This window comes from Lepidochelys kempii, chromosome 22 (genome assembly GCF_965140265.1).
Source record: "Lepidochelys kempii isolate rLepKem1 chromosome 22, rLepKem1.hap2, whole genome shotgun sequence".
Lineage (NCBI taxonomy): Eukaryota > Metazoa > Chordata > Testudines > Cheloniidae > Lepidochelys > Lepidochelys kempii.
Window position 1 is genome coordinate 18856985 of NC_133277.1, and position 139490 is coordinate 18996474.

Below are 139490 nucleotides of genomic sequence, written 5' to 3' on the forward strand. Positions count from 1 at the left end.
ACAGTAGAAGTTCCTGTAATGAAAGGAGGAACTGACCCATCTCAAAGTCCAGAGGAAATTCCACCAGTGGGGCACATTTTTCCATGGTATCAGACAGCTAGAGACGTGAAGGGTGGTTACATCTGACTTTTGCAGGAAGGTGCAACTCACTCATGCCAGCAGCATTTCTGCCTATTTTTGCCACTTCCAGTGGGCTTACTTCATAATTTAATTCCAGCTTTGGCTAAAGAGAAATGCTAATTAGGGCTCATTTTTGCTAGCACCTTGAGTGGTCTCTTTATGGCAGGTTTCCGCATATGGAAAAGACCCTCCCCAATGGAATAACGACATAACCATATACACACACACACACTCACACATCTCTGATATGTCTATCTATGCCTGCCCCTCAAGTGCTCTCGTTTGAGGCCTCCTTTCTTTTCAGCCATCAGGTTGCACTATGTAAATGATTATGCTTACTCTTCCCAACCAACAAGATGGCACATGTGCAAATTCCTTTCAACCAACAGGCTTACAGTATGTAACTAAATGTGGACGCCTTCCAAACAATAAGATTAAAGTATGTAAATATTTAAGGGGACCTAGGAGTACAAGGAGAATCTGTGGCTCTGGATAACTTGTGTCCACTGTCCAATGTCCCAGGCCCACCATTCAGCAATGAGCTGCGTGTAGGGTAGCCACGGAGCAGAGAGAAGGGTGAGGGTAAGAGAAGTGGGACAAGGGGACAGGGAAGAGAAGACAGGAAAGGGAGTGGCCTCTGCCATTACAAAGCCGTCGGTCCATCAGTCATCGTGCTAGGATAGATGGACAAATTAGGCAGACAGACGTGCGCATACAAACACAGGGGCGCAGCTCTATGCACGGCTGGAATCCAGCTGAGAAACCTGTGGGAGCCCTGTATCATTTAGGAACCTCCCACCCCCAGAGGCAATGGCGGATATTAGAACCAGGCTTATTCCAGCCTTGTAGAGAATAACCCTGTCTCTCTGGGTCCTCGTACTTCACCATCGGGCTGTCAGTATCCATCTGTTGTCTCTGGTTTCATACTTGGATTGTCAGCTCCTTAGGGCAGGGACCAACTTTTGGTTTTGTGTTTGTACAGTGCCAAGCGCAGTGGGGTCTTGGTGTATGACTGGGGGTCCTAGGTGCTACAATGATACAAATAATAAAAATACCAATTTTAAGGAACACTTTTTCCAAGCCAATACCCCGAGGAGTTGGGGGGGAGGCAGGAAGGAGGCGAATTTCATCTGGCCTCACTAATCTGGTCTATAAGGGCTGAACACACTCCCTCTGGCTGGCTCCAGGCCCAGGCTGCTACCAGTTTCTCATGTGCAGGAAGTGAGCAAAAAAGCCACAAGGAGTCCAGCCCCCAGTTGCTGCAGCCAGTCTGTAGCTCTCCAGTCACCTCTCCTTCACTTCTCTAGTCCTACTGTGCTCAGGAGTATTTACACAGCGCCCCCGCCCCACCCGCAGGAAGGGGCCATGAGAGAGGACAGCTTCTTCCCCCTGCCCTGACTTTTACCTGTTCTGTTTCCTGTTGATGTCCCAGCTCAGCGCAGCTGCAGGTCTCCAGCACTCTCAGACTTAGCACCCTTCTCGCAGTCCTTCTCTTGTGGTTGTAGCTCTGCTCCCCTGCAAACCCTGCCATGGAGCTAGTCTGTTTTGATTCTGTTCTCATGCCTTCTGCTGAACTAGACCTTTGCTTTTTCTTTGTGTTTTTCCTTCTGAGAAAACATTTTCCCATACATTGTTCAAAAATCCCTTCCCTTATGCCCTGCCCAACCTGCATGCAATCCGCCTAGGGCACCTACCTGCCTATCAAAACCAAACTGCCACAGGGCACTTTCCTGGGGGGTTATTTCTGTGTTCGTGGGACAGTTCATTTGTAGTAAGTTAAAGGTGGTCACTCTTGCTGCTGATGATGACATTTATTGGCAGGTTTGCATTGCACGGCAGAAGAGGCACTGTTACAAAAACTCTGCTTATGGCATGTGTTTGTACGAACACGCTGCAGCCCAAAGGATGCAGAGAATACACAAGTGCACAGAGCAATGAAAGCTGGTTCTGCTGCTCCCTCCCTCAGTGCCGGAGACACTCTCATTGCTTGCAGATTGTCTCCAACTCTAGTCCCTGAGCCTCCTTCCTGCAGTCTGTAGCGAGCTGAACGCCTCTGCGAGAAAGCACAAACGCTCTGCAGCTGGGGACACAAGGGCGCAACCCACGATTTGACACTGCTTCTGACAATGTAGCTGACAATCACAGATAACATATCCTAATGCCCATACGTTTCCCTAGCAGTCACTGCACTGCACTGCCCAAAGCCAAACCCACAGCCATGACAAGAAGTGTTCAGGTAGACAGAACAATGCTGTTGGAGTTTGATGCCTCAGAGTCTTTAATGAATGGAGCATCCCCTCAAGGTAGGTCAGTGTTCTTCACTCAGGCATGAGGAGGGGAAATGCCTTTCCCGAGGAGTCGGAGGGAGCCAATGCCCAGTGCAGGGGTAACTTGGGAGTTCCTGCCTCCTCACCCTTTGCTCCAGTGTCTCAACCACGTTTCTCCTCCCGAGGCTGGAGTTTAGCCACACGCTCGCTTTCCCACCCCTCTTATTTCAATGCTGTTCTGGTGATTTCCTATTTTGCCAGCAGATATTGTTGCTCAGACACGCACACCCTACCACACCACTGCTCACACGTGGGGCATTAGGGGACATTCATGTCCTGAAGAGGGCAACCAGAAAACCACGAACAAGCATTTGGGGCTTTTGTGAAGTATTTGCTTTCGTTATTCATGTTGTACGGCCAAATTTCCATGTTTGTTAATTTACTTCACTAAAGAGGGAAGTTTGTTGCAGTCTCATTTTGTACAAGGCATTTTCCCCACCTGTACAAAAATAACTATCAATTTCTGTGGCCCATCAACACATTCTGTAACCTTCTGCTTGCGAGTTTTCTGTGTTCCCTGTTTATTTTGTACCATGCAAAGAGTTCAGCAGAGGGCCCTGCCGCCCTTCTTCACATGTGCGTGCTAACGATGAGTGAGTCTTGCCAGGCACTAGATCCTGGCACACAAGGAGTTAATTGCCTTTGCCCCAGTGTATTTTGCATGAGTGATTAGTGGTGGAAAGCTCCCAAATCCAGCTCTACAGTGTGAAAATACAGGTCCCAGTTCCATATAAAATAACAGCATGTGCCTTTCTCTAGCACAGCTCCAGAGAGGATCTCAAAGCGCTCTACAGACAGCAACGAGCTAAGCCTGGCCATACTGCCGGGGTTATCATCGCCATCTCCTGAAGCTTCCACAGCAGGATTCCTGACGCCCAGCCCCCTGCACTAGGCTGCATTGCGTCCCTGCAGGAAACAATTCCACAGCAGAGAACGGTGGGAACAGAATGGCTTTCCTTCCAGCAGCTCCCAAGCTGCACGGGTGGAAGTGCAGTGTGGGGTTCAGCACTGAGGAATCTCCCCAGACTCCAGCCCTGGTGCAGACAAGGGAAGCTGAGGTGTGCACTGGTGTCTCTTATCCCCGTTTCAAGCAGGAGGAAATTGAGCCGGTGCACATGCAGCTCTGCTAGTCTACACTTGTAGCTTGCACTGGGTGCGGCTGCATCAGGGCTCACTCCCAATACAGACATGGCCCATGTTTCCCTCCCCACCCCAGGAAGTGAGGCACAGCCGAAGAAATTGAGGATGATATAGTGGATGGAGAAGTTATTTGAGAAACAAAAATTGCAACACTTTCATTTCAGTGGAAATGGAGCATCTGCTTTTTGGGCTCCTTTTCAAAGAAACCGAGAGCCCAGGAATTCCCCCAGCTTTGGTGACCACTCGAAACTAGGAAGAACCCCACACCAAAGCTGAGCACTGTTGAAAATGTGGGGGAGTCAGACCGGAATCAGAGACTATGATGGTTCCCGTTTACACAAAGACATTGGCCATCTTATTTTGGGCCTGGGGCAGACCAGATTTGACCCATGGTCCTAGTGCCTTGCTCCCTGGGCCAGGAGAAGTGGAGAAAGCTGCATCCCTTGGAAGGAGGGAATGAGACTTGCTTAGCCAATCCCATGCCCCTGGAGTCACCAGGACTGTCCCCACGGGAGCAGGTCCACAAGACTCCAGTCTAGTCCTCCTGACCTGACATTTGGGTGCTTGGGAAATGGATTCCGGGGGGTGAACAGAGCAGGGTAGGATCCCTGTCACTGGGCAAATGGCACAGCAATAATCCTGAAAATAAAGGGTCTGGGAACAAAATTGCTCAGGGGCATGTTTGATTTCACACCCAGAGAACACCCTGCCACCGGCACCTCCGTATGGGGCAGCCCTGCCTGCAGCCAGCACATTGGCTGCATGTACTTGCCCAGCACGCTCATTAAGAGCAAGCTACTTTGGGCACAGAGCAGTTGTATCTGGACCTGGCCATGGAGAAGGGATAGCACAGCATGGAGCCAATCATAGAATCAGAACTGGAAGGGAACTCGAGAGGTCATCTAGTCCAGTCCCCTGCACTCATGGCAGGACTAAGTATTATCTAGACCATCCCTGACAGGTGTTTGTCTAACCTGCTCTTAAAAATCCCCAATGATGGAGATTCCACAACCTCCCTAGGCAATTTATTCCAGTGCTTAACCACTCTGACAGTTAGGAAGTTTTTCCTAATGTCCAACCTAAACATCCCTGGCTGCAATTTAAGCCCATTGCTTCTTGACCTATCCTCAGAGGTTAACAAGAACATTTTTTCTCCCTCTTCCTTGTAACAACCTTTTATGTACTTGAAAACTGTTACCATGTCCCCTCTCAGTCTTCTCTTCTCTTTAGACTAAACAAACCCAATTTTTTTCAAACTTCCCTCATAGGTCATGTTTTCTAGACCTTTAATCATTTTTGTTGCTCTTTGCTGGACTTTCTCCAATTTGTCCACATCTTGCGTGAAATGTGGCACCCAGAACTGGACACAATACTCCAGCTGAGGCCTAATCAGCATGGAGTAGACCGGAAGAATTACTTTTTGTGTCTTGCTTACAACGCTCCTGCTAATACATCCTAGAATGATGTTCGCTTTTTTTTGCAACAGCGTTACACTGTTGACTCATGTTTAGCTTGTGATCCACTATGACCCCCAGATCCCTTTCCACCATACTCCTTCCTAGGCAGTCATTTCCCATTTTGTATGTGTGCAACTGATTGTTCTGTCCTAAGTGGAGTACTTTGCATTTGTCCTTATTGAATTTCATCCTATTTACTTCAGACCATTTCTCCAGTTTGTCCAGATCATTTTGAATTTTAATTCTATCCTCCAAAGTACTTGCAACCCCTCCCAAGTTGGTATCATCTGCAAACTTTATCAGTGTACTCTCTATGCCATTATCTAAATCACTTATGAAGATATTGAACAGAACTGGACCCAGAACTGATCCCTGAGGGACCCCACTCATTATGCCCTTCTAGCTTGACTGTGAACCACTGATAACTGCTCTCTGGGAACAGTTTTCCAGCCAGTTTCCAATGCATTACTTCTCTGTAGATGTGGACAAGCCCCTGCTCCTGGGGCCAGGGAAGGTGCCGCTCCCACATCTCTGCTCCGGAGCAGGAGGGGGAAGTGCTCAGCTGTTACTTTGTGGGCAGCAACTTGGTGCTGGAGAGGAAGTCACTTCCCTCAGACACCATGCCAGACTGAGGCCATGAGCAGGCCTGTGAATGGGGGAATTGAAACAGGAGCCTGGGGAAAACCCAGGATTTCCCACCACCCAACAGGCCTCAGTCATGGCAAGGGTTTTTCTGAGGGGAAATCTCAATCCCCTGGACAGGCCTGGAAAAGCTGGCCAACAGCAGGACAAGAGATGGCACTAGATAGACCAGTGGCTGCCTGGCTCCCGGGGAGCAGCCCCACATTCTCCAAGCATGAGGCACCAAGGCCAGTGGGGCAGCAGACCAGCCAATAGCTGCCTATCCTTGTGCCCTCTCCTACCCAGGGACTGCGACACGCCGGGGCAGCATGGTCAGCCGGGCTGAATGTGGACAAACCCATCTGCTTTTCTTCCACTCTGGAAGCTTTTTCTGGGATGATCAGCTGTGCACCTCTGAGCTGGGTGTCACCCGGAGGAGTTGGCGAGGGGCCATTTAGTGCCAGCCATCACTGTGCTGTTACCTGGGGCTCTCCCAGTCTGTCTGTTGGGCCCACCTCATTTCTCACGTGATCCTGAGACAGCAGGCTCCTCAGGCAGGGACCATCTCTGTCCTGCGTCTACAGCACCTAGCAGAGCCCTGATCCACAGCATGGGGCCCTGCGTGCTACCAGGATACCAATCATCAGCAGTGAGAAGTGGGACAAGGAGATTTTTCCACTGGGGAATGTAGGGAGCTCCCCAAAAGCCACCCACCCACCATGTTGTAGTGACTCTCAGCCACTGAAGAGCGTGGGCCTAGCACAGGGAGGGCAGGGATGCTTTCTCTTATCAGCCCTTGTGACCCAAACCAGGCTGCTGCCTGAGCAACAGTGCCAGGGATGGAACCAGAGCCCGGTGAGAAGCTGCAGTCCAGCCTGTCACTTGCACCTCACTGCTGCTCTGATCCCTTCTCAGCCGCACACACAAGCTAAGGCGGCCACGTCCCAGCCCAGTGGGGATGGACAGAGAGACAGCGCATGTAGTGGATAGCAGTATCCTGAGCAAAGACACAGGGAAACGGATATTGCTCACACAACCACCTCTGCAGAGCCAATGACCTGTCATGAAAGAGGGGAAAGGTTAGGTTCCCAATACACATGTATTTCTGGCAGGCAGCAATGCCCTGGGGTGCTGGTGGGAAAGGGCTCTCCTTGAGAATGCTGAATTGGGGTGAAATGGACAGGCTGTCTGGGTACAGAGAGGCAGGTGTGTCCAGTCACAGAGGACAAGCCCATTTCCCAGCTGTGTACCTGACACCTGTTCTCATGTGTATTCACTGGGTGTTTTCAGCAGCAGCGGGGCTGATGAAAGAGGGAGCTCCAGCTGCTTGCTCTTCTGGCCCAGTGGCTGACCCAAAGATCACAAGGCCTGTCCTGTGCAGCCATTTAAGGGGACAGTGAGTTGAGGGTGGGCTGTAATATTTTATGAAAAAGCAAGAGCCAGGTACAGAGCTGCCCTCTCCCACCCTGACTCACCTGGCCTGGGCCAGAGAGCACGGCCCCTCCCCAAAGCCCATGCCTATGATCAGAGGAGAAGGCAGGAGAGGAAAGCAGACTGCAGTGAAAAGAGCTGCAGGAGAAAGGGGACTGCCCCACCCAAGGTTTATGAGTGGCACACGCCTCCCCAGTTTCAAAGAGACTTTTTTATGTCGCAGCTGAATCAGACTGAGATTCTTAGGAAGGTCTGAGATAAAGACGCCCACGGCTAATGATCAACCGCCCTTGCTCCCTGCCCTGGAGCGAATGAACCACTGCAGCCTCACCTTGCAGCATCAGTATCTCTGGCTTTGCAGCGTCACATGTTCCTGTCATGAAACCGCATGTAGCCGCTTCCCATGTCGCTCATGGAGCCGCTGACTGTGAACGGCGGGGCCAGCTCCACTTCCACAGACTTCAGGCTGCTAAAGGGAGCCAGAGAGAGGCAGATGCCTGATGGAGCTGCTCCAGGACATTAATACACACACACGATCTGTTTGTACCAGGGGCTGCGTTGACAAGTCCTGAGAAGCCCAAGTGCTGCAGACAGTTATCCTGGATGGAGCAGACTGGAGCCACCTGTGTTACATGCAGAAGTGCCCCGACAGGCCCCAGCATCCCATCCCTGGAATCTCCATCTCAGGCTGAGGGGCCCCATGTCACCCAGATGCTACAGATGTGCTAGTCCAGAGGCAGAGACCCGACCCCACCTAGGGTTTGGGTCCGAAGCTGAGTCAGCACTGGGCTTGGCTCTGGCAGCTGAAATCTGGAAGCTGTTGGCATGGGACTGCAGCCCCAAATGCAGCTCCCACCAGTCAGCGCACGGCACTGCGTCTGGGCTGCTGCCTGACACAGGCAGGCACGAGGCGTGTTTAGCAGAGTAATGGGCCCTGCACTTCTGTTCCCGCCCCGCTCCTGGGACACTCACAGAAAAGGCAAGAGCAGGAAGAGCCCAGCACCTCCTCCAAGCCTAACTCTTCCACCAAGCACCGGGCAGAGACACACACATGCACTGGCCACTCCTCCCCCCAGAGCATAACCAGGCTCTCTGACTCTGCCTAGTGAGAGCGATGATGGGGAGCTGTTCTCCTCTGGCTGGCTTAGCAGATAACACTGGGGAAAACTGCCAAACTACCCCGCTCCTGCCCTGAGGAGAGACCTGAGGCAATTCACCGCACACGCCTGCCAGCGGGCATTAAATATACTCACCGGATGTGATACAGGTTGAAAACAAAATTAGGGCCTGGGCAGCAAAAAAGGGAGAGAGGAGACCGTTAGGGGGATGGAGAAGGGCTGCAGCCTGCAGACTACACAATGCACCCGTATCCACGGCATGGAGTAACTACAAGGCACTAGGAAGCAGTAGGTGAGAATTGCCCGTTCCTGGCCTGCACTGTCCTGACTTGCCTGCTTTGTGCATCTCGCTGCATATCAGACAGCGAGAGCGAACGGTGTCCACAGACCCAGACAAGGGGCGAGGTGATGTGTGGAGGGGAGCTCCCTAGGCACAGACAGTGACCCCTCCACTCCAGAACCCTGCCTGCCTCAAGCCCCATTCTAACCACCCTGCAGACCCCATTGCCCGTTATCCCTGGGCGGTCCGTGCTCCTGGACAAGCTGAGCCACGGGAGTTCTGGCTTGGCCTCTGGGTGTCTGGCATCATACACAGCAGCTCCTTGGGGATGATCTACCCAACTGAGGCTGCGGCCACGAGGCTGCTAACTCAGACCAGAGGCCATTTGTTCCTCGCTTTCCCTCACTCTCTCTCTCGGTGTGGCTAAAGGGACAATAAGGGTAGCACAGTCCGTGTATTTGTGGACACAACGGGTCAGCCCCACAGCCGTGTGTGCCATCACACACTCTGAGCAAAGCACGAGTTAACAGAGCAACTGCTGCTCTCAATGCGGGGTGTAAATTAGTACAGAGGGCAGGAACCTTTAGCTCCCCATTTACCTGCAAAAAGGCCTCTCTGGATAATGGAATGGGTAAACGTGCCATTGGTGCAAATGTCAGTGCTGATTTACACCAGTTGAGGATCTGGCCCTGCATTCTGGCTGGGCCAGACAGTGCCCCAAACATGCAGTTCAGCACCCCTCCTAAAGAGCCCGATGACTCAAGGCCTTTGGTCTCTAGCCCGCAGACACTGACCCAGGGGGTCCCTTGCTCCCGCCAGCTTGCTCTAGGATGGTCCCAGCCTCTAACTGCCAGCTGTCCTGCCAGACGGGGCCAGGAGCTCATGCCAACCAGGGCAGCTGAGTGGCATGAGGTGGGGGCTGTGCTGATTCACCACGTTCAGCCCCTCTGGCTATCCGCAGCACCAGCCTGGTTTGCCTTTGTCTGAAAACAAGCCATGCTGTTGTCCTGGATCCTCGCTAGTTGGTGAAATTACGCGTGGAGGCTCTCTGTGAGGATAGATAAAGTCCAGGAGTTTCTCTGCTCTGAAACCTTTCAGGTTCATATAACCCTGCCCCTTTTCTCTGGTCCAGGCCAGGCAGGTGTGCTATTGACAGGCATTGCTCCAGCATGCAGCACTGGGACATTCTCGAAAAGACTGAAAATGGTCTCCGGCTCCGGGAGCTCAGCTGCTTTCAAGGCAGGCTAGTAGGGTGGCCAGGGCCCTGGCTGGGGCTCATGAGCGCTGCATGAGTGGGGAGCTAGTGGACTATAGGAGTTCAGCTCCTCCCTTTGTGTGCTGGTCTGAGTCACCGGGAACAGTCACAGAGCTTCCCAAAGCCGAATGCACCCAGCGCTCCTCTTGGAACAGCTGCACTGGCCTCTCCTGACTCACTTTGGACGGCCTCACCCTGGGATCACACAGAGAGGCAGCCCTTCGAGAGCTAGGGTTCCACTCAGGGAGCCTTTGGGTCTGAAAAGCCAAGCTCCCGTCTGCTCTGCATGGGCACTAAAGATCCAGCTTTGCAAGACAGAGCTGGGTGCCCTGGGGTCTGTCCAAAACCTCCCACCTTCGTAACATCCTGGCTGATGCTGGGTGCTGCTTGTCTGCTGCCTCCTCCCAAGACTGGAGCAATTCCTGCCCACAGGTAGCTTGTTGTGCACACGGGAAATGGCAGGTGCTGTCCACCATTCTGAGTCCGAGAGCATCATGCAGCAGGGGACAGACGCCGGATGCTGCGCTCCTGGCCCTAGTCTCAGTGGGACAAACGCTCCCTGTCTCACTCAGCAATGCCTGACAGCACAGGGACTCACACACCTAGCACACAGCTGGCTTGGGTCTGGCACTGGAGACACAAACATAAAATCCTTGTGCGGGGTCCCGTGGGAGCCCCTTCTCTGACCAGGGCGCTGTCCCATCAGCAGCTCCCATTGTCTCGGGGGCAGCCCCGGCTCAGAGTCAGACATGGGACCGTACATGGAGAAGTTCAGAGGGGACTGTGGTACCTGTGTAGGTAGAGGCTCAGTATCTGCCTCTGCCTAAGGCCTTCTCCACTGGCCCATACTTACGACGCCAACCTGGTCCTCTCAGGTACCACTTGAGAACGGTGTAGCCAAAGATGCCTAGGAGCAGCAAGGCCAGGCCGATGCCCAGGATAAGCCCGAGGATGCTGATGGGCTCGATTCCTGCAAGTCAGAAACAGGACATGCTCTGCCAAGGAACATTCCCAAGGCGCTGGGGAGGTGACCTGGAGCTCTGGTGCTGCAGGGAGATGGGTCCCGGAGACTGGGGTAGGCTACAGAGCCCTTCCCCGCCAGGTCACCAGCTGCGCTGTTCTTCTTAAGGCATGGTGAGATTGTGCACAGCAGTACTGCTATGTAGACAATACCTAACACGGCACAGTGGAACCAACCCTCTGGGACTTCTTGAGTCTCAGGGATCCAGGGTTGTTCTTAAAGCCCCAGCTCTTGGAGTCACGGGATTGTGGGAGAATCCCAGCTTTCATTTTTAAAGAAACTAAGTCCTCTCCTGTCTGACCACCCCCCACACCCACACCCCACTGGCTCAGTGGGTCCAGGACGATGGTCCTTGAACATCTGCAGCAGTGACACGGGGTATCTGGTAGGAAACACCCTTGGCTCCCTGCTTGTTCCCTTTGACTCCCATGGAGAAGCAAGAGTCTCCTCTCCATGTTGGGCCTCCCCACCCCTCCTTTATCTTGTCTAGTTAGACTGTGAGCTCGTTGGGGCAGGGACGGTCTCTCACAGCACCTGGCACCATGGAGCCCTGGCTCAACCACGGCCTCTCAGCACGCCCGTCATACGCACCATGCTGCTAAGGAGGGACGGGAGCTTTGGGAGACAGGAGCCCTGCACTGGCAAGTGCAAGGCGCCATGTTTGCTTGCAGCTCCCCCACGTTCACCCCAAAGGCAGGAGCGGGATGGGGATATTTGCAGGTGTAACAATCCCCGTGCTGGAAAATTGGCCCGGGAAGGGAGTGTGACGTCTCTACAGTGAGTCTGGGCAGCGTAGGAGACCCTCTGCCTTCAGTCTAAACAGGAAGCTGCACTGGCCATAAACAGGATTCCTCATTCCTCAGGAGCAGGACCCAGGAGCTGCCAAATTCCCGGCTATTCCCGGCCTACGTTTACCGCCAGGAGGTGACAGGGTTTGACCTCGGCTCTGGGAGGCCCGAGGGTCCCCTGGGCTCAGACTGCTCACTCACATCTCTGCAACTCCTTCCCGGCATGGCCAGGCCCTGCTGCACCTGGCTGAGACTGGGACACGGCCATGGGGAAGGGCCTGGTGCTGAGCCCAGATAAGGGATGTCCTCGCTGGACGGGGGAGCAGCAGGGAGGGCAAGGATTGTGGGGCCCCCATATCAGGGGGCAGAGCCTCCTTGCCCTGCACAGCACAGCATGCAGCCTTGTGGGGTCCATGGATTCCCCTGGCCCCTCTGTCCTCATGGGCGCTCATTCAGAGGGGTGAGCCTGCCCTTCCTGGGACATGCCCCTTGCCACGCCCATGGTCCAGCCATGGGAGAAGGGCCGGGAGCACGTTTAATTTGTATTTCAATCAACACAAGTTAGCACAATTTGTCTGTCAGCCTGAGTCTGCACGTTTTGGCCCAAACAAGTCAGCTCCAATCCTGCCTGCATGCCCATAGCCCAGGGCAGGAGCAATACCTGCTCCCTCCCTCGTCCCGGACAGGGCAGTCACAGGTCCGCAGCACAGGGGAAGCAGCCAGTGGTTGCCTGCTCTCCTCTGCTCCCCAGCAACCCCCGTGGCCAAGGCTGCTCAGTCTCCGGCAGGTTTACGAGAAGCGGGACGGTGGGGCGAGAGTTGTGAAAGCACAATCATCATGGGGGGCGACGGGGGCCAGAGACAAAACTCCAGGCTGCTGCAGCAGCCTCTGAGCCAGCCCTGGACACACTCAAATGTGTGGGGCAGAGCTGCCCAGTGTTTCAGGCACTGGGCCCCCGGCGCTCTGGGGAGGCTCCTGGGTCCACCTGGGATTCAGCCCCTTTGCTCAGCATCACCGCACCGCCCCCAGGAGCCAACTGGGACCCTGCAAGCGTCAGCGGCTGAAGTCTGGGCCTGGCTGAGGGCCCCCCTGGACTCCCTTTCACTGCCACTCTCAGCTTCAGCAGGGCCTAACTCCCCCCATGGCTCGGTTCCTGGCATAGGAAGCCGGACCCAATGCGTTAGGGCATGTGTAGGGCAGCTCCGTGATGCATCAGCCCCCTTAGTGCAGCGAACAGCAGCGTGTCTCCCTGGGTAGGGCAATTCCTGGGCAGCTGGCACCCTCTAGCGGCCATGTCCTGCTGTGCCAGTGGAAGCTGTACCCACCCTGAGAATTGAAGGAGCCCCAGGCCAGCCAAGCCCCAGCTCGATGCTGTCCCGTCCCATCCCCACTGCTCCAATGTCCCTCTCGCCCCCGACTCTGAGGGCACCATCCTGCTGCGGGGCTGGGGGCACAGACATGGAGTGGGGGAACATGGGCAGGGCACTGGGGCCCCTGCAGCAACCCTTTGATAAAAAACGCCCCCGCAAGCAGAAGGGGGAGTGGGCTGATCTCTGCCTCAGAGGGGAGTCACCCCTTTCTGGTAACCCAGTGGCGACGATTCATCCCAGGGCTGGGGCAGATACTTCAGAGGCATAAAGCTTTGCCCCTGGAAGGAACCGATGGCCCCACAGCCCCCATCCTTGCAGCGGGCACCCCCTTTCCAGGGACCCTGGGGCCGAGGGGTCCATATAATCAGCGAGTATCCCAGGGTCTCCCCAGTCATGGGCTCCATCCCCTGCCGAAGAGCAGCTTCCTAGCCCCCTCTCCCTGCTAGCCAGGCACCTCAGTGAGTGCTGGGCCAGCCACAGGCTCTGGGGGCTCTCTGTGGGCAAAGCCGAGCAGCACCCCCCAGCTCTTTGCGTCACTTTAGCTGTTTTCCTGGGCCGTGTGACACTGATGGGTCCGGTGAGCTCAAGGCAGGCGAAGGGGACCCGCTGACGGCCTCAGGTTCCAAAGCACTGCCCACAGCCTGAGCCTGGGACTGCGGGGGGCTTCCCCGAGCCAGCTGTTACCCGCAGCCTGGGCATCTGGGCCACACACCCAGTGCGAGGGAGATGCCCGCGGGCTCGGCACTCTCAGCCCCCAGCTTGAGTCATTGCCTCAGCTGTGCCAGGCCCCTGCTCGGGAGAGTGGTAACCCCCTAGCTGCCAGAGGCACTCACCCCTCAGGCAGGCAGCCCCCCAGCACAGAGAGCGACCAGCAACAGGGCACCGGGCGGCTCAACACAGGGCCACTGCTGGTGGAGGTGCAGGGGCTGCAGGAGAGAGAAAGGCCCCTGTGCATTCGCATCACAGCAGGGACGGGGACGCTGCTCACAGGTGACTGCCTCTGCCCTACCACAGTCAAAACCCCATAAAGAGCTGCCCAGGGGCCGCAGTTTGCAGAGAACAACAAGTGCTATCAGCCCTACAAAACCCAGGCGCTGTGCTGCATATCGCTGAGCCTCGTCTACTGCAGGCTTCTTCTCGCTTCACTGACGCGTGAGGTCTATACAGCTACACCGGTCTCTGTACCAGCCGTCTCCTCGGAGCTGACACAGCTGGTGCCAGTGTTCAGACACCAAGCTCTGCCTCCCACTTCAGCTGGGCTCAGGGAACTCAGCATCTCCTCTGTGCCTGCCATGCCACCCTCAGCCCTGCAGTCACCACCCGCTGCCCAGTTAGCACCCAGTTCAGCCACACCCCTGCAATGGCTTTCCCACAGACACGGCACTGAAGCCATTAACCCTTGATACAGAGACTGGAACACAGCTCGGTAACGAGGTTTGGGCCCATATGCAAAGCACGATCAAACCAGGAGTGCCACGAAGCTCCTATAAATAGATGAACTGCAAATGTGGAGGATGACTATGGTATAAGAGAGTCCTCCAAAACAGTCACATCCATGCTGTGCATCGGCACTGGTGCACGGTTTGCTTAGCACAGCTCTCAGACAGAAAATCCCTGACTGTACTGGTCAAGAAATGGAGAAGGAAGCCTGCCAGCAACAAGCGTGGTTGGACACAGCCATTGCCAGCACCATGCAGCTTTCTGCAACTCCAGCACTGCCAACTTTTGCTGTGTAAGCCAGTGGTTTTCAAACTTTTTTCATTTGCAGACCCCTAAAAAATTCTGAGGGGAGGTGCAGACCCCTTTGGAAATCTTGGACAGTCTGCGGTCCCCTCAGGAAATCCACAGGCTGAAAACCAGTGGTGTAGGGTGTTTTTCATAAACCCCAGCTGCTGGAGTCATGTGATGATGGGAGACTTTCCTATTTCCTGTTTTTAAAAAGCAAGTTTCTAACCCTTGTGTTTTCAGAGCAGAGCTTGGAGACACGACCCCTAAAGGCTCAGAAACCAGAAGGCCAAGAAAACAAAACCCAAATTATTATTTTTTGTTCCATTTCTTATGTATCCTTATAGTGTATAGACCATAACTGCTGTATATAACTGTATATGACATTGGCGTAACTATTAATGATTTCACTACATGATGCATTTTATTATATAAATCCTATGAATTTGCAGCCCATCTCAGGATCTGGCTGGGGTCAGGGATGCTGTCACTCAGTCACACACCCCAACTAGCCAGTTTGGGCAAGCACAAATCTCTAGTCAAGAATTTCCCACTGTCTGGTCAGTGAAAAGTACAGTAATGCATTGGCTGGTGTGCTAATGGCAGGAATAAGAACTGTTCTATGGTGTGTCATAGACCCCCATGCAGCTGACAGCTAAGGGAGATTCTCCTAGGGGCCTATGCTTTCAGAGCAGGAGGAGCTGAGTTCTGCCCCTGTGACGTTATAAACAGGCACAATGTACCGCACGGTGACAGCTGTGACATCCTAGCTGGCCACAGCTTCTCACAGTGCCCGAGAAAGACGCCTGCAGGGTTTGTCGATATCATGGAGCATCCGTGCCACCTTCCAGCTCCTCTTGCCATGCAGCATAGTAAAGTGGCCCTGTCGCTTTGATGTCAGGGCTCTCCCCCCATAGACTGCTCTGTGGCCTCTGAAACCGCCCAGGGACTGGAATACTCCGGGGTAGCCTGGAACAGCTTTGTGTCTGGGTCAGATCCCCACGCCGTGGCTCAAGGGCAGCAGCATCTGCCAGCTGCAAGTTCCTATACCGAGGCAGCAGAGAGGAAGACCTAACAAGCAAGCTCAATTTAGATAAAAATGCCCCTGGGGTGAGAACATTTCCCCAGGAGATCACAGTGTCTGCACCGTGTGCTAGATCCCAGGTAACATTTGCACAGCCCGGTGAGACCCAGCTAATGCACTGCGGAGATGCGGCTCCTGGTGCTGTCTAACACCCCCGCTGCTTTCAGAGGGCACTGGCAGAACTTGTTGGAGCCGAGTCCAGATTTCCTGCCCACGGCTAGGCAAAGCAGGGCATAAAACAGAGTGGCTATGCATGGGCGCTCCTCACCCCCACACACCACAGAACCCGCTCCACAGCCGCTTACTCTGCCTCACCTGGGAACATGGACAGCACGGTCTGGAAACTGCAGGGATCCACTGAGCACAGCCCCCAAGCGCAGCTGGAACCGGGGAGCAGCAGGCCTCCAAATGCTCAGACACTGCAGTGCTGGGGGCCAGGAGAGAGACTGAGGACCCCAGTCCCTGGTCTCAGCGTGTCACCACAGCAACCACAAGGGCCACCAAATCTGTTCTGATCTGGGCTTTGCATGCACAAGTGCTTGACAGTGGGCCATTGCACCGCCCTGCCCCACTGTGCCTCCGAGTCAGCCAGGTATGAAGCCTGACAGGAATCCTTACTCCGGACGGCCGGAGGAAGATGTGGAGCCTTTGCTTCAAGGCGCTGGCTTGCACTCCCCCCCCCGGCAGGCAGTGACTAAAAGCCAGTGCTGGCCAAGACAAAAGGAACTGCTGGTTTAAGCCCAGAGTTCCTCAGAGCCAGGTGTTAACTGCATCACAACCAGAAAGACGCGAAGTGTGGCACTGGGCCTACGTGGGGAGCAGCCATCATGAGTCCCTGTTGGCCTGGGCCTGGATTGGAATCAGTGAGCCAACCCTGTTACCAGCTCCTTGAACCACCCAGTTCTCTGAATTAAACCGGCCTATAGTGCAATGCTGCTAGAAAAGCAGCTAGGTAAAAATGGCACCCATTGACCCCACAGCTCCGCTCCCTGCGTCTCAGAATCAGACCTGCTCCCTGTTCCCTCCTGTGACCAATCTATATGGATACAGCAGAGGGAGCTGGGTTCTGGTCTGCCTCACGCATCATCAACAGAGCAGCCAGGCCAGCACCCCGGACAGAACCTTTCCTGGGGGATGCGAAGAGCAGGAGGGGCTCAGCAGGGGGTTGGAGCCTGGATGAAGTTTGCTGTCCCGGTGGGGAAAAAAGCCATCCTTTGACTTGCAAACTGAGCATGTTCTTACAGGGCCCCTGGAGCAATACAGGGCCTGTGGCCTTCTGACTGCTGCTGTACATGACCAGAGAATGGTCTGTGCAAAGTGCAAGCCTGCACAGCAAACCAAGGGGGCCGGGTCTACCACCAGATCCACCAGCACTGACAGGCCTCATTTAGGGGCTCCTGGGTCACTAATTTCATGCATCAGTTCAGCATGTTTGGAAACCTAGGGCCGAGCTCACGAGCACAGAGATTTTGGTAGTTTCAGTGCATCATCCGCGTAGAGATCTCTCAGCATCACAAAATCCACCATGCTGCGTGGTACAGGGAGCAGTCTTCACATGCAATCTCCTGCATCCAGAGTGTAGCAGAACAAGACTGAGGTGCACTGGCAGAGGTGGGGGGCAGAGAGCCCCGGGCTGGAATAGCAAGGGGGCTGCAGGTCAGGACTGAGGAGCATCAGCAGAGATTAGAGAGGGTGCCTGGCTGCAGCCAATGTTCTAATCTTTCACCTCCTCCAACAGCATCATTAATGAGCTACCTCAGCCCAACAGGGGAGAGAGGAAATGCCGTTTAATTACCTGGCTTGGGATCCATCTATTTCCTGGGTCCCCAAACCCGTGGGAACAGCTTATGCAATGCACCCAGGCGGGCAGATCATCTTCCTGAGGGTGAGAGGAAAGCAGTGCTGGCTGAGACAGGGCGGTCCTGTTCAGTCTCTCCCCCCTGTTGACACAACCTGCTCCGTGTTTGCCTGACAAGGCACAGCCACTCTTCAAACATCCCCTGCGGTGACGGTGGCAGCTTGGCTCCCAGCCACGTCTCAGCCTTGGAGCCTCCACCTTCCTTTACCTAGGCCAAGGGTGTCCTCCTCTCTCCTTGTGTCCCACACACCTGGGCTTATGGGGCCTGCAGGGCAAATCTCAGCAGATGTGAGACCAGATGTGACTCTACTGCACCGTCCTTACAGAACGGAGATCCCCCCGGGTAACAGTGGGTCGAGGGCCCCTCTGCTCTGCACAGCCCTTAAGGGTCCCATGGCCCAACAGCTCCTGCATTTCCACCCTGTCTAAGGGGGGAGTGGAATGGAAGCCTGGGGATGCAGCTGATCTCACCAGCCGGCCCGGAGCAGGCGAGAGGCAGAGATTGGTTGACAGACCCCCTGCAAAGCCCCAGGGCGAGGAATGAAAACCTGCCAGGGTGCTCAGGGGGCCTGCCCCCAAAATAACCATAATAGGAGGCTCCTTCCCCTGAGGCTTGAGCTGCCCTACAGGATGCTGAAACTTGTAGCATGGGTGGATCCAAATGAATGGAAGCAGGGCCCCCACCCCATGCAATGGCCAGCCATGGCTGTGCAGGGAGCAGGGCTCAGCTGGACAGCCAGGTAGATACCAAGGGCCTGAGGCTGCAGCACCCAAGGGAGACATGAGACCTTTGGGGAGTGTATTCCCAGCCTTGGCCTCCTGGCCTTGTTGGGGTGGAAAGGGAGTTTAGCCAGGCCCGGGAGCCCAGGAGCATCATGCCCCTCTGCCCACTGCAAAGGGAATTCAGCACAGGGAGCCCTGCCCTGTGAAACTCCTGCAGGTGACTTTCCCTTGCGCAATCTCATGCCTCTCCAGTGTAGCAATGCTCTGTGTTTTCCAGACAGTGTGTAAAAAACAAACAATGAAGAAAGGGCAGCCGGGCTCCCCCAGGGAGATCTTGAATAGCATGGTGCTAACGTAGATGGTAATAGTCTGGCATTTTCCCTACCCCACTGCAAAACCTGCTGGGACAAGAGAGACCCTCCCAGCTGGAAACAGAGCTGGCTCGGCGGACCTGGAACACAGCTATCTAGGCATCTAGCGTACTGTTTGAGAAAGCCCATCATAAGAGGGAGCAAGTCATCCTCGCTCTGCCTTCTCCTAGGGCACGATTCACACCACATGGCTTAACAAGTGCCAAAGCCACAGGCCAAAGGCATCCCCAGTGCAAGTCCCTGGAAGTCAGAGGAGTTTGCACCAGGCATGACGCTGGACCCATGTGTGGCTGTGTGGCCCTGTAACGCACAGCTGCGAGATTGTACGCTGGATGCTAAAGAGCACACCAGAAGGATGAAGGGGAGCAAGCTCTCCCATGCATGCAAGCATCAAGCCAAATGCTCATCTTCCTCTAGGGGATATCCATCATCATGTCTGCAAACCATAGATCAGGGGTTGGCAACCTTTCAGAAGCGGTGTGCCGAGTCTTCATTGATTCACTCTAATTTAAGGTTTCGCGGGCCAGTCATACATTTTAACGTTTTTAGAAGGTCTCTTTCTCTAAGTCTGTACTATATAACTAAACTGTTGTTGTATGTAAAGTAAATAAGGTTTTTTAAAATGTTTAAGAAGCTTCATTTGAAATTAAATTAAAATGCCGAGCCCCCCGGACTGGTGGCCAGGACCCGAGCAGCATGAGTGCCCCTGACAATCAGCTCGCGGGCCGCAGGTTGCCTACCCCGCTATAGCTTATGACCCTGGAGAAGTGCTAATTGCTGCCACCTACTTACAGAGAGCAGGTCTCAGCCCCAGATTAATAAAGCTGTCGGACTATCCCTGCTGTTGGTGTGGTGTCCCAGGTAGTTATTGTTATTATTTACTTGTGTTATTGTCATGGCTGGCAGCTCCAGCCACGGCCCAGGACCCCTTGGTGCTGGGCACTGTGCAAACGCAGGACAAAGCGCTGGTTCCCTTCCCCAAAGAGCTGACAATCTAAGATCCCAGCGCTTCCAATTTTATTGCGTCTCATGATATTTGATACTTTGCTTAAAAGCCCAGCTCCTGGAGTGACAGGGTTAGGGGAAAATCTCAGGGGGGATGGTTCTAGCCCCTGTGATTGCAGAGAAAAGCTTGAAGATCTGAACGACCTTAACATCTCCAAGACCAGAAGGGCAAGAAAAAGAACCTTGGACCCTTTGTTTTTAAAACCTCATGATTTGTAAGCCAAACTCAGGATTTTCTGGGTCCTGACTCGTGATTTTTTGAGCACGTGGAGCTGGTAACACTGGAGTCCCTATGTTACCACTGTAGCATTTCACTGGTTCAGTGGGCAGAACACAACCACTTCCCAGGAAAATACAGTCAGCAACAGTGGCTTGGCTTTGCAGCTGATCTAAATCATGAGGGTGCCTTGGTTTGATTATTAGTGTCTGTCTTTGTATCACAGCAACACCTCAATCCCCAAACTGAGATCGGGGTCTACTGTGCCAGGTGCTGCACAGACTCTTAGTCCCTCCCCCCAAGAGCTGGAGTCTAACGAGACAAGAGGGGAGGGGAAACTGAGGCATGGAGTATCTCCAAGCTTTGCCCCATAGCCACAAGACCAACGTTTTCCCAACAAGTGATCCAGCCTCCTGGGGAGATAAAACCCTCACAAGCAATGGCACAGGGGTGTTACGCCAGCAGATATAGCCAGAGATAGGAACCCTTTTTCACTAGAGGGTGACCTAGTGCCATGCACATGCTGACATCCTGCCCTGCGGCCCAATTCCCATCTTGGCACTGCACGAACCAGATCCTGATTTGTGGCCCTGACGCAGGCAAAGCTGCCGCTGACAGTGAGTGCCCCTTGAGTCACAGCACAGCACGCAGTCTCTGGTAAATCCTAGCAAGCGATTGCATCTCACAGTAACGGAGAGACAGGACTCCACTGTGCTGAACGTAAATGAGGTTCTTCTGTAGTGAGGCCATTGGACAAAACAGGAGCTGAGCCTGGATAGATTCCTGCTCTCTGTCTAGCTCCCAGTCTAGCCAGCCTGGCCCATGGAATTTCTGAAGACCAGAGAGAGAGAGGTTTATCCTGCCTGCTAATCGTACGACGTCAGCTTCCCCCCAACGCTGCCGTGCTCCCTGTGCCCCAAAGCAAGAGGGAGCATTTCCGGGAACACAAGGCAGAGACATCGGTGCACTTTCCAAGCCGCGCCTGGTTCCAGCTCAGCAGTTCAAGGGAAGCTTCTCTTTTAGCTAGAAAGAGGAACAAGCTGTCCCCGGAATCCCCAGGGCTGCTGCCCCCAGTATCACAGCTGATACTCCGTTCCCCCTGAGCTCCTGCAGCACCCACCAAGGGAGGGACAGGAACAATGCAGAACATTCACAGCGGGGGACATGAGCGACTGGGCACAAGGTGGGCAATGTAAAACAATCTGCAAAACAGTCCTCAGCTCCAGTGCCCCAGTGGCTCAGGGAACAGCATGGCTGGTGGAAGGGGACAGGGGGAGGGTTGCTGCAGGTTCCTGACCCCGTCTGCTGCACCAAATCCAAATACTGCAGCTTGGCCTGAAAGTGGGGGGAAATTTGCTTCTTAAGGCACAAATTTAAAGATATAAAGACATATGGAGTGAGTGCAAAGCTGAGCTCTCCTAAGGCTCCCGGCATGAGCAGGTCAGCAGCACGTCCTCTCACACCTGCCAGTCTGTGTAACTGGGGTCCCAAGTTACTGAATCCAATTGCAGTACCAGAGAGTGTCCCACTGCAGAGAGCTTGGCCCTGCAACAGAGTTTCCCAGGCCTATGGCAATGCTCATTAGCCAGGCTGCCATGCTCTGAGCTGCCACGGCCCTGGGGTCGACGCTGCCCAATGGATCAACTGGGTCAGCCCTTTCCAAAGGAGCTGTCCTGGGACGTGGGTCCCAAGCTGGGGCCTGGTGTTGCCCTGTCTCGCCTCCAGTTAGTGAGTCAGTTTCCGTCCAAACCCAGATTACCTGGGGGCACGGTTCCAGTTGTGGGGTCTGTTTTCATACTATGTCCCATTGTGGTGACTGCAGGTTTCCGTTTTTTCACATCACTTGGGGCTCCCAGCCAATCTAGTTCAGCCACAAGCCCTGGGATTGCTGCAGGCATCCCTGGGGGAGGCCCCTGGCTCTTGTTCTGCAGGGGGTCAAACTAGATGAACATCACAGTCCCTTCTGGCCTTCCCAGCTATTGTGACTAGTTATTGCCATGTTAAAAAACAAACAGCCCGTCCGTGAGAAAGGAGCAGACAGGCCTCCACGACTGGCTGGGAAAGCTTGCCCCCGGAATGGAGGGTGTGTTGCCACTCAGGTCAATATTACACAACACACATTGTGTCCTCAGCTCCTTTGTGTTCCTGGGTTAGAGCAGCACCAGTGCCAAGAGCCAGCCCCGGCAGACAGGCGAGGCACTGCACTGCTCAGCATCGGGAGAGAGCGGGACAAGGCTGGTGGGGCCTTAGCCAGGGAGCGCTGAGGGCGACAGTCTGTCCCTACACCACAGACCAGTCCCCTGACTTTGTCAAGAGTGGGGGTTGAGTGAACAAGCCCCCCCCACCAACTTGCGGTCAGGCAGTGCGGCTGCCATGCACCCCCTCTGTGGCCTATGCAGCCACTAGTCCACTCTAAGGGCTGGAGTGGCAGGCACTGGTCTCCATGCACCCAATCTAGGGGGCACCTGGCCACTGCAACTGCTGCCTCCCCTTTTCCAAAGGCTTCTGCATCACACCCATCCCGTGGAGCCTTCCAGCTACAGAGCCTCCCACGGTGTTTGTCCAGGCTGGCATGACGCCACACATGACAAGTTTGCACCTTTAGCTGCATTTTTTTGGCACAGGTCCATCACTAGGTTACTCAGGACCTTGTCGCTATGTAACAGGGGCTCCTGGCCCTGGGGCCAGCTCCTCATTGCCCTGCACCATGAGCTGCTGCTTACACCAGAGCCCCGTGCTGGCCAATGAACCAGAACGGCAGCGGTTCACACCCACTTTGCACAGGGCGCGGGGCAGTGAGTATTTAAAACCCTTGCGCTTTGGAAAGTGCCAGGCAGAGAGAAAGAAATGGGCTGTGGAGCCTGATACGGTCACTGAGCCCAGGCAGGTGAGGGTGAGACAATGAGATGGTGATTGCAGGTGGCTAGCCCGGCCCGGCAGTAGAACACAATGGATCAGCGAGGCTCAAAGAATGCAGTTGGGTGGTTTGGCTGCCTCCTAACTTTCCAGCCCAGGGTATCCAGGTGCTGTGCAAACGTTCATGGTTAGTGATTTAACATCACAGCCTCCCCCAGCCCCACCCACGGGACGGCTGTTAGTGCTGCTTATGCAAACACAGAGATTCAGAGATTCCAAAGCCAGAAGGGACCACTGTCTGACCCCGCCCAGAGACCGGCCCCAGAATCATTCCCAGAGCAGAGCTTGAAGGAAAACATCTAATCTGGATTTCAAAACTGTCAGTGACAGAGAATCCACCACGAGCCTGGGTCAACTGTTCCAGTGGTTAATTACTCTCACTGTTAAAAATATGCCTTATTTCCTGTCTGCCTTTGTCTAGCTTCAACTTCCAGCCATTGGGTCATGTTAGACCTCTCTCTGCTAGACTGAAGAGCCCATTATTAAATATGTGTTCTCCCTGCAGGTACTTATCAGTCACCCTTTAACCTTCTCTATGTTAAGCTAAATACATTGTGCTCCTTAAGTCTGTTACTATTAGGGTATGTCACACCAAAGCCAAATACGGAGGTAAAATAACCTCTCTACTGCAACCTGAGTTTCCCCTGTTTGTGAATCCCAGGATCACATTAGCACTTTGGTCACTGTGTCACGCTGGAAGCTCATACTCAGCTGATTATCCACCACAACCCCCAAATCTTTTCAGTCACGGCTTCCCAGGCTAGAGTCCCATCTCGTAGGTATGGCCTATATTCTCTGTTCCTAGATGGATGCCTTTAGCCATATTAAAACACTTATTGTTTGCTTGGGCCCAGATTACCAGCCGATCCAGATCGCACTGAATCAGTGACCTGCCCTCTTCGTAGTTTACCACTCCCCCAATATTTGTGTCACCTGCAAACTTTATCAGTGATGATTTTATGAACACACCCGTTCAATGATGACTCCCCATTTGCAATCACATTTTGAGACCTGTCAAGCAGGCACTGCAAAAGACTTTGCTCTGATACTGAGCTAGTTCCAATACTGATCATCTCAACACATTTGCCATGGGTAAGTTGCGTGTATAATTAAGCAGTGAAGACTCTTGCCTACTATTCTGGAAAGCTCCATTATAAAAGAAAATTCTAACTAACCACAAATTAAAATACACACGCCCTCAGTTTCTAATGAGTTTGCAAACACCAGAGCTTTCTAGCAGTGATATTCATGCTCATCTCTAACTACAATCCACAGAAAGAAAAGGAGTACTTGTGGCACCTTAGAGACTAACCAATTTATTTGAGCATGAGATGTTGCATCCGATGAAGTGAGCTGTAGCTCACGAAAGCTCATGCTCAAATAAATTGGTTAGTCTCTAAGGTGCCACAAGTCCTCCTTTTCTTTTTGCGAATACAGACTAACACGGCTGCTACTCTAAATACAATCCACAGACTCACTGATCTGATTTTCCTCCCTGTTTTCACATATTAAAGCCATTAGGCAGCAGCCATAACAGACTCAGGGGGGTGGCATTTTTGCCAAATTCTCCCTCTCCAGTAGGTGCCATCATTTCACTTCTCCTCCACCCTGGTGGCATGTGGGAATTGCGGTGAAGAACACAGCCCACCTCCTTTGATTAATTTGTTCATTTGCTGCTCACCTGCTGAGACAGCACAGAGTCAGGTAAGACAGGTACAGCTGTGTCCATTGTCACTTCTCTGCATGGTCAACGTCCGTGTTTTCAAATGACAGTTGTGGCATTTTGGTTATCCGTGAGGTTTTCCCGAGCCATCATCCCACTTAGCAGCCCCATAGCGCAGGAAGGGCAAGAGTGAAGTTGACTTTTTCAAATGAATTATTTTTTAATTTAGTATTGCATCTGTTTTTTGAGACCGTTTACTAATGATCACTGCACCACTCCCAAACTCCCGAGAGCATCCCTAGTCACGCCAGTATTTAAACCTGTGCTTAATGTACCGGCTTAAGGCCTATGGAAGTGCGTGCTTAAAGGTGTAGCACCTGTGTTCGTGCTGTCCTGAACCAGGGCCCGGGAGCTTATAACACTAGCCCCTTCTCCCGCAGCTTCTTGCCAAGGCTCTCAAAGCACGTGACAAACACTAGTGAGTTCAAGGGCACGGCTCCCGCACCAGGTAGGGCAGTGTTGTTATGTGTCACTACTTCCCTGCTGAGGCACGGCGGTCCAGTGCAGGGCAGAACCTAAGGCCCATGCATTACTCATTACTGTGTTATTACGGGAAAGCCCCAGCTAACCCCAGTGCCAGAGCTGTTAGTGCCTGTCCTGGCATGCCCGGGGGGTCTGTCTGACAGGTGCTGAGCATCCAGGCTGCAGTGGAACCCGAGGGAGGAAACTGGCTTTTTGCTTTTAGGGCTCCTGCCACTATCACAGCTCCATACGCATGTAAAAAAGCTCAGGTAAGTCAAGCCCAGCCATTGTGCAGCCTCTGACCGTGCCAGAGGACAGCTAGTGAGCTGGTGCATGGCTGAGGAATCGGCTCTTGGGGTGCCTTTACACCATATGTCACAGCTCCTTGCCGATTCACACAGCACGGAGACCCAGCTTTCCAGAGAGCATGGCTGCTCTACTCCCTGCTGGGAGACTCCCTGGGAAGATGGAGACATTCCAACCTGCAGGTGTAACATCGTGGCGGGACACAGAGAGCAACTTGTGACTCAGACTTCCCCGTGTGCACTCTGGGTGACCCAAGGGAGACATTCTTTGTCTCCAGCGGAGGACGAAACATCTGCTGCCTGCTGTCCTGAGCCTTGCGGTTACAGGGCAGATGGCATTCATAAACATCTCCCCCAGCTGACAGAGCATCCAACCCCTGGTTCATTCCCAGAATGGTGACAAGTGGGTCCTAGGGAGGCAGCTCTGAAAAAGGGGCTGGATTTGTGGGGGAAGGGCACAGACCTTTCTGAGTTCCCCAAAACTCTCTCCCATCGAGCTCCCCAATGTACTGAAATAAGCGGTGTCCTTAGGAACACAGCTATGGCCCTACATGATCAGACCCCTCATGTCTGGCCTCTGCTGATGCCTGATGCTGCAGAGGGAGGAGTAAACAAGGTAAGGCTGCCAGCTGCCTCCTTCACCTATGGGGATTGGCTGCAATTTGTTTATCCCTTCCTTAGCACAGGCACCCTCAGGCTGAATCCCGATCACACCTATTGTCCAACCTGGCCCCTTTGTTATTCATTGGCCTGCATGGTTGGCACTGCCCATGCAGATCCCAAGGAAGGTCTCTGCTCACGGGGCCCAGCCAGCCAACCGAGAAGGGTGGGGAAGAGGGTAGAGTGTGTGTCATAAATATAAAGGGAAGGGTAAACCCCTTTGAAATCCCTCCTGGCCAGGGGAAAGCTCCTCTCACCTGTAAAGGGTTAAGAAGCTAAAGGTAACCTCGCTGGCACCTGACCAAAATGACCAATGAGGAGACAAGATACTTTCAAAAGCTGGGAGGAGGGAGAGAAACAAAGGGTTTGTGTGTCTGTCTGTAGTCGTCTTGGCCGGGGACAGAACAGGAATGGAGTCTTAGAATTTTTAGTAAGTAATCTAGCTAGGTATGTGTTAGATTATGATTTCTTTAAATGGCTGAGAAAAGAATTGTGCTGAATAGAATAACTATTTCTGTCTGTGTATCTTTTTTGTAACTTAAGGTTTTGCCTAGAGGGGTTCTCTATGTTTTTGAATCTAATTACCCTGTAAGATATATACCATCCGGATTTTACAGGGGGGATTTCTTTATTTCTATTTACTTCTATTTTTTATTAAAAGTCTTCTTGTAAAACACTGAATGCTTTTTCATTGTTCTCAGATCCAAGGGTTTGGGTTTGTGGTCACCTATGCAAATTGGTGAGGCTTTTTATCCAACATTTCCCAGGAAAGGGGGGGTGCAAGTGTTGGGAGGATTGTTCATTGTTCTTAAGATCCAAGGGTCTGGGTCTGTGGTCACCTATGCAAATTGGTGAGGCTTTTTACCAAACCTTGTCCAGGAAGTGGGGTGCAAGGTTTTGGGAAGTATTTTGGGGGGAAGGACGCGTCCAAACAGCTCTTCCCCAGTAACCAGTATTAGTTTGGTGGTGGTAGCGGCCATTCCAAGGATAACGGGGGTAATATTTGTTACCTTGGGGAAGTTTTGACCTAAGCTGGTAAAGATAAGCTTAGGAGGTTTTTCATGCAGGTCCCCACATCTGTACCCTAGAGTTCAGAGTGGGGGAGGAACCTTGACATGGTGGCACAGTGGTGGGATTAACCTGAAATCATTTTGAGATCCAGTTGAGATTTTTTGAACTAGAAATACAGATTTTAAAAAGGAATTTTTAGGAAGTCCAGAAGGCAGCTTTGAAACTGAAAGCAGCTTGGTTTCTCTCTGCTTTGTGGCCAAGCAGAGACAAAAGGGGATTATCTTGTGAATTGCAGGTTTCATTTGCCTGGAGGCAGGGTACTTAACTCCTGCAGGGAAATTCACAGTCTTCCAACCCAGAGGTTTGTTTTTTTTTTCTTTTCTTCCTAAAAGTAAATAGGGGGGGTGTGCTCTACCCATTTGCCTGGAGACAAAAGTGGCAGGGTTTTTTTTAGGATTTTGATTTTTTTTTTTTGTTTTACAAGGAGCACAGGTTTGAAAAGAAATTTTTTTTTTTTCTTCGTTGGGCTGGGTAAGCAGGTTCCCAAGTAGTTCGAGGTTTTTTGCTTTAATTTGGGCCCAGAGCAGAGACAAGGGAATTGTCTTTTTCTGTAGGCTGACAATCACTATCAGAGAATAGGTATTCTATTCCAGCACAGCAAAAAATTACAGCCAAGTTTTGTTTGTTTATTTCTAAACCTCGGGTGTAAAGTTAGTTAAAAACAGAGAGGTTAGAATGGCCAAATCCTCGGCTCGACTACAGCTGGAATTAGCCAAATTTCAGGCTGAGGAAAAACAAAGGGAACATGAAAGACAGATAGAACTCATGCGGCTGGAGAAGGAGGTACAGGAGGCTGCCCACAAGAGGGAAATGGAGGCGAGGAAGCATGTGGAGGAGATGGAGAGAATAAAGGCCCAGCAGAACATACCAACAAACCCTAACAATCCTTCTCCAGGTACCACTTCCCATCCCAGAAAGTTCCCCACCTACAAGGCAGGTGATGATACTGAGGCCTTCTTAGAAAACTTCGAAAGGGCCTGCCTTGGGTACAACATCTCTACTGACCAATACATGGTAGAGCTGAGGCCGCAGCTCAGTGGACCCTTAGCTGAGGTGGCAGCTGAAATGCCTAGAGAACACATGAACAAGTATGAACTGTTTAAATCCCAGGCGAGAGTCAGAATGGGGATAACACCCGAGCAGTCTCGTCGGAGGTTCCGAGCCCTAAGGTGGAAACCAGACATGTCATTTACCCGACATGCCTACCACATTGTGAAACATTGGGATGCCTGGATATCAGGAGCAAGTGTTGAATCTCCAGTAAATTTGCCCTTCCTAATGCAAATGGAACAATTCTTAGAGGGTGTTCCTGAGGAAATAGAAAGATACATCCTAGATGGGAAACCCAAAACTGTAATCGAGGCAGGAGAGATTGGAGCCAGATGGGTGGAGGTGGCAGAGAAGAAGAAAACTGGTCGCAGTTGGAGCGGAGACCAGAAGGGACCACCCCAGACCACACCCTATTACCGGGGGCCGCCCAAAGCCCCACCTACCTCCCAAAGAACCCTCCAGACCCCTTATCGTCCCACCACCCCGTTCTCCAGCAACCCTCCTCGTCCCAGTGACCCGTCAGCTGGACGATGTTTTAAGTGTAACGAGCTGGGGCATGTAAAGGCCAACTGCCCCAAGAACCCCAACAGATTACAGTTCATTGCACCGGAATCACACCAGAGGTCCACAGGCCCAGATACCTCCCAGATACCCTTGGAGCGGAGGGAAACTGTGAGTGTGGGCGGGAAGAAGGTCACCGCGTGGAGGGACACCGGAGCACAAGTGTCAGCTATCCATGCTTCCTTAGTGGACCCCAATTTAATCAACCCAGAGATCCAAGTGACGATTCAACCCTTCAAGTCCAACTCTTTCAATTTGCCTACAGCCAAGTTGCCTGTCCAGTACAAGGGCTGGTCAGGAATGTGGACTTTTGCAGTCTATGATGATTATCCCATCCCCATGCTGTTGGGGGAAGACTTGGCCAATCATGTGAAGCAGGCCAAGAGGGTGGGAATGGTCACCCGCAACCAGGCTAAACAAGCCGTGAGGCCTAGCTCTGTTCCGGAAACTTCTATCAGGACCCAGTCAGAGGTGATGGACCTGGACCCCAGGCCAATGTCTGCAACAGCAGTAGTGGATCCAGTCCCAGAGACCCAGACGGAACCAGTCCCAGAACCGGAACCAGCCGAACAACCAACACCAGACCCCGTGTCAGCACTGAATCCAGTACTTGCAACCTCAACACCAGAGGGCCCCACCGAACCTGAACTGGCAGCAGCCGATAACCCTACACAAGAGGCTCAGCCGGAGCCTGAATCCCAACATAGTGCACCAGCGGAGAGCGGTTCACAGTCAACAGAAACAGCTCCATCCCCTATATCGCTTCCAGAGGGACCAAGCCTAGGTCCACAATCCCATGAGGAACTGATGTCTCCAGCATCAAGGGAACAGTTCCAGACCGAACAGGAAGCAGATGAAAGCCTCCAGAGAGCTTGGACGGCGGCACGGAGCAACCCACCGCCTCTCAGCTCTTCTAATCGATCCAGGTTTGTTGTAGAAAGAGGACTTTTATACAAGGAAACTCTTTCTGGGGGACACCAGGAAGACTGGCATCCTCAAAGACAGCTGGTAGTTCCAACTAAATACCGGGCCAAGCTCTTGAGCTTAGCCCATGATCACCCTAGTGGCCATGCTGGGGTGAACAGGACCAAAGACCGTTTGGGGGGGTCATTCCACTGGGAGGGAATGGGCAAGGATGTTTCTACCTATGTCCAGTCTTGTGAGGTGTGCCAAAGAGTGGGAAAACCCCAAGACCAGGTCAAAGCTCCTCTCCAGCCACTCCCCATCATTGAAGTTCCATTTCAGCGAGTAGCTGTGGATATTCTGGGTCCTTTTCCGAAAAAGACACCCAGAGGAAAGCAGTACATACTGACTTTCATGGATTTTGCCACCCGATGGCCGGAAGCAGTAGCTCTAAGCAACACCAGGGCTAAAAGTGTGTGCCAGGCACTAGCAGACATTTTTGCCAGGGTAGGTTGGCCCTCCGACATCCTCACAGATGCAGGGACTAATTTCCTGGCAGGAACTATGAAAAACCTTTGGGAAGCTCATGGGGTAAATCACTTGGTTGCCACTCCTTACCATCATCAAACAAATGGCATGGTGGAGAAGTTTAATGGAACTTTGGGGGCCATGATACGTAAATTCGTAAATGAGCACTCCAATGATTGGGACCTAGTATTGCAGCAGTTGCTCTTTGCCTACAGAGCTGTACCACATCCCAGTTTAGGGTTTTCCCCATTTGAACTTGTATATGGCCGTGAGGTTAAGGGGCCATTGCAGTTGGTGAAGCAGCAATGGGAGGGATTTACACCTTCTCCAGGAACTAACATTCTGGACTTTGTAACCAACCTACAAAACACCCTCCGAACCTCTTTAGCCCTTGCTAGAGAAAACTTACAGGATGCTCAAAAAGAGCAAAAAGCCTGGTATGATAAACATGCCAGAGAGCGTTCCTTCAAAGTAGGAGACCAGGTCATGGTCTTAAAGGCGCTCCAGGCCCATAAAATGGAAGCATCGTGGGAAGGGCCATTCGTGGTCCAGGAGCACCTGGGAGCTGTTAATTATCTCATAGCATTCCCCACCTCCAACCGAAAGCCTAAGGTGTACCATATTAATTCTCTAAAGCCCTTTTATTCCAGAGAATTAAAGGTTTGTCAGTTTACAGCCCAGGGAGGAGACGACGCTGAGTGGCCTGAAGGTGTCTATTACGAAGGGAAAAGTGCTGGGGGTGTGGAAGAGGTGAACCTCTCCATGACCCTTGGGCGTATGCAGCGACAGCAGATCCAGGAGCTGTGCACTAGCTACGCGCCAACGTTCTCAGCCACCCCAGGACTGACTGAACGGGCATACCACTCCATTGACACAGGTAATGCTCACCCAATTAGGGTCCACCCTTACCGGGTGTCTCCTCAAGCTAAAACTGCTATAGAACGGGAGATCCAGGATATGTTACAGATGGGTGTAATCCGCCCCTCTGAAAGTGCATGGGCATCTCCAGTGGTTCTAGTTCCCAAACCAGATGGGGAAATACGTTTTTGCGTGGACTACCGTAAGCTAAATGCTGTAACTCGCCCAGACAACTATCCCATGCCACGCACAGATGAACTATTAGAGAAACTGGGAAGGGCCCAGTTCATCTCTACCTTGGACTTAACCAAGGGGTACTGGCAGGTACCGCTAGATGAATCTGCCAAGGAAAGGTCAGCCTTCATCACACATCTCGGGCTGTATGAATTTAATGTACTCCCTTTCGGGCTGCGAAATGCACCCGCCACTTTCCAAAGACTTGTAGATGGTCTCCTAGCGGGATTAGGAGAATATGCAGTCGCCTACCTTGACGATGTGGCCATATTTTCGGATTCCTGGGCAGACCACCTGGAACATCTACAAAAAGTCCTTGAGCGCATAAGGGAGGCAGGACTAACTGTTAAGGCTAAGAAGTGTCAAATAGGCCTAAACAGAGTGACTTACCTTGGACACCAGGTGGGTCAAGGAACTATCAGCCCCCTACAGGCCAAAGTGGATGCTATCCAAAAGTGGCCTGTCCCAAAGTCAAAGAAACAGGTTCAATCCTTCTTAGGCTTGGCCGGTTATTACAGACGATTTGTACCGCACTACAGCCAAATCGCTGCCCCACTGACAGACCTAACCAAAAAGAAACAGCCAAATGCTGTTCAGTGGACCGGAAGGTGTCAGAAGGCCTTTAACAAGCTTAAAGCGACACTCATGTCTGACCCTGTACTAAGGGCCCCAGACTTTGACAAACCGTTCCTAGTAACCACAGATGCATCCGAGCGTGGTGTGGGAGCAGTTTTAATGCAGAAAGGACCTGATCAAGAATTCCACCCTGTAGTGTTTCTCAGCAAAAAACTGTCTGAGAGGGAAAGCAACTGGTCAGTCACTGAAAAAGAATGTTATGCCATTGTCTACGCTCTGGAAAAGCTACGCCCATATGTTTGGGGACAGCGTTTCCACCTGCAAACCGACCATGCTGCACTAAAGTGGCTTCACACCGTCAAAGAAACTAACAGAAAACTTCTTCGGTGGAGTTTAGCTCTCCAAGATTTTGATTTCGACATCCAACACATCTCAGGAGCTTCTAACAAAGTGGCTGATGCACTCTCCCGTGAAAGTTTCCCAGAATCAACTGGTTAAAATCGTCCTTGAGATGTGGAAAATATTGTTAGTCTTTATGTACTTGGTAGTATATTTAGAGATGCATGTGTCTTATTAACTCTGTTTTCCTAGAGCTCCAGGAAGAAATCCCAGCCAGTGTTTCACCCTAGCTGAGATTTGGGGGGCGTGTCATAAATATAAAGGGAAGGGTAAACCCCTTTGAAATCCCTCCTGGCCAGGGGAAAGCTCCTCTCACCTGTAAAGGGTTAAGAAGCTAAAGGTAACCTCGCTGGCACCTGACCAAAATGACCAATGAGGAGACAAGATACTTTCAAAAGCTGGGAGGAGGGAGAGAAACAAAGGGTTTGTGTGTCTGTCTGTAGTCGTCTTGGCCGGGGACAGAACAGGAATGGAGTCTTAGAATTTTTAGTAAGTAATCTAGCTAGGTATGTGTTAGATTATGATTTCTTTAAATGGCTGAGAAAAGAATTGTGCTGAATAGAATAACTATTTCTGTCTGTGTATCTTTTTTGTAACTTAAGGTTTTGCCTAGAGGGGTTCTCTATGTTTTTGAATCTAATTACCCTGTAAGATATATACCATCCGGATTTTACAGGGGGGATTTCTTTATTTCTATTTACTTCTATTTTTTATTAAAAGTCTTCTTGTAAAACACTGAATGCTTTTTCATTGTTCTCAGATCCAAGGGTTTGGGTTTGTGGTCACCTATGCAAATTGGTGAGGCTTTTTATCCAACATTTCCCAGGAAAGGGGGGGTGCAAGTGTTGGGAGGATTGTTCATTGTTCTTAAGATCCAAGGGTCTGGGTCTGTGGTCACCTATGCAAATTGGTGAGGCTTTTTACCAAACCTTGTCCAGGAAGTGGGGTGCAAGGTTTTGGGAAGTATTTTGGGGGGAAGGACGCGTCCAAACAGCTCTTCCCCAGTAACCAGTATTAGTTTGGTGGTGGTAGCGGCCATTCCAAGGATAACGGGGGTAATATTTGTTACCTTGGGGAAGTTTTGACCTAAGCTGGTAAAGATAAGCTTAGGAGGTTTTTCATGCAGGTCCCCACATCTGTACCCTAGAGTTCAGAGTGGGGGAGGAACCTTGACAGTGTGGGAAGAAGAGTTATGGCAGAGAAGGGTGGGGCAGCAGGCTCACTCTTACACACATATTGGCTCCTCTGCTCTGGGGGCTTTGAATGTTGACATGTAATTGCAGGGAGGGCTAGCGAAGGGGGCCGGGGATCTGAAGGAGGAGGAGAGCTTGCACATTCCACAAGCAGCTGCCAAAGGTGGCACTTGGATTCATGGGGCCTGGCACTCACTGTCCCAGCCCGACACATGTCGTGGTGCTTGGCTGTAACGTGCGTGCGCCGGTCAGCTGTGCTGTTTCCGACCCAGGGATTCTCCCTGGATTCTCATCATGAGCTACCACAAGTTGGCTCTAACTCTTGGAGGTGCCATGCTGACTAGCAACAAAAGCCATGTGGGGCGTCTCCTGGAGCTGAGCGGTGAAAGCCTTGGAGAACAGAGCACCTTGTGCCATAAAGCCCCTGGGACGAAGCAGCCCAGCTCAGCAGCGAGAGCTTTCAGTGAGACAGCAATACCATGGCAATCTTTAAAATGCGTTTTCATAACGTAGCTGTCCTTAGCCCTTTTAAATCTGAGGTGCTCAACGTGCTTTACACGTACACACACAGGGTAAGCAAGGGATAAATGAATGGAGCACGGCACCCACCACTGAAACGGAGCCTCTTCCGGGGTGCAACATGGTAGCTGTCTAAAAGTCAACAGCAACACAACACACCGGCTCAGGTCAGGAAAGGACAAAGAACCCTGGACCAGCTGCTGCTGAAGAAAGGAAATTGAGTAAAGAGATGGGCAACTTGTGCTCACTGATCCACGAATGAAACTGGGTGACCCGCCTAGAAATATGACGAGCTAGTGACCTTAGAAGCAAGGGCATAACCATCTGGTAACCTTCCGTCTCACATTTTCTTCTTTCCCCCTCCACCCTATAACATTTCTGACTCAAAACCAACTTGGAGCAATGCGGAAGGACAGACAGAGGGAGTGGGAAAAGCCTTGCTCCATCAATTCCCTCCTGATAGGCTAATTTTGGCAATAGCTCTGCCTGTGAGTCACTCTCCAGTGGTAGATGCAGAGAAGATTATGCAAGTGATGTTGATGCTGACAGATGGGTGTCAAATTACAATCCAAATCATAATTCCTGCTTGACGACTCCCGTTGTGGGTTTTAAATAGCACTCCCACTGTCCAGCGGTCAGTGCTAAGGTAGAGCACCAAAGAGCAGGGGCTGCTCAGCTCAGGCAGAGTGGGGAGAGCTGCAGAGCATCTGAGACTCTGGACAAACCACATGGGTTCTGGCACCCTTCGGGCACTCGGTGATTGAAGGGCACGTGCTGCGTTCCAGGCATCCCTTGGATCTGGGAAACTGACTCTTTCCACAGTCTGAAGGACACCTCGCAGCTGGGCAGACATGGTGAGTCACCAACATGGTAGAACAGCTTTCTTTCACTTCCCAGGGCCCTCTGGCAGATCCCACCATCCTTCCCATAGGGATGGGAGAAGCTCACCTCCCTATTCACTGCCATTTCACTGCTCTCCTGCCGGAATTTCAGACTCAGTCAGATAGAGAGCAGCTCTGTGTTTGAACGAGGTAGATTTATTATCCCTGGGTGTGAAAGAAAAAACCAGGGCACTCCCGTTCCCCCTTTCAAATGACCTGTTCTTCCGTGGCTCTGAATATCCAACAGCAGTTCTGAGCCCGGGAGTGTAACCCATCCTCTGCCCCCTTTCTTCTTCTGGGCTTTGCTTTATTGCTTGCTAAATATATCATGAGATGCTACTGCCCAGAGCCCGTAGCTCCCCAACTTCTGCATGGCTTCCCCTCCTGCCTCTCCACCCTAGGAACTGCACAAATACATCGCTGGAATTAGCTTCCCCTCAAAAGTTTGCTTGCTGGGGTCCAGGGCTCTTCCTGAGGTCAAAATACATGTGTTCTTAGAAGGGTCATTCCCTAAGAGAGTCGCCAGCCTCCCCCAAGCTTCTCAGCCAATGCCCCTGAAACTGGCCTGCCCCAAAGGGAAGGCGCTGTGGAACGTGGGTGCAACGTGCACTAACACTATGGCTGTGTGCACGAGGGTTTTCAGAAAATCTGCCCCCGTGTCTCTCCCCCAACGGCAGCTGCAGTGCGAGCAGGGGCAGTGCACAGGGGTGTCGCCCAATGCAGGCGGAGAACACACTGGCACTGTGAGCAGCAGGATATTTCCCCAAAAGATCGTAGTGCAGACAAGGCTCAGGACAGGAGAATGACCACTGATTTCAATGGGAACAAAGCCCCCAGTCTGCACCCCTTACTCACCCTGAAGAGTACACACGCCTGTTGAAGTTACTAGGATTGAAGGGGGCAGAATGTGACAGTAACTCAGGCTTCTGCAAGGGACGTCCCATTTCCATGTCCCAGAGATCTGACAGCCATTTTTGGAAGGTTCTATCAACTTTCCTTTGCAAAGTCTACACAGAGCACAGCTCACACTAGCTAGCAGGCTGCTCTGATAGAAGGAGTGGGAAACATTTTCATGCAGATGATGTAGGCTGTGACGAAGTGCACCCTACTATAATTACCCATTTAATAGTGCCCCTCACAGAGAGAGCCCTCTATAGACTCTGACGAATCAGCCCAACCACCTCACAGTGAGAGAGGGAGGTAAAGAAATACCATCCCCCATTTTATAGCTGGGAGAGCTAGACAAAAAGGGGCAGCGTGATTTGCCAAAGGTCAGTGAGTTCGTACAACCCAGGAGTTCCTCACTCCCAGTCCAGAGTGCATACCATTTACTCACTAATTAATGAGTCCTTACGAGTCAAAGCAGCATGGGAAGAATTCCTTCCTCTCTTTCTTAAAAGTAAAAAACAGTAAATGTAACAGTTCAGCAGGCAGCTCTGCACCATCACCCCCGTGTTGTCTGTGCCACACAGCCAGAGGAATCAGTAAAGTCAGAATGACCCCTGTAACTGATCCCTGACACAAGCAGGGTGCAGCAAACCTAGGGCTTGGATGAATCCACCCAAATGTCCTGGATTCAAATGCTTATCTCGGAGTCAAACACTTGTTGGTTTGCGTTTGTCAGGACACGGTTTGGGGCACCAGAGCATCAGAAGCTGCATTAATGTTCTGTCAGAGAAGACAGCAAGGTCATTTTAATTAGCCATAGCAGCTCCCAGTTTTCCAAGAAAACTGTGTTTGCTTTACATAAACAAGCTGGCACAGTTCCTGCCATGCTTTGAATTTAACCAATGCAGCTATAATTACAATGGGCTGTGTTTGATGTCAGTTAGAGGGATACTGCACACACACTGACTGGCTGCCTCCAGAGACCAGACTGAAAGCAGAGACTTTCTTTTGATATGAGGAGATTGCATAGACCCAAGGAAAGGCTAAGACCAAGTATAGCTCAGACATTATCCACTCTGCTCAAGAAGGATTTGACATGCACAGGACGTCATTCAACTGGCCACTTGTGTCTCTAAATACTAGTCTAGTCTCTAGGCAAGTTTTCATTCCAGCATTATAGAATCCTAGAAGATTAGGGTTGGAAGATACATAAGGAGGTCATCTAGTCCAACCCCCTGCTCAAAGCAGGACCAACACCAACTAAATCATCCCAGCCAGGCCTTTGTCAAGCTGGGCCTTAAAAACCTCTAAGGATGGACATTCCACCACCTCCCTAGGTAACCCATTCCAGTGCTTCACCAACCTCCTAGTGAAATAGTTTTTCCTAATATCCAACCTAAACCACCCCCACTGCAACTTGAGACCATTGCTCCTTATTCTGTCATCTGCCACCACTGAGAACAGCCGAACTCCATCCTCTTTGGAACCCTCCTTCAGGTAGTTGAAAGGTGCTATCAAATCCCCCTTCACTCTTCTCTTCTGCAGACTGAAAACCCCAGTTCCCTCAGCCTCTCCTTGTAAGTTGTGTGCCCCAGCCCCGTAATCATTTCTGTTGCCCGCTGCTGGACTCTCTCCAATATTTCCACATCCCTTCTCTAGTGGGGGGACCAAAACTGGACACAATACTCCAAGTGTGGCCTCACCAGTGCTCAATAGAGGGGAATAATCACTTCCCTCGATTTGCTGGCAATGCTCCTACTAATGCAGCCCAATATGCTGTTGGCCTTCTTGGCAACAAGGGCACACTGCTGACTCAGATCCAGCTTCTCGTCCACAATAATCTCCAGGTCCTTTTTTGCAGAACTGCTGATTAGCCAGTCGGTCCCCAGCCTATAAAGGTGCATGGAATTTTTCCTTTTTAAGTGCAGGACTCTGCACTTGTCCTTGTTGAACTTCATCAGATTTCTTTTGGCCCAATCTTCCAATTTATCTAGGTCACTCTGGACCCTATCCCTACCCTCCAGCGTATCTACCTCTCCCCCCAGCTTAGTGTCATCTGCAAACTTGCTGAAGGTGCAATTCATCTCATCATCCAGATCATTAAATCTGGGCTGAATTGTCTGCAATGAAACACGTAACAAAGACCAACCTGAGGCAGCCACAGAGGGACAGAGAGTTCAGTTGGTCCAAAAGGCCTTTGAAAGTCCAAACAGAGCCCTGAGCAGGGCTCCAACAAGCAGGAAGCTCTGTAGAAGAAGGAGAAGGACAGGAACTCAGCAGAGTCCCCTGCCAGCACCCCGGGGCCAGTGTGGGAATTTGGCCCTAAGTATTTATGTAGAGTGGGCAGCTGCCCATGATTATTGCAGAGGGGGAATCTCCTCAGTGACCTAGGCTGAACCTAGCCTTCTACTTCCCCACCCTTGGCATGGTGGCATGAGCCCTCTTAGTTATAGAAGAGGCTCGGTCTGTGAGGTAGGGCTGGAATTCAGAGGCCGCTGGAGGGGTGCTGACACAAGAGGTCAGAGCCAGGGAGGACTGGTCATGTGTTTGTTCAAAGCCCTCATGATCACCGGAGGCTGCAGGTGGTATTTCATGGGTGAGCAGGCTGGGCTGTTGCAAGGCAATCTGGCATTTATACAGACACCACACACAGAAGATAGCAGCTTCCTGGAAGAAATCAAGTCAGGGATGGGCAGAGGAAAAGGCAGAAAGCTAAACTGACCCCCTAGCCCCAAAGATACACCCCTCCTTCTCCCCCTTACACTCTCACTGCCCCACACACCCACTCCCCAGACAGATTTACTTTTTCACACCAGACTCCTGGATCTCCTTATTGGCAAGCAGCTGGTATGTTGTACATTACCCAACCACCTGCTGCCCTGCCATGACTCACTGCTGAACATGGGCTTCAAGGACAAAGATCCTGACTAATCTGCCCCAGGGAGGAAAAACTCAGACCATAAACATCTCTCCCTGCCCCACTAAACTCCAGGGACAAGTTTGTTAGGATTTAACCCATTGCACGGGCTATGGTAGAGAAGTGGAAGAGACAGTGGGTATTACGAAGCACTGCCAGACAGCCCAGAGAGCTCAGTAAATAGTGAGTTATGGACACCGTGCTCACGAATTTCCAAAGGGTTTCCAATAATAATAAAAGCTTGCATTTCCACAGCAGCCTGGAGGGTTGAGCAGAGGGCAAGGGATCAGCAGATCCTGGATTCGAATCCTGACCCTGGCCCTGACTTCAGGTTGCAATGCAGGTGAGGGAAGGCCTGTCTCAGGTCTCACTCCCTACCCTGTACAGTGGCCCGCAAAACCAAGAGCCAGCCCTGAGCAGCACTAGGACGGCAGCACTGAGTTCCAGGCAGACAGCACAGAGAAGGAGAAGACAAGAGACCCCAATCCAAACGCCCTTGCCACAGAAGAGAATGGGGGCTTGTGCTGGGGAACCCAGGTACTGTGCACTGCAGGCCAGTGGGCATGTTTGGACCCTGCTAGAACACACGGAGAAGCACTCTGCCCCCATGGCACTGCTGATCACCCGCTCTCTGCGCTGCCCCGTGTGGTTTTATCCCAGACACCCACAACATCTGCGGCTTTTCTTAGCGCCCCACTCCTGGAGTCCGGTGACAACACGAGAATCGCAGCTTTCATTTAAAACAAAAAGTCAGCCTCTAGCCCTGGCGGCTGTGGAGAAAATGCTGACAAGGTGAATGCGTCCCAGCGGCTCAGCAAGCAGGAGGCAAAGAGACAATACCACCACCATTTACTGTGGGTTAGAGCCCATGATTCTGGGGGCCTGACTCGTGATTTTTAAATGCTCGGGGTGAGCAACCCTGCAAATGATTAATAACAGCAAACAGCTGAGAAGTCTGACATCACACAACCCCCTCCCCCACTCAACAAGCAGCTCCCATCCCTGCTCCCAGGCTCCGGAATCTCACTCCCTGTTGAATCTGTCTCCTTTGTGGGCCATTTTGTCTTAGCATTTAACCCCCCTGTTCCCTGCTCATCCTGGGCACAGTCCCTGCACAGAGTCCTGACGCTTACCTGCCATTGCAGCGTCCAGCAGTGACACTGGATGGAATGGTCTCGCGCAGGGCTGGAAGGGACATTAAAGTGACATGGAAATGGGCTGATTTCCATAGGCCAGGAGTTCACTGTGAAAGCAGCCAGGGTCAGAGGGCAGCTCTTGGCAGCACAGTGAAGGCATCCATGCAAATATATAGCGGCCACATGAAAGTCCAGCCACGCTGCCCTGACTCTCTCTGTTTAGCATGAATACATCGACCAGAGAGAAGCTTGGCTGCTCCTAAGGCAAAGCCTGGGTGATGTGTTTATCAGGACTTCTCCTTCTGTAATCAGGTGTGGAGAGAAGGAGGGGGCTTAGTGTCTTATTTATCACTTTCTCCTGAGACTGGCTGCTGCAAAGGGGTTTTTTTACACGTCTCCTAGCAGCTGCAATAGCTGTCCCTGCTCTTCTTTATACTGTTTGTCCCTGTAGGCTGGGGGTGGCTTCCCCGCCCCGCTCTGCAGGGACCACACAGACATGCACAGCACGATGGAAAAAGGCAAAAGACATGGGAACAGCCTCAGGGTGTGGGGCAGCCCAAGCCATCAAATTGGACCTGGGCGGCAATGCAAGACAGATATACTGGAAAAGCCACCTGCCTCTTGCTGCTGTGCAGCCTGCTTTATTCCTGAGCTGGGGGAATGGGGGATGTGCCTCTCTCCAGAGTTCATCCCCTGCCTAGATATTCGTTAGGCTATTCCCACAGTGCACCAGCCTGCACGGAATGGCAGGGTCAGCAAAGTTCTTTCCAGGGGCAGAATCGCCCACACACCAATGCCCGAGTCTCCTGGAAAGGGCCTCCGTCTGCTACCAACCAGTGCTTCCTGCACGCCCGTGGACACTATCAAAAGATGCCCCCAGAAGTGCCAGTTAGGGGGTCTCAGGAAACTCTCAGGCAGGCAAGAGAGGCCACTTCCGGCCAACCGAGAGAGCCCCTGAACAAATCTTGACTCCAACACCCAGGCACTAGGAGCGCTTTCAAATCTGCAACTCAATCTAGTTCTCAATTTTTCATCCCTATTTTTAACATGGATTGAATTCAAAACCCTGAGGTGTTTGAAATCTGGTTCTCAGTCAGCTGGCTGAGGCCCAGCTGTAGTTAATCCCTAGCCTAGAGCTTCACATCCCCTTGAATCAGACCCCGGGCAGCCCCTCTGCTCGGTCTGTGCCCAGACTTTCAGTTCTGCACAACTTCTCAATGCAGTTCAGTGACGCTGAGGTGATGCAATCTGTTCCTTGGCACTGCCAACTCAGAGACTCTACCTGGATTTTAGTAACAAGTTCCCCAGACAATTGTAGCCTTCGTTCTTTTGGAAAATTACATGCGGAGTTTCAATGGGGTTATTTTTTTCTTTGTTGTTAGTTTGTTTTCAATTAACTGTGGAAAAAATTGCACAGGTGGAGAAGCATCCTCAGACATAGAGCCACAGAAACGTGGGGCTGGAAAGGGCCTCAACAGCTCGCCCAGTCCAGCCCTGCCCTGAGACAGGACCAAATAAACCCAGACCCTCCCTGACAGGCGTTTGTCTGACCTGTTCTTAAAACCCTCTGGTGACAGGGATTGGACAACCTGCCTTGGAGCCTGTTCCAGAGCTTAGCTACCCTGAGAGTTAGAAAGGTTTTCCGAATATCTCACTGTACTGCAGATTAATCCCATTACTTCTTATCCTGCCTTCAGTGAACATGGAAAACAATTGATCACCATCCTCTTTATAACAGCCTTTAACATAGTTCAAGACTCTTCTCAGGTCCCCCCCTCAGTCTTCTTTTCGTATGACTAAACATTCAGTTTTTTCAACTTTTTCCTCATATGTGAGATTTTCTAAACCCTTTATCATTTTTGTTGTTCTCCTCTGGACTCTTTCACAGTTGTCCATATCTTTCCTTAAGTGTGGTGCCCAGCTGAGGCCTCATCAATGCCAAGTAGCGTGAGACAATTACTTCCCGTGTCTTACATACGATACTCCTGTTAATACACTCCAGAATGATATTAGCCTTTTTTACAACTGCATCATGTTGTTGACTTATTCAAATTTGTCAACAGCTAGAACCCCCAGTTCCTTTTCAGCAGTACGACCACCTAGCCAGTTTTTCCCCATTTTGTAGTTGTCTTCTGATTTTGCCTTTCCTTTTTCAAGTGAAGTGTTTTTCACTTGTCTTTATCAAATTTCAACTTGTTGATGTCACACAGATTCTCCCATTTGTCAAGGCCATTTTGGAATTCTAATCCTGTCCTCCAATGTGCTTGCAACCCCTCCCAGCTGGGTGTCATCCACAAATTTTATAAGCACAGTCTCCACTCCATTGTCCAAGTCACTAATGAAAATACTGAATAGTGTCAGCCCCAGGACTGATCCCTGTGGGACCCCACTACATGCAGTCTCCCAGTTTGACAGCAAACCATTGAGAACTACTCTTTGAATATGGTTCTTCAACCAGTTTTGCACCCACCTTATACTAATTGCATCTAGACCCCATTTCCCTAGTTTGCTTGTGAGGCTGTCATATGGGACTGACTAAGCCTCATTAAAGTCAAGGGGAAATGATCACATACTTCACTTGAAGCAGGTGAGTAGCCTAATCAGCGGATCTATTCCCCTGCGTATGTCCTTAGTGACCTGGGAGGTCTTGTGTCCACTCGCCATGCTGGGACACAAAGAACAATGCAACGCAGCCCATGTCATTGCAGCCAAAGGATTGCTGCTCTGTCACCTTAAAGATGAAATGGGAACATGCAGGCATTTCCCCCCATCTGGCATATCCTAGTTCATCTCATCTCCAGGGTATTTCTCAGGTGCCTGTCTCCTCAGTACCTAAGGCCTGAATATGGTGGAATAGTATCAAGGTCCAGAACAAAACGGTCAGGAATCTCTCCTTGCGACGCCTGGGAGCTGCAGGGGCACGGCACCTGGGACAGCCAAGCCATAAAGTCTTTGAGGAGACAAGCATGTGATGACAACACAGACTTCTCAGGGATATTTGGTTACATAAGCAAAAGCAGAACTGGGGCCTTAGCCTTTAACATAAAGCACCAGGGTCATTCCATGGGGAGACCATGGCCAGATCCAGTGGAAAGACTCCCCTGACTTCCATGGGCTTTAGATCAGTTAGGATCAAGGTCTTTGGTATCCAAGCAAGCAGCCCTGCACTATGCACACAGACTCCCGTCCCAGGAACCCTCCTTTCCCAGCACCCGTTGTACTTTTAATGCACGTATTCAGTTCACTGACTGCTGTTCCCTTCCATTCGCAGGACACAAATTCTGAGTGGCCCCTGAACAGGAGAGGTAATGGCCTTAGGATCTCAGGCGTGGTTGTAAGTGTTGCTAACTGTGCTGGGCTGTGCTCCAAAACCACGTGCCCATGAGCCACTCTCTGTCTTGCAGGTCCTCCTCTGCCATGCAAACCCCTGACTGGGGCACAAAATTTCAAGCGATTTGGCATCCCGCTCATTGCCACCATCCTGAGCCTGGCCACCATCGTTGTAATTGCCTTCCTAAGTAAGGTCCCTTCTTTCCTGTCCCACTTGCATGCTGGGGGCTTGCACAGCAGCCATACTGCCCTCTTGCTCTACACTCCTCCAGGTGCCCTAGCAAGCTTGGCGAGAGCACGCCTGACAAGGTGCCATAGTGATAGCTCCTGAGGCGACAGTCTTTCCCCTGCGGAAAGGGGACTTCGCGCCTGCGGAGGCCAGTGTGATTTGGGGAGAAACAGGGTGAGATGCAGACTTCAGATCCAGATCCCAGCCCCATCCCAAAGCCTGGGGCTGTTGGGATCCAGGGTTTGGGGGGAGGGACGACTCTAGCTTCAGGGATCTCATCCTAATGCCGCCTTTAGGCCAGGTTGTGTCTGACTCCAGTGTTCACGCAGAAGTTGGGGGGTAAACTGCAAGCAGCCTTTGCCCTCCTGTGGGGGGTGTATTGAGGATTGTTGGAATTTTGCAAGCTATTGCTTTAAGAGTGGGAGGGTTCCCTGGTGCTGCTTGCGGGCCCTGGGGCTCTGTAGTGATGCCTGCAAGTGGAGTCAGTCTGCCAGGCTAGAAACAGACTGCTCAAAACACAGTGGGGTGTCTCATCGCCCTAGAGAGGAGCCTGTTTTCTCCTTCTCTGTTTTCGAGCTCTTGTGTTTTTGTTCTCAGTGCTAAGAAATAAAATTGTGTTACGTTGAAAGCGCCCAGTGAGAGATTTCATCCCTGTGTGCGTATGCCGTGAACACAACTCTGTGCAGAAGGCAGGCACAACTGGGCCCCAGGGCACAGTTCACTCCCTGCTACTGCCCCCAGGGCAATGGGAATGCTACAGGGCTATACTTGCCCCCACTGCACTGGCCAGCTGAGTCAGCTTGGATGGGTAGGGGCACCTCTATGGGCTGGTGCAGAGACATGCACTGTGCATCTAAAACACACACCCCCTCCTGGTATCCACCTGGCCCCTAGAGCTCTTGGGTGTGTGCCCAGCATCCCTACATAGCTTGAAATGGCTCAGCACATGGCTTAACCCGGACCTGAGTCTGCATTGGGAGAGCATACATGGAAAGCTTCCCCCCATCAGAGGCCTGCAGACTGGGTGCTGCCAAACCCCTTGATCTCAGGAGAAGCCATTTGCAACAAAGATTTAAACCCACCCCCCAAAGTTCCCTGGCAGACATGAGCCAAACATCACAGACCAAGTTGGACTCTGTCCTTTTCCCCTCTAGTCAAGGCAGTTCTGGAACACTACTACTTCCTCTGCAGTAAGACATTCAAGTTCATCCCCATGCAGCAGCAGTGTGACGGGCAGGAAGACTGCTCCTGGGGCGAGGACGAGGAGAGCTGTGTGCAGCAGGTCCCAGAAGGCCCACCCATGGAAGGTGAGTTGTGGGTTTTATGCCAGCACTACCATGCTGTGCAGGGGGCATGAGCAGGTCTGGGGGCTGAAAGCAGCATTCAGAGCCTTTTGCTACATGTAGAAATCACTGGAACCAGGGGCCAATGGCTGTAACGAGGATTAGCATGCACAAGATACTGCAAATATGCCAAACTGCAGCCACCTGGAGGGGAGCCTGCAATGCAGCTGACTCTGTGTGTTTCTCCCTAGTCCGCATTTCCAAAGACAGATCCACTTTGCAGGTGCTAAACAAAGAGACCGGAGCCTGGTTCTGGGCATGTCATGATAACTTTCATATGACCCTGGCAAAAGCAGCCTGCAAGCAAATGGGCTATAGCAGGTACCTGCCTTCCATCTCACTCCCCCTGCACTCTGGCTTTCTGGTCATCCCTTTTCCCCCTTCTCTCTCTCATTGGTATGGAGCTTGCTACCCCTTTAAAAAAAACATTTCGGGGGGGGGAGAGATACTTGAAATAACTATTAATGCTTATTAGCATGCAGAGCTCTGGACCAGTGTCCACAGAGCAGGGACAGCCTAGGTGTCCCCTTCACTGCCCCTCTAGGCGTGAGAGGGAGCCTCGCCTCTGTGGCCCATCCAGTCCTTTCTCTCTGCGGAGGCTGTGCTCGGCTTTGGGGATGCAGGCACATAGACAAACTCCAAGCAGCCCTGCCCTCCCTATCTGGCTGTGGCACTAGGCCTCAGTTTTCCCTCTTCTCCAGGATCTGACTCTATAAAGTCTCAGGCCACCCAGAGCAATCACCCTCAGGTCTCTCCTGCTGGGCTTCCATTTATCATCTTAAACAGAACAGAAACACACCTAGCCTCATGCCCTTGTAGCTGGCTCTCCGAGGCCCTTCCAGGGGTTACGCAGTCACCCTCAGATCAGGGCTTCTCTGCATCTCCCTAGTCAGGCTGGCCACTAGTCTTGCTCCTGAGGTCCTCCCCCTGCACAGGGAGGACCCCCCACCTCACCTCTTAGCCATTGCCCTTCTACCCAGCTCTGCAGCCAACCCAGCACCTTCCCACTTCCCCTTTCTCTGAGTGAGTACCAGGCTCTGCCTTTTATAGCCTGCCTTGCTCACATGATCAGTCACATGATCTCAGGGGGCTATTCCCTCCCCCAGTATTCCCAGCCTTAAAGGATTGAGGGCACAAAACAGCTGGGCTAGCCTGTGTTACAAGCGCTCTGCACAGTCATTTCACGCAGGGCCCCAAGTTGCCGTCCAGGGGTTCTGAATGTTGCTGACCACCAACCAGAGCCAGGTCTGAAAGAGCAAGCTGGCTGTGAAAGGTGCTGTCTCCCCTCTCTAGCCTGCACCAGCGCTTTTCAGCGAACACTCCTGAGCCGGTACTGCACAACTAAGTAAGGCCAGATTTTCTAAGGAGCCTGGCATCCAAAAATCATGAGATTGGCTAAAAAGCATGAGTTTTTTTTAAAAAATAATACAGTGGGGTGGGTTTTTGTTTTTTCCTCCTTCTGGTGTTGGAGCCTTTAAGGTTCAAGTTTTCAAATGTTTCTCCATGATCATGGCGGCTAGAAACTTCTTTAAAAAATAAAAATGAGGATTCTCACCTAATCCCTGACTCAAGGAGCTGGGGCTTAAGCAAAATACCAACTAGGATGAGAGCTGGCATCAGATTATGGGCACCTAACTCCCTTAGGCTCCTTTGAAAATCCTAGCCTGATTGTTTTCACATTGCATCTTCCCCAGACACAGAATCCTTTCCACTAAACCAGCCGCTGATGCATGTTACTAGCAGGTGAGCAAGTAAAGTGCCATCAATCACTACACCCTCCAGAAAGAAAAGGAGTACTTGTTGCACCTTAGAGACTAACCAATTTATTTGAGCATGAGCTTTCGTGAGCTACAGCATCCGATGAACATCTGTTTGCATTTGGATGAAGCATCCGATGAAGTGAGCTGTAGCTCACGAAAGCTCACGAAAGCTCATGCTCAAATAAATTGGTTAGTCTCTAAGGTGCCACAAATACTCCTTTTCTTTTTGCGAATACAGACTAACACGGCTGTTACTCTGAAACCTCTACACCCTCCAGGAATCCCACTGGTCATGAAACATGAGAACACTCTCAATTCCTGACACGAATGGAAATGAAAGTAAAAGATAAAGCACACACACACACCCCAGACTCCCATGGGCTCCTTTCTGGGGTGCCTTTGCTGCAGGGACCAGCAAGAAGGGCATCCATGTGCAATGCTTATTTTAACAAGAAAGGCTCCCCTTTGTTCCTCAGCCAAACTGGCTCCACCAGCTGGAACAGCCTCCGTCCTGCAGCGAGGGAGCTGGCTCTGGCAGTGTGACAGGTCACTGAGCTGCCGTGGGCCTGCTGAGCTTGCACTTTGCAAGTGACACTCCAGGATTCTGTGGTTGTTTGGGGCGAGCAGCAGGATTGGGGTCTCCCTTCGCTGTGGCCATTCGGGTTGTTTTTCTCTTTCCATTCCTGTTTTTCTCTGCCTCATTCTTGTTTCTTTCTCTCCTTCACCCTCTGCTTTTCACTGGTCCTTTCTCCTGTGGTTCATGCTGTAAATCCAGAGCGAGTGCCCTGAAGCAAGGCCAGACGTGCTCTGGCACGGTACAGAGATGGACCTGCCCTTCCCCGACCCCAAGATGATCCGAGCTGAGAGGGGTCCATTGTACGGTGCACGCTGCATGGCCATAGCTTTCTCCCCGGGTGTTGTCCTTCCTGGGCGGCTGGCCCAGACTCAGTCCCACTGCCCGCAAGGGACCACATTCTCCTTGCAGGGACCCCTTGTGGGCTCAGTCTGTGAGCTCCTGTCTTCTCACAGACCCACTGGGCCAGGATCCCCAGCTTTGCCCAACTGAGTGGCACTTTGCCAGGAGCCACAATGCCGTATGAAATGAGGCAGATTGCCGTGGCCACCCCAAACTTTAACAGGGAAATGTCATGTCCCACTATGCAATGCTCCATCACCGGCCCGGCAGCAGGGAGGTCCCAGCGTCTCGGCCACTCACAGCTTGGACAGAGGCAGGCACAGGCCGGCTGCCGCTGGCTGTGCTCCTGGGATGGGCCCGCTCTGATAAAACACTGTCTGTATTTTCCAGCATCCCAGCATTCAGAGCTGTGGACATTGCAGACACGCAGGGCCTGCCCCTCAGGGAGGTCACATTGAACAATGGGGTCCTCCAAGGGCAAGACTCCGGCAGGTGAGTGGAAAAGCAACCGGTAGATGAGCTGTGGAATGGATTAACTTGGCCACGTCAGTGCCTCTCATGGAGAAGGGCTGCTGAGATCAGCAGGGGTCGCTCCTGGGCTGATTCTCCTGTGGCTGAGAACAGAGCAGCAATGGTTCTTAGCCTTAGCGCTTACGTAGCATTTCCTTGCTCATCGCACGTTATCGGCAGTATTACTGATCTGCTCCTCAGCTTGGGCGGCAGCTCTGTGTCACTCTGCCCATGTTACAGTTGAGAAACTGAGGCACATGATTTGTCTAAGGCCACAGAGGGTATCAGCGTCAGAAATGAAGCCCAGGATGCATTCCTGGCACCCAGCCCTCTGCTCAGACCACCCTTTATCCATGAGGTTTATAGGGGTTTGTTAGCCAATGCCCCTGTGATTCAACACAACTGGCTGGCACACACATTGCTGACGGTTCCCATGACAGCCCCCAAATGTCCAGACTGACCAGCTTCCCACCAGCCACAAGCCTGTGCTCTGTTAGTGATGCTGACCTATAAGCAGGCCCCAGCGTGCTAGTGAAATCCCTTGGGGCCAGGGACAGAGATGTTCCTTTGCTGGGAACAAGGTTTAATCGTGACCAGCTCCCACAGCGATGGGTCAGTAACTCAGGGCCTCACAGCTATGTGTGGACACCACTCTGCTGGGGAGTCGCTGAACCTGGGTGGGCTCAGAACCACACAGCCCCACACACCGTTCCAATGGGACAGGATTTCTGTGCCCTGAGCAGGACCTTTCTGCCAGCCAATGCCCTGTGAGGTGCTTCTGGCAGCTGGCGCTGGGTGCCATTGACACACCCTGGTCGGGGCATCGCTAGGAACACAGCTACACCTTGCCAAACCAGGGAACGTACAAGCCGCTTGCTTTGGACGTCTGGTGAGGAAGCCTCTGACCCCCAGCCTCTCCTCCCCTCCCCAGGGCAGGGCCACAGCCAGGCAGGGATTAGTGCACAGGAGGACCCTGCTCAGCTCTGCAGCAGCCTCACTCTGTGCAGTGAATGCCCCAGGGCCTGGGCCTGAGCCAGCTGCTGACCCGCAAGCTGTCAGCCCAGCCGCTGCAGAGTGTATCGTCTCTGTGGTGGTCACGGCGGAGTTTGTAGCAAGGTGCAAAGGCTGCTGCTGCTTCAGTCCACAGGGACTTTATGAACATGGCTCGGCTCAGGGACTCGGCCTGTCAGGAGCCCAGAACAGTCAGCAGAGCCATGCCACACCTCTGAGCAAGCCCCCGGGCTTGAGGAGGCTCCTCACATGCGCAAGATGGGCAGGATTCACCCATTTGGCGGGGGGTTCAGTCCACAGGCCGAAGAGCTGATTTTAAGGGGACAGTCTACAAACCAATGCAATGTGCGACCCCTATGGCCCCTGGGCAGAGACGGGCTGTGAGAGACACAGCAGGTAACGTGCCATTTTCCTCTTCCAGGCAGTGCCTCTCTGGGACCGTCGTTTCACTCGCATGTGCCAGTAAGTGTGATTCTGTTATCAATGTAGACGCACTTATGGCTTAACCCCTGCTTACACTGGGTTAGCTAGGGTAGGTGAATTGTCTGATTAATTATGCTAAGCCAATTAAGGTTTACAGTTTGAAAGGGAAGGGGATAAATAAACTGATTTAAGCAAGTGTGGCAAAATTCTAAAGAAAGTTACAGAGTCTGTGATATACGTGCAAGCCCTGCAGTGTCAATGGGAGGCAATACATACACAAAACACACATGTACACATATGTTCTTTACCAGCTCTTTGGCTCATAGACATACAGTCTGCACAGACATTCTGGAACATGTATTTTCCCTCCAAAAGGCATGTTCTCGGGTGGTGCGGGGGAGTCACTCTCCCGTGTGCTGAGCTAAGATGTTGACTTGTTATCTCTTATCCTTGGATGCAGCCTGCGGAGAAAGTGTGAGGTCTCCACGTGTGGTTGGTGGGGGCCAGGCCAGGATCGACGCCTGGCCATGGCAGGTTAGCTTACAGCACAAAACCCAGCACCTCTGTGGGGGCAGCATCATTGACCCGAGGTGGATTCTCACAGCAGCACATTGCTTCAAGTGAGTCCCCGAGTGCAATCCGCTGGGAATTGTGGGTGGGGGACTCACATTAACCATGGACACAAGACGAGATGACAAACGATAGATTAAGTGTATAAATACTGGAGGAGTCAGGGCTGCTTTCAGGAGCTGAGGGCTAGAGCTGCTTGGAAATGGCATTTTACATTCCGTGAAATGTTTTAATGAAAATGAAAAAAAAAATCATATTCATTTTTAAAAAGTGTGAATTTGGGAGCGGCGGTTATTGAAAAATTGAATAAACCAAATGTTTTTTGGTTTTCGGTTGTCAAAAAAATGGGGGAAAAAATCAGTTTGGGATTTGTTTGTGAAAGCCACCAAAATGTCCACAAAACGAGAAATTTTCTTACAAAAACCTTCCAGTTAGTCAAAAAGCCATTTCAGATCAACAAGGTCTGCTGAGTGCAGGTAACGCCAGCTGCAGTCAGTGGGAGAGGGAGGAGCTCAGCAGCTCAGCCAGCAAAGGTGACTGCCTGGCTATATACATGCTATGGTCTGATTTGCCCCGCTCTCTGTGCTGTCATTTACACCACTGCAGAGCAAGTGTAAAGTACGTGTGAAATGCTAACCAATCTTTAACTCCTGCCAGTAACTGGAATTCCCCCTTCTTTAAGCAATTTCTTTTAATATTTCAAAGTTAAACTCTGGTTAGGTGCTTCTCTCTTTCCGGGTTCTCTTTGCTTCTTGTTTCAGAGTAACAGCCGCGTTAGTCTGTATTCTGTTAAAAAGAAAAGGAGGACTTGTGGCACCTTAGAGACTAACCAATTTATTTGAACATAAGCTTTCGTGAGCTACAGCTCACTTCATCGGATGCATACTGTGGAAACTGCAGAAGACATTATATACACAGAGACCATGAAACTATACCTCCTCCCACCCCACTCTCCTGCTGGTAATAGCTTATCTAAAGTGATCACTCTCCTTACAATGTGTATGATAATCAAGTTGGGCCATTTCCAGCACAAATCCAGGTTTTCTCACCCCCCACCTCCCCCAACACACACAAACTCACTCTCCTGCTGGCAATAGCTCATCCAAACTGACCACTCTCCTTACAATGTGTATGATAATCAAGGTGGGCCATTTCCAGCATAGTTTAACCAGAACATCGGGGGAGGGGGGGTGTAGGAAAAAACAAGGGGAAATAGGCTACCTTGCATAATGACTTAGCCACTCCCAGTCTCTATTTAAGCCTAAATTAATAGTATCCAATTTGCAAATGAATTCCAATTCAGCAGTTTCTCGCTGGAGTCTGGATTTGAAGTTTTTTTGTTTTAAGATAGCGACCTTCATGTCTGTGATTGCGTGACCAGAGAGATTAAAGTGTTCTCCAACTGGTTTATGAATGTTATAATTTTTAACATCTGATTTGTGTCCATTTATTCTTTTACATAGAGAGACTGTCCAATGTACATGGCAGAGGGGCATTGCTGGCACATGATGGCATATATCACATTGGTGGATGTGCAGGTGAACGAGCCTCTGATAGTGTGGCTGATGTTATTAGGCCCTGTGATGGTGTCCCCTGAATAGATATGTGGGCACAGTTGGCAACGGGCTTTGTTGCAAGGATAAGTTCCTGGGTTAGTGGTTCTGTTGTGTGGTATGTGGTTGTTGGTGAGTATTTGCTTCAGGTTGGGGGGCTGTCTGTAGGCAAGGACTGGCCTGTCTCCCAAGATTTGTGAGAGTGTTGGGTCATCCTTCAGGATAGGTTGTAGATCCTTAATAATGCGTTGGAGGGGTTTTAGTTGGGGGCTGAAGGTGACGGCTAGTGGCGTTCTGTTATTTTCTTTGTTAGGCCTGTCCTGTAGTAGGTGACTTCTGGGAACTCTTCTGGCTCTATCAATCTGTTTCTTCACTTCCGCAGGTGGGTATTGTAGTTGTAAGAATGCTTGATAGAGATCTTGTAGGTGTTTGTCTCTGTCTGAGGGGTTGGAGCAAATGCGGTTGTATCGCAGAGCTTGGCTATAGACGATGGATCGTGTGGTGTGGTCAGGGTGAAAGCTGGAGGCATGTAGGTAGGAATAGCGGTCAGTAGGTTTCCGGTATAGGGTGGTGTTTATGTGACCATTGTTTATTAGCACTGTAGTGTCCAGGAAGTGGATCTCTTGTGTGGACTGGACCAGGCTGAGGTTGATGGTGGGATGGAAAGAAAATAACAAACAAAGAAAATAACAGAACGCCACTAGCCATCACCTTCATCCCCCAACTAAAACCCCTCCAATGCATTATTAAGGATCTACAACCTATCCTGAAGGATGACCCAACACTCTCACAAATCTTGGGAGACAGGCCAGTCCTTGCCTACAGACAGCCCCCCAACCTGAAGCAAATACTTACCAACAACCACATACCACACAACAGAACCACTAACCCAGGAACCTATCCTTGCAATAAAGCCCGTTGCCAACTGTGCCCACATATCTATTCAGGGGACACCATCACAGGGCCTAATAACATCAGCCACACTGTCAGAGGCTCGTTCACCTGCACATCCACCAATGTGATCTATGCCATCATGTGCCAGCAATGCCCCTCTGCCATGTACATTGGTCAAATTGGACAGTCTCTACGTAAAAGAATCAATGGACACAAATCAGATGTCAAGAATTATAACATTCATAAACCAGTCGGAGAACACTTCAATCTCTCTGGTCACGCAATTACAGACATGAAGGTCGCTATCTTAAAACAAACAAACTTCAAATCCAGACTCTAGCGAGAAACTGCTGAATTGGAATTCATTTGCAAATTGGATACTATTAATTTAGGCTTAAATAGAGACTGGGAGTGGCTAAGTCATTATGCAAGGTAGCCTATTTCACCTTGTTTTTTCCTACCTCCCCCCCCCCAGACGTTCTGGTTAAACTTGGATTTATGCTGGAAATGGCCCACCTTGATTATCATACACATTGTAAGGAGAGTGGTCAGTTTGGATGAGTTATTGCCAGCAGGAGAGTGAGTTTGTGTGTGTTGGGGGGGAGGGGTGAGAAAACCTGGATTTGTGCTGGAAATGGCCCACCTTGATTATCATACACATTGTAAAGAGAGTGGTCACTTTGGATGGGCTATTACCAGCAGGAGAGTGAGTTTGGGTGGGGGGGGGGGGCGGAGGGTGAGAAAACCTGGATTTGTGCTGGAAATGGCCCAACTTGGTTATCATACACATTGTAAGGAGAGTGATCACTTTAGATAAGCTATTACCAGCAGGAGAGTGGGGTGGGAGGAGGTATTGTTTCATGGTCTCTGTGTATATAATGTCTTCTGCAGTTTCCACAGTATGCATCCGATGAAGTGAGCTGTAGCTCACGAAAGCTTATGCTCAGATAAATTGGTTAGTCTCTAAGGTGCACAATTACTCCTTTTCTTTTTGCTTCTTCTGCCTTACAAGTCATGTCATGTCTGAAGTACAACAATAGTTTAGAAAGAAAACATATAAAATTCCTTATAGTTTCTCTAATCTTAGTGGACCTAGTCTGCATATTCTTTGATTATGTCTAATGCCTTTCATTTCACATTCTTCAAGGCTTACGGTAATACATAAGCCATTATTTTGAAGGAACAAGACAGATTATCCGTATAGATTTCAGAGGAACAGCCGTGTTAGTCTGTATTCGCAAAAAGAAAAGGAGTACTTGTGGCACCTTAGAGACTAACCAATTTATTTGAGAAAAGGAGTACTTGTGGCACCTTAGAGACTAACCAATTTATTTGAGCATGAGCTTTCGTGAGCTACAGCTCACTTCATCAGATGTTTACCGTGGAAACTGCAGCAGACTTTATATACACACAGAAATCATGAAACAATACCTCCTCCCACCCCACTGTCCTGCTGGTAATAGCTTATCTAAAGTGATCAACAGGTGGGCCATTTCCAGCACAAATCCAGGTTTTCTCACCCTCCACCCCCCCACACAAATTCACTCTCCTGCTGGTGCTAGCCCATCCAAAGTGACAACTCTTTACATAATCAAGTCGGGCTATTTCCTGCATAGATCAAGGTTTTCTCACATCCCCCCCACCCCCATACACACACAAACTCACTCTCCTGCTGGTAATAGCTCATCTAAACTGACCATTCTCCAGGTTTAAATCCAAGTTAAACCAGAACATCTGGGGGGGGGGGTAGGAAAAAACAAGAGGACACAGGCTACCTTGCATAATGACTTAGCCACTCCCAGTCTCTATTTAAGCCTAAATTAATAGTATCCAATTTGCAAATGAATTCCAATTCAGCAGTTTCTCGCTGGAGTCTGGATTTGAAGTTTTTTTGTTTTAAGATAGCGACCTTCATGTCTGTGATTGCGTGACCAGAGAGATTGAAGTGTTCTCCGACTGGTTTATGAATGTTATAATTCTTGACATCTGATTTGTGTCCATTTATTCTTTTACGTAGAGACTGTCCAGTTTGACCAATGTACATGGCAGAGGGGCATTGCTACCCCCCCCCCCCCCAGATGTTCTGGTTTAACTTGGATTTAAACCTGGAGAATGGTCAGTTTAGATGAGCTATTACCAGCAGGAGAGTGAGTTTGTGTGTGTATGGGGGTGGGGGGGATGTGAGAAAACCTTGATCTATGCAGGAAATAGCCCGACTTGATTATGTAAAGAGTTGTCACTTTGGATGGGCTAGCACCAGCAGGAGAGTGAATTTGTGTGGGGGGGTGGAGGGTGAGAAAACCTGGATTTGTGCTGGAAATGGCCCACCTGTTGATCACTTTAGATAAGCTATTACCAGCAGGACAGTGGGGTGGGAGGAGGTATTGTTTCATGATTTCTGTGTGTATATAAAGTCTGCTGCAGTTTCCACGGTAAACATCTGATGAAGTGAGCTGTAGCTCACGAAAGCTCATGCTCAAATAAATTGGTTAGTCTCTAAGGTGCCACAAGTACTCCTTTTCTTTTTGCGAATACAGACTAACATGGCTGTTCCTCTGAAACCTATCCGTATAGAGAGTAACAGTGCCTTTGAGCCATAAAGCAAACAAATGTACAGCTTCAGAGTTCAGATTAAAGCTAGTTTGTTTGGATTTCTTGAAGCATCCAGAAGTTTGACCTCTGGAACATTTTGTATTCTGGGTCTCGCAGCAAGTTATTCCTTAAACAGTTTACTTGATTCCCCTCTTCTTCCTTCCCATCCATCCCCAAAGTCTGGCACTTAATCCCCTGTAGCCAGACAGTGAGGTGGGAATTCTAGCCACATGCAGATCATGAAAGGTTCCTGCCTAAACAATCATTTGAAGAGTTTCTTAAGCAGGGGAACTTGCATTCTTGAGGAATGCGGATTTCAACCTCAGTTTATCTGAGACTCTTTAGTCATGTCTCATTGTTTGAGTTGTGCATGTTGCTCTTCCAATTGTCCTTAGTTCCTTTAGGAGGGAGCTAACATTGGGAATAAGTGAAGATTACTAAAATCCTGGCTGTAGGCAGTGTAGTTGTAGCCATGTGGGTCCCAGGATATTAGAGAGACAAGGTGAGTGATCAAATATCTTTTATTGGACCAACTTCTGTTGGTGAGAGACAAGTTTTGAGCTACACGGAACAATTCTGCATGTTGTGAAGGGTGATTCATTGCATCCTGACTAAGGGGCAGAGAGGGAGCTATAGTTCTTATTACCAATATATATTCAAGGCATATTTGACATCTATACATCTCACATGAGCGCCTATCATTATGGAGAAGTCATGGAAGGAAAAAAGCCAATAACCATTGGCTGTATTTGTGCATAGGAACAACCTGGCCCTTCAGAACTGGCGAGTGAAAGCAGGATCCGAAATCCTCTCCAACTTCAACACTATCCCTGTGGAAAAGATCTTCATCATTGACAGTAATCATATGTTTCCCAAAGATAATGACATTGCCCTGGTAAAACTAACGTCTCCCTTAAGCATTTCAGGTGAGCGAGAGCCTACTCTCTAAAATCACTTTCAGAAACTTCTTTGAAATAAGCCCCCCACATAAATGCCTTGGCATCCATTGCCTATGGATTTGTCTAAACGTGCTATAGGGCCAGATCCTCAGCTTTGGCAAAGTGGGGAGTGCATGATATGGGTCAGGCGCAAGTCAAAGGCTGTGAGGACACGTGAAGGAGATTGATAGGTCCATCTGGGACTGCATGAAACACCAGTGTGCAAACGGTGCCGTTCGTAAATCAACGTGTGTGACGTAGTGGCCTGCAATGGCTGTGCCTGGCTCAGTCCATGAGTGCGCCTGACTGGACAGACAAATGTATGAGTGTGAATGTGCCTGACTGGCCAGAACTCAACAGAACACGCTCACTTCTGCCTTGGTGCACACTGCTTTTGGCCTGTCAAGCAGCTGTGTAAAACCCACTGTGATAATTCCGGCACGAGTTTAAGATGATCCATCTCTAGTGCCTGGGCAGTCAGGCAAATTTCTCCACAAGCCTAGAATTGAGACCCTCTCTCCTGATTCTATCTGTTCATATTCTCTCCCTTCCAGACACAGTTAAGCCAATCTGTCTGCCTTTTTTTGATGAGGAATTGCCCTCACACGCCCCACTGTGGGTGACAGGCTGGGGCTACACAGAGCAGAATGGTGAGTTCAGTACGTTAGCTCTCTATCACACAGGGCTGAAAACTGCTCTCTTTAACCCTGGCTCTCAGAGAGGCAGGGTGGAAGGGAGGAAGCTCTCATTTGTGTATCATTTATCAAGGTACATTGTCCAAGTCTCTGCAGCAGGCCCAGATCAAACTGATTGACAGCAACACCTGCAATGCTGTCGATGCCTACCAGGGGGACATCTCTGATAGGATGATATGTGCAGGCCTCACGGAAGGTGGTGTCGATACCTGCCAGGTAAGGACCTTTCTCACCTTCGAAAATGTGTTCTTCTCGCTGCACAGGTGGAAGTTCAGGGGTAAATCCTGCATGCTCGTTCCTCCAGCCCCTCTGAAGAGGAGCAGCATGGAGCCCTGAATAACATCCCTCTAATTCCAGGAGCGTTCGGGGCCCTTGCTAGCGTCAGGGACTGGACCACAGGCACTGGGTGTTGTGGGGGCAGAAGGGAGTCTGGGCCAAGACTTTGAATGAGTCTGATTTTCAGAAAGCATTGAGCACCTGCCCCTGAAAATCAGGCCCCTCTCCGGTGTTTCAAGTTTGCCCCCACAGCTCACTGGTCACTTCTGACGCTCTGGGTCCAGGGCCCTTGGCCATTATGGTAAAGTCACACTACACTACATATGGGCTTGAGCCAGTTATGAACTTTATAACTCGAGCCGAGCTCTGCTTCCTCCATAGCCACTGATATCGGGAGAGGAGCAGGGGATAGGGAACAGCAGGGTTCCCTGTAACACCTGCTTGTGTGTGTCCCTCCCAGGGAGACAGCGGCGGCCCCTTGATGTACAATCCAGGGCACTGGCAGGTGGTGGGGATCGTCAGCTGGGGACATGGCTGTGGCAGACCAAGCACTCCCGGCGTCTACACCAAAGTGCAGGGCTATCTCAACTGGATCTACACCGTCCAGAGGGTCAGCATCCTTGTCTCTGAAACCAGCCACTGATGATGAGTGGATTCCTCCCTGCTGGGCTGGCAAAGGACAGCTTGTGCCACCCCTATTCTGTGAGTGCCAGAGGCCAGTTCAGCTCTTGTGACTTGCCCTACACTGTTATTGCAACAGCACAGAATGGCCAGGCCCCAAACATTCGCCAGCCATGCCCACCAGAATGCTCCCTGCCTCAGGGCCTGGTGGGGTTCACATACCGCACCATGGCTGGGACAGAGGTAGCAATGGTCCATGAAGAATCTGGCTTACACAGCCGCAGAACTACAGTGATGGGAAGTGGCTAGGGCTTCTTGGTGTTTAGTTCCCCAGAAAAAAAATATACATTGCTCCTGGGTGCTGAGCTAATCAAAAATCCAAAGCGTTTGCTGCTCCTAGGCTTCCTCAATACGACAAGTGCCACTCAGCAGGAGATCTGGCTTCAAGCTCTGACCCCTCAGCAGTAGGCTCTGAGACAGGGGTGGGAAAACTACGGCCCGCGGGCCCCTTCCAGCCCATCAGACATTTTTATCCGGTCCTCGAGCTCCCGCCGAGGAGCAGGGTCGGGGGCTTCCCTGCTCCGCCCGCCCGGGACTCCCCGGGCCCCAACTCCCGCTTCCCTTCATGAGCACCATCTTCCGGCACGCGGAGCGCCACGCTGCGCAGACGCGACTTCACTGCGCTGTTTCTGGGATCAGAAACACCCCCCCCCCCGCACACACACGCACAGCAGCACACCCAGTCCCCTCCTGGTCTCCTACGGCCCCACCCTCGAGAGCCTCGAAACTGCCCAGGGACTGCACCTGTCCCAGCTAGGGTGCCTCCGCCCTGCGGTGCCTGGTACGGCCACCGTGCTGTCGTTGCCAGCAGGGCCCCTAGGAGTCCCCTGCAGAGCCCCCTCCTCCCCCCCCCTCAGAACATTCCTTATAGAGCCCCCCCCAGAGAGTCCCTCTCCCCCACTGCGCATTCATGGCCCCCCATACAATTTCCATACCCAGATGCGGCTCTCAGGCCAGAAAGCTTGGACCCGCCCTCCCCACACACACTCTGAGAGGGGCACGTAGTGCTAGCTGATCGAGAGGGCCATGACATTGCTAGTTGAACACGTGACAGCAGCTGAATGGAGCCGAGGTGCATTTCTGCTCTTCCCGGCAGAGGAGACTTTAGCTAGCCAGGGCAGGTGATGCAGGGGGTAGACAGCCTTCGGGAAGGCTCAATTCTAGACGAGCTTTGTTGCCCGGGCCCTGGAGGCACCTGCCCAGCCTGTGGGGAATTGCCCCTACAGCAGCTAGGGGGGCCTGGAGGGAACTGGGGACTGAAGGGGTGAATGGAAGCAGGTGGGCCAGGGGTATTATGGAGCATGTTCCACCCTCACGCCTGGCTGTGCTTTGGTTTCCTTAGGAACTGAATTGACATCTGAGGCTAGAATTTGGTTCAATGTTTATTCCGGCATTTTTGTGGTGCCAGTTTTAATTTCTTGTGTGTCTCACCTTCCAGTCAGAGCTCTGAGACTCCCGCAGCGGCAGCTTCCCGTCACGGCCCCTGTGTTAAACACCTGGCTGCCCTGGTTCTAAGACCTGCTGGGAAACTCACTTCCAGCCATTGCACCTGGGACCTGCACATCCCTGGGTTCACTTTCTGAAGGCCCAGCACCATGCCATGATTTAGCAGCAGCTCGGGACTCTGGGGGTGGTTAAAGTGGCAGAGGCCCCCATCACATCCAAGGAATTTGCCTGGCTCAGAGCACCTCCCTGGAGATGATGAGGTATTGCTCTCTACAGCCTCCCCAGGCCAGGAAGGTTTGCTTGGATCCAAGCTGCTGTTTGCTCAGCCCAGTTCTACCCTGTCACAAAGTTAGTGAAACAAGCAATGCCTTTCCCCAGTCAACTATTCTCTCTCAGGAAAAGTTTATCCCTTTTAAGAAAAGACCTTTGCAAAAGGATTTAATCCCTATTCTTTGCAGAGATGGGCTAGATCCAAACCTCTGATCCCAACAGAACCAGACTTTGGGGTCCATCCAGCACCACCAGTGGCCCAGGCCCATCTCTAACCTCTTGGGCACAAACCATTCTTTGTGGCCAACAGAATATGGAGGTTCTCTGACTCCTCTTTAAATTTTCACATTCTTAAACTAAACCCCAGTGCTCAGCTGGGGAAAACAGGCAGCAGTGCCACCTGTCAAACTTCTTTATTTGTCTGAAATAAGAGCACACAATTTTGTACCCCACCGTGGATGATTTTCTGTTGGCAGAACAAGTCCTGTTCTGGGCTGTGGATGCGGATGGCTGTTTGCTGTGTTGGGATTGTTACTGGAATGAGCAATTATATTTAGTTCAATATCAGCCTTAGGAGACACCAGGGCTTATGGTGAACCCTGTGTTAACTATAGGTCCACAAACAATCTCATGCCTTGAACATGAGACCAGCATGCGCCAACGAACTGACCACAGACCTGGAAGCCAGGAACTCCTGCCTTCAAAGCTGAGTCTGCCACTTACCTCGTCAGGACAAGGGAGATAACCAGAGCGCCTCCGGTGCAACTCCAGGGGGTCCAGCGTAGCGTAAAAGTGGTTGGAGCGAGAGGGGAATCGGCCGCGTGAGCCTGAAATCTGACACAAACCGTTCGGTGACAATGATCCACTGGGCTCTCAGGCCAAGACTTGGCACTTCTTCCGGCCTATGGCTGCTGCAATGGGCCTGTGACGCAGAAACAAAGAGCAAGTCCCTCTCTTTATGTGCGTGAGACATAAATCAACAAGCTGAAAGTGATGCTTCTGAGCAAGGCTGCAAATGGGTGCCAGTGGCTTGGAGACTGAACCCGTGGGAAAGGAGGGAGAGAGGAAAGACACAGGGCAAATTGTATTTCAGGAAAGAATTCTAAGCAAGTGGGCTGGGAAGCAAGAGTGCAATGCCAGAGGCAGCATATAGCTGGACCCGCAGCGCTCTCTGCTGTTTCTGCAGCACTGGGTCCTGCTGGAGTGTGACAGAGGCTACAGCAGTTTGAAAGCAAAACCAGCAATCACACAGCGTCTCATTAATTAACGATTGTGCGCCAGTGAGTTTCTCCAGAGCACCCTGCAGTGGGAGCCACATATGTGCTACTCCCAGCTCTGGCACAGGCTCCCTCAGTGGCCTTGGACAAGTCATGTCGCTGCTCTGTGCCTCAGTTTCCCAGCTGTGAAATGGGGGCAATACCTGCCTCTCTGGGGTGCCAGGAGGGAGAATCAGCTAATGCCTGTGAAGTGCCTGCAGCCCTCGGGGCAGGAGGTGTCATGGAAGTGCTACGTTGTCTCATCATTGCCTACAACTTACACACCTGAGTCCATTTCTGGAGCCCAAGTTCCTGCAGGTGCTAGGTGAAGCGACTCACCATTGGCTTTAGCAGCTAGGAGCTGGGGCCGGCCACCCTTCCCCTCTGTAAAGCTTGGCACAGATACAGCCCCAGGGATGGGGTCGCAGTGTCTGTCAAGCACTACAGAAGAAAGGACAGCAGCATGGTCCCCACCAGAGTCACAGTTGGGACAAGTCCTCTCTCAAAAGGAATCATTGGTGTTCATTCCCTGCCCTTCCAGACTCAAGCACTTCACACAGCCCGTGCCCACCGTGGCAGCACAGGGCCTAGTACCATGGGGCACGCCTAGGCCCTACCACAGGTCCCCGGAGCACTGTGGGCCCAGTTCAGCCCTGGCATCATGCTCCATTGAAGTCAGAGGGGTTGCCCCAGGCAGGGATCTGGCCTCTTGTACCTGTCTCAGCCTGTACTAGCCATCTGAGCTCTTTTAAGTGCCGCATTTTCCCCAACCTCTAAAAACCACAGGCTTCCAAACCCTACTAGCCTCAGCCCCCTCTCTGTGCCTTCTGCAGGCCTCCAGCCCACCCGTCAGCTCCTCTAGGCTCAGCGCAAGATCTTCAAGCGCGAAAGCTTTCAGACAGGCTCCTGAGTCCACAGCCAGGCACCTAAACAGAGAGGGTCCAAATTTCAGAGGGGCTGAGCCCCCAGCAGCTTCCCAAATGAAGCCACTAATTTAGGTGTCTACAGAACGATTTAGGAGCCTACTTTAAATCTCCCATTTCCGAAAATCTGAGGCAGAGGCTCTGTTCCAGGTCCCACTACAGCTGCTGCCCCTTCTCCACACTCCTACTCAGCTGCTGCTGGTAGCTGGTGGGACTGGCTGCCCAAGCAGAGAACATTGCGTGATGAGAACCACAGGAGAAGGTTGTCACTGAGTCGCAGAGAGAGAGTAAATGACTAGCTCTTCAGAAGAAGAGAGATTTGGTGAACAGAGAGACCCAGTTATGAATGTGGCCAGGAAAGGAAAAACAAAAATACCCTTTAAAAGTTCATTTGTTTTTAGGCAAATCCTAGTGGGTTACAGCGCTCTCATTAACCCTCCGCTAATAACGATGATTCCTCTGAGATGCCAAGATTACTCCCACCTTGCCATTATTCCTGATTCCCAGGGGAAAAGGGATGGGGTGGAGAATAATCATAGAGTTCAGAGTAAGAGCCGTGTTAGTCTGTATTCGCAAAAAGAAAAGGAGGACTTGTGGCACCTTAGAGACTAACCAATTTATTTGAGCATAAGCTTTCGTGAGCTACAGCTCACTTAGCTCATGAAAGCTTATGCTCAAATAAATTGGTTAATCACAGAGTTGATTCCCTTCCTCTCATGAAGAAAGCTTTATTGTGCAGAAGTAATGAAGAAAATGCCTTGTGATATTCACTAGCAAACTGCATTATTATAGAGGGACACTGTCATCTTGAATTATCTTAAATGACTAATTTGTTTGGGCTTTTTAAATCAACTTTCTGATATATCCCTATTCTAACAAGGAGCAGTCCCATTCACCTTTAACTTGATCATGAGGGTATCCAGCATTCTAATTAACCTTCTGTTAGAAACACTTTGCCCTTCTACAGCACTTTTCATCTCAGGATCTCAACATACCTTACAACATTAATTCTTACAACACCCCTTTAAAAGATGGCAGCAGCAGATTCCCCGGTTTATAGAGAAGTGAAGAGACTTACCTTTGGTTACACCCTGAGGAAGTAAGAGCCAGGAACAGAACCCAGGAGTCCTGAGTCCAATTCCCCTGCTATGATCACCATTTGGTACCCTGGATGGAATTCCATGTTCTTTTGTGAATGAAAGGAGAGCAAAGCAGCAGTTTTCCATTTATATCAGTCTTGTAAAATCCGAAGTGCCTTTAACCTGCTCTGAATATGCTGTCACACTGCTTCTGGCACAGTTCTGGGCCTGTGCTCAGGGCCACAGCCAGGATCATCCTGCGACCTAATGCACTGAGCCACTCCACAGAGAATATTGCCACTCTAGGCTGCTAGCACGAGCCAGTGGCAGTAGCAGGAACAGAACCCAGGAGCCTGAATGTGCAAGGCGCTGGATAATCCCTTGCCACACTTGCCCCGCCCAGCTATTGGGCACATAGTGACTGAGTGGCACATGCTCAGCGCCTTGTCTCCATGTCCTGTCCTCACTCAAGCATCTAGAGCCAGAGGCTTAGCTTGCGCCAACTTTAACTGCCAGCGTTGCCTTCCAGTGATCTAGTCCTACCGCAGCTGCATGTGACCCAGCAGAAACGGGGACAGCATGCCCAGGATGTTGCATGGCATTGCCACTGCGAGGGCTGCTTGTGGCACCAGCGGTTTCTTGTGGCACCCAGGAGAGGCGACCACTCCACCCCCTCCATTCCCTCGGGTATCATATTGTTCCAAAGTGGCTGCAGTTTTATTCCAGGGCTAACCCTGACCTGGAGGGTGGAAGGAGAGAGAAGTATTTCTAAAGGCAGGATCCCCTCTCAGAGCCTGACGTAAAGCACTTCAAAATCAACAGCATCTCCCAGTCTTCAGTGGGCTTTGGGTCAGGCTCTTAGATCTTCCTGCCACACCTTGACGGCAGGCCCTCAGCTCTGGAACCATTGCCCCTTGATGCATCAGTCAGAGCGTTCACCCAGGCAGCTGACAGGGGTTTCTCACTTTCACACGGGTGTTTTAAAGGTCGGATGATTCTCAGTTTTCCTATGCAGCGCACATGCCCAAAGAGTGTGCCATGGGTTCAGCAGAGGAAGGCAGACAGAGTGCAGGGTTATCTCTGCTGTTCAGCTCTCCTTACACCCCGCTCTCACTGATGCCAGGGGTATGGCTGAGCACACAGGGAGAGCCGAGCATGGGGGGTAACACACTGCTGAGCTGAGAACAGGATTTGCCCAACGGACGTACCTGATGAAGATTAACATGGTACTCGGCTCATCCAGCTGAATCATTTGGAACAAAAAATCCACCAACACAATGACCTTCTGGGGTCCCTTCCAACCCTGATATTCTATGATTCTATGATTCTATGACACTAATAATCCCTACAGCTCCCTGGAAAGGTTCAGTGCTGCATAATGCACTCACCCAGCAAAGTCAGGCCTCACGATTCCTGGCCCTGACCAATGGCTCCAGGGCAGGAAGGATTCACGCACACGCACACACAGAGTGTTTAGCACTGCATGGGTAATTGGGAGATGCTGTCTGGGGTTTTGGCCATTCAGGGCAGGAAGCTATCAATCCTGACAGATCAACAATGCAATAAATCCTGTGCTTGCTACTTCTGCTGCACTCCCTGCACACCCACAGGCATCCACACGTGCATCCACACCGAGCTTTGCAAAGGTCCCAAATCAACATCAGAAAGAACCCAGACGAGGGAGAGTTTCTCTACTAAACATAAACTTTTATTTCATTCAAGGCAAAGCTAAATAAAACTCTATAGTGCAAAATGTGTTTTAAAGGCAACAGACAGAATGTTCCTCCACATTCTGTGTTTATTTACAACTATATACTATACGTATTTATATACACATATACATGTGTGTGTCTACAATATACACTCATCCTTAACATCCCCTCTGTTTGAAAGGTTCTAGTGGGACACCCCATTTTAAAGAGAGGGAATAGCTCAAGAATTGGTCAAATTTTCAAGACAGTGGAACCTTCTAAGCATGCCCATTGTACAGCATATCTAAATCCATACAGGTACAGGTACAGAAATGTATCTCAAAAATTGATTGTTAAGTTTTCTCTATTCAAGCCAGAGGAATAATCCATGCATAGAACAGCATTGCATATCATGTGGTAAGTGGAACAATATCCAGATACTACTTCTAAAAAAGACTAACAGGTTATGACACCTAAAAATAATACTTAAAAAAATTAATTTCCTCCCCAAACTTTACTTGTCTATGGAAGTTCTTCACAAAGGCTGGACTGGGGATTTCATGGGGCAACTGGAAGATTTTGTGTCTTTTGGTCTAAAACGTCATGAGCGATGATGATATATTAATAATACTTTGCATTTATACAGCACCTTTCGTCCAAGGATCTTAGAGCACTTCACAAACAGCCCCTGAGGCAGGTCAGTGTTATCAGCCGCATTTTATAGATGGGGAAACTGAAGCACAGAGAGATTCAAATGATTTGCCCATGTTTACCCGAAGAGACGCAGCAGAGCTGGGAACAGAATCCAGGAGTCCGAGCTGCCTACTCTAACCAGCGGATAAGACTGTCAAGCACAAAGCCTACCCTTCCAGAGCATGTCACCTTTGCCCTGCTGAAGCTCCGTGCGCTGGTGTAAGCGACTAGGCCAGGTGCAGCACAGCCATGAATCACGCTCCTCTTGAAAGGCACAGCCACAGATGCACCAGCACAGGGCGCTTCTTGGGCCTCCTCTGTCCCAACAGCTCCTGCATTTGCAGATTTGAGCACAGTTACAAGCCGGCAGGTGGGACTCTGTGCCCATCACACTCAGATTCCAATGGCCACATACTCCTGTCTATAGATGAAGTGGTACCACATCCCCTTCTTCTCCAGTAATCCCCATGCACTGCTTTGGCAAGCCTGTTTGTTAGCTGGGTCATAAACTAATTCAAGAACACTCCCCTGCAATTAAATGTTCTAACACAGCTCATCCAGAATGGGCTCCCATTCCGTTACAAAGCCAGAAAGCTGTTCTTGCTCCCACCCTCACCACGCTCTTGAAAAACCAAGACCCAGCTCTGATTCCTGATTCCTACAGGGGAAGGGGCTGGGGAGAAGAGCAGAGTTTAGTTCCTTAGCCTCATTAACAAAGGCAAAGATGTAGCCCACACAGGAAGTTGGCTTGTGACATTCAAACAACAAATCACATGATTTTAAAAGGTCACAGTCAACTAGAATTATTTTAAATGAAGCACTTTTTAAATTTTAAATTCCTTGGAATAGCATGTCTGGGACTGTTTTTAATCCCTTTCAGTTATATGGAGAAGGATTTTCCAGCACCCCATGTACTCAAGGGATTTAAGTCAGAGAACAACCCCACTATCTCACGCCTGTCTCTTCTCCCCCTCCTGTCTCTGTCTCAGGGTTTATATGGCCACCCCATCGCTGCAGTACGCAAGCCCCTCCAATAGCAATGTCCCAAGCAGACTCCATAATGTCTCCGGCATCTCTCTCTGATCACCTGCCTGCTCTCTCTTCGTTTCAATATTGCTGCTGCTGTTACTGAGAGGAGCCTCTTTGCAGGACTGGGGAACAGCGTGCGTGGGAGCTCCCTGTCACCAGGCTGGAGCATGAGACAGGACGACCATCGATCAGCAGTGAATCAGCCAGGCTGACTCTACAGAGCATGGACAAAGTCACCAGACGAACAGAACAGAACAGAAGACAACTGAAAAGGTCTCTCAGTTCTCACCAGTTGAGGGGCCAGCTGTACCAACAGAAGGTGTAAGTGTCCAGAGAGAAATCAGATTTCCACATTGACAGTGAAATACAACATGTATGTTTCACCTGATCGGTTTCTAACCTTCCAAGTAGCTCTCTCCTAATAACACTTTGCCCATCTATAGCACTGGTCATTCGAGGATTTCAAAGCACTTTACAAATGGTAACTAATGAAGCCTCAAGTCATCATCTGTGAGGTAGGTCAGTATCATTATCCCCATTTTACAGATGGGGAAACTGAGGCATGTAGAAGCAAAGCGACTTGCCTGAGGTCACACGAGTCAGCAGCAGAGCCAGGAACAGAACCTGAGTCCTGAATCCAAGTCCTCTAACTATGACTAGACCATACTCCCTCCCTGCATAGCAAATGAAGCTCCACATTCTTTCTTAAGTGAAAGGGAAACCGAATGAGCTGTTTTCCCATTTAAATCCTTTATACAAATGATTTGCATAACTAATTAAAGCCTTGGTAGATCAGCTTCTTCCGTGTTTGTTACTGTAAGTGCCGAGCTTTGAAAAAAAAAGAGTAAAACCGGAACGGATGTAAAAAATACGGCAGCTTCTCCCCAGAAAACCAGCCAGGTACAGGCCGCACAGCGGGGAGAGCAACTCAATGTACATCAGCCACAGCAGGGCATGGGACAGGGTGAGCCAGTGCAGTCAAGGAATGTATTCCAGGCTGCTCCGCCTGGCGTGAGCGCAGGCAGGCAGTGCAGAGCACAGGCCCTGCTCACAGGCCTACACAACACCTTTGTTCAGAAGCATTTCACAGTGATTTCTTCTGCATTGGGCAGACGCAGCGACTTTGACAACCTCGTCTTTTGCTGGCTCTGGGGCCCAGCCCGGGAAGATGCTTCGGCATGTGCACGGCGCAGAACAGAAGGAGCCGTGCAGCACTTCCACAGCATGAAAACAGGCAATCCCACCCCCTGGAACTGGGGGATGGTTCCTTGCTGAGAGCCCTATGAAATCCTGCATGTGAACTTAGCCTCAGTGACGTGCCTCCACCCTGCCCATAAGGCGGAGAAGGGAGATTCGCCTCCTGGTTCTCTCTACAGACTTGAGCAGTTGGTGCGGACTGGGATGCGGACCCCTGTCCAGTGGGGACAGAGCTAAAACTCACGTCTCGCAGCCGCCACTGGCAACCGCCACGGCTCACCGAGTTTAAACGTGCGACCGAGAAAGGTAGCTCCCTCACCTGCTCCGCTCCCCGAGCCGTCACCTTCCCCACTCACTTTGCTGTCTGAAGCTGCGTTCCAGCAGCCCCTCTCCCCGGCCCCTGTCTCTGCTGCCTGAGCAGCCCCTCGCAACTGGGGCAACGGGAGCAGGGGGCCAGAACTTTGGGCCCAGTTCTTCTCCCACATACACCAGATTTAAACTGGGCTTATTCCACTTCCTCCTGTGGCTTTACTCCTGATTTACACCCACATAAATGAGACGGTGCAGCTGAGGTCTGCAACACGAAGGAAATGTAGCGTTCGGTGTGAACCACGCCCCCCATTTCCCGATCTCCCCTGAAGGAAGCGCCTGATGGGGCAGGCAGGTGTACGTGTGAGAAGGAGGCAGGCCCATTCACCAGCAGTCATGGGCACCAGTTCTCTGCCCTTGCACACCCCATCACGCACTTCCCGGGCATCAGGAGTGACTCCACTCAAACCAGCGTAAAGCAGGCGTAGGGCAGGAAAATCAGGCCCAGTCCCCTACAGCAATCATCTCGCAGTCCGGATTTACACATGCCAACACGTCAGTCTGGAGCCACGGCCCCGTCCCCGGCCAGCCTCTGGCCTCTCTCCCCGCGCTGGACATTGTCGCTTTGTGCGGCTCTAAGTCTCTCATGATCATGGCCCCTGAGGCACTGACCCAAAGCCCAACGACATCACGAGAAAGACTCTGACTTCGGTGGGCTTCCTGCATCGCTCTGGGCTGTCCTCACCTAGCAGTGGCCTCCTGGGCTCTCCAGTCCCATTGCTGGGGTTCCTTGTTCATACCCAGCCCTCTCGCAGCCAAAGCCCCCAGGCAAACAACGCACCCAGCTCCTCTCCAAGGACATGGCAGCCACACTGGCTTTTCTTGGGGTGGCCCTGACTCCGCTTGGTTCCGTTCCATGCACTTCCCAGCACATCCCCGCCACTTCTGCTGGCAGGAAAATCCTCTGCAGGGCTGGTGCTACTTAAACAAATTCCCAAAGGATTCCCCAGTCTGCCTGGATTTGGTACTTAGATACTGTGCTTAGTACAATCCCCAGCTCCAATCATGCTGCTCCCCATGGCACAAAGCACCCTGACATGGCAGGGGTGTGCAAACCTGTTCTTTACAATCTGGTGCTCCCTACCCCTGTGGGGCTGAACAATGCAAAAAGCCTGCAGCTCTGCTTGGTTATGCAGCACAGCAGGGACAGGCAGGCAGCTCCCAGGCCGATAAGGCGCTCGCTACTAAAACAAAAACATTCCCAGCACTGCGGGTGTCACCAAGCAACATGGCAACTCTTTGGTAAAGCCAGGTGTCCCCTGCAATGAGACAGGGCTGTGTTTGGTGGAGACGTGACCAGCATCACAGGGCAGAGCTCTGGGAGATGGCTAAGCCCCAAAGGGACTGTCAGTGCAGCTGGGACTGGGGTGCATGTTTGGTATGGAATGTCAGACAGCTCGGGGAGAGGACGTGTTTGGTACCTCACTGGCACGTGTGGGAGACAAAGCCTCCCGGGGCGGATGTCACCAAGCATGGCACCAATTCTGCACCAGTGTACCCAGTGAGGGCATGGGGCGGCAACAGCCAACCAGCATAGGGAGGAAGAAAGGACAACCTAGTAGTGCCGCAGAAAGCTCCAGTGCTCTAGAGGGAGTGGCTGTGCCGGGGGTTGGTACCAGACTGGGAAGGGTGATAATACCCTCACCCCCACCTGTCCATCTGGGACAGCAAGAGGACTCCAAGGGGCACATTCTGCCTTGGCAGCTCCCGGGCATCCCTGGGTCTGGGCACATGTAACAGAAGGCAGAACGTGGGCCTGGCTGTTTGGGAACATTGCTTATGCAGCCTGGTGGGGATCGCAGTGCCATGCTCCATAGCCCGGCTAGGACCCAATGCCCGACGTGGGATCTGGACTCCTTTTCCCCTGAATGCTGCTTGGGGAGCAGGGGAGTCGAGATAAGCACAGTCAGCACTGGACACGTAACCAGCCACTGCCCTCAGCTTGTGGGGGCTGGACCCACTTTGTCAATTTTTCCTCTGCCCCAGGAGGACAGTCAGAAACCTGAAGCTTTTCACCCCAGCTGCCCCCTTCCAGGTGCGCGCCTTCACCGCGGTGTCTTGGCAGAGTCAGAAAGACCCTCCAGAACGAGGGAACAAGAATCTCACGCGAGTGTCCCAGCTGCCCTTCCCGCAGAAGCAGCGCTCCTGCCAGTGGGACAGGGAACACCACAGAGCAAAACCAGGAGCCAGGCGAGCGCCAGGGACAAAGTGCAGGCAGAGGAATGAACCTTCCCCGGACTCCCCCCAGCACTTTACTATTGACCCAGCTTTTCTACGCAGAGCTCACTGGGCAGGTTTGCCAGGCAGCCAGACACAGGACCCCTGCACCTTGTGCTGCCATGAGCAAAGGGGGTCGGACTGGCAGTACTTTGCACTGCCCTTGCACTAGTGCAAGCAAGGACACAAGGGGCAGGGCAGTGGAGAGCCAGGCCCACAGCAATCCCACAGGGTAGCAGGTGAATGGCTGCTGTAGGTAGCGAACGGACATAGCCCCCCGTGACTACGGCGACCCCTGGCCGCAGTGTATTCCACCCTTGGCACCCACGGCAGCTGGTGACAATACCACAGAGCCGCACAAGCCCAGACTGAGAGTGGGCAGCTCACCTGCTGGAGTGGAATGGAAATGGCAGGGGAGGGAGAGCTCGTCCCAGGAGCAGCAGCAGGGGCCCCTTAATCTCTTTTCCTAACCGGTTCAGACAAATCTCGTTTCTTAACCAGTTAGGAAAAGAGATTAAAGCCAGGCTTGGTAAAGGCGGCACTAGTCATTTGGTTCAGAAGTGTGCTTGGCAGCAGAGCCCTCTTTCTCCTTGAGCCAGCCCCACGCTCAGGCAGGGACAGGAGCATCTTTCTCTACTGCTAGCGTTCCATGCAGCCTTGTGCTCCAGAGGCCTCTGCTCCAGGAACTAGCTGCCCTCTGCCTGGTGCATGGCCTCCTCCCAGTGTAGCATCCCTGGGAGCCAGGCAGGCAATGCCCCCCCCGGCTCTCAGCTTCGCAAGACACCATTTCTGCTCAGCGCCCTCACACCCAGTCTCTGTGTGATGACCCAGCCGCTCTCTCACACACACCACATGAAAACACCCACCCACCCCAGCCCATGCTCCAGCTCAGGGAGTTCCCACCTCCTCCCAGAGAGAATGGAGCTGGCCTGCTCTCTTTCCCCTCCTGAGATCACAGCCTGGGCACAAGTCGCTCCCAGGCCACACAGCGTCCCAAGTCTGGGCTGAAGAGTGGTGCAAATTGCAGGCATGTGCATAATACAGAGATGTCTCAAGCATTGTTAGTTTCAAAATAAAATAGATTTCCCCTCCCCCGGCCATTAGCGTTTTACTGCCTGGTGGGTCACACTGAGTTTGCTTCATGCCTTTGGTGGAGCTTTCTGTTCCGCCTTGGAGCCCGCCAGGCCGTTCTCAGTGTTGTCAATCCCTGAGGAGCTCACGAGACACTCCTTCCTAGGAGAGAGAACAGCATCTACAGCACGTGGGTGGCGCCTGAAGCCCCCCTCAGCCTGAATGTGCACCTGGCCCCTTCTGCCCGCATCACTGCCGCTCCCCACCTGTCACAGAGGCCAGGCCCAAGGGATGTATGCACTCCGAGCTGCGGGGAAGCTCACTCCCCACACAGCCATGGCGGGAGAGACATGCAGGCATGGCTCCAAACACTAGACTGGCACGAGTGCCTGGATCCTTCCTGCTCCCCAAGAGGCACAATCATTCCCACGGGGCAGGCAGGTCAAGTGACACATTGCAGGGCACAGAGGGAGCGGGCAGCAGACTCTAGGAGTTCCTGGCTCACACTTGCAAAGAGCCGGGCCTTCCCCATGCTGAGCACAGGACTCAGGACTACAACCCCAACACAGAGCTAACAGCTTGTTCCACAGTCTCCAAGGGAAGCCATGCTTCAGGCACTGACAATAGGACTGGGCAGGGCAGGTCACAGGGAACTGTCCTGCCACAGGGCAGCAGCAGGCTTTCGTGCACGCCTGCACCAGTTAGACAAATCCTCGTGCCGGCCCCATGACCTGTTAGCTCAGTGTCCCTGTCCCAGTTTTACAGATGGGGAAATGGGGAAGTGAAAAGCCAGCTAGAGGCAGAGCTGGGAACAGAACTCAGAAGAGCCCAGTTTCCAGTCCTGGGCCCAGTTCACTGGGCCATGCTGCCCTCCTGCCCTCTCCTTGCAAACACCCCGGTGATGCAATCCGGTGTCTAGGCTGTGAAGGAGGGTCAGAAAGAGCACAAACATCCATGCATGTGGTACGCATGACGCTGCGCCCAGCACAACCCCAGCCGGACGCAGCGGGGGCTGGGAGAAGGGACGCCCATCCGTACTCACTTCTTCTCCTGAGACTTTTTGAGGATAAGCAGGACAATTTTCTTGATGACAAGGATGAGGATGAGGAGGCCGACGAGCCCGCCCACGGCTCCCAGGATAATGCGCGTCAGCGTGTTGTCCACCGGTACCACTGCAGGAGAGAGCGCCAGAGGAGATGTTAGTGGGTGCCAGCCAGAAGAGTCCCACCAGCACAGAGCCTCTGGCCCTGAGCAGCAGGAGACAGGCACCCATTCCTTGGCCATCACCGGAGCTGCAGGGGCCACGCAGCTGCCTCTGCTCCACAGAACAGTTCAGGTCTTTAAAGTCGAATAGCCATGGGCGTCACCCTCTCGTCTCTGCTGCCCCCCAAGCCTTCTCCGACAACTGCACGGCTCATGGTTCAACTTGACCGTAAGCCACGGAGGGAGTTTACCCCATGAATGCCCTCCATGTGCTGCTGGCTACTGGCCTATAGCAGGGCCCACAGAGGATGGCCCATATCTTTATCTTAGCCATCGTCTCCTGGAGAGACTGTAGGTGCCTCAGGCTGTGGGTGCTCAGCGTGAGGGGTCTCAAGTTGGGCACCCAAAATAGATCAAGGGAGCTAAAAGCCAGAGCCCACTCTGAGAGGTCGGCCTTACTTCTTGGCAGGAGGAGGGGTGTGAAGTGAAAGACCCCCAATTCTGCCAATGCCCCTCGGCCAATCCAGCCATGATCCTCTCCTAAACAGAGGCCTCTCCTGGGGCTCTTTTCTGGGGTGAACAGCCATTCACTGAAGACTACCTAGAATATACACTGGTCACCAGAGCCAGACTAGAACTCCTGGGAGCAGATTCTACTTTCCTTTACACTGATGGAAGCCCAACAGAACCCAGCAGTCCTGAGTCCAGTCCCCTGCTACGACCACTAGCAGCATATCTTGGTTTAGCTTTGCCCGATCCTGCTCATCACTCAGGGGAACCTTTGTCTATCAGCACCAGCAGAGTGAGTGGGGTGGGGAGGGCTCCTCCTGGCAGACACTTACTCTCCTGGACCACCTTGAGGATGATGGTGGCATTGTGTTCAGCATTCATTTCCTTTGGGTTCCTGACATGACAGGTGTACTTCCCAGCATCATCGAAGTCCACGGACCCCATGGAGATGGAGATGTTGTTTTCCTTCCCAGTGGTTGTGCCAATTAACCGAACCCGAGGGTCTGCGAATAGCACCGTTGGCTCTGATGCTTTGTTCTTTATATTCCCGTGATAGATCTGCAGGGGGAGGGAATGCAGCAGGACGCTGAGCGAGCAAACAGCACAGCCAGGCCGCAAACTCAGGAAGCCCCAGACTAGGGAAGGCCTGGAGAGCTCTTCCGGCTGAGTTGGACACCACACAGGGGTGGTACAGACACAGACCTACCAAGGCTGAGGGTTGGGGCCCGTCTACATGACGGTTTGCAACCATGTTGCATCCAGGTCAGGGACAAGCATGCTGTAACAGTGCCATGGCTCAGCAACAGCTGTAGTGTAGATGTGGCTTACAAGTGGACAAGAAATTCTCTTTCCATCCCTCCCTTGCTTTCTGAGGATTTTGTCTCCTCCAGACTAGGGGTAGAATCTAAATGCTTGGCTTTTGCCCAGGGATCCCAAAGCCAGTTATTCCTCTCAGCACATCCCTTCCCCACCCCCGAGATGTCTCCTGCATACTAGGTATGCACCAGTGAAATGCAACAGTCATCAACAGGGAAACTCAAGGGGCTGAGCAGAGTGGAGGGGGGTCTTTTAATGGAGGCAGAGCAGAACCATACTCCATGCATGCTGCCCCTTCCTGACTTTTCAGCACGAGGCCAACTCCACAGCTCCTCGCCTACATCTGGCCAAATGCTGGGGGGGGAGGGGGCTCATCTCCTTATTAAGCCACGTTCGTATGAAATGACAACTTTGTTTCGTGCCTGTTGGGCCCCAGAACTCTTCCCCTCCCTCATTTCTGCACACGCACACATATACCCACCACCTCCTGTCTCCCGCATGAAAGGGAGAAGCAGCTGAATGCTTGGGGCAAAGAATGGGGCAGTCCAGTCAACAGGCCACCATGAAAGCAGCCGGCCTGTCTCACTTGCCATGTGGCTGCATTGGCTGGAATTCACCTTCTGCCCTAGGAATCCATGAGCTGCAGTCAGCGGCAAGCGTGCCTGTCTCAGGAGCGGACACGGCCATGTCAAGGCCAATGCAAAGGAGCTGTGCATTCCAGCAGCGAGTGCTGTGCATACCCGGCCAGAGAGGCAAGCTCCAAGGTCCTCTCCCAGCTGGCCAAGGCTGGGAGGGCTGCAGGGCAGCTGGGCTGACAGGAGAAAGTCATTGCCTCACACTAGCAAGCAGAGGGGCGAAAGGTGATGCTGCTCAGAACCAACGGCCCTTTGGCATCTCATGGTGAGCTCGAGAAGGGGCCTGTTTAGCTGGAAAATTCACTGTGTTTTGCTCAAAGTGCTGACCTACTCCTCAGTGAAATGGGACATTTCTGAGCAAAAGGGATGTATTTAACCCAGGGATTTGCCACTTGCTGCTGCCGAAGCTCACAGACATGACTACAGGAAACGAAATGGTGACGTTGCTGCGGCCAAACCGAGTGGAAGTAATTTTCTCCGTTCCACACTGCTCCACCCAGCGGTGTCTCCAATGGGCAGTTATGATGCCAGACAATAAGGTGCAGTGGGCTCTGAGAGGGCAATTGCAAAACCAGATCCCTCATGGCTGGCAGGGTGTCCTAAATCAGGAGAAATGGGATCCAAATCACTGTTTAAAGCACTAGCAGCCGGTCTGTGCTGGGGGGACCCAGGAGAACTGGCAATCAAACCCAGCAAGGAGCAGAACGCACAACGCACCAGGTCAATGCTGTTGTAGTACCAAGTGAAGTCAAGGTCCTTGAATCCTATGCAGGTGGTGAAGATGCAGGGCAGCTGCACTTCTGAGCCGTTCAGAGCCATCACAAGGTTGTTTTTCCCCACTGAGACCTCCAAGGTGACAGCCATGGAGAAGAGATGTAAACCTGCCAGGGGAAAGAGAGAACAAAGACACATCAGTTTCCACAGGGGCAGTGCCCGATACCCGATTCCCCTTCAGAGACAGCATCTCCTGGGGCATGCCCAGAGGCTACACAACCATGCAGCCACCTGGTAACAAGATGAGATTGCTGGTCCATTAACTGGGCTCCCTGGAGGCACCACATGCATGCTTCAGACTAACCTAGCCAGTCCCCCTCTTCCTTCCTAGAGGACACAGAGCAGGACAGAGCCTCAGGAACATGCACTGGGAAAAGGCAACTGCAAGTAGCCTGGCCAGCAGCAGCATCACCATTCAGCAGGGAAGGGAGCATCTCCCAGCACTGGTCTTTCATTCCCAGGCCCCTGGCGACCACACTCTGGAGCTCTCGGTCCTGCTCAGGAGTCTACAAGCCAAGCACCACCCCCATAATCCAGGCTGGATGGGTCCTGGCATCTGGGCCATGGCCCAGACCAGGGCAGGGCAGCAAGGGGAAGCTGTTCTGGAGGGTGAGGAAGGAGACGTTAGTCGTGAGGCCAACCCCACCCTCTAGCCCGACAGAGGAATTACGGGACCTTTGATAAATGACACCAGGGTGAAGCTGCTTTCACGTTTAACACTGGGGAGCAGCCCAGGGGTTAGGCACTCCCTGGATGGGTCTGAGCCCACCAGGCCCAGAGGAGCCTAAGGAGAGTGGCAGGACCAGGGAATATTTGCGAGGAGTTCGACTCTCAGGGGCAGGATTTCCCTGTGGAAGAGGGTCTGCCTGGTTAAATCTGCCCCTTCTCACCAACCCCCCCCCGGCCACCCATCGCTGCTGGGGAACAGGATTGCTGGCCCATCAGGCTCCAGGAGGGACAGGCTCCCCTGGGGTCCTCAGTCAACTCCTCACCCTCAGCGCAGAATTGTCCAGTGCTGCCTGCGCCCCCCAAGTAGGCACAGGGGTTGGGTGGGGCACCTGACCAGAGACACTCCCTCCAGAGGAGCCACCGCCCTCAGCCCCACATTCTCACCCAGGGCAGCTGGGCCCCCCCTTCCTGAGGGAAAGGGTAGGACAGGGCTGCTTCGCAAGGTCTGTAAGAACTCTGTCCAGACAGAAATTCGTGAATGTTTGCTATAGCTGTCACTGGTTTCTTCCAAAAACGTCCCTGAGCCCGAGCCCTCCAAGCAAAGCAAACTGGAGCAAACACAAAACACATTTTAAAACCAAGGTAAAAAATCCTACATTGTGACACATGCTGAGTGACACCACCCTGCTCTTTGCTAAGTCCCCTGGCAGCAAGCAGTCAAAGGCACCAAAACAGAGGAGGCCTGTGTAGACGTGTGTCCTTTCCGCCCCACCTCCGTTGCTAATGCAGCAGCTTTAGCAGACTTCTCTTTGCTGCTCTGAGATCAAGAAATTTGAGTTGCCCCATGTTGCCAAGATCTAGGGTGGCTGCTTGAGACATCAGCAGTGTTGTACAGATGTGCAGCAGGGCCCAATCCCCACTGCTCTGCCCTGGGGGGACAGTGCTTATTCCCACCCCCGCGGAGCAGGCTTAAAACATTAACAAAGCTGAATTCTCCGCTCGGTCTGGCCGCTGACAGCATTTTAAATCCTCTGCCCACCCGGGCATGAGTGAGACCAACCCCCACACCCTGAGCAGGGCAGCAGGAAACACTAAGGCAGGAGTGGCGAGGGTTTAGCAGCCTTGTACCATTTCTTCTCCACAGGGAGCCACCGGTCCATACCATTGGACTGGCCTGGGGAGGAAAGAGCTGACACGTTCCCATGGAATAACAATGCCCAGCTACAGCACCATCATACAAAACTCTCTAAGCCCTTTGCTAACATTAAACGTCCCAGCACCCTGCAGCTTGGCTGAGTTCCCATGGGGGTTCCACAGAGTCAGAGGTAGAACTGGGAATAGAACCCAGGCAGGAGCCCTGACTCCTCATTCCCTGGCCCGCTCTAATCACTGAAAACAACCCTCACGTAACCCCATCCTCATTGCACTGGGCTTGCCAGAGCACACTGCACCTGAAACCACCCCACCAGCCATGGGGCACGTCAGGACAGCACCTGTAATCGATTGAAGCAGCCAGCGTCCCACTGTGAGGCAGAAACCTGCCCTGGAGGCCTAGTGCATGGGCGGCTGGGATTCACCTAAATAGCCACTGGAGGCCTCTGTTGTTTTACAAAAGGGCTGCAGAAGAAGAGCACTTACATCACTAACAACGATCAACCTGGCCCCTGCAGACAGCTCACTGGGGACAAAACCACTTCCCCGGGCTAGATGGGCTCCTCCTCCCCAACCCCTCCCACACAGCACCCACGAGGGAAGAGCTCACAGTCCGCTTGGAGCGGAATCCAGCTTTGCCATCTTAAAAGAACCTTTACACTTCAGCCCTTTCCTAGGCACCTCGGCGTGCTGGGGCGTACGGCCACAACCACCCCTTTGAGGTATAGGAGTTGGACAGTCTGTGAGGGTCCCTGAAGGAGGGCAGAGCTGTTAGCACTTCCCTTGTTGTAATATCGAGGGACCACTCCTTCTCTGCCCCAGAGTCCTGCTTGCTGGTGGCTCTGGCTCACCAGACCGTGCAACGAGCCTCAAAGCTTCAGTCACTGAAGAGCAGAATTAAATTACTCAGCTGCAGACAATTTGCAATGAGATTCCTCCCCCCCACACACCTTTTTTGTTTAAGCCTGGCTGAGTTGCCTGAGGTACAAATGGGTCCGATTTCCTTCCTGAGATCAGAAGAACCAGCACCTGGTCTTAGAACTCAAGATGACTCCAGCTTAAAATGTCTGAGCCTCTGTTCTAACTATGACAACACATGGCCAGTTTTTCCTTCTTAAAATGAGGCTGCCCTTGGGTTATCTGAGCTGGGAGTTTCAAAGACACCTAAGGGAATTAGGCACCTAAATCTCACTGGAATCAAGATCCTTTGAAATCCCAGTCCCTCTCTCTCTAATTTCTCCAGCTCATTTAAAATTATCTTGAGAACCAACAGCTCCTGGCCCTACCGGAAGCCCCTCACTGGAGTTTTCCAACAAGCAGTGGGTTTTAAGTACTGTGCTCAAATAAATGGGTTCGTCTCTAAGGTGCCATAAGTCCTCCTTTTCTTTTTGCGAATACAGACTAACACGGCTGTCACTCTGAAACCTGAAAATTCAATTAAATTCTTGTTTTTCAGATTCTCTGTTCAAAGAACAACCCCCTACAGACTAGGGCAACTGCCCAGCAGATAACAGCACACTCGGCAGGTACAGGAAGCTCTCATCCAGCCATGGGTGGGGCCTGCTGGGGCGCAGAAAACAGCTGTCACAGCATGTTTCGGCTCCTAGCCCCTGGGTGTAGCCAGGACACTTTATAAAACCTCCCGCCAGCTCATATTTGGGTGTTATGCTCCAAGCAGGGCCCCGGATATGAGTTTCTTTCCTCTGCTGGGAAGGAAGGTATGACAAATATTTTTAAATCCGTAACTATTAATATTCTCAGCTGCATTAAACACCTACAGTTGTTTCCTCTGGTCCCTGACACATATTTTCCCCCTTTAATTTTAGCAGTCAGCTAGTTGTACTCCCCACTAGCAGGTCTGCAAAGTGAGAATGATGGAGCCTGTGAGAGAAGACACCCAGGAGAGACCATTGCGCGTATATTAGTAATTGATGCAGGGAGGGCAAAGGCCTGGGAGCCAGGGCTCTATTCCTGGAGCGACCTTGGCAAGTCACTTATCCTCAATGCCTCAGATTGTACAGCTGCAAAATGGAGATCATCCTCCCCAGCCCTGAGTGAAGCACTTGGAGATTATGGATGAAAGTGCAAGTGTCAAATATCTAGGACTTGCTACAGAGCAGTGGAAATCAAAACAAGCTGTTTGCTGTGGGTTGATCTTTCCTCATGGAAATGTAGAGTTTGCTTTTAAAATGTAAATATTTTTCAAGGAGGAAGAAACAATAACTTCAGTGTTTATGGGACTTTTAGAAATGGTTAAAGCTCCTAAGTTACAGTAACATACAAACAGAGACTCAGAGGGGTCTAGTGTGTAGAAAGATACGCACTGTCATACAGGACCATGTCATGACAACAGTGGGTGGGATAGTGCAAACTGTCCAGAATTAATTAACTCTCTTTTGCCAACTCTCGCTATTTATTTGGGAGCCTTGTTACAGTTGACGTTCTTCCTAAAGCACCAGCTCCTGGAGTCATGTGATTACATGAGACTCTCAGGTTTCCTTTAGAACAAAAGTAAGTTCCAGCCCTCCTGATTGCAGAGAAAAGCCTGAACACGTGGCCTGAGAGCTCCCTAAAGGCTGAGAAACCAGCCAGCAAAGAAAGAGCCCAACCTTTAGTATTTTGTAAACGTCTCCTGATTTGGGGGGCCTGACTCCTGATTTTTGAGCCCTTGGCATTGGCGATGCTGTGAACCACTGCTCCAGCTTGGTGCCCGGCTCCAAGCCCTGACAGCCAGCCTGCGCTCCAGCCTCCAGACACAACTCCCTTGGAGCAGTTACCAACAGCAAGTTCCTTCCCCACCCCTCAGCCCAGGGCACCCTCACTGACATGGTGCAAGTCCAGAGTCACCCTGCTGCCTTCACTGGACTCCAGCAGCCTCCTTTGGCCCAGGAGAGCAGATTTTGGCCTTGTGCTGTCTGAGGCTCCAGCTGAGAGCAATGAAGAAACTCCGGGGACTGGCGAGAGGACATGGCTGGCACTTAATAAACGGATAATAAACGTCCCGTCACCCCGTAGTTACCGGTTTGGAGAGGCCCCAAGAGCTAAGCCCTGCCTGGCCCCAGGGCACTGAAGCAGCGCAGAAGAGCCCTTGGTCCCCATGTCAGTCCCGAAGCGGGTCCGCGCAGAAGACGCGCCCTGTGCCGTGGGGGCTGAGCCCCGAAAAGCGGAGCCCTCCGGCCCGAGGTGTCTCGCCGCTCCGCGGGGCAGCAAAGCGGACGCGCTCCCAGCGGCCCGAGGCAGAGCGCACCGGCTCCGCGCCCGGGTCCCCTCGCCGCACCAGGGCGCCCCGGCCCCGGCCGCTCTGCGGGGCGCGGCAGCCCCCTCCCCTCGCACCCCCTTACCCAGCAGAGCCGCCGCCAGCCAGCTCCGGCAGAGCCGGGCGCTGCTCCCGTCCGCCGCCATCCTCTGTGCCAGGGCACCTCGGGGAGCCCCCGCAGCCGCCGAAGGCGGGGCAGGGTCGGGGCAAGCTGGCGCAAGGGGCAGGGGGACAAGGCTCGAGCCAAAGTCCGGCTGGTCCCCGCAGCAGCCGCAGCATCCAGCCGGGGCTCCGCGCAGCCAAGTCGGAGGGACGCGGCGCCCGCAGCCGGGCAGGACAGGCGGAGGGCGAGGCAGGGCGCGCTGCCAGGGGCCAGCTGAGGATGCTGCGGGGAGCGGGGGGGGCGCTGCAGCCGGAGAGGCGTCGGCCAGGGCCGGGGGGCTCGGCCAGACTAGCCGGGGAGCCGCCTGCCGGGCATCCCGCAGCACAAACCGGCCCGGCTGCGGGCGGGGCGGGGCAGGGACCGCGCTGCTGCGAGGCGGGGCTGGGTTTGCGGCGCTGCAGCTCTGCGGTGCGCGCTGGGCCAGGGGGACACGTGGCTCCCCGGCTGCAGGCAGGAGCCCCTGACCCGCTCCCGCCTCCTGCGGCCCTCCCAGGGGGGGGCTCGGGCTCAGGCTCAGGCTCAGGAGCCTAGCGGGCTTCACCGGCCCGCACCCCCCAGCGTCTGTCCGTGGCTCCACCCGGCAGAGCCAGGGCACCCACCTAGCCCCCTTCTCCTGCTGCTCCTGGTTTATCCCTCCTGGGGTGCCAGAAACGGGCCAGCTCCCTGCTGCCTCGCCTCCCCTCCCCTGGCTTCAAAATCCTGCCCCTTCAGCTCAAAGAGACTCTCCCTTACCTAGCAGCAGCATAGAGTATATGACACACAGCTGAGCCACACAACCACCGGACACTGAGTTACACAGTTACTTTGGCTGCAGCTTTGAGGCTTTTGGGGTAGCGACCCCCTGGGACACTCACTGCTCTTTTTTTCTCTGCAATGAAATAATTTGTGTTTCTAGAGCCTCTTTCATCTTAAAATAGTAAAGCAGTTAACACCGGGTCATTCTCACACCACTGGTAGGAGCTAAATAGAAGTGTCTGTAGCTGGGTAAAGCGCCCTGCTGTAACCACTAGACTACACTCCCCCTTCTAGGCTTTTGGTGAGGTTCCTTGTGTGCCTTTTTAATTATTGTGTATACTTTTACTTCTAGTCTGGTTTCCTCAGATTCCCCTTCACTGATACTGTGCTTTGTTTCTCTGTCAAGTTAATTAAAACCATAGTGTTGGGGTTTTTTAAAGGCATAGCGACATAATTTTATTGGCAAAGTTGTGATTGCCATGAAAGAGATTCTTGGGTTTTCTCCAGTCACAATGCATCATCAGATAGACTCAAATTGCAATTGACTAGAGCCTTTTATAATCCACTGTGCATTCTCAATGAGTTTATGTTTGCTTACACAAGCCTTGGTGGATGACAGGATCTCTAGCACAGAGATCCTGGCAAGAGGTGTATAGGGGTTGTGTAATTGCAAGGACCGTTAATATTCACCTGGAGTGACGTGCTGTTAATTTGAGTAGAAAATCCACATCTGGAACCAAGAATGGCACCTGCCCATATATGCACCGAGGCCACAATGTTCAAAAGTGGGTGGGGGTGTCTCCGTTTTGGACAGCCCAGCCTGACACCTCAGCTCTCATTCGGAGAGGTGATGGGCATCAACCGATTTTAACTGGCTACAATCACCCTCCTGAAGAACATAACTACTGAAACAGACTAGCTGGGGAAGTGGTGGCTTCTCAGGCTCCTGCTGTCCTCAAGGGGAGAGTGCTGCCTTTCTGGCAAAGATGCTTTAGTCAAGCAGAAGTTCTCAGGGCAGGGCCTGGTACCTGGATGACATTCGACTAGAGGAGCTGAGACACCCTTCTGGCTGTAAAACCAGCGATAAATGGGCATGAAGGCTGATAAAGGAACAACTGGTTCATGGAATGAAAACCTCTAGGTAGGGAAGGCTTCAGTCTAGCTAAACCAGCTCTTTCTAGCATGCCTGTCCCTGTGGCATCCAGTAACAGAATGCCTGACCCTGCAAGGTGCTGAGCACCTCTGGTGGTGCACTGGTGTCCTCCCTCAGCACCTTGCAGGACAGGACCCTGTAGGGAACAGGAGACCTAGCAAATGGGAGAAGCCATTCACATGTTTTATGCAGCTAGTAGAAAACCATGGGGTCAAAATCCAGCCCAGAATTTAAGCTCCTAATTGGTTATCAGCAGAGCTCCGTAGCCTGAGAGCATTGGAAGCAAGCCAGGAAGTCCCCCATGTCCGTGCAGATGACCGTGACAACGGGCTATTGCAATCCCAGATCTCTCCATACCTGAATGCACATTGGCAGGATGAACAAAGCAAATCTCTCTGGTGTATGACTGGGAGGCATCCATCCAGTGCTCCAGGCAGCAAATATTTCCTTCCAGTCTCTGAAACCACAAATAGCAACACATGGCTGTAGAGGCCCAGACTGCATGCGGGAGAATAAAGAAGGGGTGTTAGAGAAGCCAAAGAGAAAACTTTGGCACCTACATTCACACCCTGAGCATTTATTTCAGGATAATTGGCTGACCATGCACTCTATACATCAACAACCTCTTCCTAATAGCTGCATCCATTAGCCCTAACCTTCTGTGGACCACATCCAAGCCAGAGCAAGGAGGAACTTTCTTGATGGGGGCCTCTGATAATGCAATTGTGCTATTTTGGTGCATTACCTTTCCTCTCAACTGCATTAGAGAATCACATCTCCTTTTCAGGGCACTGCTTCTTTGGAGCTTAAAACTTGCTTGGCTCCTGTGGAAAGCCTTGGTGGGAAGAGAGAGGAGATTTTTGGAAATACCAAGGCCATTGGAGGTGCAGTAACAGAACAGTGATTATTCCTGGGATACAGGATGGAGAGTTCCTAAGCTACATGCTCAGGCTCTAACCCAAATTCACTGGGGAGCTTGGAAAGACCATAGCTCATTAATAGCTCACTGAATATAGAGCTCCAGGCTGACTCTGTAGTTGTGTGAATTACCCCTTCAGTGGGAGGGCTCGGGTATGCATGATTCAGCTGCTGTACTGGGCCCCCAGCCTGGAAGATTTGAGGGGTTGACCCATCCCTGTAGGCTGGGGAGGGGCAACCATTCATATGTTCACTAGCATCTTCGGTTTGTTCTGCTGAGGCAGCAGAAGGCAGTTTGGATGCAAGCTGAGGACAGTGAAGGTAGTTAGGTGAGGTGAGTCACAGATGATCCTCTAAAACCTCCAGGACAGGCAGAGAATGTGCATCAGGGAATGGTTTGTGAAGTAAGGAGGAGCTGTATACTGGCCAGAGATGCATTAATTAGGATCTCAGAAAATTCTGCGTCACAGCTCTGCACAAACGGAGGGAGGGAGGGAGGGAAGAGACTTGCAATAGCACAATTGCTGTTTGATGCAGTTTGTTGAACAGTGAACACAGTCAGCGGCTCTGCTGGGCCTCATCTCAGAAAACAGAGCAGGAGTGATAAATAAGGCTGAAGCTGATTCTCGGGGCCCAAGTGAGCAGGATTTTAGAGATTCGACATGCTAACATGGTTAAACTCTCACCAAGGCCACACTGTTCACCTGAAGAGTGGAGTAGGATTGCACCACCCCGGAGGTGGGGGCAGATACTGGGAGACATTCTGCAGGGAGCAGGCACCATGATTCTGCACATCACCAGGCTGTACTTACTTAACTATTCTTGGAAATTAATTTGCACAGGAAGAGAAAAGGTGGGGAGGGGAGGTTGCTACATGGTCCAGCCCAAGTGCAGTGGAAGGCAGGGGACACCAGCGCAGGTGTGCTCTATACGTAGCCATGTGATCTGTTGCTGAGGGTTAAAATAGACACTGAATGAGCCTGAGAACATGTGCCAGGAGACCAGCTGTTCAGGAGAGGGAAGACATAGAAAAGGAGCATGGGGGAAGAGAGGCAGAAATGTCACCCCAAAGGGATGGGGGTATGACAGCCTTGTGGGAGGGGCTGCACTGAGGTCTGAATGTGGGTGTTTGGTATCTAGCAGCTTTCTGAAGTGAGAAAAGGATCCTGTCCAGAGGCCAGTGTATGGAGTCCGAAGGGACAGCAGCTGTGGCAAGTGCTTGGGCATGGCAGAAACGGTTTGTGTGGACTAGGATATCCCCTGAACAGAACCTTTTCTAGAATTCAGAAATGTTTGATCTCCTCTTGTGTTTCCATTATTTGTGCTTCCAGCAGGAAAAAGGAAGTGCCAGAATCCAGCACTGCCTACCTGGTGGTCAAAAACCATGAGACTGGCATTAAAACCACAAGATTTAAACACAAATAACTTTGGTCTTTTTCCTCTTGTTTCAGAGCCTGTGGGGGTTGCATTTTCCAGCATTTCTCTGCAGCCAGGAGAGCTGGGAACTCCCCTTTTCACGACAGCTGAAATTCTCTTGCAATTACAGGCCTCCAGGAACTCAGGCTTTAAGTAAAACATCAACTGTCACAAGACTCCTGATCCAATCCTGACAGTTGGCAACTCGGTCAAATCTCCCCAAAGACATCCAGGCCAGTGCAGCAGGCCCCAGAGGTTCAGAGAACTCCTCTTCCTCCTGGAATGGCCTCATCATCCACAGACGCCGGCTCCCACTTCTCCTCCCACCCCTCTGTTCTGTGGCATTCTGCCCTGTACTTCTTGCCATTGCACCTGGCCCACGCGGGTGTAGCACCACTACCCATTCAGATTCCTGCCCCCACTCACACCAGGTGCCCACTTTGCACAGGTGCAGATGAGAACATAAGCCAGTGGCCAGTTTTGCTGACCTTCCCAAACAGCCAGGGGCCCCGTCCAGGTTCTGAGAGCATTCCAAAAGGACTGTCCCACCACATGCGGAGTTGTACCATTGTCTCCAGAAGAGCATGAGCTGTTCACACCCCATTTGCCTATGCTGTTGGGGGTAGAGCAGGGGGTGCCACACAGCAGCAGGTGTCTCCTTGCTTTGGTCCCATTTGTGTAACCTGGGTCCCCTTCCAGCCTTGCAAAAGTGACCCAAGGGGTGTTGAGACCTGGAAGAATCTCGCCTGCTGCCTAGCCAGGTCCCTTTTCTGCAGAGTCTAGCACAAATAGTTGTGTCTGATTACAGGAAAAGCCAAGTAGCCCTAGACTGGACGGTGTCACCTTCTCAGCATGGCAAGGAGAGAGAGCTCAAGGGCTCCTTCCAGCTGGCATGTGCAAACACTTAGTCTCAGGGAAACCTGCCCAGGGGGAAGAGGGATACTTATATTTCGAGGGCTTTAGAGTTATTCTGAGAGAAGGATGGAGACTGAGCCAACAGCCTCCGAACAGACATAGCCTTGACGCACAAACAAGCCTGTCCATCTGCCCCTTCTCTTCCGCCCTCATGTGTGTTACGTAGCCCCCTGCACATCCGCTCCCCATTTGCCCCAGGCCTCTTCTCTCCCACTCATTTCTGCAGGCCCCCCAGTTTCTTGGCGCTAAACCCCTCCGGGTTCTGGTTTCCCCATTCCCAGGATTATTCTTTGCAGGAGCCCCGATTCCCAGTGGTGGCAGGCAGGTGTTTCACTCATGATTATTACAGGCTTGCTCCCATATCCCTGTTCCCCTCTCCTGGTCCTGGCAGCAGGGATAAGTTATGTTCTTTCACATCTAGGTCTTCAGCCTCTTTGAAAGATCAGTGAGAGCAGAACTGGCCTGCAGCTTTCACCCCCCCCCCCCAGCCAATGCATGCAGACTGCACTCCCAGTTGCTCAGGGATCTTATCTTCCACCCACCTTCCCCTTGTCACTGGGGAGAATATCCCACTGCCTGCCTGTGCCAGTGGGGTCTGTCTGTCTGGAGTCTCACCTTGGTACTGCAGAGCTGAGTGCCAGAGCATCTCCTCTGCAGCGTGGGGCATGGGTCACTTGCTGGAGGAGTCTCTGCTCCTTGAAGTCTTTAAACCACAATTTGAGGACTTCAATGGCTCAGACATAGGTGAGAGATTTATTGCAGCAGTGGGTGGGCGAGATTCTGTGGCCTGCATTGTGCAGGAGGTCAGACTAGATGATCGTAATGGTCCCTTCTGACCTAAATATCTATGAATCTCCCATGACTGAGGTACAGTTCTAATGCGTGCATGGGGCAAGGTCAACCCATGTCTGCGTGAGTGAGGTTTGGCCTCTTGTCTCCGGAGGGGCTCGGTGGATCCAGACTCGATTGTTCTATCCTTTCCCAGGGGTTCATGCAGATCTAGGGAAACCCCAGCAGTTTCCAAGAAATGTTGGATTTTTCAACTCCCATGGTAGCTTCATCACACAAAGTGCTGCGGGCACAGCTCGCGGGTGCTGGCAGTGGTAGCCCATGCCCTGAGTCTGTGTCCAAATTCAGAGGCCTCCCTGTGCTTCTGGCAATACAGTTCGTCATTTACTAGCAGATAACACACAATCTGCCCCTATTTCCACCCAGCCATCCCCCCTTGTACCCACTGTACCTCCCACCTCCTCTGCCTCCATGCCCCTGTGTCCCACAGACCAGGCCTCTGTGGCCCCTGCTCCCCACCTTATTTGGCCCTCTACTCATGCCTGGCATTCCCCCCAGCCACAGGCCACGCCTTCCCCACACGAGGCACATGGGTGAGGAGGCTGCAATCAAGTTGCTACGTCCCTGAGGCACAGAAGGGTTCCCAAGCCTAGGCTGTACCAACACATTCCCATCCCGCTGCCATTTGGGTAATAAAGCAGGCTTGCACTAAGCAGAGCAGGCCGATCCCTGTGGATCCTCCTGAGTCAGTGCCCAGCTCCCCCATACTCCCTCTCTGTAACACAGGTGCCAGGAGCAGACCAGCTAGGTAACCACCCTGCTCTCCTCCCCTTCCCATCACTTCTCCCCCTGAGCTGGGCATGTCCCAGCACCCCTAATCCCTCTGGAGGCAGATGGAGCTGGGGCACCAGAGCCACAGAGTACTTTGCTGGGAAAGTCAGAACTCCCCTGCGGGGGGGAGACGAGATGCTGAAATATAACTTCCCCGCAGCACAGTATAGTTCCTGCAAGGTCCTGTCAATATGACCTTGCAATTCAAGCCTGTCAGACAGCGAGCAGGAGGTGGCAGGGAGAGAACAAACTCTCTGATCAGATGCTCTGCAGGGCAGTCCCAAATGAGAGAGAGACACAGACAGACCGGGCACCTAGAAACCTGAACAAGGACCGAATGCAGCAGACTGCGGTGAGTGCTTGGCAGCCTTTCCCATTCTAACCCTTTCCTTTCCTCCCTTCCTCGCAGTGTCCTTCTGCTTCTGCTGCCTTCCTTCCTGCTCAGGGCAAGGATTTGTCACTCCTTAGTCCTAGGAAAGTCCTTTGCCATCAAATCCCGCTGTTCTCCTCCAGCAGTAATGCCACAGGACCATAGAAGTTGGCCCCTTAAACCTCTTTGGAATATGGGGGTTGCCTTTCTGGGTCAGTCCAGTCCAGGGTCCTGTCCTATCAGAGTCCAGAGACAGCTGTTCCGGAGGAAGGTGCAAGACATTCAGCAGCTGCACCAGTTATGGGATAATCTGCCCCCAGGGAAAGTTCCTTCCTGACCCCCAGTAGTTACCAGTTGGCTCATCCTCTGAAGCAGGAGAATTTACAGCCCTTCCCAAACTCTTGGTTAGTTTATTGTATTTACTATTATACTTCTGGCTATTCTTAGTACTCACAGAAATGCCTCATCTCTTCTTTGATTCTTGCTGAGCTCTTGGCCTCAGGCCAAAGGCTCTTAAGCAAAGTAAGCAGTCATGGATTGAGAGGGAAGGTCCTCTCCTGGATCAGTAACTGGTTAAAATACAAAAAGAAAAGGAGTACTTGTGGCACCTTAGAGACTAACCAATTTATTTGAGCATAAGCTTTCGTGAGCTACAGCTCACTTCATCGGATGCATACTGTGGAAAGTGTAGAAGATCTTTTTATATACACACAAAGCATGAAAAAAATACCTCCTCCCACCCCACTCTCCTGCTGGTAATAGCTTATCTAAAGTGATCACTCTCCTTACAATGTGTATGATAATCAAGGTGGGCCATTTCCAGCACAAATCCAGGGTTTAACAAGAATGTCTGAGGGGGCGGGGGTGGTAGGAAAAAACAAGGGGAAATAGGCTTGAATAGAGACTGGGAGTGGCTAAGTCATTATTCAAGGTAACCTAAGTTAATTGTATCCAATTTGCAAATGAATTCCAGTTCAACAGTTTCTCACTGGAGTCTGGATTTGAAGTTTTTTTGTTGTAATATAGTAACTTTCATTGTCCCCAAATGTGAAATAGTTATGGGTTATGACATATAGTTATGACAGCAGGATTGTCTGTCTATGTAGACTCCCTCCTCAGGCCCTACACTACCAGCACTCCCAGCTACCTTCGAGACACCACTGACTTCCTGAGGAAACTACAATCCATCGATGATCTTCCTGATAACACCATCCTGGCCACTATGGATGTAGAAGCCCTCTACACCAACATTCCACACAAAGATGGACTACAAGCCGTCAAGAACACTATCCCCAATAATGTCACGGCAAACCTGGTGGCTGAACTTTGTGACTTTGTCCTTACCCATAACTATTTCACATTTGGGCACAATGTATACCTTCAAATCAGTGGCACTGCTATGGGTACCCGCATGGCCCCACAGCATGCCAACATTTTTATGGCTGACTTAGAACAACGCTTCCTCAGCCCTCATCCCCTAATGCCCCTACTCTACTTGCACTATATCGATGACATCTTCATCATCTGGACCCATGGAAAAGAAGCCCTTGAGGAATTCCACCATGATTTCAACAATTTCCATCCCACCATCAACCTCAGCCTGGTCCAGTCCACACAAGAGATCCACTTCCTGGACACTACAGTGCTAATAAACGATGGTCACATAAACACCACCCTATACCGGAAACCTACTGACCGCTATTCCTACCTACATGCCTCCAGCTTTCACCCTGACCGCACCACACGATCCATCGTCTACAGCCAAGCTCTAAGATACAACCGCATTTGCTCCAACCCCTCAGACAGAGACAAACACCTACAAGATCTCTGTCGAGCTTTCTTACAACTACAATACCCACCTGCAGAAGTGAAGAAACAGATTGATAGAGCCAGAAGAGTTCCCAGAAGTCACCTACTACAGGACAGGCCTAACAAAGAAAATAATAGAACGCCACTAGCCGTCACCTTCAGCCCCCAACTAAAACCCCTCCAACGCATTATTAAGGATCTACAACCTATCCTGAAGGATGACCCAACACTCTCACAAATCTTGGGAGACAGGCCAGTCCTTGCCTACAGACAATACTCACCTGCAACAAATAGTCACCAGCAACCACATACCACACAACAGAACCACTAACCCAGGAACCTATCCTTGGAACAAAGCCCGTTGCCAACTGTGCCCACATATCTATTCAGGGGACACCATCACAGGGCCTAATCACATCAGCCACACTATCAGAGGCTCGTTCACCTGCACATCCACCAATGTGATCTATGCCATCATGTGCCAGCAATGCCCCTCTGCCATGTACATTGGTCAAACTGGACAGTCTCTACGTAAAAGAATAAATGGACACAAATCAGAAGTCAAGAATTATAACATTCATAAACCAGTCGGAGAACACTTCAATCTCTCTGGTCACGCGATTACAGACATGAAAGTTGCTATATTACAACAAAAAAACTTCAAATCCAGACTCCAGTGAGAAACTGTTGAATTGGAATTCATTTGCAAATTGGATACAATTAACTTAGGCTTGAATAGAGACTGGGAGTGGCTTAGTCATTGTGCAAGGTAACCTATTTCCCCTTGTTTTTTCCTACCACCCCCGCCACCTCAGATGTTCTTGTTAAACCCTGGATTTGTGCTGGAAATGGCCCAACTTGATTATCATACACATTGTAAGGAGAGTGATCACTTTAGATAAGCTATTACCAGCAGGAGGGTGGGGTGGGAGGAGGTATTTTTTCATGCTTTGTGTGTATATATAAAGATCTTCTACACTTTCCACAGTATGCATCCGATGAAGTGAGCTGTAGCTCACGAAAGCTTATGCTCAAATAAATTGATTAGTCTCTAAGGTGCCACAAGTACTCCTTTTCTTTTTGCAAATACAGACTAACACGGCTGTTACTCTGAAACCTGGTTAAAATACAGGAAACAAAGGGTTGGAATAAATGGTCAATTTTCACAAGGGAGAGAGGTAGCTAGCGGTGTCCCCCAAGGATCTGTACTGGAACCGGTGTTGTTCAACATATTCAGAAAATATCTGAAAAAAGGGAGCAAATACTCCGGTGGCAAAATTTGCAAATGATACAAAATTACTCAAGACAGTTAAGTCCAAAGCTGACTGCAGAGAGTTACAAAGGGATCTCACAAAACTGGGTGACAGGGCAACACAATGGCAGATGAAATTCCCAGTATTGATAAATACAAAGTGAGGCACATTGGAAAACATAATCCCAACTATACATATAAAATGATGGGTCTACATTAGCTGTTATCACTCAGGAAAGAGATTATGGACAGTTCTCTGAGAACATCCACTCAATATGCAGCGGAGCTCAAAAAAGCTAACAAAGTTAGGAACCATTAGGAAAGGGATAAAACCGGATTAAAGGACTAGAAAAGACGGTTTATAGTGATTGACTCAAAGAGCTTGATTTATTTAGCTTAACAAAGAGAAGGTTAAGGGGTGACTCAATTACAGCCTATTGGTACCTGTGTGGGGAACAAATATTTAATAATCGGCCCTTCAGTCTAGCAGAGAGGTTACATGATCCAAGGGCTGGTTGTTGAAGCTAGACAAAAGCAGACAGGAAATAAGGCACGTGGAGTAATTATCCACTGGAACAATTGACCCTGGCTTGTGGTGGATTCAGTTTTGAAATCCAGATTGGATGTTTTTTCTACACGCTCTGCTCTGGGAATGATTCTGGGGCCAGTCTCTGGCCCGTGCGATTTAGGGGTCAGATGAGATGATCACAGTAGTCCCTTCTGGCTTTGGAATCGGTGAATGGAATGAATCATGCACGTACTCAGATACCACAGCTTTGGCTGCCGTATAAGAATGGAACTAGACTAGACCAGAGGTAGTTTAAAGGGCCAGGACTGTGTGACAGTGCTATATGCTGTTGTTATTGGCACTAGGTACCAATAAGAAGTGTGAAGCAGGGCAGCCAGGCAGCGGACAGAGTATGGAGTAGGGCCAGTTTTACTCCCTGGAATGTGTAGTTTCCACGGGTATATTGTAGCAATGTGATCACCTTCCCCCGTTTCATGGGGACTGGACGGTGTAAATGTTTCCAAGGGCAATTTACCTTTACACAGCAATGCACTGAGTCAGGAAAGCTGTCCCTCGGCCGGTTAGCATGAGGTGAACATCGACAGAAATGGGCCGACTGCACACATGGAACCAGACTCTGCAGCCTGGTTTGCACACACCTGTCCAGACACAAGCGGACTGATCCGCCACAAACCCTGCATGTCAGCGGGTCAGTCATCCCCCTCTGCACACACTGCAAACTATCACAGCCGGGGCAGCGAGTTGTATGGGCCCGTGGTGCCCGGGCTCCAGCAATATTCAGGGCCCGGCTCCACCAATGTTTAGGGCCGGGTCTCTCCCCCAGCCCTGCCTCCCACCCCCGCCCTCGAGTGTCCCCCCCAGCACCCACTTGCCGCCCCGGGCCCCAGAGTGTCCCTGCCTCTCCCCTGCAGCTCCACGCTGCCTGCTCCCAGCATCAACTGCCGCCGCTGGGTCCTAGTGCCTCCATCTGCTCACTACTGGCAGGGGCTGCCCTGACCCTGCCCTGCCACCGCGGAGCCTGACATTTTCCAGCAGGACCTTCCACCAGCACAGGGACCCCTGCCCCCCGTCACCGCTCCTGCCCCACGCTGGGCAAGGGGCAGCGCCATCCCTCGCCCCTCGTGCGGGGCAGCAGCAGCAGGGGAGGAGGAGCACATGAGATGGCAGCCCCCCGGCACCCGCCACAGGGCAGGCAACAGGACCTGAGAGGGGCCCTAGGAGCACGTGCAGTGACAGGGGTGCGGGGTGAGTGTGCTCCCGGGGGCGGAGAGGGGGGCCCCTCCCCCAGAGCTCACTGCTGCCGGCGGGGAGAGGGCTGGGGGGAGTCCTCCTCTCTGCCCTCAGCCCTGGGGCAGCCTGCCTGCACCCCAAACTCCTCATCCCCAGTCCCGCCCTATCCCAGAGCCTGCACCCCCAGCCAGAGCCCGCACCCCCCACACACCCCAACCCTCTGCCCTAGCCCTGAGCCCCCTCCCAAACCCCTGATCCCCAGCCACACCCCACCGCCCTCACCCCGGCACCCGCTGCGGAGCCTGCACCCGGGCCTCACTCGCTCTGGGTGTCTTCGGCGGCACGGAAGGTCCCGCCGCCGAGGTGCCGCCGAAGACCCAGAGCGCCACTGGGTGAGTAAAAGCACTTGCTCCTGCCCTCCGCACCCCCTCCCATCCCCAAACTCCCTCCCAGAGCCTGCACCCCTCACCCCCTCCTACACCCCCACCCCCACCCCTGCACCCAAACTCCCTCCCAGAGCCTGCACCCCTCACCCCCTCTTCCACCCCCACCCCCACACCCACACCCACACCCCCTCCCAGAGCCTGCACCCCTCACCCCCCCTTCCACCCCCACCCCCACCCCTGCACCCAAACTCCCTCCCAGAGCCTGCACCCCTCACCCCCTCCTACACCCCCACCCCCACCCCTGCACCCAAACTCCCTCCCAGAGCCTGCACCCCTCACCCCCCCTTCCACCCCCACCCCCACCCCTGCACCCAAACTCCCTCCCAGAGCCTGCACCCAAACTCCATCCTGGAGCCTGCACCCTCACCCCCTCCTGCACCTCCACTCCCTGCCCCAGCCCGGAGCCTGCACCCAACACCCAAACTCCATCCCAGAGCCTGCAGCCCAGACCCCATCCCCCACTCAAACTTCCAGAGCCCAACCTCTCACCCCTTTTGCACCCAAACTCTCTCCCAGAGCCTGCCCCCCAATCCCCTGTCCCAGCCCAGGGCCTGTACCCCAGACCTCCTCCCCCAACCCAAATTCCCTCCCAGAGCCTTAGGCAGGTGGGGGGCAGAGTTTGGGGGCACGGGTTCTGGGCACCACCAAAATTTCTACAAACCTTCCACCCCTGATCACAGACCTTGGTTTGTCATGTGGGAGCCAGCCCACGCTAGCAGTGGGGAAGGTGGTGGGGGGAAGAGTTAATGCAGGCTCTCTGCCCTGTGCTGGGGAACGTGGGGTTCCAAAACGTGGTCGGCGAGCCCCAGGTGGGTTGCAGTTGCACACAGCGCAGCGTGACGTTCCCTGCTCCTCTAAGCTCAGTGGGGTTTGGTGGGAGGTCGCCAAGGGAAACCAGATTCCGTGGATTGTTCGTGATCTTCCCCCGGAGGCAGAACCCAGCGATGCTCCAGACTGGCGACCCAATGCCTCCTGCTGGTGCTAGAGGCCATGTTACTGCAAGAGGTCCCACCTACGGTGTGAGATGTAAAACTTCAGCCCTCAGCCCTACATCGTCATGAAAGATCCCAAGAGATTTCCCATTTCCCAGAACCCGCTGTCCTAGACAAATTCCAGCTCAGAGAATTACCCTCAGCCTAATTAAACTCCCTCAGCAGTGTCACCCAGATACAGCATTCCCTTCTCTTCCTGCCCCAGCCTGTGGCGTTGTCATTCCAGCTGCCATGTTCTGCCCTGGGGGCCGCTGCATTTCAGTGGCAGGTGAAGTAAGCCCGAGATCTATGTTGTTTGGGACCCTAGCGGATGAAAGGTGCTATAGACATGCAAGTTACTGATATAGCTGGAACTGAGGAGTTGTGTAATTTTGTGACCAATACTAATAAATTGCATAGTTATACTAAAATAATCAGGCCTCATGCTTCAGGGCACAAGCTAACTACTGACTGCAGGGGTCAAGAGGGAATCCACTCTTCCACCCTACTGCATTCCCCAGCCTGGCCAGATCATTGTGGGGACACAGGAAGGGGGCCAGGCCCAGAGGGACCACGGATCAGATCCCACCTAGTCAATCCCACTATCCAAAGGAACCCCCAGCTGGCTACGGATGGCTCTGCAGCACTCTGCCTCACGTTCCCTACTTGCAGGAACGCTTAAGAACACACAGTGCAGAGGCAACAAGAAAATCCCACTTCTGGATTTCTACTTCATTAAGTCCAAAAAAGAGTTGAAATAAAGTCTCTGGCCCCCAGCCTCTCCCCTTCGGTTCAAGGGGGTGCACAGCCCTCCTCTCCTAGGGCCTGCATTTCTGGGCTCCTAGCTGCTTCCTTCATTTAAGCATCTCTGTGTAATTCTTTTGTTCACTTCCCTGAGTGGAGGTCTACATGTAAACATCCTTCCCCTGCTCTGTTTACCAGTCTTCTACTGGTTACTCAGGGTCTCCTTGTTTTCTACAGCATCCTCATCTCTCCAGGCTACAGAAAGTCAGTAAGCACCTTTCTCCTCTCCTGCTGCCCCAGCATAGGGCCCAGGTGTCTTCCCTTCAGGCCCAGCTGGGTAGCAGGTAATCAGTCACAGGTGCAGTGAACCCTGCTCCCTCTTAAAGGGGCCAGTCATTCTGGGACATCTACGCTCTTACAACTTGCTTTTGTAGCCAGAACATGGGATGACCCTCTAATTCTGCCCCAGATAATAATGGAGGTTTCCAGTTTAAATAATAACCAGTTAATTCTCTGCTGAGGGACATGAATTACCTGAACCTGGGGTTGGAGCCCCACTGTACTCCCATCCTCTGAATTTAATCAGGCCTGAATCTCTAGCTGTAATGCAGAGAGCAGCGCTCCTGTTTCCTCGTCTCTGTCTCTCCATTTGCCTTTCTCCTCCTATAATTGCAAAGACTGGTTCTCAAGGTCACAAATGGACAGGAAAGGGAAGGAGGGAGCTAGGGGGAGGCAAGGAGCAGCTGCAGTGACTGGCGTGCCATCTGCACAAACAGCAATGCACCTGCTCTCAAAGCTGCCAAAATGAGCAAGGGGCCTTTAGCAAAGTGTCTAGTCAACACTTCTCTCTCTGCTGCTAGCCAGGTTCATGGCTGCAGCTTTGACAATTCCCTGCGTCTTATGGAGCCTGGCCTCCCTGCTGGGGGGCTCTGTGGGCCACAGGGACAATGCACTCACAAGAAACCACATGTCTCTGGCCTGGGCTTTGCTGGGTGGCTGCAGGCCACCAGGGCATGGAGGCAGCAGGGAGTCCCTGAGCCCACCGGAGGCAGGCAGCATGGCAGAAGCAGCTCTGCTCCTTGGGCTGCATCCTGTCTCAGCATCTTGCTGATGCTGATTCAGCAGCTGAGAGAAAAGCTGCTCCTTGGATAATTGGTGAGGAACGTCAGAGACCAGGGAGAAAAGTGATGGCCAAGGCTAGAGGGCATGACGGATAGTCTGGCACGACATACGCTCTCCATCAGGGACTGCTTTCAGCTCAGCTTTCTGTGCTGCCCGCAGAGGCATTTGGCCGCTGTTAGAGGGAAGCTCCTGGCCAGGATGACTCCCTCGTATGACCCAGCCTGGCACTCCCTGCATGCCGAGCACATAGCCAGCCTGGTGCGTGTGTGTGCCCTGGGGTCCCACAGGCTTGCCCTGCCTGGCTTGAAGCAGGGTTTTTTGGGCCAGGCTCTGGCTCCAGCTCTGAGGGAGGCTGATTCCATTCATATTGTTCTGATTGTTTTTCCTCATCTCCGCTATCAAGATCATAACAACTAACCCCCGGCTACCCCCGGCCCTGCCACACCAGGGGCCATTTCAAACCATAAGCCACGAACTGGCAGGGATCCTAAAGCCCAGCACCTTTGAGGGGTGTTGAACCATGGAGAGGGTGGCAGGGACAGGGACGGACAGTGCCATGGGAAGCCTGACAGTGGGATCCGTACCAGGTGGGATCCGACACAGGTAACCACGGGGACAGCCCGGGCCCTCACCACTCAGGGGGAGCCTAGCGCAGCCAGCAACCGCCTCGCAAAGGGGCCTAGGCTGGGCACGGGAGCAGCCTGCATAGAACCACTCACTGGCAACGCCTGGCCCCACAGCATGTGAGGAGCTCCCCTGGGAGCCAGGGAGGGTCACACCCCATGGAGCAGCCCTCACTGGGCACTGCCTGCACAAGGGAACAGGGAACTCCTTAGTGTCCGCCCAGCACACTTCATAGGCAATGGCTATCTCGGCGGGCAGGCAGCAGCCATTCTGCAGCAAAGCCTGGCCCAGCAGCGGCGGGGGGGAGCAGGGACAGCGCTGCTGTGTCTGAGCCGGCTGGATGCTGCACCCAGCCAGACAAGGGCCAGGGAGCGTGTTGCTGTCCTGCAGGGTAACGTGAGGGCTTTGGAGGTGAGCTCTTGAGAAACTGCTGCTGTGATGCAGGGAATCCACCCCAGGTGACTGTGCCCTTTGGGTCCCCCAGCCCATATGCAGGCGCCCGCCCTGCTCCCCACAGTGCAGCCCAGCCACCGTGCAGCGTCCCCTCCCTGCGGTAGCACAACCGGATGGCCTCCTGCATGGCCGGGGAGTGCCCAGGCCCTGTCAGCTCACTCCCTGGCCGGTGGGACAGCAGGAGCTGGGAGCATCCTGGCAGTGTGGCTCTGTGGTGGAGGAAACTGTGTCAGGCAGAGATAGCACAGGGGAGCATGGCATGCACACAGGCCTGGCTGGTCACAGGCCTGTGCTCTAATGCCTCTGGACTGTGAGCATATAAATCCCCTGCCCCCTCGCTGCATGAGAGGCTGAAATCAGGGCATTTGGGAAGGGTTTGTATCATGCCAACTTCACGCATTAGCTACAAACCCCACTCCATGATGTGCACCCTATCGTGTGTATGCACACGCCCTATCGTACCCACACACATATCATGTGCAAATGAACACACACCCAAATTCATGCATGTACATACCATCATACAACCGCACAGTGTCACACACACACACTCTACCCTACATACACATCTAGGCGCACGTGCACGTCTACCCAGGCCCACTCACAGGCTGCAGACACACAAGCGTGTTGGTGTGCGAGGCACAGGCTTTGCCTGACACCTCCTGCCCAAGTGCTAACAAGCCCGGTGCGGCTGCACTGGCTGCCCCTGGAGAAGGGCGCAGAGAGGAACAGATTGATTCCTGAGACCAGAATAGCATGCAACATTCTTCTTCCTTCGGTGGCACTGTCCCGCCCCGTGGCTCTGCCTGTCGCTGCACTTTTATCGATTAATGTATTGTAAGGCCCGGCAGAGGCTGCCTGTCTCCATTCCAAAGGGAGGGTCTGCCCTTCCCAGCAGCGCACCAGCGGGTGGGCTAGTGCCCTTTTGCAAATGCCCCTTCCTGCCCCAGCCCAGTTTGGGGGTGACCCACCACCCAACTCACCCGACGGCGCTACGTGAGGGTTAAAAAACAAGTGACCCACTGTAAAACGGTAGCTCTTGCTGCGGCGGGGTGTGCAGCACCACTCAGGTTTGGGCCCATTGCAAGGAGAGCAAAGCAGCTGGTGGTATCAGGGCTCTGTGTGGTCACGTCCTGCCTCTCCTTACCAGTAACCCTGCTCAGCAAAGCCCAGGGGCCGTGTTTCCTTTCCAAAGGGGAGGAGGCAAAAGCAGGAGGGGGCTGGTGGGATTCTTACAAGCCCCCTGTCAGCACTGAAGCCAGACCACAGGCCCATGCGCCTCTTCAGCGTGTCTCCAAACCTGGTCGATTGCAGACAAGCTTTGCTAGTGCTGACCGGAGCCAGTGGGATCCAGCGCCTCCAGGACCTTCCCTCTGTCCCCCACCGGGCCAGGGACCCCCCCACCCCACGAGTAGGGCAGGACAGGAGGAGTTGAGACCCCCCCCAAACTGGGATTCCCGCATTGGAGCCAGGTCCCAGAGATGTCCTGTCCCACCTGGCTTCCCCCCAAGCAGCTGAGCTCCTCCGGGTCTCCCGGCGTCTCGGTCTCAGCTCTGGCACTCGGCAAACCCCAGATGAAATACGTCCCTGTTCCTGCACCCCCCCAGGCTGGCCCCCCAGGAGTAGAACGGGGGGGGACGGACGAGCGGGACAGCTACCAGCCAGCAGGCCCTGGCAGCCTCCCTTCCCGTCCCCTGCGTTCCAGCTTCGGCCCCCCAGCTGACTTGGAGAGTCAGCAGAGCTTGCCCTGGCCTAGCCAGGGAGGGCAATTCATCTCGTTCTGTCCCTCCGCTGCACCTGCTGGGTCTAGGCCCTGACTCAGCAAAGCACATAAGCCCATACTTACTTTAAGCACCTTCCTAATTCCCACTGATGTCGATGAGATTCAAGGACATGCTTAAAGGCAAGCATATGAGCTCACGCTTTGCTGAATAGTGATGGACCTAAGCACATGCTTAACGTTAGGCATGTGCTTAAGCACTTTGCTGAACTGAGGCCCTTGTGCCTCCAGGGACAAGACTTTGGGGCTTAGGATGAGGTTCACCCATCATGCAGAGGGGCAGCCACAGGCCTAGGCACCAGTGAAATGCCATTTAAACCCCAACATGTGACTGTCAGATGGTGCAAGCAACTCCCTACATACGTCCCTCTCCATCATGTCTCTGGGCCTTGTTGTTAAGGAACTCCCAAGTGTAGACATATGAACTACCCAGGCCTCTCTCTTCCCTTGGCAACCCACATCCCACAGAAGGAGACCAGCCACACACTGTCAGGAGACAAGTGTGTATTTTGTTTTTATTCCTGTAGCCAGACAGTAATGTTGAAGGCTCAGGCTGAGCCGGCTCATCTGGGTCAAAGCAGCATCAGAGACAGTGGAAAACACACACCCCCAGCCCCCAACAAACAGCAGCCAAAAATGTTCAGGGCAGAGTCTGATATTTGTGGGGTGGAGTTTATTTTGCTTTGAAATGTACAAAGAGCAACAGAAACGTTCTGCACGCAGGCTTTGGTGAGAACATCATCAGATCTGGCCAACTAGATCAGAAGATACAAAACCAAAATGAAAGACACACTACCTGTAACAATGCCTTCATGAGTATATATTTATACAGAGATAGACCTACACTGTGTATTCTGTACAAACTCACTGGCAAATTGCAATCCAAGGACAATGTGTGCAGGAAATAAAAGGCAGAAACAAGGTCAGTAGTGAGATGTCTTCCAAAGTCAAAGATCTTTGGCCACAAAAGAGTCACTCTCTGGCCCAGGAGGAGCCTCTCGTCCCAAATTTGGAGCAGGCGCCGGTCCTAAGAGAACCTGCCATCCAGCTGGCTCTCCTCTGTGTGCCTTTTTAACTGGATGAGAGATTATGAGACTTGGGTGGTTGTGTGGCAGTGGAAGCCCCACAGAGATTGGGAAGCCACACAACAGTCTGGAGATAAATAGCGCATTCAGACTGTACACAGCTGATGATAATGCATAGCAAGGCAGAGCACGGGGACAGAGGGAGGAAATGCAAAATCCCCGCTGGAAAGCCATGAGGGTTCAGAGCCAGGAAATGGACACAGGCTTTTAGGAGGTGGCTTCCCCACTGCAAATACATCTCTGTCCCTTCATTTCCTGGGTGCAACAGCATCTCCTGCAGCACGAATACAGCACCCGCTGTGGCCAAGTCCAGGCTCCAGAGATGGGGGTGCCAGGAACACTGGCGGAGGGCAAAGAGTTGAGGCCAAGGGCTATGTGGGTGGCACTGCAGAGCCCCCTAGAGGAGCTCTGAGCTCCCTCCAGCCCCTGCCCCAGGGAAGCGTGGGTCTCCGTTCGTGCAGCAGCGGCCCCAGGGGGTTCCATGCATTGCTACCGCCCTGGCAGGGAGCAAGCGTGCATGATGGGGACTGGCAGCTAAAGGGGAATAAACTTGGGTGGGCAAGGAGAAGGGGCCCCTCAAATGAAAAGACAGGTCCCCCCATGGTCTCCTGGTTCCATTGTTATCCTCAGACAACTGCTCCAACGCTGCCGTTCTCTAGCCCCTCTCATCGAGGGGTCCCAGGAGCTTCGCACACAATCAGGATGCAGCCCCCAACTACCCCTGTGAGGCAGGCCTCCTAATCCCCCTTTGAGACCCACGGTACCCGGGAGAGCGGCAGAGCCAGACACAGAGCCCAGGAGTTGTGGTCCCCCTCAGCCCCTGCTCTAGCCCACATTACCTCCTGCAATCCAATGCACTTAGAATGGTGCACAGAAGGTTGGGACCCAGCCAGAGCCCCCTGTGGAAGTGAATCTGCCCATTCACAGCACCCATGCTATCCTGGCCCGTGGGTACGTAAGGTCTTTAATAAACAAACAGCCCCCCAGCAAACTCCCCTAGCTGGGCTGGGCTGCTGTGGAGCCCCTGTGCACAGCGCAGGGAAGAGGAACAGGCTCCATCCCAGCAAGCCGTAGAAATCCTGGGGGCTGAGACCAAGCACCCCCCACTTGCAGAAGTAGGCAGGGAAAGCAGAGCAGGGCAGGTTCCCAAGGGACCTGCAAGGATGCCGCCCCGCTGGGCTGACTGGCAGTGTATTGACTTGGCAGTAGCACGTTGTCCTTTGCTCCTAAGGAAGTTTGGAAGAGGCAGGTTTTACATCACATTGTTGCTCAAGGAAAGCAGAGGCCAGCCCCACCCTGGCCCCACTGTTGCCCCGGAAACCTTCCCAACAGCAGCCCACAGAGTCCCCCCGCCCCCACCCCACTCAACAAGTTCAATTTTACAGGCATCAGCATGAGATTTTCCATCACAAGTACCCACCCCGGGAAATGTAACAAAGCCAGCAACTTTGGCTCAGCTGCCTGGGCCCAAATATGGACTCGGACACACATGGCTACACACTTCCACCACCATGCTGAGCAGGCCTTGCAGCAAGCCACTCCAAAGCAGCAGCGTTCAGCACCAGTGCACGGGCTGATTGGCATCATCTAGCTAGCAATGACTGGGGACAACACAGCCCCATAGCTACTGCAGCTCAGGGCCACCTCCCAGAAAGCCTCTGCTTCTCGCACTGTGTCTCCCTGCAGGAGAAGGCAAGGCAAAGGCACAGTCCATGGCAGCGTGTTCAGGTGACATTAACAAGAGGAGTAAATGTGTCGACAGTGTGAGCCCCGCGTTCCCCACTTCGCAGCAGGGAGTGGTGACTGGGCCCCACAGCCCCCGGGGAGGCAGGGCTGTTACCCCATTGTAACAGACAGGGAAGCTGAGGGAGAGAGAGGGGAAGTAACGCCTGCCCCAGGGCTACAGAGGGCATCTGCCAGAGCCAGGGTTGCCATGCCAGAGTTCCAGGCTCCCTGGCCCATGCTCAGCCCATGCCAACCCCTGCAGAGTCCTCTCCACGCACTGACTGCAAACAAAATGGGTCAGTATTTCTGCCTGGGAAACATAAACCCAGAGCCCGACAGCATCGTTTCCAGTCCTTGCGCAGGCAGAGAATCAGGCCCTTGGGATCCGGCCCATGGAAAATCAGTTGCAGGCTCAGGGGCCGGCCCTGGAATGCTGGATAGTCTGTGAAGGGCTGGTAACAAGCATGAACGCAGACAAAGATACGGCTCCCCTCTTCTCCAAGGCCAAATGTTAACCCAGCTGCCCTGTGGACCCTGGCATGGTTGCCTTTCTCCCTCTACCAGAAACAGCCCCAGGCCAGCATGCTGCAGAGCCACTGTGCTCAGAAGGGTCTGCGCATAAAGAGACTTCACTGGGGCTCCAGGTAGTCAGGTCTGTATCCCTGGGGTAAGCCCCCTGTGGCCAGCTCTGGCACTCACAGCCTGAGGGACCCAAGCCAGGCCCTCCCCTGCCTATCACGTGAATGTTTAAAACACGAACACCCTGCCAGTGCACAGCCTGGGGACACTAGTCTCCAATCACACCCCTAGCGCAATCCACTCCCTCCCTGGGGGCAGCCCAGACTCTCTGTTCACCTACGAGGGAAGCCAGGAGCAGGCTTACATTTGCAATTCGGGGGAGAGGGAGAGCGGAGGAGAAAAAAAATGGACATCCCCCCCCCCAGAGGTCCCTGTCTGTAATGCTTCCATGGCTCTGTTTAGCAGTGGAACGATCTCTCTGCAGGGGGCTTCTGCAGTTACTATATTCTTGGCAATGGCTCTTCGCCCACCAGCGCAGGGCACTGAAGGCAAGTCTTGCTCAGAATTCATTTCCTGGGGCACAAGAATCAGAGCTGGCATTTGCCCAGAGTTGCTCATTTGCTTCCAAGAGGGAGTTGCTGGCTAAAAGGAGGAGGCGGCAAGGAGTCCCTGGGGGACAGGACTGTCCCAATGCCAAAGCCTCATGGCAGTTAGCAAGAGGTGCCTGGGACCAGCCTGCAGTACCACATGCCGAACTGTCCCACGCCCACACTTCCCTGCTCTCCTTTACATGGCTTGGCCAGGATGGAGACGAGGCAACAAATTAGACTGTGTCAATCCCCGCCAAGGATGAGAAAATAACCAGCTAGAAAACACAGGCGCCTCCACTGAATTGTCAACGTCCCGTCCCCCTGCCCGACAGAGGCACCCACCACCCTCCCTCCCGACAGAGGTGCTACGCCCACCACCCCCGATCCCCCTGCCCAACATTGGTGCTACGCCCTCTGCCCCGTGTCCCTGCCCCCCCTGCCTTCCCGTAACGCTGGTGCCCTGTTAATGCCCATTACAAAGTTTGGATAGGAGCCGGCTGCCTTTGTGGATGGGAGCAGGTCAGAAGGGCCTGGGGAGGAGACTGGCCCGTGGTGACGGAGCTCGAGGGGTTCCAGGGAGATCGATCAGATTACTTGACATAGCAAAGGGTCCCCTGTGCTCGAGGCTCTGCCATGAATAGGAGGCACAGGAGAACCCTCTGGCCTTCATAGGAGTCTCCCCCCTGGCCAGCACACTAATGTCTCAGACCAGTGCCAGAGCCTAGGGCAGAAGGGCTTGCTGGACCCCCCTCCCCAGCTCCATTGCCCATCACGCTGAGAGGCTGCAGCCCTCTCTCCCTCGCCAAAGCCACTGCCCACTCCCCGCCTGCACAGTTCTCCGGGGAGGTCCTGCCTTCCTCTCCCCTAGCTCCATCTCCCTCCCTCTCAGCCACAGCCTCTGGATTGCTCCAGCCCCCGCCCTGGGCAGCGCCCTGGCACTCAGGGCTCTTCCTGGCTCATAGGGAGAGGTGGGTGGGAGCAGGCGGCAGCCTGGTGCAGGAGACAGGTGCATTAGGCTCAGGTGATTCACCCACCTCCACCCAGCCCTAGCCCAGGCCAGGCGTGCAGCAGTCTTCTCCCCAGGCCCCACTGAAGCCTGGATTCCTGGGGGTCGGGGCTGGTTACGTAGATGAGGGATGCTCAGTAATTCTGGGGAGTCTGAAATCCGTGCTCTGGAGAAGCACACGAGGGGTCACACTGTACAGGGGGAAAGGAAAGGGGGCCATTACTTGGTGCCCTCCTCAGGGTTCCCTTCACCATCTGTCTTCCCTTCCTCCTCTGTTTTCTGGTCATCTGTGTTCAGTTTCTGCTGCTTTTTCCTCCGCACGCACTTGACGATTACCAGCACCAGGATCACCACGGCCAGGAAGCCCCCCACTGAGGCCCCCACGATAACAGCCACCGTGGAGTCGCGCTCTGGGGGCACTGCAGAGACAGAAAGGGGCAGATGAGGAGAGAGGCCGGGGGGACGAGGGAGTCTGAGCAGCAGGGAAACCAGGCAGCTCCTGCCAGCACCAATGGGACCACGTTGGCAAATCCAGGCCCTGTCCTACCTTATGTGGGGTCTGATGGGAGGAAACTTGTGCAGGGCCCCACACACAGACAGGCCATGGGTGGGAATCAGGGATGTGCTGAGAAGCATGGCCTGGAGCTAGGAGGAGCAAGCCCCTATGTAGCCACATTAATCACACGGGCCATGGCTGGCACTGCCTACAGCCTGTGAAGGGAGGGCACACTGGGACCAGCCCCACAGCCAGCTGATGCTAGGATGGGGGCGTTGGGTGGTTTCCTTGATTGGAGACCCTGAAGTAACTGTCTGAGGAGTGCATCAGCTGTAGCTCACGAAAGCTTAGGCTCAAATAAATTGGTTAGTCTCTAAGGTGCCACCAGCCCTCCTTTTCTTTTTGCGAATACAGACTAACACGGCTGCTACTCTGAAACCTGTCTGAGGAGGGACAGCGCTGGGGTTCACTTCCTGGCCACCCTGGGGACAGTCACCAGCCAAACGAGCCCGAGTCCCCACTGAAACTTCCCATCAGTCTGGCGAGCTGGAGCCACTGTGGGATGCGGGCTGGGACGGAGGGGCAGGGCAGCTGCTTACACTGTGCCAGCTCTGGCCTCTGCTGTCTCCACCATTGTTCAATATAAAACAGCAGCCCCCCCCCCCCCCCCAGCGGCCCTCTCCTGTCGAGCCGGGCCAAGGCCAGCTGCGCACCCACCTTCGGTGATGACCTTGAGGAAGATGCGGGCATGGCCCCGGTGCCTGTCAGGCAGGTTCATCACGTAGCAGTTGTAGGTGCCCTCGTCCTCCAGCTGCACCTGGTGGAGGGTGAAGGACACGTCATTCTTGCTGGGGTTTCCGGTGAACTCCACCCTATTCCCGAAGCGATCCAGCCGCCAGTGCACAATCTTCATCCGGAACTGCAGGAACTGGGCAGAGACGGGGACAGGGCAGTGAGAACGCAGGGGGTGCTACACCCATGCTGGTGCCCACAGAGCTCAGCTGGCCAGACCTGGGGGGGCCAGTCGGAGACCACAGTACCTCTCCTCCTTTCCCCGAGGCACACGCCACACAGAGCATGGCTCCCCTGGCGTCACTGGGATCACCCTGCCCTGGGACAATCACACAGCTCCCCCGAGAGCTACAGGGTCCTGGGCCTGCCAGCGGGAACAGGAGGGATTCCTTTGGTATCACGGGCTGAGAGTGGCCACCCTGGGTCAGGGCACTGGGAGCAAGGCTGCCAGCTGGGGCCAGGGCATTGGTCACTCATGGCTGTTTTCTGCCTGGGCTTTGCCTCAGCCATAGCAGGAAAGTTTAAGCAAACCAAGGGTCCAGCCAGCCACTCAGCACCTGGACAGAGTCCTTCATCTCTGCCCTCTTCTGCCTCGTTTCCAGCTAGTCCCTCCCACTCCCACTTACATGTGGCTGGGCTGAGCAGTGGCCACCTCCCAGGAAATGGGACATTCCCTCCAGACACAGAGGGCTTTAATATTCATACGGGAGTGGGATCTGGGTACCTGGATAGACCCAGTACTGGATCAGCAATCCCCGTCCTCCCACACCTTCCCCCACTCAGTGTGTCCCTCCTTCCCCTTTATCCCCCGGGAACGCGCTCAGGACCAAAGCCTGGGGCCTTGCTCTCTTTCTACTCAGTCCTTACTCAGACCTGGACTACACTAGGAACTGACATCAGCATAGCCACGTCTCTAAGTGGTGTGAAAATCTCCACCCCTCCCCCCAAGAGAGACGTAGCTACATCGACCTGACCCTGGTGTAGACAGCGCGAGGGCAACAGAAGAATTCTTCCATCAACCTGGCTGCTGCCTCTCAGGGAGAACACCTCCTGTCAGCGCAGACAGCATCTACACAGGACAGAGCTGCAGCGTTTTACCTGCAAAGTCACTGGAGCTTCCCCCAAGCACACACTGAACATGGCCTCAGAGTGGGCCCCAGTCAGCAGTGGGACCCACAAACAGGGTTGTGGGACTTGAATCTGTGTCGCCAGCTCTTGAAATTTTATAGCAAGCCAAGTGACATTTGGGGTTTTCCTTAAAGCCCAGCTCCTGGAGTCGCCAGGGCAGGAGAATCTCAGCTTTCTTTCTCTTTGTTTAAGGCAGGAAGTTCCCAGCCCACCTGGTACAGAGAAAAGTTTGAAAACGAGACCCTGCCGGCTCCGAAAGCAGATGAGAGCCCCAAGTTAGTACTTTGGTAAATCTGATGATTTTAAGCCAATGTCATGATTTTGAGGGGCCTGGCTCATGATGTTTGACGGTTCAGGGCTGGGCCCACAACCCCCTGCAGGAGGTACTTACCAGCTGCTCGCTGCACTTCTCACATCTCTGGTATGTCCAGTTCAGGGAGAACTGTTTGTTCTCCACTTTGTAGCAGGAGTTGAAGGTGCAGGGGAGACGCACGGATGTGCCATTCAAGGCACTGACGGTAGATTGTGCCGTGATCTCCATGCCCAGCCCACAGGGTGCTGGGCAGAAGACAGGAACGAAACAGGAGGGAGGAGAGGAAAAGAAGAAGTGAACAAACACTGAAAATTGCAAGCACTAAAGTCTGTCCCACCCCCTTGGGTGCTGTGGGCCTGGCCTGCTGGCAGAACTGCCCAGGGGGCGGAGAGACCGGCAGGTACCCAGAACACACAGTCATAGGAAAAGGGGCTTTTCCAAGGGACGCTAATCAGCCCACAGCATTGCACTGACCTCTCAGCTCTCCCCTCGCCAGTGGCAGGGTAACAACGGACCCGATGACTCGGACACAAAGGACAGACACAGCTTGATCCCAGACTGGCCTGTCTGCCCCATAGGGAGAGCTGACCTGAAAGGACCTGCCTTAGTCCTTGGCTAGAGAGAGGCTGTGTGTATGGGATAGTGGGATAACCCACCTACATGGGATTTGAATCCGAGCCTCTTGCCTGGTTTAGCAACCTGTCTCAGCCCCATGCGCCATTGCCCTGCTGCCCTCCAACTGCACTGCAGGCGTTGTGATCTCTCCTGGCCCTTCCCCACTCAGCACTGACTTCAGGTGAACTCTTTTCACGGCCACTTAAATCAGGTTTGTGATGCAGAGGCCTGAATGAGCTATGCAGAGGCCTGGATGCAGCATCAGTTATGTAGGGCTCAGTGCCACATCCACTGAGGAAATTTATGGCTACGCTCATCAGATTTCATTCCAGGCAGGACGCACTGGACGAGTGACCAGCCCTGCCAGCGCTGGCCTCTGGGGGCTGTGGGGAAAATGCAGATTCACTTCATTTCCCCCCTTAGCTGGTGTTTGAGCAACACTCTCAGGCTGGCAGTAAAGAGGCCGAGCTGCCAGATGTTCCTGCAGGCAAAGAGGGGACAGAGCTGGTTTCTGCCATGGAGCCCACGCTGCAGTGCAGAAATGGAGAGATTAACACACACAGCTCAGGGGGCAGAAAACTAGCCCTGGGGCAGCATGGCATGGAGCTCCCTCTGCCTCCTGCTCCCTACACCCTTACACCTCCCCCTCTCCCTGCGCCCCCCACCCCATCGCCTTGCCAAGCCCCACCTGGACAGAGTCCCACCCACTCTGTTGGCCAAATCCAGGACTGGGGAGAGCAGAGACCACAGTGGCTCATGCTGCTCACAGCAGGGCCAGATCTGCGTGTCTCCCCTCTGCTCACTCACTCCTCCTTTCTGACTCTCCCTGCCCGTCCTGCTCTAAGGCTCCCCCTGCCAGGCCTGTAAGGGCAGGATCCCCACTGAATTCCCCAGAACGCCTGCAGGTCCAAGGCTGTGCTGGGAGCAACCAGGGGCTGATGCCATCTGATGGCTCTGGGACCAGGTGGATCCCCCTCTCTCTGCTCTCAGCTCTGGTTGGGGAGCGAGCCCGGCTATGCTGTGGGGCAGAGCCCAGCTGGCAGCGTTCCCACCAGGATAAGCTACATGAACACTGAGAAGTTAAGCAGAGGGTAAGAGGCTGCAGGAAAGGGGCCAAGGAGCTAAAATGTGGGGGAGGGCATGGGCCTTTCCCACTGGGCAGCACACCCCAGGGCAGTGCACAATGGGCGGGGTTTGGTGTAATGAGCAGGTGGGTTGTGGTTCAGCATCTGGGTCACAGAAACACACCCCCAACCCACTTAGCAGAGGCCCAGGGCTGAACGGGCCACCAGGCTCAAGCTCCCCTTCCCGACTGCAGCAGAGACCTGCTCTATGGAGACTGACATGCAAGCACGGCCGAGCCAGCACCAGATTCATATGCCCCCCCCCCCCGCATTTGCAATGCTTGAGGCAGCCGGATCAGCACTCCATCACAGCTGGGGAGTTGGAGACCCTGTGCAAGAAGAAGCAGGGGCCCCTTCCCCCAGGACATAGCCCCAGCAGGAGGGTCTGACTCACGGCATTTCTGGCTGGTGCAGGACAGGAGCCACTCAGCACCTGCAGCTTCAGGCTTTTGCCAGGCGTGTCTGCCAAGGTGCCTTGGCCCCCCTGGACTGTGCTCAGCAGGGGGGTGCCCAGCTCAGCCACACAAAAAGCTGGGTTTCTGCAGCCTCCCCCATCAACACCCCCCACGGGCTGCCACGGCCCACAGGGCTGGGGGCCCCACCTGACCTCACACGGGGCCAGGGCAGCATCACTAAGAGTCGTCTTTGGAACCCAGAAACAGGCCAGGGTTCATGGAAGCGGGCTGCATGTGGGTAGCAGACAGCTGGCTTGCCTAGGCTGAGCAGGGCCTTTCTGACAATGCGGGACCATCCCGGCTTCGACTGCTGTGCTAAACGTTGCTGTCGCTGAACTCTCACAATGACACCGTGTGGTGGGAACTTGCTGACCGAGATACTGTTGTAGCTGAGCCAGCTAATTTGTTCCCTTCCAGTTAGTTTCTGGTGCTGGGGGGAGAGGCAGGTGCACAGCTGGGTTTTGCAGCAGTGGCAGCTAGAAAACCTTTTGTCTTGTAAAATGAGCACATTTGATCACTATGAGATACCAAATCGGCAGCCCTGTAGCATCCTTCCAGGTTACTGCTCTGGGGAAGGCTGAGAAGCTCCTTCGAACGGAGTTTAGAAAAGCGAGATCCAAACCTGAGCCCTGGCACCTCAATCCCACATGTGAAGAGAAGACCTAGAGCTGATGGACTGCAGCGAAAGGGAGATCTGAAAGAGCTGAGCGCCATGGGGCAGGCAGTCTCCTCTGAGCCAGTGCCTTTGGAAATGGTTCCTGCTTCTGCAGATGGCGCTTTTAAAGATTTAAAGGTGCCGTATGCAAAAATTGAAGCCATAGCAGTTCCGTAGCTAAATACCCTACAGCACACACCACGTACAAACCCAGCCCGGGCCAGTCCAAGTCAGGGCTGCTGCGACAAGCCGTGCTGCCAGAGGGATGCTCAAAGAACACCATGGTGAGTGCTGGGGAAAGCCAGCCCGGGCAGGAAATATGCCCTGGGGAGTGATTCCTGCTGGCTGATTGCCAGGCTGTGGGAAGAGCCTCAGCCCAGCCTCTTGGAGAGGGAGGGAGGAAAGAATCCCTCGCACGAGGCCCAGGGGATCCATGTTGACTGGGAGGGGGAAGCTGGAGATGGTAAGTACAGCACCTGAGCACAGAGCATCCTGCACTGCTCCAGCAGCCACTCCAGCAGTTGTCAGACAGGCGTCTTCCCAACTCAGCTCTACGGGGCGCCGTGAGCTGACCTGCCCAGGGGCTTGGGCAGTGTTGCAACGTGAGCTTAGGCCCAGTCAGAAAAAACCTTGCCAGGTGCATTCAGCGCTGTAGGCTCTGGCCAGGCCACGGCTGCAGACTCAGCACATGTGGGCCCAGCCTGACGCCCTAACCAGCCTGTGAACACCGTCACTCAGCGATGGGGATGAGAATCCTAAACTGAGACTGCCTTTCCCCGTCCGATAACTCTGAGGGCAACCTGCCCTGCTGGGACATGGAGCCCTGTCCCATGCTTTGCTCCACAGGTCTCTGGGCACGTCAGGCCACGGGGTTCTCAGAGGCACGACCTCCAATGACCCCCCCACCCCCCAGGACCGGGGGAGAGAGGACACCATACCGAGTCTCCTTTGGGGCTCTCTCGGTGAAGTCAGCAGAGGGGGCTGTGACAGCCGCGCTAGTCACCTGGCTGAGGTCTGACAGTGTCACAGCTAAGGGCTCCTGGGAGAGGACACAGGGGACGACACACGTGGCACATTCAGCTCCTCAGTGTAAACGCTTGTATTCCTCCCCATGCACACATCAGAGCGTGGAACATAGGCTTCTTCCCCAGAGCTGGTGGGCACTGCCGGAAGCCCTGCTAATGCGGAGTCCATTGATTCCCTGCTGCTGATAGCTTTGGACTGCTTCCTTCCCGGATCTCCACACTGTCCCATATGCCCTGTCCCCTTACACCCCTTTCCCCCAGTCTTGGGAGGCGGCATTACACGCATCCTCTCCAAAGCAAACGACAGGCAGGATTCCTAGTCGTTGAAGATGGGGAGTTGCTGTCATTTTTCTCCTCCATTTCCCAGTCTGTCTGAGAGCAACGCCCCTGCCCCCCAGAACACTACTTATGTTTTAATCTGACAGTCTCCTGCTTGCAGGGAATCAATACAAACAAAAAGCTGCTGACACACATTCCTGGCTCCATGGCAGGGCAGAAAGGCAAGCAACGGAGACCAACAGCCCAGCACGCCACACACCCTGCTCCCCACCAGCATCCAACAAAATGAGGGCAGCCCCTCGAATGCATTGAAACACACACCACACACGTTAGACACTTTGCTTCTCAATCTGCCGGATCTGAGCAAAGGAGCAACAACCCCAGCCATTCCACCTGTGCCAGACACTATCGCGCCTGCAGCAGGTGCGCTTGGAGAGACTGCAGAAAGCTACACGGGCTAGCTTAGAGATGCAGACGCAAGCCCGGAGCCGACTTTGCAGACAGGTCACTGTCTCATCTGTAACATCAACAAAAACTGCACATTAGCCACTCTCTGTCCCCAGTTCCCACATCAGCAGCAGCCAGACCCGCCGTCCCTCACGCTCCCACCGTGTCCCTTCCCCAGGATTATGCTGGGGGGTGATGAAGCTGCATTAATGAGGATGGTGCTCCCCAGCTGTGGGCTGCTGGGTCCCTGTCGGATGCCTGCATGCAAGATGGGCAGTAGAAACTTACCCAGAGAGACAAGCAAGCTGAGCCCAGTGAGGCACAAGGTGGGCCGGAGAACCCAAGGCTCCTTGCTCATTTTCAAGCACCTTTGTGTATGGCGAAGATTTTGGTGTTTATTGTGGCTGGTTTTTGTTGCTGTTGTTTGGCTTTGTCTTTTTCAGGTGCACTGGGTTACTTCCAAGACCCACATCATTTTAGAGCTGCTTTATTTCCCAACCTCCAATATGGCCGGCTGGAGGGGTGCTGCTATCAAAAAAAAAAAAAAAAAAAAAAGGCAGTAAATTTTATGGTTGGTGGATTTCATCAAAGGACATGGGAGGGCCTCAAAATTTCCTCAGAAGCAAAGAAACATGCTCTCAGCTTCTCTCCTGCTCTGCACTCTGGGATGGGGGTCTGGTGCCTGATCCTGTTTAAAATTGCCACCTTATCAAAGAGCGGAGTGGGTTTCCTCTTGAGCCAGTTAGTGCCTGTGATGAGGGCAGGAAGGGCTGTATTATTGCAGACTGTGAGTCTCTCTTCACCTTCTGGACTAAGTAATACGCAGGGTTTATTTCTCCTACAGAGACTCCCGGGGTGCTCTGGGGACTATCACATGTTAGCAAAGCACATACCTGAGCGATGCAGCCTGTGTTCGGGCTCAGTTTAACCCCCAGGGGGCCTGCCCTCTATTCCTTATGTTGTGTGGGCTCTCAGTTACCTTCAGGTGTTATCTCGCAGCTTCCCAAGCCCTGCTTGGCTTTCCTACAGCAGAGAGTTACTTCCTGCCAGACCTCGTGCAGGTGTGTTGGGTTGGAGGCAGGAGAGCGGCAAGGGACTGATTGCCAATCACACTTTCCAGGGGAACCCCGGAGCTCTGGAATAACAGCTGCTTGGCAGTGGGGTGAGAAGAAGACCCTTGGTAGGGCAAACCTCTGACGGGCCTGGGTCAGGGCCAGGCTAGGGTTTCCCTTCTTTGTTTTCTCACAAAAGTTTTGGCTAAAAGCTGGAAAAGGAAACGTGCTCTTTGCTGAGCCAGCGGCTCCCCTTCCCCATTATAAGGCTGTGACATCCAGGCCCTAGGCTGCAAACCACCAAATGAGCTCCCACCGTCATTACCATTTCCACACTCAGCTGCTAACTCCCTGGGCACTCCCGTCCCAGGAGCCAATAAACCACTGGACACAGGCCCTAGCAGCCAGCAAAGGCAATGCAGCCATCTCCGGAGCAGAGCCATGGGATGGGCTCTTACTAAGAGTGGGAGGCCCAGGGGAGTTTCCCTGGTGTGGGCAGAGGCAGGGGCAGGGGAAGCTTTCCTGGAAGAAAGTTGTGCGGCTAATGCAGTTCCCTTCACTAAGGACTGGAGAGGAACTTGAGCGCCGCGATCGCCACCCACTGGCATGAAGACCTGCCAGGTAAATCTCTCACCGCCTAGTGGAGACTGAAGCACACGTGGAACTCAGCTCTCCCGCAGCCAGGACCCAGCCTGGGACTCAGAGCCCTGTTCTGCAGAGCACTGGGGAAAACGCAGCCCGGCCAGAGAAACGAAGCTGCCATCACCACGCAAGCTCGCCACACGCTGCTCTGCCCATGCCCCAGTGCTGACTAGCACCGCCCTTCCTATTACAGTCCTGGGCCTCACCTGTGTAGGGCTCCTGCTCTAACGGATCAGTTAGGTTCATGCCACCTGCATCACACTTCCTGTGGCCCAAGCCCACATCTGAACTCTGTTCATCACCCACCCCGGGGACCATCAGCTACACCCGTCTGGGGCTGCCTCACTGACAGGCCATGCAGCAATGAGTCCCTCTCCTAGGCTCGGGGGGCAGAATTCTCCTCCAGCCAGCGTGGATGGAGCTTGCCCACCTCTGGCCTTTCTCTCCGGCAGAGCACAGCCTGCTCTGGCTCTCCGCATGCAGCAGACTCCGGGCAGTGCTGAGACCAGGCTCAGCCCAGACAGAGGTAATTCACAGTGCCGCGTGGCCTCTGAGAATGGCTTTGGCTGCAGCAAAGGATGTGCGCTCACTTCCCCCATCCCAGACAGCATGACACTCACTGCTGTTCTTCCCAGCCCGTGCAGAAGGGGCAGGTAGTAAGGGCTCAGGAACAGGGCGAGCATCCAACCTAAATGGCTGCAAGGTGTTCCCAGCGGCATGTCCCAGACTGACCCTGCACCTCAACCTCAGCCAGGCTGACGGGCTCTCCAGAGTCTTGATGCTCCACTGAGACATTTGCTCCCTTGGTAGGGAGCAGCATAGGGACATTCACCCAGCATCTGCTCCCATCATACCTGGAACTAGCCCACCCTGCCAGCCCCTCGGTTTTTCACCAGCACTGAATTCACTGTTGAGCGGGATGAGGGAATGGGATCTAATCTAACACCCAAGGGCAAATGAGTACAGATGGGGAGGGAATTGATGATGGGGAGCACAGAGGTCCTGGTCCCCAGGATGTGGGAGGGTGATCCCTTATCCATGTGTTCCCTACTACACAGAGATCAAAGCCACCTCCTGAACCATATTGTGTCAACAAGGGGAACAGGTTAAGGCCATCTGAACAGAGTCCACCTTCACTGAGCAGGGGAGAGGTCAAACCACAGGAGCTCAGGAATAAAGAAGACAGGGAGCACGTGTGTCTGAGGAGCAGGCTCCTGTCAGGCTAACGAGGTGCACAGCTCCCTGTTCCCTCCTGCCAGGCAGGACTCGGTGGACAGCAGCACTCGTGCAGGATCAGGCTCCCAGCTTTGCTCAGTACCTCCTTCCTTGCCCTTATGCTGGAAACAGTCCATTGCTCAGCGCGGCAGGCAGGGAAATGGCCATGAACTGACATGCTGGCAACATCGGACAGCGATGCCAGGCCCACGCAGTCAAAAGTCACAAATCGGTCCCCCAAAATCATGAGATTGGCTTAAAAGTTGTGAGATTTGGGGTTGGGTTTTGTTTTCTTTGCCTTCAAGTGTCTAAGCCTTTAGGTTGCACTTGGGTCACATTTTCAAGCTTTTCTTTGCAACCATGAAGGCTAGAAGCTCTCTCTTGTTAAATGAGAGCTGAGAGTCTCATGTAGTGACAGGACTCCCAGCGCCGGGGCTTCAAGACAAACGCCAAATAGCATGAGACTCACCCTGAAATCAGGTTAGCAAAACGGTGAGACATGAACAGGGAAGTGTGCACGTGTGCACACACACACAAGGTGGGGGGCTGAACACCGTGTATAGTTTGTAAAGTGCCTCGTGACCCTGCCAGAGAGAATGCACCTGAAGTATCAGATTATTCATTGAAGTACAGGATTATTATATACTAAATCACGAAGTAGATCGATTGCTTGTGTAGCATGAAGTCTCCCAACTACACTGAATAACCCCAGGCATTCCTGTCTGGGGCACCGTTAGCTCTGACATAACAGGCCCTTAGTCATTACTTACAGCCTTATATTTGTTTCAACTTCAATAAAAATTTGTTGGCATATTTAAGCCCCTCGCTCCGGTTATTCTGCCTCACCAACAGAAAACGAGTGGGGTGGCAATGTGAAACAAACGACTGCAGCATACAGTAACTTTTGCTGCATTGGCCCACGTGCCAGAGCCCACGCTAAGCACAGCGAGTGGTCCCCCTTTCTCTCCAGGAATGGAGCGAGCCCCTCTCAGGTCACTGCACGTGGGGGTGTCAAACATCTATCGAAGGAGCCTGGAGGGAGAGCCAGAGGCCTTGGGCAGTGCACTGGGGCAGGGTTCTAACCCCCCCGTGCAAGGGAAGAGACCAGGACAGGGCAGGGAGCAGAGCTGACCCACTCAGAAATAAGGGGCTGAACCAGTCCCATTGTTCACCAGCAACTTGGAACCTCACATGCAGATTTTGTCCAGGTAGAACAGAGTGAAGAATATTCCTAGTTATTGCAAGTGTATAAACGGAGACACAAACACGCGTAGGGGGTGGTGGTGCACATCTATTTACACACACAGAGCACTGGGTTTGCTACAGTTCAACTGAACTTTTTCCCCCGGACGTCGGTTTGCTTGTTTCCCATGTGGCTCTGGTGGAAGGTGCCAGGCTGGCAGCCCAGAGCCCGCTAGGTGCCCAGGAAGCAGGTCAGCTCAGGCAGCTGCAGGGCACCCAACGGCCGATCACCGCCTCCTCGTCTGGAGGTGGGACTCTCCCTGGAGTTCTCTCTCGCTGGGTTTTGACGGCATTGACCAATATCCCAGCTGGAGAGTGGAAGCTCTGCCCCAGGGCACTGTCCCGCCCGCAGAATGAGGGTGAAACCAGAGCAAAGTCCATTTATCTTCATCACCCTCCTGTGCCCCACTCCTGGCCTGCCCCAGATAGCAAGAAGTGCCCTCCCACTGCCCTGTGTGCAGGCCAGGCCGTGCTGGGCTCACGGCGCAGTCGCAAAAACAGCAGCAGCCCCATCAGAGCATGGAGTCACCCTTTCGAAAACATCCTCAAGGAGCAGCAAGTCCACACAGCGCTGGGCACCATGGGGCCCGATCCTGGCTGGGGCTGGCAGGTGCTGTCACAGCACAAATAGATTATAACCTGGACAGCTACAGCGATACGGCCCATACCCTGTACGGACAAAGCAGCCCTGCAGCATGCTGACGGAGTGGGTAGAGTTTGTCCCTGGGAGAGGTCAATGTCCCTGGCCGTCGTGCCAGGCTGGGCTCAGAGGTGCTTTCCCCCAATCCAGGGGGCAAGGGAATTCCTCCTCTGGACAGCTGGACTTTTCACAGGTTTTCTTGCTTTCTTGGGCTCCTTCATTGCCCAGTCTCCCCTCATCCAGCCATTCCACTGGGATCTTCTTCCTCTGCAGCTGGACGTACACGTTGTTCTCCAGTGGTGCAGTGTCCGCCCCAGAGAAAGCGGCAGAGGGGTGCTGCAGGTGACAAAGTGCAAAGCCATCAGCGCTGTCAGAGCCAGGGGGCTGTGTTAGGCCTGAGCTATACTAAAAAGTTGGATCAACCCAACTATGTCAGTCAGGTCCCCATTTGCTTTGCCCTGCAGAGAGAACAGATCCTGCCTTACACAGAGAGTTCTATAGAGTTTGCATCCAGAAGCCACCCTTGGTATTACATCCCCAATTCCACATCACCGCCAAATAAATGGGCTAGAACCCCACAGCTCGCCTGGAGGCAAACTGCCCACCCTGTGCCCTCAGTTGATATCAGTGGGCTCATGCCAGTGCATGGCAGGCCCTGTGTTTTGGGGGGGGGCTGGTCTCCTCTCCTGCCCCAGCTGCTTGGATCTCCTGACACAGAGCTCACCATGGTCATGTAGGTCATGTCCTTTTTGCTCCACAGCTCTGCCTCCTGCCCAGCCTTGAGCATCTCCGCACAGGGTATGAGGGAGTAAATGCCTTCCTGCCAGGAAGATCAGAAAGAGACTCAGGCCCTGTGTGGCCTGTGACATGCCCGTTCCAGAGGGTATTTCCAGAGGCTCATTTCAGCTGGTGACTCTCCAGAGCAGGACCAGGCAGCCTCTGTTTTGAGAGTTCCCAGCATCTGGTGGGCAGGATGATAGACAAATGCTGAATAGCTCACCGGAGGGCCCAGCTCTGCTCCAAACTCCTTGGTCTGCTCCCCTCCCGACCCACTCAGGTATGCTGGGCGAGGCGGGGGGGGGGGGGGGTCACTTACCAACACAGCTGTATCAAAGCAACCACCAGGGTAACCTGCATTACAGTAAGTAAAGTGCATGCTGGCCAGCAGAGTCCCCAGCCTGGGCAGTCTGACGCCCACTAACTGGTGGCAGTCACCAACACCAGATGCTGCAGAGAGAGGTGTGTAAAGCCCCCTTAACACATCCAATGGGGCAGTCCTCTGCTGTGTGAGGAGACACCTTCCTGACCCTGGTGAGGAGCTCGTGCCCTGAAGCATGAGGATTGAGCGCATTGATCAGCTTATCCTAGCTAGTTGCAGAGGCGACTCTTGTGCTGGATGGGACTCATACTAAACTCCCTGCCTTCATAGTACCTAGTGTGAAAAAGACCCTTGCATCCTCTGATAAAAGCTGAACAAATAGATACAGTGTTAGACAAAGTAAAGGGCCTGTTTATTCCTAATGGGACAACAGATCCCCACAAATCCTGGGAATGCGAAGCCCCCACTTCCCACTGAAGTCTATTCACTGTGAATGTTCAGGGCCTCTGTACCTTTAAGGCCACAACAACACTTTACCCTTCTCTTATGCTTGTCATCTGAGGACATCAAAGCACTTTGCAGACATTCATTAATGAAGCCCCATGCATGTTAAGGCAGGATCATGATCCCCATTTTGAAGACAGGGAAACTGAGGCACAGAAGTGAAGTGACTTGCCAAGGTGGCTAACGTGGAACTAGAATCCAAGAGCCCTGGTTCCCATTGCCCCGGCCTAACCACAAGCTTACACTCCCTGCACTGCCCTTCGGTTAGTTATACTGCACACAATCCGTCTGTTCTGGAACGTAGCAGCTCTTGTCCCACATCCCTCTGATATGATGATAAATCCTACATCAGTCCTGGGCTGCAACAGCAACAAAGTGGCTGGGACAGAACATTGTCACAGGCCCCACACCTCCTGCTTTGAACATAAAGATCTAGTCTCTGCCTGGGCATTTAGGTAGCAGCAGGAGCCCGTTAGCTCACTCTGCTCCACTGACATTATCTCCTAATTAGGAGTCAGGCAGGATGGAATTATCTGGGGTTAATTCCAATCACCTCACACTAATGGCCAATGATACAGCAAAACAAATACCAGGCTTTCCTTACTGGCCCTAGGCATGCGTGAACACGTGCATTCAGTGCCTGGGGCAGGCTGGATAGCAGCTCGGCTGTCCCAAATCCTCCTTTTATTCCAGGAACTATCCCCTGGATTCTGGTGTTTCCCTGTTACAGGGTCTGGCAACATTAGCCCCACTCAGCTTGGTAAGCAGAGACTGAGTTCTCACCTCTGCTTCATCCCGACTGCCACCATCCCGACTTCTCGACAGGGGCCCGTTCTCCGTATGTCTGGAAGGAACATCAATTGCATGAAGCTGACTCCCACAGGAGCAGTCATCTCCACCCATCCCCTCCACACTTCAGTGGGTTAATTCCAGAACTAGTGCCTGGCTCTGTCTGCATTTCTCCCCGACACTCTGGCCTTCCTGTTGGTCAGGAACCCCTGGCGACAGAAAGGAGCAAGGAAAGGCCAAGTCCGCTGCTCAGCCATTTCATACCAGTGAGTCTGGGCCTCTCTGCCCATACTCAGGTGTGGAGGGACCCTCTCTCTTAATGACTGGCCTTGCACCTACCCCATACGCCTTGGCCTTGCTGCAACCTGCTGTGCACAAGAGGGCTCCAGCCCTATATGCAATTGCTACAGCCAGGGATGCAGCTCTTCCCCATCCAGTGCAGGGGCACATGGGCCAGGATATTTTGGGACCCCAGCACTCTGCCTCCCCTCCCTACCAGACAAGAGATCTGTCTGTCGAACCAGGGCAGTGGGGGATCAGGCATGTCAAGAAGAGGACGTCCCCTACCCTCCCTGCGAGGAGGAGAGCTCCCAGAACAGGCAGGTTCAGCAGGGACAGGGAAAGGAGCACATGTGGAACCCAAGGAGCAGCCCCTGCACTGACGAGAGAGGAGAGGGCAGGGCAGGGCAGACAGAATTGAGCCACCAGGGGGCAGAGGAGCATAGTGTGTGCGGTCACCTTGAGCTGTCACAGGCCGGGATTCCCCAGGTGCTGAAATTCACCTGCATCCCACCAGTGTCCCCCTCTCCCGTGCTGGCCTGTGGCAGGAGGTAACCACCAGGCAGGATGATGCCACACCCACCCTGCAGCTGTGGGAGCCAGGGCCTGTTACCTCTGCCTCTGGAGAAACTTCTTCAGCCCATATCCCAACAAGAGGGCCAGGAAGGCGGTCGCACAGACGTAACCCAGGATGGCCCCCCAGCCACTGCTACTGGGGCTCTTGGAGTCCTGGGCCACTGCAAATCTGGACCCTTGGGGGTGAGAGAGACAGGCAGCAGGGTTAGCAATGTCTCTGCTCCAGCACACTAGCCATCAGGAGTCAGTCTCTGCCCAGCCCATGCTGGTGGATGCCCAAGACCTGGGGAGGGGCACATCACCCCAAAGGCATCCAGGAGACGTGGCTGTCTCCTCCCCTTGGTAACAGATTGGTTGGTTCCCACAGGACTGGGGCAGAGATCCATCTCCAGGGAGCACAGCATGGAGCCTGGGGGCTGCACAAACCTGGGGATTTCTGCCCCAGTTCTCACACTTGGTGGCAAACCTGCCAGCACCACACTCGTGCTTGCACATCACTGTGACTGCATAGGGCTGCAGACAGCGTGACCCAGGGGGCCCTTAAGCCAACACAGCCCCATCCTGAAGGGAGGCACTTGGCTCAGGGGAAGGGGAGACTGCCCTCAGCGAAAGGGTGAGCCGATGAGGCTGCTGTGAAATTGACCAGTAGCCAAGGGGAGGCATAAGCGAGCAATGGAGGGCGCGTACATCTCCGTCCGGCAGAGGCCACATGCAGCACGGTGTAGTTTTTGAAGATGCTGCTCCGCCCAAACACCCGGATCTCGCAGGTGTACGTCCCACTGTCGTCCGCCTGTACATCCAGCATCCTCACAGAGCCGTCCTTGCGGGCCACATCGCCCAACCACTGCACTCGGTGCTGGAAGCGTCCCACAGGAATGCTGTGGTTACTGTAGTAGTAGAAGACCATCTCCTCCTGCAAGGGGATATGGCTCGTCATGTGACTGGATGCCAATATACTCCCAAGTGTGAACTTAGTTCCTCTGAATATCCCCCCCAGCTGCTGCTCCTCCCCGCACCCCCACTGCACGCCTCTTCCTGCCCTGGCAGGTCGCTCTTCCGAGGGGAGCAGTATTGCAGCCTACACCCCACTGGCTCTCTGTTGAAAGGCCCAACAAGGGGTCAGTCAGTCCGAGTTGATATGGTGGATTCTGTGACTTGAGCACCTAGGAACTGGGATGAGGTGCCTCCAAATCGCCTCACCCAGTGACCTCAGAACAGCTGTCAGCTAGGAACAGCCTCTCCCCCCGGGCGGAGTTGGAGTTCCATCCCCCTTAGAAATTGCTGCTCTCTCTGAGCTGGGGGTGCTGAACAGTATCTCTGCCCACCCCCCCGGGGCCCTGCTATGCTCTGTGACCAGGCGTCCCGTTCTCCCTGGACCTGTGGTGCTACCCTGGGCCCTTCCTGGCAATTGGACTCACCGCCTGAGTATTGTTTTCTGGCACATGTAGCCAGTCCACTTTGGTCACGTTCCAGTCCCCTGGCACCAGACTTTGGAAGAAACATTCCAGCAGGACAGAGTCCCCTAAGCCAGCCTCCAGCTTGGGGCGAGTGATGACCAGGCCAGCCAACACCCCCCCATTCCCTGCAGGCACCAAGGAAGGAAGAGGGATGAGCCCCGAACGGCAGAATGCAGCATGGTGCAGAGAACAGTAGTGCTACCTAGATCAGCCTGGGCCTGCCAGGTGCCTGCTCACCCTCGAAACATCCCTTCCAACCCAAAGAGACCAAGACCCTCCCTGCACCCAGCCTGGCAGACCCTGCTCCCTTCACGTAGGCAGAGTCCTCCCCCACTCTCTGACTGCACAAAATGCTGCACCCCCTGAATCAGCTCCTTCACAAAACATCACCAGACATGGGGAGCCAGGGCAGCGCCTTTCCGCCAGAGGGAGGGTCCATGCAGCTGTTTCACTGCCGGAACCAGCCCTGGGGCCAAGTAGCCCCAGGCTGCTGGCAGAGTCCTAGAGCCTCGTGACCGTGACACCAGAGCCAGCAGAATGGTCTTTCCTTCTCTGCCCTCCCAGCAGCACCGGAGAGGGAGCCCTCTGACCGGGTCAGTGGAGGTGAGGGCATTTGAAAAGACTGGAAGCAACGCCACATGCAGGCCAACTGCTTTGCACATGTCTCAGCTTGTTACGCCCAGGCTGAGGCCTTGTCCCTCCGCAGTCTGAAGCCAGGGTGATGCCGTGATGGGCTGCTGCTAACCTGGCCTCTGGGAGGTGGGCAGAGCTGAGGATGAAGTGCTAGGTCTGCTATTGCCCCCACTTATGGGCACAGCCTCCCCTAGGGCCATGCTTCCTATTCACGCCTCATACCCTCCAGGGCAGAGGCCCGTGGTGCAGCCAAGACACAAACTAAATGCTTCTGGCCCAGCCATTCCTCAGGACAGGGTCATTGCAGCGAGCCCCCAGCACTGCTGCCCTGGCACCATGTCCTGGGAAGATCCCTTTTACCAAGTCTTAGGGGTGGAGGGGTTGTCAAAAATTGCACCCCAGGATTCACACTACGCTGGTGCAAACTGTGACAGGACTAGGCCGCTTTGCTCTTCTCCACAGCAGCAGCCTTAGTGCTGCCAGTCCAGACACTCCGGCTAAGCCAGGCATTGCAGCCCCACAGTGCCGGTTCTCCCCGCAGGGGAATCCCGGCCTCACTTCCTGTCGGCAGAGGCACGGAACAGGAAGTGGGAGAGCGCTCCACGCACGAGCCCCAGCCATGTTGCTCTTTTGAAGCAGAGGGCTGTGGCTCCTCATGAACTGTTCTCGTGTACCACTGCCTATCACCAGAGTATCGGAGCATGCACAGTCTAACGTAGATGCCCTCCCAGCACCCCTGGGAGGCAGGGCAGGGTTATAATCTCCGTTGTGCAGATGGGAAACTGACACAGAGACTAAGTGACTGGCCCAAGGTCACCCAGGAAGTCTGTGGCAGAGCAGGGATTTGAACCCAGGTCCCCAAGTCTTAAACTAGTTCTCTGACCACGGGACTGGCCTTGCATCCTTGTGGCAAGGGTCATTCCAGCACCCTCAGCCTGGCATAGCACTGGTGCACGGGCTGCATTTAGTGTGTGAATGTCAGTTCTCTCAGCCCTTCCCTCTTTGCTTCCCCATCCATGGCCCTGAAGCTCTCAAACCCAGCTGGCTGTGTCCTCGGCTTGTTTGCACACGCAGTGACACAGCTATTGCTCAGGAGGCTGCTGAAGAGCCCTGGCAGAGGAAACAAACAGAGCCGCGTCAAACTGTCCTAGCCTTCACTGGCACAAAGCGCAAGCTCTGCAGGGCAGGGGCTAGAGAATGGGGGCAAGGAAAGGACACTAGGGGGCAGAAAAGGCCCCAGAATCAGCAGCAGCCAAACTCTCAGTGCCCCAGAGGCTGTGCAGTTTGAGTGATGACAGAGGGAGGTGACTGGGTGAGCCGCGCAGAGGGCAGGGGTAAGGTGGGAAGCAACAGGAAATTCCCAGGGGAGGGAAACCACAAGGAAATTATGGGCAGGGTCAAAATGAGCATTAACAGATCTCAGAAGGCAGGGGGCTGATTCTCCCATTCATGCTCCTTAAATACTGGGGATCTTCAGCTGAAGGCGTTAAATCAAAGCCGATCTGATCATGCAGCACGGACTCCTGGCTTTCCTGACGCGTTAGCCCTGCTCCCGAGTTGTGGGGGGAGCTGCGTCAGGGCAGAGCCCTTGCGGAGCACAAGGTGCACAGCTGGTACTCTGTAAATAAGAAATGCAAAGTGCTGCTCTTATAGCTGCTGTTTTGCAAACAGGCCTCCTCTGTGGCTGGCTGGGGAGTTTCAGTGAAGAACACTGGGCACAGGAGGAGCTCAAGGCACCCAGCTGCCTCTGCAGCTCCAAAAATCAATAGCTCGGAGATACTTCCCTGCAGCTGAAACTTGCATTCAGCCCTTCTCTTCCTTCCCACCCTGCTTTATTGCTGGGGCTTGGCTGAGCAAGTGCAGATCCCAGGTCAACGGTATTGCTGCAAGCGGAGGCCAGTGCATGGGAGCCATGCTAGAGTGCCCAGCGTTCAGAGATCAGAGAAATCATGAGCGTTAAGGAGGATGCTCAGCTCATGCCCCTGTATGCCTTCAAAGCACCATGCAAGCAGCTTATTAGCTTCCCTGCTGGAGACCTGAGGCACAGGAGAGGTACGTGACTTGCCCCAGGGCCAGGCCACACTGACTCAGCAGCAGGCCTGGAAGAAAGAGTTCCAGGCTCCCAGCCCCATGAGCTCCCTCACAGTGGATGGCCTGGGCTCTGAAATTCACGGTCATGAGCGAACACTTCAGTAACGTCTTGTGCGGAAGTTATGGTGGATCTCTAAGCAAAGGCAAGGGCAGGGAAAGCAGGCAGTGTTTCCAGAGGTGAAGGCAAGGGGGGCAAAAGCAGGATCTCTGCTTACCCAGTGACAGCAGTATCCGCACGAGAGTGAGGGCAGGTACCATTCTCATTTCACTCTGAAAAGGGGAGAGACAAGTTAACACAGGCTGCATGGGCCCCTGTTCTCTCCAGGGGATGCACAGCACCTAAGCCTTGAGCCTTGGCCCAAGCTCCCTCCATTGCTTTAACAAGACGCACACCCAAACCATGGCAAAACAGGGGCCAAGTGGCAGGGGACTTTCTGGCAGTTTGAGTGATGACAAAGGGAGACCGTGCTATTGAGTTGGTACAAACTCCCTTCAGGTAACAGGCAAGGTTGGAGTCAACCCCAAAGAGCAGAGCTCCAACCTTCAGGGAGCAGTTCCCTCCATCTCTGTCTAGTGATTGTATCGCAGCCACATCCCATTCTATCGAGGTGATTCAGAGATGGACGGGGTTGCTGGACTGACACTTCCTTTGCTTTCACTGAGATGGATTTGACCTATACCCCCCGCACCCCCCACTCATCCTCAGAGTCTCAGGGATTTAGTTTAATGAATCCACCAAGTCCCGCCATTACAACACTCTTTGAAAACCATGAGGCAACTGTCAGATACGTTTCTGGTTTGAGACAACTTTGAGCTACGTGAAGGGGAAGTTGACGAGAACTTATGGTCTGGTTTTAAAATTTCCTTTTGTGCAATGAATTTTCAGCTTGGCTTGAGGCCTAAAGTTTCTGCAGAAATGGGAGGTGGTTAGGTTGGGTTTGTTCGCAGATGCTATGGCAGGTGATAGGAAGTGTTTATGCTGATACTAACAATCCAGATGCATTAATCTTCAGACAATCTCCCTGTTAGAGTGCTCTGGAAAAGTCTGAGCCCCTCTCAATGAGGTCAGATCACACAGTAACACCTTTAGTCACTAGCAACAAAGTGCTGGATTTCAAACAGTGGAAACCTCTATAAGGAGAGCTTCTTTTGGGACACCTGAAATGTCCCATTTTTTACTAAATGAATAAAAAAATGGTAATAACCACTGAAAGTTTGTTCCAGCGGCATTTCTGCACCAGACAGAATTAGCTCTGTGTTTACAGGAACAAATCAGTGGAAGAAGCATTCAGCGTGACACTTTGTGTTCCAAGCGAAGAGAAAAAACGAATGAATACAGGCACTCTCAGAGCTGTGCTTTTGCTCAGCATCTGATGATCATCTCTTTCAGAACAAGAAGTTCTTGGGAAACACACACGAGTATCACGGTTGAATCCAAAGCTGGCAGTACCAAGAGTAGCAAATTATACACACACAACACATGCACAGTCTCTCGTATGAGAATTTTGTCTCTCTAAAAAGCACCACTAAATCAGCCTGTTTTTTATTTTGAAAATCTTCTCCCCTTCTGTCTGTCTCTCATTCCTGCAGCCCTGGACAAGCCAGTGCCCCTAAAACAAATTTCAATGCAATTTTGAGATGGGGTTTATCAATCCCCAAGAATCAGGGATGCTAACGGAAAGGAGCTAGAGTAAACCTGCCTCATGTAGTTGGTTTAAAGTAAAGTCGTATTCCGATCGTTCTCAGAGAATAAAGATCATTGCCTTCAGCACTGGCGCAGTGGGAAGCCATGAGTGACAAGTCTGGGGTATTTAGATGGCAAACTCCACGAGGCAGAGTCTCCTTTAAGCTGAACACCCAAACAACAGTAACCAGTGAAAATGAATGGCACACACCTGGGGATTTTAAGACAGAGTGCGCTGGCTCTATGCATGTGCTCTGGAATGGTCTGAAATGATAAAATGCTGGGATAGTACAAAACCAATCGGGAGAGGAAAATTCTACACCAAATCTGGGGATCCTCACTACGAAGGATTTCACCTCTTCTCAGACAGACATCGCTGCAGATTTCTTTTCCTCATTCAATTGTAGTTGCACAGCCCCTTGGAAATTGGTAAAGCCGCTGCAGCTCCTGGAATGGAATCCAGAGCCATCACCAGCTGCCATGGATGCAGAACTGCTTTTGAGATTGAGAAATTAAGACTTTCCAAGCTGTTTAAGTGCTTGGCTAAATACAATGGTATAAAACGGACCCTACCTTCCACTGCCCTCTGTGTGTTTGTAGAATCAAAGTCCAGCTAGCAGTATCAAGGACCTCTGTAATTCTCCTTGCTTGTGCCTCTCAGTAAAGAAATGTTTGTAAAAAGAATTAAGTATTTAGAATCTGCCCATTACAGTTCTGCCCTGAGAGGTCTATCCTGCAGTCAGGGCTTGCTTGGAGCATGTGTTGTTCGTACGTACAATAAACAAAGCAAAGCTCCATGCACACAGCTCCAAAATCCCTGGCTGCAGCATTCCCAGTGCAGGTTGGTCACACTCCTCCTAATTTTCATGTGGGGCTAGGTTGTCCTAACAGCATCTCCAGTGAGGCACTTAAATAAGGGACAAGATTCCAGAAGTGCTCACTATCCAGCTGCCCCTATAGTGACGCTTATGGCCAGAGTTTCAAAACATCTCAGCACTTAAAAGGCCCCTAACCATTAATCATTGGAGAATCTGACTCTTAGCATCACCAAATCCTCCATCTATTTATTACCTTATTACTCAGAATCCCATCACTGACTCAGTTTAAGTATTTCTGCACAGCAAATCTGGCAGCAGGTGCTCTGTGTTGCAGCTGACAATGGAGTTAGCTCATTGGGGTTCTGTCAAGTACATTATGACACTAAGATATCACAGTCCTTCCATGTGATAACTGTCCCTCGAGAGAACCTTAACACAATGGATTTGGAACTAACACAATGGATTTGGAACCAACAGTGCCCTTCTGTTCTCCTGCTATTGAGCATTGGGAGCTTTCAGCTGCTAGGTAGCTGAGTTCAGAACATTTAAACATTCCCGAGCTCTGCTCTCAGAAAGAAAATGAATAAAAATTATTCAGATACTCACCAGAGAGTTTGTAGCAGACCTCCAGCTTCTCATGCGAAGTGTTCTCCACTGACTAATTCAGAGACCTACCAGAGCCTCTACGATGGCCTAAGTGAATCAGATGCTTGAGGTTGCACGTGCCGTAGCTCGGTTTCAGATCTCTTGTTTGTCCCATTTGCAGGGAGATGGTCGCTTTTAAGTTAAAAGGGGAAGGTGCTGATAGTCAGAATGCAGAAAGGGTTTTGGTGATCAAAGGGGAAGAGGGTTGTAGATAGATGCTTGTAGATACACACAGCACTCACATTACCAGGGGAAAAGCGGCTATCCACAGACTTAGAATGTGCCTGAACCCCAAACTTTTAATCACAGCAGACAGCTCCAATCAAATCTACTATACAACATGTCCTCCTAAATGGGGCCACAGATTCTCAAAATTCAGCTCCCTGGCCTCCCCTTACTCTTAGCCTGAGCTCCTGGGACAAAGGAAGTTATAAAATAACCAGCTCAAGGAGGGAGGAGGCTTGGAACCCCAATGCATACGGTTGCCGTATGAGTAGTATAGCCCAGCTTGTGTCTTTGTGCCAAGAAGCCGCTATTTAAATGGTAACTTTAGGAAGTCATGTGTTTGATGTCATGCCACTAGCTTTACTGTTTAGATTCTGAATGGAAAGGCAGGATACTTGGCATACACAGTTATCTGCTCTGTTGACAATTACCTTCTCCACCCTAACTCCCAATTTCAACAGCATTGTGATCGGGGTCCTAGCGGGGAGCCAACGATGGTCACTCAATTAGGGTGACCTGCAAAGAATGGGGCAGACAATCCCCATAAAGCCGGTGGATATTCCAATACTTAGATTCACCACGCCAGCACAAAACAGCTTATTACCTTACTGGTTACTCAGAAGTTCAAACAACACAGTTCCCTCAGGCCTCCATCCAGGTACCCACATCAAATATGATGACCATTTCTGTAAATCTTATTTCCTCATATTAAAAAAGCGTTCTACCAATCCCAAAGGATCAGACACATTACCTCTCAGGTTAATGAATAGTCCAGAACTTACCCAAATACATGCTACAGCCTATTCTTATTAAACTAAACTTTATTAAAAAACAAGAGAGAGAGTCTGGTTAAAAGTTCAATATGCATACAGACATGAGTTCAATTCATTGAGATTCAGATTCATAGCAGAGATGGTGAGCTTTGTAGTTGCAAAGAGGTCTTTCAGAAATAGTTCACAGGTTATAGTCCAATGTCCAAATATCATATTCAGGGCATACCAGCATAACTGGGACCTCAGTCTTGTGACTCAAACTTCCCCTGATGAAGCCTAAGCAGATCCGAGATGACAAATCAGGACCCAAAGATCTTTTATACAATTTCATGTCTTTTGACAAGATGGAGTTCAAAAGGTAATTAGCATGAGTTTGAAGGAAGTCCATCACCAGTACTTAGCTGTAGAATTAACATAAGACCATTTGCTTGTTCCTCCACCATTCATGGATTATTTTCTATACATTTCAAAGAGAGATGAATACAGAGATATCCTGTGTTTACAATTTATTTAAATAATAGGATGTTCTTTTGACCTCTGAACTATCAGAATACAGCCTAGACAGGGACTGTTGATTACATCTTCACCCTACTCTTACATATGTAAATACACAAAAACACAAACATTATCTCCCCACATGTCTTTTGAGGGTTATTTATTTTGCGGGATGTTTAACCCTTTCTGGCCATGCGTCACAAGTATATATCCTGCTTCACTTCTTTTTCTACACAGGTGCTGTTCCACTGCTGGTGTGATCCATCCAGAGCTGGATTTCCATATAGCTGACAAAGTAAGAGCCAAATTTTGCTCTCACACACATTCTAAATTCAGAGTAAAGCCACAAGCTTCAGGAAGTTAGTATCACTTTGTACCAGCGTAATTGAGCGCAGGATTTGGCCATTGTTTGTAAATGCTTTGGCCTCCTTTGGACAGAAAAGTTCCGTAGAAACGTGAGGTTATTTCTGCAAAGCACTGAGCAGTTAGCTACTGCCCAGATCGTAAAATCTAGCCTGCCAGTAACTTTTGGTTTGGACAGTCACTGCATCACCAGTAAGTTCAAACTTATAAAAACGCTTTAGCTGTGGAAGGGGAAAATTCTTATCATTGTGCGTTGTGGTCAAGGCAGCTACCAGCTGCTGGCCCTGAATACCATGTTGCTATTCTACTTAGAGAGACAGCCTCTGGACTAGACAGTCAGATTCATATGGCACGACAGCTTACACCCCATTGATGGGATACATAGCACCACACTGACAATGAGACACCCATGCCAGAGTTTGTGGCTAGGGATTGGAGTATGTAGTCTCTCTTCTATTTAAATCTGCTCCTAAGCATATTTCCCATCATCACCATGACTCTTTCTTAAGCTCACAGCGATCAGTCAGGCCGGATAGCTTCACAAGCGCCTCTTCAAACTCAAAAAGAAAAGGAGTACTTGTGGCACCTTAGAGACTAACCAATTTATTTGAGCATAAGCTTTCGTGAGCTACAGCTCACTTCATCGGATGCATCTGATGAAGTGAGCTGTAGCTCACGAAAGCTTATGCTCAAATAAATTGGTTAGTCTCTAAGGTGCCACAAGTACTCCTTTCTTTTTGCGAATACAGACTAACACGGCTGTTACTCTGAAACTCTTCAAACTCAGCCATGTGTCGGCCTATTTCTAGCCAAATAAAGAAAAACGTGGCCTGGAATAAAACAAAATGATTTTTTGGCCATGACACAGCAGTGCATCTACAGCAAAAGCGATCATCCAGCTAATGCCACATAGAGAAAGCAAGTGAGATAGCGGAGATGAAGGTCACTGCTTCCCCTGTCCTCTCTACTTCTTATTGGGCAGGGTTGGTGAAAGAAGATTCTCCACCCCTTGCTCACCATGGGGCAGCAGTTAGGTGCCCAGCCTTCTGGTAGCTTCATAATTCTTCATTCAACACTTGCACATGTAAAAGTTCAAACTCACTCCTGGAGTTAAAGCAAGCTTTGAGCGGCAGAGGATTATGTCAACTCTGCCAGGCCACAGCCCAACAGGTCATAGCAAGTGGGACACGGCTCTTTACAATACTCTCATTTAAGGAGAGACTGGGATCTTTAAACCTGCCTGCTGTTGTGTAAATGCAGGCACCAAGTGCTTAGGCTTACAGGCAATCAGAGGCACAGGCGGCCTGCCAGAATGAGGCAGGGCACTTCCCAGTTGAACAGCAAAGAAAGGGCTAGGACAAGATACAACCCCAAGATACAACCCATCTAATTCAATGGTAACACTCCCAGACTTGCACAGAAACCCAAGAATTCCACAGGCAACATCAGAGTTGTGTTCCCAGGTGCAGTCCCTGCAGAGGGGAAGCACGCAGGAAGACTTCTGCCTCTGTTGGTCAGTCTGGGAGCTGTACTGGGAATCCCATGCAGCCCTCAATGGATGGAAGCTATAAAATGGACTTCCTGAGATGGCAATAAGTGGTAAGTATTGCTTAGCTTGTCCTAGAAACATAAGAATACAGCACCTCATATGTTATCCCCACTGCTCCTTGTCTTGCAGGACTCACTACAGAGACAGATCAGCACTAAAACAGGAGACAATACTCTGAGCATAGCACCTCTGTCCTCACAATACTTATTGCTGGAGCTGGGGGTGGAAGAAAAGTCAGGAGAATTTTCTCCATTTCCTCTATCCGCCCATGAATTTCACACGACTCACTAAACACCTCCCAGCCTGTCTATGATGAAGGCAGCTACATATGGAGGCAATTCACTTTATGGACCAGGTAAGCTCTCTGCACCGTTCTCCCCTACTCTCAGCACCATAGCACTTGTAGAAGAGAAAATGAAATGTGACAAATGTGACAGCTAACCGTGTCCATCAATGTTCAGTTCATGCAGATGCTGACTGCCCTGCTCAGCACAGCAGAGTCAGCCACTGCACCATTATTAATGGTCACGTTTATTTTATTGGTCACAGCATTATTAATGGTCACTTTTGCCATTTTGAAGCCCACTCAGCAGAAGTTTGTTCAGCTGCTTTCTCATCGTCTGAGCCTATGAAAAGGGGAGGAGTATGGTGGTTTTTACAATAGAGCCCAAAGGGTTCTTACCTTAGACATTGCCCTGAGATAATGGCCCAGACGGACGGAGCTGGGGGCACCTAGCCACCATTTGCCATTATTAGAGGGAAAATAGCTGCAAATTAGTCACACTTCATTTTTTACAAATAATTCTGTGCTTAGAATGAAGTTATCTGGTGCTGCAGATTGCTGGGTAATGAAGATTCAAAGAATACCAGGGTTTCATTACAACGCAGCTGACAACTTTTTAAAACCTTAGCTGAAAGGATGGGAGGCATAAGATGGTTACCCCATCATTATAAGGCAGATGACATCAGGAAGCAATGAAAAAGCAGCAAGCTCCTTTCAGCCCACACTCAGATATGTCCTTTGCCCAATGGGCCAAATCCGGCCTTCAGTCATGCTGCTGTAACACTTCAGCAAGGATGCACCATTGTAACACAAGACACTTTCGCTAGATGTGTCTCAAGACCACCTGCTTAAGTCACTACCTCTCACTCCTAAGTAGCCTGTGCTTTAGGCAATTTCAACTTAAGGAAACTGGAAGACAGACAGTCATGTGATATAGGGAACAATCTGACAGACACAAACTCTACACCAGAGAATGTGCTGATTCAGATTGTTAGGAGAGAATGAGCTTGTTTAATTGGAAGCATTGTAGTTTCTTTAAATTGAAAGCTATATTTTAGGTTTATCTGCCTCTGCCTTAAGATATTGCCAAGTGGGTTTTGACTACAAAAGATTTACTTTTTTCAATAAATAACAAGATTTTAAAATCATCATTCCTATGACTGAATAAAAGTTGGATTCTCCCATCTCAGAATTCTTCTCCCAACGTGCCAAGAGTCACTGGGTATCCAAGAGTCCTAGTGGCCTTCTGGATGGGGATTTTCAATACTGCACATTCTCCCTTCATCTGCAGCTTTGGCCTTCCATCAGTATGGTTCCTCCTCATCTGTGTCCTGGACAGAAAGTATTGAGAGCGCAAGATTAGTCACGAAGACATGAAACAATCCAGAAGTTCAGCATAGACATGAGTTGGGCCAGTTCAGACAAGAGATTAAGTGTTTCCCAGAAGCTGTTCATTTTGAAAAAGCCAGCATTCCCGCAAAAACCTTAGGCCTAGTGTCTCTATACAAGTCTGCAGTCAAATCCTTCTGGCACGTCACTGAGGAGCCCAGTTAAACTGGCACTGCAAGAAATTCACGTGGAGCAGGTTTAAGAGGAGCAACAGCCAAACCTCAAGCACAAGGCACTGCCATACCAACCCCCAAACACTAGCTTCCTTTGAAAGCATCACTACTCCCTACGGAGAGCTGATCCAGAACAGCTCGAGCAGCCATTTCCTTCCTGCAAAATCTCCACCTAAGACTGGAGAGCCCCCAGCCTGATGCTTTAAAAGAAAAGCACATGCACTCAGAGTGTGTGCAAACAGGCTTGTGGCAGCCACAAAGCACTGTTAATGTGTCTAAATCCTACTGCTAAAGTCTGCCTCTGCTCCTAGCAACCCCATGCCTTCAGATCCCCAACATTTTATGTTAGTGACCGTGATAATCTGGTGCTTTCTCGCTTCATGCTGACCTCAGGTCATTGCTCTGACACAACAGGATGCGCAATCGTACCTGCCTTATCGGAAAACACCTCCACTGGTTTCCCACCCCTTTCATGATCCAAGTGCAAGCAGGTTCCTTGGTTTTGCTGCGTGTGACTGATTTTACAATTGAAAATATTTTTATAATGTATTAAAGATTAACAGAAAAACATGTCACAGCAGCACCCCATGCTGCTACATCAGCATCACTGAGACAAGGAGACTCCTAGAGTGCTAAATATTCTATTGTCAGCTAAGAACAACCTCTCAAATGACTGATGAAACATTCAACATGAAATTTTTACAGGATTAAATCAAAACTAAACTAAACTTTACCGAGAGGTCAGAGGAAACTATCAGATTAATCCCTCCTTGTTTTAAAAGTCCACACATTTGATCAAGCCTCTCTCACTGATTCCATCTGTCTCCATTCCTTTTCCTGCTGCCTCCAGCAAATACCACCTGTGTCAGTCCTGTCCCTAAACACAATCTCACCACTGTGTGCAAGGGAACCTTCTCTACTGCTTCACCCATCCTCTGCAATAGCCTCCATCTCCCACATCAACACCAGCTTTTTTCAAAACCAAAAACTTTCTGCTTTATCCCCATGTGCCCCTCGTCTGACCTATGGTAAATGGAGCAGATTAGGCGACTACATGAGACAGAGACATGGCAGTGAGGGTTGTAGGCTTATTCCCCAGCCCTGTAGGGAAGGACACGATGAGAATGCTCCCTCTAATAATGCACATCAGGGAGCATGTACTGGGATATAACATGCCTTTGGCTGGGGTTGTTCAATGCAGCACGGAAAGCTTGGATATGCTTTCCAAAAAGGCAAGTGCAGAGAGTGGAAGGAGAGTTTAGAAGTTCCAGTACAATAAGTTTGACACCAAAGTCACTGCAGGTGCTAGAAGAGGTTGGTGACGGGGTGATAGCGGGTGAACAGCAAGAAAAGCACAAAAATCAGACAGTTTAAACAGAGTTCTGTTGTGACCAGAACAGCTTGAGTATGAAGATTTCTAGTCAAAAAGACCCAAGCTAAGCCAAGTCTGCAATGCTACCACCTTTGGAAGAAAGTAAAATGCATGTATGCGTTTCTGCCTCCAGCCTCTCCATCTCCGCACTGCTTACCCAGCAGTCACAGCCTAATAGCCCTACTCCACCTATGGAATAAAGAGACTCACCACAGTCTCTGCAGGAAAAGGGCAGCAGAGTGAGTTAAGAGGTTAAAGCACTGGGTTTTCACCACTGGAAACATGCAGTTTGATCTGGATTAAGTCTCATGTGAAATGAATTTGGTGGGTCTCAAGCTAATCACACGGACCCAATAATGCAGCACTTTCTACCCAAAAAAGACCAGACATGGAAAGCACTGAGAGGCATCAGCTGAGCTGTGTGAGGAGCTCAAGCCAAGCTCTCGGGCACTATCCCTGGCTCTAGCTACTGCTCTCAGCCCTCACTCTTATGAGAGCTAACAATGATACTAACAATTACAAGAACGTTTACTTGCACTTACCACACACTGCAAACACCATGTCCCCATCCTCCGCAGGCAGGTGCCCTGCTCAGTGCGCTCAGGCCTGCAGAAAGAGCACAGTGTTAGGTCAATGTGTCTTCTGCTCACACCCCAATGCAGCCCTGAGACGGATTGTTTTTTAACACATAGGTCACTTTCCCAGTCCTTTTGACTAATTCATCAGAAATGCCTGCTCTGTAATTATATTTTAACAAGCAAAGCAGAAGGCCAGAATGTTAGGCTTCTTATTTCAAAGGTTTGGCCATTCGATTTAGGTTTGCCATGCAATCACACTATTAACCACAGAAACTGCTGTTTGGCTGGCAAGTTTCAGCTGCCATTAACCAAAATAATATAGTTAAAAAGATTGTGAATTTAATTCTGACTTGACACCCCAGAAGAACAAAGTGGTGCATTTACAAGGGAGCCAGTTAGCATTACAGTAGTGGGTTTTTGTGATACAGACATTTGGACTGAGACCCTCCACACAGCTTACTGATCTGGACTGGATTAAGTCTGGTGATGAAGGTGAAAGGTTCTGCATCTCAACAACAGTTTAGCTCAGCTGCCCCACAAAGAGGATGCACAGCACACATTTCACTCAGTTACATTTCCACAAGGTGTTTTCAGAGACTCTGACTACCAGCTGACTTGTGCCCGTGGACAACGAAGTCTCACTGGCAGAACCCCAGATGTTGTGGGTTATGAGATGTAGGATGACAGAAAAAACCCACCCACAACCCCAGGCCAGAGGGGAAATGGGGATTAGGTTCAATGTAAAACTTACTCATCAGAGACTTCGATGGATGATTTCTTGTAGCCAGATTTTTTTCTATGCTTTAGGACTCCAAATTTCCTTCCCATCCTCACCAGCAGCAGAATGACCACAATGGCAGAGGGGAGGAACACTAAGATGGATAGCAACACTGCTGAAGTTAGCTGGAAAGAAAAGCCTGCAGGAGAGAGAAAATAGCAGTAAAATATGCCTTTGTTTCATCTCTATGGCAAATATTAATCCCACACAGCATCCTGGCCTTTTTTATAAAAAGCACAGGGCTTGCTGGGGTTAAAGGAACTTGTGACAAAGTCCTGTCAGTGATCTCAAATTCAGAACTAGACTCCTCCCATGGAGGGGAGGACAAAGATTAAATCTATCTGGCTGCAGTGAAGGAGCACAACTTAAGCTATGTCTACACTGGCAACTGAACACAAAACTTGTGTCTTTCAGAGGTGTTAAAAAAAAACAACACACCCATGAAAGACAAAAGTTTTGCCGACAAGCATCAGTGTGAACAGCGCTTTGTTGGCAGGAGCACTCTCCTGCCAACAAAGCTAACCCGCTCGTTGGGGTTAGAAGTTTTTTCTCGGCAGGAGAGCCAACAAACAGTGGCTACACAGCACAATTTCTAGCAGTACAGTGACACAGCTGTGTTGCTACAGCTAAAAGCTGCGTAGTGTAGACATAGCCTGAGAGCAGCACATTCAAAGCCAAGTGAGAGGAGAGTCACATCAAACTGATGGACACACCCAATCTGCAAGCCAGGGACAGCTCTCCCATACAGGGTAGATGAGGCATTTGCCTAAGGCAGCTATTCATTAATGTTTGTGAAATGTCAAGTCATTGTTAAGACATCAGCTCTCAGCAATGCTACCTGATTAATTCTGTGCCCTCTTAGGTGGGAATCCTGGACTGCCAATCTTGTGTACTCAGCCTCTGCTGAGGGACACCCATCACCTCCACTACCACCTCCTGTTCCACTGTACATGCGCTGAGCCCCAGTGAAGTTTGGAATGATCTAAACTCCCAAGACAGACACTGAGGTAGATGCCTACTCTTAGGAAAATGCTGCTGGCATCTTCTGTCTCCATACAGGACAGACACAACCTTAAGTTTTCACCAAAAGAACACACACCAAACTGCATGGATCTCAAATTATCTATCCGGAAAGGAGAGGGGCTGAGCTGATGCCCTGGTGGCATTTAAACCTGTAGTTCCAGGGAAGCTAGACACCAGATCTGGTACTTAGACTCCAAAGATTTCTGGCAAAACAGGAATGCACTCATGAGAAATAAATAGGGAGAATATTGCCATGCTACAGACTTACCTCTGTGTGTGACCGTCAGCTTGGTCTGAGGGATGTTGTGGTGCACATCCGGGGGATTCTTCACGGCGCAGGTGAACGTCCCATTGTCATTCATCGTCAGATTTCGGATAGCAATGGAGGCATCACCCTTGGCAATGTTCCCAACCCATAAAATCCTGTCTCTGAATGTTCCCACTGCAGCTGGGTATGCAACAGACTGATAATGAAAAATCTGAAGAGGGAAGACAATCATTGTTCCAACAAGTCATTCTCCAAAAAGGAGAGAGAAAAAAACTCCTTTCGGAGAATACAGGGTCAAAAAGAACAACCCTTTCACAGGCATCCCACCTCAGATACACCAGGGGCTCACAAACCACAACGCTGGGCACCATTGCACCAGCTTTTCAGATCTTTTTTACATTTTTACCAAGGGAGAAGAGGGTGGAAATGCATGTCAGGGTCTTCCATATCCATGATACAGCCCCGAGGATCTCCCTCCTTGCCTACCAGTCTCCAGGGCTCGCATCAGAGTCACTGTCATCTTTCTGGCCATGGAGGATCTAAGATGGAAGAGGATGCTCTGGTGCAGTGGTTCTCAACCTGTGGCCCACTTATAGCCCAATCAGCACACAGCTGTGGCCGATGTGACCTCCTCAGGGCCATACAAGTAATATACATTTTGTGTGGATGTGGCCCACATAACACACAGAAAGCTGCATATGCGGCCCACAGTAGTAAATAGATTGAGAACCACTGCTCTGGAGGTTAGGGTGCTATCCTGCGATTTAGGAGACTCAGGGTCAATTCCCTGGTCTACCAAACATTTTCTATGTGACCACGGGCAAGTCACTTAGTTATTCTCTGCCTCAGTTTCCCATCTGTCAAGTAGGGATAACAACACATCACTACCTCCCAGGGGGTGTTGTGGGGATAAATACATTAAGATTCTGAGACACTATGGTAATACCTTAGACAGACAGCTTTTCAAGATAATCAGTTACTTAAAGCAACAAGGGGGGTGAGGTAATCTTTTACTCAGTCAACTGTCGTTGGTGAGAGAGACAAGCTTTCGAGAGACACAAAGCTCTTCTTCAGGTCACGGCTACAACTACACCACATGCAATCAGTTCCTTGGTCATCTGGCAGTGCCAGTCTGGAATTGTAGTGCTCCCTCCCCAGCTCCTTGTAAAGCACTGGAACCCTGTCACAGGCATGGCATGACTGAATGCTGCAACTCTGCAGATCTGATTTTAGTTCACAAAAAATAGTGCTAACTTCCCTTCAATTCACTCCTGCTGGCTGGCAACAGGGGACTTACCAGAGCCTACTTTACACAGACATCACCACATCCTTCCAGCTGCAACGTACCATTCCCAAGAGCTTAACCTCAGCTGAGCAGAGGAAATCACTGATGATTTACACAGAGAATGAGACATTTATGAATGGATTTTACATCTATGCACCTGTGACTGGATTTCATACCACTGACAACAATAACTGGTAAGAGCCCATAAATCCTTTAGGACCACCTGTCATCATCAGTACCTGCAGAGTGGCTCTGCCCACACACCGCTGCCACTCCAGGATAAGTTATACCTGCATTCTGCCACATGGCAAAGCTGCCATGGTATGTTCTGCATGGGAGACTTTCCGGACCACGTGATCCCCAGTGTATTTATATGGATGCCTAGTTTGCAATGGGACAGTCATCTCTTAAGGTTATAATACTTTGCATTTACATGGTACCATTCAGCCCAAAGGATTTTAAAGAAATTCAACCTATGTATATACAGCAGCACTGAAATGCAGCCACCTCTGGAGTGGAGGATGACAGCCAAAGAGCCCACCACACAGCAGTGGAGAAGCACACTGAGACGAACACTGACTTTTTACACAAAATGCCGTGGGATCTTCAACCTTCCCACAGAATTCTGCCCAGCTGCAAGAAAGATTCTTTGGGACACTCATCTGCAAGCACTTACTGTCTCCATATGACCACCTGTGAGAGGCTGGTAAGTCCAGTCTACAGTCAGCTTCTGAGTTATGGGAGAGAAGGATCTGAATGAGCATTTCAGGGTCACCTGTTCATCAACAAAAGCTTGTACTTCAGGATCCACTTTAATTTCCAATGAAAGAACATTGCTGACACCTGATGAAACAAGCCCCAAAGAAAAAGATTAGATGGGAATTTTTGTAAAGGACACAAGTGAGATAGCAAAGCCACTGCAGTGAAGAACAGATGGCTGTCTGAAACTACACATACCTCTCTATCCCATCCCCTGGCACCCACCCAGTCCCGAGAAATGCAGGGAATTCCTCTAATGGTGGCAGGAATTCAGCACTGTTTCATGCTCAGCCAACAAACAGGGTATTTGTTTGGAGGTCACTGCCAAAGCCCTCCATGTACCCAGTTATGGGGATAAACTAGTCAAAGAGTAGGTAATCAAACACAACTGGACCAGAGAGAAGGTGCAAAGTGCCAACTTCAGGGCCCTTCTTCTCATTAATAAATCAACATACAATCCCTCTCCTGAAGTTCTGTTCTGCATTTGCTCATGCCGGTCTTCTTTACTTTGTAAGCTCTTTGGTGCTGAACACACGCTTCTTTTTAAGTTTGTGAAGCACTATGTATGTTTATGACATTACAGAAGTGTTGTGCAGTAATAATTACAAAATACGGAGACTTGAAAACAAATTATTTTTTCCACAAATGTAAGCAAGTCTTAGTCCAACTGCCTGCACTGTAGAGCGAAGGAAGCAAAGGGAGGTGGGAAAAAGTCACAACTGTCACAAATTGTAGCCAGGGTCTCAGAAAGTATGATGGGGAGAAACCACTGGCAAGTTAGTTTATCAAAGGACTTCAAAAAGGGATTTGTTTCATCATCATAAAAACATAGTAAGATGATAAGAATGGCCATACTGGCTCAGATCCATGGTCCATGCAGCCCAGTATCCTGTCTTCTGACAGTGGCCAATGCCAAGTACTTCAGAGGGAATGAACAGAACAGGCAATCATCAAGTAATCCATCCCATCATCCACTCCCAGCTTCTGGCATTCAGAGGCTAGGGACACTCAGAGCATGGGGTTGCATCCCTGACCATCCAGGCTAATAGCCATCGATGGACCTATCCTCCATGAATTTATCTAGTTCTTTTTTGAACCCCTGTATACCTTTGGCCTTCACAACATTCCCAGCGATGAGTTCCACAGGTTAACTGTTTGTTGTGTGAAGTAACAAGTCATCAGAAGACACTAAAAATTAACACTTAGACCATATAGCACTTTTCACGCATACATCTCTAAGAGCTTTACAAAGGTGAGTGGGAATCACTCTGCACAGCTTACAGATGAGGAAACTGAGGCCCAGACAGGTGAAGTGATTTGCTCAAACAAGTCATTGACAGAGCCAAGGATTGAACCCAGATGGCCTGACTCCCATTCTAGTGCTCCCTGACCCCATATCCATTTCTATTGCTACAAGTACCTCTAAATGATGGAGTGTCTAGAGCCAGGGCCCAAACACAGACATCGGGGAGGCTCTGCTCCCTAGACAAAGCCTGGAAATTTTAACGGCACTTATGCACCATTTCAAATGCTACAGCTGCTCCAACTGCAAGGCCCTCATTCGCCCCCACCTACTGCTGATGGATCCAAACTGGGAACTGGTGTGGTCGGGTGACTCAGAAAAGCTTGCCGGGGTGCAGCTGGGTCACGGTTAATCACTTCTGGGACACCCCATCTGAAACTACATACGCTCCCCACCCCAAACATCTCTCTCTTCTCTTTAACTGCCCCCAACCCCCTCTGCCCCTAAAACATTGGGGGGAGGGGTCTAGTCACACCCTCCACCAAAACAGAACCCCCTAAAACAGCTCCCTTAAACGTACAAACCACAGACATACCCTCCATCAGGCTGCCCACCCCACGCGTAATCCTTTTTCAATTAATCCCACAGACACACCCCTCCCAAATTCCTGCATCCCTCAGCCAAACCCCCTTCTTCCTCTGTCCCACCAGTCCAGCCCCTGCCCCCCTGTCTGCTCTTTCCACCTCCAACCGGGACCACCAGACACCCCCCCAACCCCACAGGTCGCCAGGGCCCTCCATCCACAACCCCCAGCCCTACAGACCTCCCCAATCCCACCCCATCACCCCCAGTTCCCCTGGGCCCCCACCCGGGCCCCAGCCCCGCTCCTCCAATCCCCCGCCCACACCCCCAGCCGGAAGCGGAGGGCCCCGGCCCCGACCCCGGCCCCGGCCCACGCTCACCGTACAGAAGCAGGAGCCCCAGCCGGAGGAGGCCGCCAGGCGCCCAGCCCCGCATCCCGGCAGCCGCTCGCTGTGTTTAGGGCGCAGCCAGCACGGGCCTACCTGGCGGAAGGCAGGGCAAGGCCCAGGTGAGGCCAGACCGGAAGTTCGGCGCCCCTAAGGGCCGGGCGTGGAGGCCCAAGATGGCCGCCCGGGATGTTTCCATGGCAACGGGGCCTAGCCCCAGCCCTGCAGTGTCTTTCCCTGCACTGGCTCTTTGCGTAGGGGGCAGCCGCACGACCCACGTACAAGCCCCCCACAGTCCTGGCCATGGGCTCCTCCACCACACCATGACATCCTCCCCCCTCAGAGCACCAGGAATGTGCCCTGAGCACCCAGGGTTCTGGTCTAGTCGCCGGGGCCAGCTGCCTCCAGCCAAATAGCCTGAACCCCGG

The 139490-nt window shown here is 52.2% G+C and overlaps 5 protein-coding genes across 23 annotated transcripts; 1 reads left to right on the forward strand and 4 right to left on the reverse strand.

Moving 5' to 3' along the window:
• Positions 1–1260: 1260 nt before the first annotated feature.
• Positions 1261–39737, reverse strand: SMIM35 (small integral membrane protein 35). 3 transcript variants are annotated; one of them, XR_012155890.1, is made up of 6 exons: positions 39689–39737; positions 10603–10719; positions 8350–8383; positions 7428–7565; positions 1815–2200; positions 1261–1727 (listed from the first exon to the last, which is right to left on the reverse strand). XR_012155890.1 is itself a non-coding variant. In XM_073320552.1 (5 exons), the coding sequence occupies exons 1-4, from the start codon at positions 39693–39695 to the stop codon at positions 7460–7462; spliced, it is 264 nt and encodes an 87-aa protein (XP_073176653.1). In that variant the 5' UTR covers positions 39696–39737; the 3' UTR covers positions 1261–2200; positions 7428–7459. The 3 variants fall into 3 exon arrangements, 2 of the variants coding, with proteins under 2 accessions (XP_073176653.1, XP_073176655.1); XM_073320552.1 differs by having other exon boundaries at positions 1261–2200; XM_073320554.1 differs by lacking the exons at positions 1261–1727; positions 1815–2200 and adding an exon at positions 6677–6723.
• On the forward strand, positions 34495–70672 carry TMPRSS4 (transmembrane serine protease 4). 16 transcript variants are annotated; one of them, XM_073320535.1, is made up of 15 exons: positions 34495–34723; positions 38811–39464; positions 42963–42996; positions 43096–43209; positions 44405–44557; positions 44785–44914; positions 47660–47761; positions 49212–49252; positions 49674–49833; positions 55582–55748; positions 56315–56410; positions 56529–56671; positions 57192–57433; positions 58851–59118; positions 65760–70672. In XM_073320535.1, exons 2-13 carry the CDS (start codon positions 39456–39458, stop codon positions 57372–57374), a joined length of 1332 nt encoding a protein of 443 aa, XP_073176636.1. In that variant the 5' UTR covers positions 34495–34723; positions 38811–39455; the 3' UTR covers positions 57375–57433; positions 58851–59118; positions 65760–70672. The 16 variants fall into 16 exon arrangements, with proteins under 16 accessions (XP_073176636.1, XP_073176638.1, XP_073176635.1 ...); XM_073320537.1 differs by having other exon boundaries at positions 65920–70672; XM_073320534.1 differs by lacking the exon at positions 58851–59118 and having other exon boundaries at positions 59743–70672.
• Positions 64079–80196, reverse strand: SCN4B (sodium voltage-gated channel beta subunit 4). Its single transcript, XM_073320551.1, has 5 exons — positions 79754–80196; positions 74535–74698; positions 72699–72924; positions 71696–71825; positions 64079–70815 (listed from the first exon to the last, which is right to left on the reverse strand). Exons 1-5 carry the CDS (start codon positions 79812–79814, stop codon positions 70722–70724), a joined length of 675 nt encoding a protein of 224 aa, XP_073176652.1. The 5' UTR covers positions 79815–80196; the 3' UTR covers positions 64079–70721.
• Positions 80197–102234: 22038 nt separating this feature from the next.
• SCN2B (sodium voltage-gated channel beta subunit 2) lies at positions 102235–110694 on the reverse strand. Of its 2 annotated transcripts, none has more exons than XM_073320919.1 (4): positions 110461–110694; positions 105651–105817; positions 104057–104156; positions 102235–103262 (listed from the first exon to the last, which is right to left on the reverse strand). In XM_073320919.1, exons 1-4 carry the CDS (start codon positions 110528–110530, stop codon positions 103063–103065), a joined length of 537 nt encoding a protein of 178 aa, XP_073177020.1. In that variant the 5' UTR covers positions 110531–110694; the 3' UTR covers positions 102235–103062. The 2 variants fall into 2 exon arrangements, with proteins under 2 accessions (XP_073177020.1, XP_073177019.1); XM_073320918.1 differs by having other exon boundaries at positions 104057–104267.
• Positions 110695–128072: 17378 nt separating this feature from the next.
• Positions 128073–139223, reverse strand: LOC140901676 (myelin protein zero-like protein 3). Its single transcript, XM_073320921.1, has 6 exons — positions 139057–139223; positions 136769–136935; positions 134808–135018; positions 133490–133655; positions 132703–132766; positions 128073–130557 (listed from the first exon to the last, which is right to left on the reverse strand). The coding sequence occupies exons 1-6, from the start codon at positions 139109–139111 to the stop codon at positions 130531–130533; spliced, it is 690 nt and encodes a 229-aa protein (XP_073177022.1). The 5' UTR covers positions 139112–139223; the 3' UTR covers positions 128073–130530.
• Positions 139224–139490: the final 267 nt, after the last annotated feature.

Bases quoted from the DNA above. Each gene is read 5' to 3' on its own strand.
- TMPRSS4 (XM_073320535.1), top strand. The intron at 49,253-49,673 runs GTAAGTGTGATT...CCTTGGATGCAG, and splicing joins CGTTTCACTCGCATGTGCCA to CCTGCGGAGAAAGTGTGAGG. The intron at 55,749-56,314 runs GTGAGCGAGAGC...TCTCCCTTCCAG, and splicing joins GTCTCCCTTAAGCATTTCAG to ACACAGTTAAGCCAATCTGT.
- SMIM35 (XM_073320552.1), bottom strand. The intron at 8,384-10,602 runs GTAAGTATGGGC...TTTGCTGCCCAG, and splicing joins GAGAGGACCAGGTTGGCGTC to GCCCTAATTTTGTTTTCAAC. The intron at 7,566-8,349 runs GTGAGTATATTT...GGCTCCCTTTAG, and splicing joins TTCAACCTGTATCACATCCG to CAGCCTGAAGTCTGTGGAAG.
- SCN4B (XM_073320551.1), bottom strand. From the start codon at position 79,814: ATGGCGGCGGACGGGAGCAGCGCCCGGCTCTGCCGGAGCTGGCTGGCG. The intron at 71,826-72,698 runs GTAAGTGTCTGC...TCTCTCCTGCAG, and splicing joins CCTCAAGGTGGTCCAGGAGA to TGGTACCGGTGGACAACACG. The intron at 70,816-71,695 runs GTGAGTACGGAT...TCTCTCTCCTAG, and splicing joins AAAAAGTCTCAGGAGAAGAA to GAAGGAGTGTCTCGTGAGCT.
- SCN2B (XM_073320918.1), bottom strand. From the start codon at position 110,530: ATGAGCAAGGAGCCTTGGGTTCTCCGGCCCACCTTGTGCCTCACTGGG. The intron at 105,818-110,460 runs GTAAGTTTCTAC...TCTTCTGCCCAG, and splicing joins CAGCTTGCTTGTCTCTCTGG to CACCCTGTGGGCTGGGCATG. The intron at 104,268-105,650 runs GTAAGTACCTCC...GTCTCTGCCCAG, and splicing joins AGAAGTGCAGCGAGCAGCTG to TTCCTGCAGTTCCGGATGAA.
- LOC140901676 (XM_073320921.1), bottom strand. From the start codon at position 139,111: ATGCGGGGCTGGGCGCCTGGCGGCCTCCTCCGGCTGGGGCTCCTGCTT. The intron at 133,656-134,807 runs GTAAGTCTGTAG...TCTCTCCTGCAG, and splicing joins GCTGACGGTCACACACAGAG to GCTTTTCTTTCCAGCTAACT. The intron at 132,767-133,489 runs GTAAGTTTTACA...CTCTTTCTGCAG, and splicing joins TCCATCGAAGTCTCTGATGA to GCCTGAGCGCACTGAGCAGG.